The 144179-nt window shown below is 39.0% G+C and overlaps 2 protein-coding genes, 1 long non-coding RNA gene and 1 pseudogene across 8 annotated transcripts; 2 read left to right on the top strand and 2 right to left on the bottom strand.

Annotated features, from left to right (window-relative positions):
* Nucleotides 1–10833: 10833 nt before the first annotated feature.
* ZNF341 (zinc finger protein 341) lies at nt 10834–46623 on the top strand. 6 transcript variants are annotated; one of them, XM_031953866.1, is made up of 15 exons: nt 10834–11064; nt 22718–22828; nt 25298–25485; nt 27958–28119; nt 30084–30344; nt 31574–31769; nt 32684–32768; nt 33148–33338; nt 33883–34073; nt 34472–34680; nt 36817–36913; nt 38233–38365; nt 38873–38984; nt 39658–39728; nt 40001–46623. In XM_031953866.1, exons 1-15 carry the CDS (start codon nt 11034–11036, stop codon nt 40501–40503), a joined length of 2541 nt encoding a protein of 846 aa, XP_031809726.1. In that variant the 5' UTR covers nt 10834–11033; the 3' UTR covers nt 40504–46623. The 6 variants fall into 6 exon arrangements, with proteins under 6 accessions (XP_031809726.1, XP_031809725.1, XP_031809727.1 ...); XM_031953865.1 differs by having other exon boundaries at nt 10836–11064; nt 27955–28119; XM_031953867.1 differs by lacking the exon at nt 10834–11064 and adding an exon at nt 11329–11636 and having other exon boundaries at nt 27955–28119.
* Nucleotides 46413–56359, bottom strand: LOC116421698. The gene is made up of 2 exons (XR_004232187.1): nt 55933–56359; nt 46413–47085 (listed from the first exon to the last, which is right to left on the bottom strand). It is a non-coding gene; the product is annotated as an uncharacterized LOC116421698 (long non-coding RNA).
* On the top strand, nt 54934–120371 carry CHMP4B (charged multivesicular body protein 4B). Its single transcript, XM_031953871.1, has 5 exons — nt 54934–55245; nt 113590–113767; nt 114943–115057; nt 116359–116485; nt 119515–120371. The coding sequence occupies exons 1-5, from the start codon at nt 55053–55055 to the stop codon at nt 119577–119579; spliced, it is 678 nt and encodes a 225-aa protein (XP_031809731.1). The 5' UTR covers nt 54934–55052; the 3' UTR covers nt 119580–120371.
* On the bottom strand, nt 82827–84746 carry LOC116421697 (annotated as a pseudogene).
* Nucleotides 120372–144179: the final 23808 nt, after the last annotated feature.

The raw sequence follows: 144179 nt of genomic DNA on the forward strand, positions 1-144179 counted from the left end.
GACAGACAGATAGATAGATAGATATTGAAGTTCCCTAGTATGAGGAAGGAGTTGGAGAAGTGAGACAAATTATGAACCAGGTACTGAGCTCACTGATGAAAAAAAAGAGTAATCTTTGAAGATCCATATACAATAGCTATCAGAATTTTGATTGGATGGTAGATATAAATCGTATATATAAACCTTGGTTCCCCGACTGCCACCGGGCAAGCATTGCCATGGAGATATCAGATTCTAGAAATGCCTTATGGATTCTGCCTTTTTGGTAATATCTGTTCAAAGGTTTTGGAGATTTGTAGGAGAAGGAATCCAGAAGAATTTGTTCATCTTGCTCATTTCCCCACATAGGAAGAACAGCAGTCATTGGGATCAAAAAAAAAAATTTTTTTTAAATTTTTTTAATGCTTACTCCCTGATCCTTCTTCTGGCAGTCTGGAGAGCTGCTGTTAGAGGATAGTAGTAATCAGAACTGCTGAGATATTTGATAATAGTACTTCCTTGCTACTGGCAGTAAAGAGAGAAAGAAACCACAGAAGAGATAAAGATCTGATACTCCCAGTTACTAGCCAGCAGTGGTCACTACCCACTTTATGTTGTTTACTACTCAATCAGATCTCCTCTTATCTTATTATGTATATCCCCGTGAATAAATAATTTTTTTATATTTTAAGAATTTATTTATTTTAACTTTCTTTTAAAAATGAGTTCCAAATTCTCTCCTCTCCCAACCCCTTTTCTATTAACTGAGAAAGCAAGCAATATATCAATTATTCATGTGAAATCATGCTAAACATTTCCATGTTAGCCATGTTTTTTAAAGGCAAAAAAAATAAAGAAAGTGAGAAAATTCTGCTTCAATTTATATTCAGAGTTTATTAGTTCTCTTTCTGGAGACAGATAGCATTTTTTCATTATGAGTTCTTTGGAATTGTCTTAAAGCATTGCATTGATCAGAGTATCCAAGTCTCTCTCAGTTGATCAGTATTACAATATTGCTATTACTGTTCACAATGATGTCCCGGTTTTTCTCTTCACTTAACTTCAGTTCACTTAAGTCACTTCACTTATTATTAGTTCATACAACTCTTGATGTGTTTTTCTGATACCATCCTTCTCATTTCCCACAGCACAATAGTACTCAACCACAAACAAAAGTCACAACTTGTTCAGCCATTCCTCAATTGATGAGGATCCCCTCAATTTCCAATTCTTTGACACCACAAAAGAGCTTCTCTAAATATTTGTGCACATATAGATCCTTTTTTTTTTCCCCTTTGATTTCACTGAAATACAGACCTAGTAATGGTATTACTAGGACAGAAGGTATGTGTGGTTTTTGGAATTAGTTCCAAATTGCTCTCCAGAATGGTTATAACTCCAGTGTACTTATTTGTCCCCTCATCCTCTCCAGCATTTATGATTTCTGAGATGTATGAGGTAGTACCTCAGTGTTATTTAAATTTGTCTCTCCCTAATCAATAGTGATTTAGAGCACTTTTGCCACATGATAATTGATAGCTTTGATTTCTTCTTCTGACAACTGCTTATATCCTTTGACCATATATCAATTGGTAATAGCCCTTATTTTTATAAATTTGATTTAGTTCTACATCTGAAAAATGAGTCCTTTATCAGAGAAACTTACTATAAATTTTTTTATGTTACTTCATTGATTATGATATCTTCCAGACCACCATAATAAAGCTAATGTAATAAGGCAAATATTGAAATAAAGAATCATATGAATTTTTTTTCACAGTACACATAAAAGTTATATTTATACTATACTCTATTTTGCTAAGTATAATAATATTATGTCTAAAAAACTGCATATATTATAATTTTAAAATGTTAGCCATCATCCAAGTCTTTACTGAGTTGTAATCTTTTTGTGAGTAGAAGATCTTATTTTAATGTTAGTGGCTGCTGACTGATCAGGATGATAAATGATTAAGGGGGAGGTGGCTATGGCACTTTCTTAAAATAAGACAACAGTAAAGTTTGCCAATTGATTGATTCTTCTTTTCATGAAAAATTTCTCTGTAGCATGCAATGCTATTTGATAGTATTTTTCCTCTGCTGTTGCATTTTTCTTTTTTTTAATTAATAGCTTTTTATTTTCAAAATACATGCAAAGATAGTTTTCAACATTTACCCTTGCAAAACCTTGTGTTCCAAATTTTTCCCTCCCTTCCCCCATTCTCCTAGACAGCAAGTAATCCAATATATGTTAAACATGTGCAATTCTTCTATACATATTTTCAATTTATCATGCTTCACAAGAAAAAAATCATTATCAAAAAGAAAAAATTAGAAAAAAAAGTAAGCAAACGACAACAAAAATGGTGAAGATACTGTGTTGTGATTTATACTTAGTCCCCACAATCCTTTTTCTGGATGCAGATGGTTTTCTCCATCACAAATCTATTGGAATTGGTCTGAATCACCTCATTGTTGAAAAGAGCCATGCCCATATTTGATAGCATTTTACCCACAGTAGAACTTTCAAAATTGGAGTCAATTCTCTCAGATCCTGTCTCTGCTTTATCATCTAAGTCTATGCAATATTTTTCAATATTATTGTGCTCCAGGAAATAGGAAGACTTGAGGAGAGGGACAGAAATGTTGAATTTCTGGTCAGTGGAGTAGTCATAATAAACACAATATTTGCCAATTAAGTTCTTCATCCATTATAGGTATAATTCATGGTACCCTAAAATAATTAAAATAGTAACGTCAAATTACTGATCACAGACCACTAATTGAAAATTTTGAAATATCACTAAGATTATCAAAATGTGACCCAGAAACACAATAGGAGCACAGCTGGAAAAATGGCACTGATAGACCTCCTTGATGCAGTTGCCACAATCCTTCAATTGTAAAAACAAAATAAAACAAAACAAAAACAAAAAACTTCACAACCCACTCTCCACCATAATATTATGAAATGTAATAAATTAAAGTGCAATAAAATGAGGTACGCCTATTGTTTTCCGATTAGATCCTTTTTGCTTTTGCTTTGTCTGAGATCATGATACCTTTTTTTTTTAGTTCAGTTAAAACACTTTAGTTTCTGCCCTAGCCCCTTTATTTTAACTCTGTGTTTATTTTTCTCTTTTAATTATGTCTCATAGAACATAGTGTTGGATTCTAGTTTCTAATCCATTCTGTTATCTGCATCTGTTTTATGGGTAAGCTTATCCTATTCATATACATAGTTATAATTACTAACTGTATATTTCCCTCCATCCCAATTTCTTATGTTTTATCTTCTCTTTTTTTTTATCCTGTCCTTCCTTAAAAGTCTTATGTTGTTTCTAACCACTGCCTTCCTTTTTTTTTTAATTTTATAACTTTTTATGAGTAATTTTTTTTTACATTATCCCTTGCACTCACTTCTGTTCCGACTTTTCCCCTCCCTCCGTTACCCCCTCCCCCAGATGGCAAACAGTCCTATACAAGTTAAATATGTCACAGTGTATCCTAGATACAATATATGTGTGCAGAACCAAACAGTTCTCTTGTTGCACAGCAAGATTTGGATTCAGAAGGTAAAAATAACCTGGGAAGAAAGACAAAAATGCAAGCAGTTTACATTCATTTCCCAGTGTTCTTTCTTTGGGTGTAGCTGCTTCTGTCCATCCTTGATCAACTGAAACTGAATTAGATCTTCTCTTTGTCAAAGAAATCCACTTCCATCAGAATACATCCTCATACAGTATCATTGTTGAGGTATATAATGAACATGAGTTCATGTAAGTCTCGCCAATCCTCTCTGTATTCATCCTGTTGGTCATTTCTTACAAAACAATAATATTCCATAACATTCATATACCACAATTTACTCAATCATTCTCCAATTGATGGGCATCCACTCACTTTCCAGTTTCTGGCCACTACAAAGAGGGCTGCCACAAACATTTTGGCACATACCGGTCCCTTTCCCTTCTTTAGTATCTCCTTGGGGTATAGCCCAGTAGAGACACTGCTAGATCAAAGGGTATGCACAGTTTGATAACTTTTTGAGCATAGTTCCAAATTGCTCTCCAGAATGGCTGGATGTGTTCACAATTCCACCAACAATGTATCAGTGTCCCTGTTTTCCCACATCCCCTCCAACATTCATCATTATCTTTCCCTGTCATTCTAGCCAATCTGACAGGTGTGTAGTGATATCTCAGAGTTGTCTTAATTTGCATTTCTCTGATTAATAATGATTTGGAGAATATTTTCATATAGCTAGAAATAGTTTCAATTTCTTTGTCTGAGAATTGTCTGCTTATATCCTTTGATCATTTATCAATTGGAGAATGGCTTGATTTCTTATAAGTTAGAGTCAATCTTCTATATATTTTGGAAATGAGTCCTTTATCAGAACCTTTGACTGTAAAAATGTTTCCCAGTTTATTGTTTCCCTTCTAATCTTGTTTGCATTAGTTTTGTTTGTACAAAAACTTTTCAATTTGATATAATCAAAATTTTCTATTTTGTAGTCAATAGTGATCTCTAGTTCTTTGGTCATAAATTCCTTCCTCTTCCACAGATCTGAGAGGTAAACTATCCTATGCTCTTCCAATTTATTTATAATCTCATTCTTTATGCCTACGTCATGAACCCATTTTGACCTTATCTTGGTGTATGGTGTTAAGTGTGGGTCAATGCCTAGTTTTTGCCATACTAATTTCCAATTTTCCCAGCAATTTTTGTCAAATAATGCATTCTTATCCCAAAAACTGGGGTCTTTGGGTTTGTCAAACATTAGATTATTAAAGTTATTGGCTGTTTTGTCCTTTGAACCTAACCTGTTCCGTTGATCAACTAGTCTATTTCTTAGCCAATACCACATGGTTTTAGTAACCTCTGCTTTATAATATAATTTTAAATCTGATACAGCTAGGCTACCTTCATTTGATTTTTTTTTTTCATTAATTCCCTTGAAATTCTTAACCTTTGTTTTTCCATATGAACTTTGTTGTTATTTTTTCTAGATCATTAAAATAGTTTTTTGGGAGTCTGATTGGTATAGCGCTAAATAAATAGATTAGTTTAGGTAATATTGTCATCTTTATTATATTTGCTTGTCCAATCCAAGAGCATTTAATATTTTTCTAGTTGGTTAGATCAGACTTAATTTGTGTGGAAAGTGTTTTGTAATTTTGCTCATAAAGTTTCTGATTTTCCCTTGGCAGATAGAATCCTAAATATTTTATATAATCAGTAGTTACTTTAAATGGAATTTCTCTTTGTAGCTCTAACTGTTGGGTTTTGTTAGTGATATATAAGAATGCTGATGACTTTTACCACTACCTTCCTTAATCTGCCCTCAATTCACCTGACTTTCTCTTATCTCCTTTCCCTCCTATTTCCCTATTGGGTAAGTTATATTTCTGTATACAACTGAGAGGGTATGTGTTTGTGTGTGCGTATACATATCTTTCCTCTTTTGAACCATTTCTAATGAGTGTGAGGTTCAAACATCAGTCTCCCTATTTTCCCTTCCACTGTAAAAACCCTTCTTTGCATGCTTCTTTTATGTGAGAAAACCTTCCCCATTCAACACATCACTTCCCCTTTTTCCCAGTGCATCTATCTTCCTCATTCCTCCATTTTTGTTGGAAGTTATGCTGACATAATTGACTTACATTCATGCCCTTTGTCTATGTAAACTGCTTTCAATTGCACAGTAATAATAAAGTTCTTAGGAGTTATGTCTTCTTAAAAAGGGATGCAAATAGTTTAATTTTAATGAGACTCATGTTTACCTTTTTATGCTTCTTTTGAGTCTTGTGTTTAAATAGTCAAATTTTGTATTTACCTCTGATCTTTATGTCAGGAGTGCTTGAAAGTCCTCTATTTCATTAAATATCAGTGTCTTCCCCTTCCCCAAATATTGTACTTAATTTGGGGTATAATCCTACCTCCTTTGCCCTCAGAATATCATATTACAAGCCTTTTGCTCCTTTAATGTGGAAGTAGCTAATCTTATAAGCCTAACTGAAACTTCACAATATTTAGACTACTTGATATATTTTCTCTTTAACCTCTGGAATTTGGCTAGAATATCTTGAGAGTTTTCTTTTGGAGATCTCTTTCAGGCAGTAATCACTGGATTCTTTCCATTTCTATTTTGCCCTTCAGATCTAAGATATTGGGATAGTTTTTCTTTATAATTTCTTGATATATGATGTCTAGTCTTTTCCTTTGATTATGGTTTTCAGGCAATCCAATAATTCTTAAATAATCTCTTTTTGATAAATTTTCTAGACCAGTTCTATCTAGTGAGATAGTTAAACTTCTTTTCTCCCCCTTTTTGGCATTTTGTTTTTCTAATTACATATAAATATAATTTTCAACATTATTTTTTATTAAAGTTTTTTATTTTTCAAAATAGTGGACAATTCTTCAACATTAGCCCTTGCAAAACCCTGTGTTCCAATTTCTGCCCTTTCCCCCAAACCTTCCCCTAGATGGCAAGTACTCCAATATATATTAAATATGGTAAAAAAAAAAATATATATATATATATATGTTAAATCCAACATATAGATGCATATTTATACAGTTGTCATGCCATGCAAGAAAAAAAGAGAAGCAAAGTAAAATGCAAGCAAACAACAACAAAAAGAGTAAAAATGCTATGTTGTGAACCACACTCAGTTCCCACAGTTCTCTTTCTGGATGTAGATGGTTCTTTTCATCACTGAACAAACTAGAACTGGTTTGAATCATCTCATTGCTGAAAAGAGCCATGTCCATCAGAATTGATCATCATATATAGTCTTGTTATTGCTATGTATGATGATCTCCTGGTTCTCGCTCATTTCACTTAGCATCAGTTCATCAAAGTGTCTCCAGGCCTCTCTGAAATCATCCTGCTGGTTGTTTCTTATGGAACAATAATATTCCAATTACATTCATATACCATAATTTATTCAGCCATTCTCCAACTGATGGGCATCCACCCAATTTCCAATTTTTTACCACTACAAAAAGGGCTGCCACAAACATTTTTGCACATGTGAGTCCCTTTCCCTTCTTTAAGATCTCTTTGGGATATAAGTCCAGTAGAAACACTGCTGAATCAAAGGCTATGCCCAGTTTGATAACTTTTTGAGCATAGTTCCAAATTGCTCTCCAGAATGGCTAGAGCTGTTCACAGTTCCACCAACAATGTATTAGTGTCCCAGTTTCCCCACATCCCCTCCTACCTCAGAAATGTATCTCAGAGTTGTATTCCTTCCTGGGTAAAGACCACAGCATGGTGGAAACACTCAAATTTTGCAGGCTTCCAACATGAAAATAGCAGCACAAAAAAGGCTAAAGATTGGGATAGTATTTCCCCATGCTGAAGTTAAAAGAGTCCAACTTTAATATAAAGTTTAAGTAGGCTGGAAAAATAAGTAAATAACAGTTTAAAAAATGAATACTTGAAAGAGGGCTAAATTTTGAGAAAAAGATGTGGTTTTTTTCTGAGGCAATTGGGATTAAGTGACTCGCTTAGGGTCACACACCTAGGAAGTGTTAAGTGTTTGAGGTCAGATTTGAACTCAGGTCCTCCTGACTTCAAGGCTGGTACACTATCCACTGCAACGACTAGCTACCCCAAGATAATGTGTTTTTAATAGATAAGTTGACTTTGAGATGTTTATAAGACAGCCAGTTTGAAATGTCCAAAAAACACTTGGTTATAAGATAAGAATTTGAGTCTAGAGATCTGTAAGTTGTCTGTGGTGAGATAATTGTACCCATGGGAGGTGATATGTTCATTAAGAGAAAGAAAAGGGAATGCTTTCATTATTTCCTTAGAGATTATAACATTGCACATGTCTCTGAGAACAAAGATCCATTGAAATATACAAACATCAAAGAGATTCTCAGTTATCTCTACCTATACTTTGTTCAAGGATAAAGAAAAATTTGGAACACTGGATATTGCAAGGGTGAATATTGAAAACTCTCTTTGCATGTATTTTGAAAAAGAAAAAGCTATTATTTTTAAAATCTGCCTGTTTATATCCTTTTCAATATTTACTAAGGAATTCCTCTTAAGTCTTATAAATTTAAACCATTTTATTATATATGCTGTATGACATGTAGCAAAAGGTCCCCCCACCAAATTTACCTATTTCCTTTCTGATTTTAACAATCGTTTGTGTAAAACCTTTTAGATTTTATATACTCAAAACTGTTTTTATCTTGTGTGATCCTTGTCTCTTAGTCATAAATTCTTCCATGTTCATGGATCTAAATGATGATTTCTTCCTTGCTTCTTTATGATTTTTTATATCTAGGGCATTTATTTGGATCTTATTTTGATATATGACAAAGAGTTGATCTAATTTCTGCCAGAATGCTATCCACTTTTCCCAACAGTTTTTGTCAAATAGTGAATACTTCCATCCAAAAATGTAGGTTTGGGGGTTTAGCAAAATTATGTTACTGGTTCTGTATATTATATACATAATCTGTTCCACTGATTGATTTATTTGATTGACCTATTTTTTAACCAATGCTGTTGTGATTACTGCTTTATAATTTGAGATATAATATTTCTAGACCTTTTTTCCTTAAGATTCTTGATCTTTTAATACTCCATATTTTAGCTCTATAAAATATATCTTTGATAGTTTGACTGGTTTTTTTTCCTGCTTTTCTTGATTAGCCTAGTTTACCACCTCTAAACAAAGATGTATAGGGGAGAGAAGAGATAGGAGAAGGGAAACGTGGAAAGAAAGGGAATGGTGAAGAACTGGGGGAAATTCCATATCTACACCCCAAACTCAGAACCTGTGTGGGTGGTTCAAACAATAGTCTGTGCAATTTTCTAGTACTCTAAGGTCCTACCAACCCGTCCTTCTGAGGAAATAACTTGCTTAATTCAAACATAAGACAGCTCCTAATTGGGTCAATAAACACAGTTCTGAATGCCCTCGGAGTGTGAGGAAATAGCTTGTTAAGGAGTAAGAGAGGCAGGAGAGGGAGAGGAGTCCCTCCTCCCCTAGTAAAAGTTTTTTTAGTAGAAAGCTCTATTAAGTGCTAACCTATTTCTTCAATAATTACACTTGGTGGGAAGAATAGATTCTTAGACTGACCTAAAAGCTTGGGGGAAATTCTGGAATCCCAACAAAGCCAGAATGTAGGGGTAATGGCTTCCAGGAGATACCCAATCCTGATATGGGGAGTAGCTAATTCTGGAAAGCTCATCAGTTTGACTACAGAGTGATTAGCATTTTGGGCATAGCAATTCTGCAATATTATTGAGTACGCAGTCATAGAGGGATTATGACCTCCATCTGTGAAAGAAATGATCACATAAAATCAGGGAACTTGGAATTAAAGAGAGGGGGCAGGGGAGGGCAAAGGAAAATATGTTGACAACTGAAAGAGAAGGCAGAGCAATCTTGGTGTGGGCACAGGTTCCTCTTCAGAAAGACCTAACTTCAACATCTTAAAACACCCGGAACTTTTAATTCTGAGGTCTAGGGTAGAAAGGAAGATTTGGCCTAGGGAAACTGGACTTTTAAATTGGCTGAAGACCACAGAACTTTGACCTGAAACAGCTTAGGCTAAATGATAGTTCTGAATCAAAACAAGAGTATCATTAACACCAGGGCTTCAATTCTCTGGGCATCTCTTTTTGTGTCTGTCAGTATGGACTCATCCTACAATTCCTTCTCTCAAGGGCCACCAGGTGGCTCCAGGAAAGCAAGGGAGATCTGAGGGAACAGGAATTTCTGGTGACACCGGAAGGGGTGGGCAAAATATCAAGGCAGGTGTGTACTCATGGAAGAGTACATCTGTGTGTACATATATACAATACAAGCATTTACATATATGTATATGTATGTCTGAAATCAGTGGGATGATATGATGGGGAGGGGTTAAAGTTTGTAATGTTAGGTGTGTGCGGAGGATTTTAATATTTTAAGAGTCAACAAGGAAAGGGATTGGCTTTAGTTTCGGTTTAGACTGGGTTTTAATTCAGGGGATATGTAGAACAGGGCAGAGGGGATCAAAAAGCAGAGAGTAGAAAGTGTCAGCGATGAGATGAATGTGTATTGAGGAAGGGGTGCAAGAAGAGGGAATGGGAAAAATGTGAAAGGGGAGTGTATGTAGTAGACTCATAACACAGGATAGAAAGGTTTGTGTAACAGAGATAGTGTGTATTGGAGAGGGTCAGATAGGGAGTGTTAGAGCCAGGTGTTTGTCAGGCAAGTGGTATGTTTGTACACAGATAGGATGCATGTGGGAGGTGGACCCCAGAGGAAAGGACTTGTGGGGGGAGTATGTATTTGAATATGGATTTATTAGGAATGGGGCTGCAAATGAATATGGAGCGGGTCCTTGGCAGTCTCTAGGATGGTGTGTGTAGATGGAACCTAGGGAGGGTAGGGGGTGTGTTAGGGGGAAGAGGAGCTTAGCTGGGAATAGGTGTTTCAAAGATGGGGGGTGGAAATGTACTCTAGGTAAGGGTGTGTGCCTATGTCTATGAGTTTATTTGGACATAGGGCTACCTGCCAAAGGTTTGTGTGTGTGTGTGTGTAGACTCCACTAGAGCAGAGGGTGGGGGTTTCGGACTGAGGGTTTGAACGTGGGGAGGGGCGGACCCCCGTGGGAAAGTATGAGTTTGATCAGGTGGGGGTAAGGTGAATGGAGAAGGGAACCCCCGTAGCAGAGGGTATTGGGGGAGATTAGAGAGGGAATTATAAGGGGAGGAGGGTGGGTAAGGGGGGAGGGGATAGACTCCGGGGCAGGGGGTGCGTGCACTTTACTGGATGGGGTGCTGGTGTAAGGGGGGGCCTGGTGAGGGGGGGGTTCATCAGGTCCGTGGCAGCAGCGCCTCGGGGGCGCCCCCTGCCGCCCGCGGGCCCTGCCTTCGCGCCCCGGAGCCTACTGCCCGCCGCCGGTCTGCCTTCTGCTGCCGCAGCTACCGTCTTTGTCCTCCCGGCCGCCGCCGCCGCCGCCGCCGCCCCCCCACAATGCTAGTTTAGCCCCGAGCCCTCGGCGGCGACGGCGGCGGCGGCTCCAAGATGGCGCAGACAATCTTCGAGGCGCTAGAAGGTGAGCGGCGCGGCGCGGGCCAGACTGCAGCGGCCGGCGGGCGGGCGGGCTGCGGCGGTGGCTTCAGGGCGCGGAGGGGCGGCGCGCGGCCCCGGGGAGCGGCGGGCGGGGGTGGCTGTTCCGCGCCGCGCGCCGCCCCTCCCTCCGCGCCGCTGCCGCTACCAGCCCCAGCAACCTCGTTGCCACCGCCGGCGGGAGCTGAGGCCAGGGCGCCCCAGGAACGGGGGCGGCGGAGCCGGGTGCCTGGAACAGCCACAACGAGGGGCCTTGCGCGCGGGGAGGGCGGGAGGAGGTCCGGGACCTGGAAGAGCCGGCCCGTAGGCCCTGGCCTGGGAGGGGCGGGCCGAGAGGCCTCGGTCGCCATGCCCGGCCGGAACTACACAGAGCGCCCTGGGCGGCCGAGAAAAGCCGGCCTTGTTCGGTCTCCGGCGGCCTCTCCCTGCAGCCGAGCCTCGGGGTGGGGCCAGGCCTCAGGGCCTTTCCTATCTTATCAGCGAGGATACCGGCCTTAGTGTGCGCCGATGGGCGCAGGCCCTGCCCTTGGGGAGGTCTCATCTGACCGGGGAGAGAATGTGAGTGCGGGCGCCCACCGGGGCCCGTCCCCTCCTCCAGCTGTCAGGCTGAACGTGGGCAGGGCCCTAAGGAGCGCCTGGAAGGGAGTTCCAAGATAATTCACTCGCAACCCCCATGCCCTTGTATCAGAGGGATCGAAGGAATTGATTTGTATTGATGCCTTTTATTATTTCGTTTCTGAATAGACCAACAACTCTTCTAGCTTGCCTTCCTTACCAAGACCGAAAAGAAAAACTAAGCTGCTCAAAAGGCTAAGCAGCTCCTGGGAAGTGCCCGAGAAAGCACACCCAAGTCTGCACCCTCGTCTCCCTAACGTTCCCGAGAGCCGAGAAGTGCTTTCTCTTAGTTCTTTTCCGGGACCAGACCTGGCCTTTACATGTAACTGTCCGTTTTATTGTTCTGCCCCCGTACGTTATTGTTACCCTGTACGTTTGAGCCTACATCAATTCAGAGGGATCTTTCTAGGTAGCTCCGAAATTAGTCATGTTCTATTTTGCAGTTATAATGTTCCCTTCCATTTCTGCTCTTTAATTTGTTTGGTTAGCTGATGAACTGTTGTGTTTTTCTTGGTGACCCCCACAGTCACATCACAGAAGACGTCTCTCTTTTTTGGTTCCTTGTGGTGCTGTGGGATTTTTAGGGTCAAAGGTTATGGACATTTTATTCAAGTTTTTCTTAAAATTCCAAATTGTTTTCCAGATTAGTTAAATCAAGCAGTATTTACATCTTTTCTTATCTCTGGCAGTTTGCCAGCCTCAACATTGTTTTTCTTTTTATTTGAGACTTGAAGCAGTCTTTAATATGCCAACTCCTTTACTTTTCAATTGAGGAAACTGAAGTCTAGACATGGGAAGTGACTTGTCCAAGTTCACATAAATCATAAGTTTTAAGTACAATTGAGCTTAGTTCTCCTTAGTTGCAGCATAGAAGCTTAGACTCAAAGTACCTGGTTTCAAAACCCATATCTGAAAATTTACTATTTGTATTGTATTGGGAAAGTTACTTAAATCTTTTTAGGCCTTAGTATCTTCATCTTTAAAATGAGGGGCGTGGATTAGATGGACTCCGTTGTCTCTTCCAGTCCTAAATCTATTATCTCTGATTCTAGCTCCTACATTTTGTTCCTACCCTGTACCCTGAACTCCTTTTATTGACTTCAATTTCCTCATCTGTAAAATGATTTGGTTAGATTAGATAATGTCTCAGGGCTTTTCCAGCTCCTAAGAATCTATGATTGTATACACAAATAAGGATAAGAAAAGAATAGTAAATAAAACAGGGGGAAAGCCAATAAACATTTTGCTGTTTTGGGAGGATTTAATAAGTAAATAAATAAAGTAAGACTAAAAGTTTGATTATTTTCAACTTATTAGTAAAGCACAAGTTTGCCAATAAAAAGGACATTAGCTTCTCAAGCAAAGCTAACATCTCAAATGAGAGGGGCAATTCTCTTTTATGGTTTGGGGGAGCACAGAAAATAGGAAAGGTCACATCAAAAATGGAAGAAAATAGGATTGAATGGAAATTAGAAATGAACAACTACCCCTCTTTCTCTCCTGGGAATAAGAAATGTTTATTGTTTTGAGTCCAGCTGCATCTACAATGACAAATAGCAAACCAGACTTCTTTAAGGAATAACAAACCAGCCATACTTGAAGGCTAGTTTGGAAGTGTAAAAATGCTAGATCAGACTCCTGGTGTCTACCTGACTCTTTCAAGGGTAACAGAGTTTCTTGACACAAGAATAGAATGGTGATTAGCAAGAGAATTGGATTTCTAAATTTGACTACATAGGACAGCTGAATTTCTGAACTAATTTCAGAGACAAATATGACTCAGACAGTTACAGGACAACTTAATCAACTGTAAATGGGATCGATCAAAAATCAATCAATTTTTTCAGTGCCTGCTATAAGTGACAGGGATACAAAGAAAGACAAAAGACTTGCTCTTAAGGCACTCACGGTCTCATAGAAAAGGCAACATGCTAACAACTTTATACAAATAAAATATATACAGGATAAACTAAAGATAATCTCAAAGGTAAAAGAAATAAAGAGGACTAGAAAATCTTTCTTGCAGAAGGCGGAACTTCAGCTGAAACTTGAAATTAGGAGGAGGAGATGAAAAGAATCCTAGACCTGCAAGATAGCCATGCTCAGTCTGGAGATAGAATGTTCTGTGTGAGGAATAGCCAGGAGGCCTGTGTCACTGGATCATAGAATACTTGGAGGAGAATAAGAGGTTAGGTGACTGGAAAGGTAGGAAGGGGTCAGGTTATAAAAAGGCTTTAAAAGTCAAATGAAACAATTTTATATTGGATCCCAGGAGTGATAGGGAGCCACAAGAGTTTAATTGAATCGAGGTAGGTGACATGGTCATACCTATCCTTAAGGAATTTCAGTTTGATTACTGAGTAGAAAGTGGACTGCATTTGGAAGAGACTTGGCAGAAGGGCCAACCAGGAAGCTATTGCAGTAGTCCAAGCTTGCAGTAAATAAGGGCATTCGCTATGGTGTGTGAAGTGTCGAGAAGAAAAGAAGACATGCGTGAGAGATGTTTTGAAGATAGATATGACAAGACTTAACAACTGATTGGATGAGGGGAGTGAGAGAGAATGGGGAGTCAAGGATGACACCTAAGTTTTGAACAGGAGTGATTGGATGGTGGTACTTTGTGTAATAGTAATGAAGTTAGCAACAGAGTATTTGATGTAGAAAAGGAGTGAGTCTTGTTTTGGACATGTTGAGTTTAAGCTATCTACTCTGTATCCATTTTGAGATATCTAATAGGTAGTTGGAGATACAAGATCAGAGGTCAGGAAAGAGGTTAAGGATAGACAAATAGATCTGAGGATCATCTGCATAGAGGTAATTTAATTTTTGAGAGCTGGTGAGTTGTTAAATGAAATAGTATAAAGAAAGAGAAGAGGGCCCAGGACAGAGCCTTGAGGGACCTTCACTGTTAAATGATGAGATCTGGATGAAGAGCCAACAAAGACTGAACCATTATCACAATCACCTAGAGACAAGAGAGTATCAAGGTGAAAATGGTGATGGATATGTCAAAGACTAAAGAAAGGTCACAAAGGATGAAGATTGAGAAAATCTCAACAAATAAGAGATTGTTGGTAACTATGGAGAGAGCAGTTTTGTCTGCCCAGGCTCACACAGCTAGGGCATACCTGAGATGGGATTTAAAGTTCCGGTTTTCCCAACTGGGGCCCAGTGCTCCATCCACTGAGCTATCTAGCTGTCCCCTAAACAATTATGCATCCTTTAAAAATCCAACTACTCCATTAGGAAGCTTTCCTTGATTCCTTTCCCTCTTATAAATAACTAACTCCCGACCCTCTTGCAATTCTTTGTTTTATATCTTTCTAATGTAATAAACTTAATTTTGTCCTTGCCTCCTTTCAGAGTCTATTTTAGGCTCTAAGCTATAAGTAAGTACTTAGGATAAGATGTTTGCTGAATGAATACAAGTGCTAGGAGAAATTTTCTTTATTAAAGTTTTTAATTGTTATCTTTTCTTTTTATTTCATTTTCTTGTATACTCCTCCCTCCCATCCTCAGAGAGATATCTTTTATAACAAAAAATAGAGAAAAAAAGGCAGTTCAGCAACACTAACACACATTAAGTCTTGAAGTATATGGTTTTCCCATCATCTATAATCCCACCACCACTTCAGACAAGGGAGGAGATTTTCTTCCCTCTTCTTGGGGTCTAGGCTTGATCATCATAATTATACAATATTGGGAATTTTTGTATGTTCCATCCACTTAAATTATTATAGTAAATGTATAGCTTGTTTTCTTGGTTCTTATTTAACTTTATATGAGTTCATGTGAGTTCCCATACTTCTCTTTATTCAAATTTATTTTTTCTTATGGCACAATAAAATTCCATTACATTTATGTACCATGATTTGTCTCTCCATTCCTTAATTGATTGTTGATAGTTCCTTGATGTGCCAATAAATACTACAAGAAATATTTTGGTATTTGTGAGATATTTCTATCTTAGACTTTTTTTTAGTATATGTACCTTCTTGTGGTCATTTTCATCTTTGATCTTTGGAATGGTTGAACAAATTGACTAGTCCAAAACCAATTTGTTGATGTCCCTGTCTTTCCATAGTCCCAGCACTGGCTATTTCTATATTTTGGTCAACTTTTCTAATTTATTGAGTTGAAGGTGAAACCTCAAAGTTATATTGATTTACATTTATTTTAGTGAATGGGAACAATTTTTCATGTGCTTATTTATAGCTTGCAGTTGTTTTCTTAAGACCTATTTATTTATATTGTCTACTTAACTATTGGGAAGCTAGAATACATTTTAGGAGAGGCAGATCATTTTTTTTCCTTAATAGCTTTTTATTTTCAAAATATATGCAAAGATAGTTTTTCAACATTCACCTTTGTAATTACCTTGTGTTCCAAATTTTTTCTCTCTCCCTTCTCCTATTCCTTCTCCTAGATGGCAAATAATCCTATATATGTTAAACACGTGCAATTCTCCTATATATATTTCCACAACTATCATACTGCATAAGAAAAATCAGATCAAAAAGGAAAAATGAGAAAGAAAAAAAAAGCAAGCAAACAAAATGAAAATACTATGTTATGGTCCACATTCACTTTTCATAGCCCTCTTTCTGAAAGTAGGTAGCTTTCTCCATTACAAGTCTATTGGAATTGTCCTGAATCACCTCATTGTTGTAAAGAGCCACATCTATCAGAACTGATCACCGCACAGCATGTTGCTGTGTACAATATTCTTTTGGTTTTATTCACTTTACTTAGTATAAGTTCATGCAAGTCTCTCCAGGTCTTTCTGAAGTCATCCAAGACAGATCATTTTTTCTTGGGTAGGGATTATTTATGAACTAGGAGATAACTAATTGGTATTGAAGAAAACGAAAGAACTTCAGGTCAGCAAGAATTATTAACATCTCATTGTGTGCTGAGTATTTCATAAATCTGATAGAGACAGAAATGAAATAGCCTTTGCTGTCAATGAATTCATAGTCTACTGGGATCTCAATAGATTTAGAGGGACCCAGTGATGACAGGGGCAAAGTCAAACATAAAAGGTAGAAATATTTATCCTAGTTGCCCTTTTCCTTCTCCCGTTTCCTCCAGTGCCTAGTATAGCATAATATATGTAGCAATAATGATAGTAATGAAAACTTATATTTATGTTTTATTATTGGCTTATAGACTTCCACTAAATTCCAGACTCCTGTGATGTGGAGTTGTCTCTGGGTTTTCTAAAGCTACGCTGTTGGAGCACAAGTTGCAGCAGGCGTATTAAAGCTAGAAAGACTCCAGATGTGTGCCCAGTGTTATTTTCTGATGATCATTCTAGTTCTTTTCTGGAAGGCTTATCACCACAAGGTTGATTACCAGGTGATGAATTTTATTGGCCTTAGTAGCTCTTGAAAGCCCTCTACTAAGGCATGAAATGATTGTAAACTATGTCAGAGGAAGAACCCATGTAGGTCACCCCTACCGCCCTTAAATAGCTATAGAGAGCTGAGTCTTAAGCATGAGTTAGAGCAAGTGTGGTATCTGAAAAGCATTTATTGAGGTACTATCCTAACTCCTTCCTTTACAAAAAAAGACTCCTTATTCCCCTTCCTCCCTTCTCCCCAAAAAAGGTACCCTGCTCTCAAATGACTCATTCTAGTAGTGGAGACACACACAAACAACTATACAGAGTAAATGGAAGGTAATCTCAAGGCACTAGTAGTGGAGGAGACTAGGAAAAGCCTCTTGTAGAAGTGGAATCTAAGCTGAGTATTAAAGGAACTAGGAAAGCCAAAAGAACAGAGATAAGGGAAAACTTTACAGGTATATTGGATTTCCGGTGAAAAGGCATGGAGTCTAGAGATAAAATATTGCATGTAAGGGATGGTAATTGGGCCAGTATAGCTAGATATGGAATATATGGAAAGCACTAGAACACAGGACTAGGAAGGTAGGAAGTGGATAGGTTAGGAGAGTCTTTAAAAGTCAAATGGATCTCCCTGAGCAACAAGAAAACTGTTTGGTTCTGCACACATATATTGTATCCAAGATCTACTGTAATCTATTTAACATGTATAGGACTGCTTGCCATCTTTTACCTTCTAAATCCAATTCTCCCTGAGCAACAAGAAAACTGTTTGGTTCTGCACACATATATTGTATCCAAGATCTACTGTAATCTATTTAACATGTATAGGACTGCTTGCCATCTTTGGGGAGAGGGCGGAGGGAGGGAGGGAGGGGAAAAATCGGAACAGAAGTGAGTGCAAGGGATAATGTTGTAAAAAATTACCCTGGCATAGGTTCTGTCAATAAAAAGTTATTTAATAAAAAAAAAAAAAAGTCAAATGGAATTGGGGCAGCTAGATGGCACCATGGATAGAGCACCAGCCCTGACTTCAGGAGGACTTGAGGTCAAATCTGACCTCAGACACTTAACACTTCCTAGCTGTGTGACCCTGGGCAAGTCTCTTAACCCCAATTGCCTCAGCAAAAAAAAAAAGCCAAGCAGAATTTTGTATTTGATCTTGGAGGTAATAGGGAGCCATTGAAAAGTTTATTTCATAGGGTGGGGGTGACATGGTCATGACCATCTTCCATATTTTAAAAAAGTATATTTGTTTTTGTTTTGATTTTTATTTTTGAATCACCTTGATTGCCAAAGATATGTTTCCCCATTTTCTCCCCAGAAAGCTATCCTTTATAACAATTTAAAAAAAAAAGATAAGAGAAGACACTTTTCTTCACTTTCTTTGTAATAGTGAAGGGTCATTAGTGTGTTTGGGTCCACTTCAAATTTGCTATCCAATCTCAATTAGACTTTCCATGTAGCAAGGTAATCACTGGACTCTTCCCAAATCAATTCATTAGTTCATTTTCTGCAGCAGCTTTCCAAAATCTCACCTCTGCTGAAGCCATTGCCTCAATTCCCCAAAAACATGGAGGGCACTACATGAGACATTCTTCCCCTTTCCTTCATATCCCATCAGTCAGATATCTTCTCCCATTATCTTCCCATTTGCTATAGTCATATATAAAGAAATGACTCCTTTCTTCATCAGGACCATTCTACATGCATCTTTTGTCCCTCTCCCTCCTGTCTTTTCCAACAGTTTGCCCACATTTTCATTTCTCTTCTCTCTTCAATCTTGTCCTGTCTTCTGATTCTTTCCTTGCTACCTATGAATATGCCTGTATCTCTCCTATCTTTTTCTGGAACTTCTCTTGAACCTACAATCCCCACTAGCTATTACTCTATAGCAGGGATCCTTAAACTTTTTAAATAGGGGGCCAGTTCACTGTCCCTCAGGCTGTTGGAGGGCCCGACTATAGTAAAAAAAAAAAACAACAACTTTGTTTTGTGGGCCTTTAAATAAACTTCATAGCCCTGGGGGGGGGGGAGGGGGAATCGTCCTCAGCTGCCACATCTGGCTCGCGGGCATAGTTTGAGGACCCCTGCTATAGCTTCTCTTCAGCTAAACTTCTTGAGAAAGAAATCTACCCCAGTTGTCTCCACTTCTTTCACTTTCTTCCAAACCCTTTATAGTCTTATTTTCAGTCTCATTCAACTAAAATTGCTCTCTCCAACATTACTGGGCATCATTTTGTTGCCACATTTAGTGTTTTTTTCTCTTAGTCCTTATGTTTCTTCATTTCTCTACAATCTTTAGCACCACTGATCACCTTCTTCTCCTATATTTTTTCTTCTCTCTAGGTTTTTTATGACTGTTCTCTCCTGGTTCTCATTTTACTTATTTCACTGTTTCTTCTCAGTCTCTTTGCTGCTTTTTTATCCTTGTGATGTCCACTAGCTGTGTGACCCTGGGCAAGTCTCTAAACCCCAATTGTCTCAGCAAAAAAAAAAAAGAAAAAAAAAAACTATGGATGACCCTCACATCTGAGCACTCTTCTCTTTTCCTCTCTATTCTTTAACTTAGTGATCACAAGAGTTCCTATTGGTTCAATTTTTATCTCTTTGAAAGTGATTCTCAGATTTATATGTCCAGCCTTAATTTCCCTCCTGTGCTACAGTCTTGAATTACTAACTGCCTTTTGGACATCTTGAACTGAATGGCCTGCAGACCTCTTAAACTCATTATATCCAAAACTGAACTCATTATATCTCTGTGTGCAATGTACCCCCACCCCCCCAATCCTCTTGTCTCCCCCAACATCTCGGTTACTTTAAGGATACCACTCTTCTACTCACTCAAGGCTACAGGCTTGATGTTATTCTCTCCTTACTCTCCTTACTCCTTTATTTAGCCTGTGTCATAATCAAGATAAGTAGCCCTAACTTTTATAGGACCATGAAGGGGAAGGAAATAAACATTTATATAACATCCTCTGTGTCAGGCTTGTGTGGGAAAAGGTGAAGAACTTACAAATTCTAAAGTAGATCAAGCCTTATAGGCCTCAGTTTCAACTTCTCCAGAGTCACATGATTTTAGATAAGGCCTGAACTACGAGGCCAAAGAAGCTGTATATCACCTTGTCTACTACATTCCACTGACCAACTAGGGAAACAGTAGATTTATGTGGCCAATCACAACATATAGAGGGTGGGATTTTGGAGGTTCTTTGTCTGAAATGTATAAAAGCTGTAAGCATTTTCAAGGCTCTGGCCCTATCCTGCTGTGAAATTTTGCTTGCAGACCAGGATGGGGTCAGCTTCTCGAGATTCTAATAAATAATTCTGCTTTCTATGAGTGATCTCTGTAGTAGTCAATTTGGGTAGGTCTTTTTGTCTCAAACAGGCTCTGTGCTAAGTACTTTACAAATATTATCTCATTTGATCCTCAAAACAACCTTAGGAGAGTGGCATTTATTATCCCCATTTTATTATTGAAGAAATAGGCAACCAGAGATGAAGTGTCTGGGTCCAGATTTGAACCTCAAGTCTTCTTGATTCCAGGCCCAGAGCTGGATCTATTGCACCAACCCTGGTTGATGTTTTGTGTTATATGTGACAGTGCTGTGCTTGAGAGCCATAGAAAGTGGATTCCCAGGTCTGGGACTACTTCTGTCTGCTTATCAGTTTTAGTGTCTTTGGACTAACCTTAAACATCAAGATTTTTGCTTTTGAAACTAGACCAGTGAGACAAAGCTGGGGAAGTCAGCTTGAATGAGTTATGGCTAGAGGGATATTTTAGCCCAGTTTCAGGCATCTTAGAGATGACTTTAGCTTCCTGAAACTTTGTAGAGGTGTTGTGCTGAATGAAACATAAGATCTGTACAGTCCCCAAGTTGTGGGCAAGAAGAAAGCTTGCTTTTTGAGGGAAAACTTAACCATAAATTCAAATCATACCTAACAGTTTAAAAAAAGGTGTGCAGACAAGGAAAGACTTGTATATAGTGCCCTCTTAATCCATAAAAGAGAGCTATTCCTGAGTCCAGGAATAAAACTCTGAGCCCCTGAGGGCATGCATGATTAACTACTGGGGAAGGGTTTGTATGGGAGGGGGAACAGTTGTTCCTTTTGGGGAGAAGTTTTGGCTATGCATATTTTTTAAAATTATTACTAGCTTTTGTTTTTTATGTGATTTTAAAGTACCCAAAAATTCTCCCCTACTTCAGCCCCTTTCCCAAGAGCCATCCCTTATAACAAAGAATAAAAAAATAAAAATATGGGGTGGAGAAGAATATCAAACTAATTATATTAACCAAATCTAGCAGTATGTGTACTGTTCCACACCAATTGGTCCTCACTTTTGAAAAGAAAGAAGAAAAAGTTTCTCCTTTCTTCCCTGGGGCCAGATTTTATCATTGTAATTACAGTGTTCATTTCTATTTACATTGTAATGATTTTATATATACACACACACATATATATGTATATGTATACATATATACATATATATTATTCCCTTTTTGTTTACTTTATTTTCCATAAATTCATGATTTCTTCATATTTCCCTCTATTCTTTTAAAAAAATTATTCTGAATTTAACAAAGTGCAAAGAAAATAAGCATTTCTGTCTATACAGTAGAACAGAGAAAATTGTATATAGAACCACAAAGCTCCATTCAGTATAACTTTCTTTGAAAGCCCTACAGCTTTCAAAGTTGTCCTGCTTATCTGTGCTTTTTTTTTTGGCCTTCCCCCTGTTTTTTCTGCATTTTGGGGAATGGGAGTGGAGATGGGATAGTGCATCACCCTATTTTTCCCAGACTGCTTGCTAGTGGTCCAATTAGGCAGCATGGTGACCTTCTGCTCCTAGGAGCTCATTAATGCTGAATTTAGTGTGGGATAGCTGATGAGCTTTTATACTATTGTAGCACAGAGCTCTGAAGCTCAAGAATACCACCAGCCTCAACCTCCCCAGTTGCAGGGATTCCTGGCCTGTATAGTCACATCCAGCTCTTTCAGCATTAAAAAAAAAAAAAAAAAAAAAAAAAGTTTCAAGGACAATTTTTTCACTACCTTTTTTTTTTTTTTTTTTTTTTTTTTTTTTTTTTTTTTTTTTTTGCTGCTCTATGTGTATCCCTTCCTTGATCCCACTCCCTTCACTAAGGAGAAAAAGAAGAAAAATAAATAAAGTTTACATAGTTTACCTGTAGTCTAGTGAAACAAATTCTAATAAATATATGTCAAAAGTGTATTTGAATTTTGAGCCTATCACTTCTCTTTCAAGAAGTGGGCAGCATGCTTCATTATCATTTTTCTGGAATCATAGCTAGTGATTGCACTGATCAGAGTTTCTTAAGTCTTTTAAAGCTACTTTATGAAGTTGTTTGTAAATTATTGTGTAAATTATTCTCCAGGTTTTGTTCATTCCATTAAGCACTAGTATTTCCATGCATTCTTAATATTTATCATCTTTTGTAGCATAATATTCCGCTATATTCATGTATCCAGTTTGTTTAGTCCTTAGTCTACTTTGCTTACAATGCTTTCCTGTTATAAAGTGCTACAATAAACATTTCTTGATATATGTGAAACCTTTATGTCCTTGATCTCCTTGGAGAATAATACATGCTTAGCAGGGGAGCCAAAGGATATGAACTGTGTAGGTTTTCTAAATAGCTGTATTTTTCTCTTTTAGGAATAGATAACCAGACTGTCCTGGCAGTTCAGTCACTGTGGGATGGACAAGGGACAGTTCCTGACCCAACTGCTCAAAATGTCAACACTCCTACCACCATCCAATCCTTAGGTGAGTCTTTTGAGGGTGAAAGACATCCCCACAAAGTTAGGGACCCCAGGCCAGTGTCACAGGTATGGTGAAAGGATTCGCACTCACGTTGTCTCCAAGTTAAGGGGCAAAGATTTATTACACTGTCAACCTCGGGCTAAGTTCCAAAAAGGATTAGCAAGAAGATAAATGTATAAGAAAAGAACAGAGGGATCTGGTGCTTCATGTCATGGATATGCTAATCTTATTATGCCTCTCAATATTGAATTTTATGGTTTGGAGTTGGAAATGGAAGCGTACCTTACCATTTGTCTCAGAAACACTTATTACAGACCAGTGGATTGGTATCTGGCAGCCAGTGTTATCTATGGCACTATAGCATTGTCAAACCCTGAGGCCTCAGGGCTATTGCCACATTTCCCTTAGAAGCTGGATCCCATCAGGTCCTCAGATCTAACATCAACTACTCTTCTTATGGGGGAACATCAGGCAAAAAAAAATTCATAACAGTTCTGTTCAACAAGCGATTTATTTCAGCTAAAGTATCTTTTATACAAGGAATCATGCTGGTTGTTAGGGGTACAAAGATAAAGTGAAAAACAATTCCTGCCCTCAAAGAGTTTATGTATTATTTGGGGAAAACAGAAAGGAAGCTGGAGGAGGGATTGAGCGCTCACAGAGGGACCAGAAAAGGCTTCCTGGACGAGGGAGCATTTTAGTTCAGCTTTGAAAGGAGCTAAGGATTGTAAGGGGCAGATATGGGAGGGACTGCATATGCAAAAGCATGGAGGTAGAAATGGAGCACCAATTATGGAAAACAGAAATGAGTCCAGTTCTCCTGGAGAGTGTGTGAAAGATAGCCCAATAAGCCTCAAAAGATAGGCTAGAATCACACTCTAGAGCGGTCTAAATTTCAAGCGATAGAATTTGTTTCTTCATAAAAGCAAGAGGGAACCACTGACAATTCTTGAATAGGGAAATGCTATAATCAGATTTGTGCTTTAGCAGGGCTATTTTAGCAGCTGAGTGGAGACTAGAAAGAAGAGATCAGTTATGTCTTAGTAAAGCTTTTCAAACTTTCACCATCTACACACTATTATCTAGAAGAGAGCCTACTACCCCACCCTTTCCCCACCAGGTTTTCATCCTTTCCCCCTACCACACTTTCCAGGAATTCCCTTTTCTTCAATTCTTCACCAATCTATAGGTTGGCTTTGGTGGTTTTTTGTTTGTTTGTTTTTTAATTTAGATTCCAGAGTGGCTTTCAGGGTCACTTAATGCTGAAAAAATAGGATCTGTATAAAATGATAGAACAAGTATTACTATTACACATTAAAAATGTCCTACCCATAAAGCCCTTATCTTCTTAGGGCCCCTATGATATGTGGATAGGCCAGACATTTCTTTCCATCTTTCATACAGGGAATCAAAAATTCAGAAAGGACAAAAGGCTTTCTAAACATCAAAAATAAAGTCACTGGGAGAGCTGAAACCAAAATATCCATCTCTGTGAACATTGCTTTAAATTCTAACTTTGCTACTTAACTACCCATGTGGACAAGTCATACTCCAAGCGCACCCCTGCTTTAGTTTCTTCATTATAAATTGAAATTATAAATTATAATTATAAATTATAAATCCCTGAGGCCTCCATCTAGCTCATAACATTGTGATTGAATGAACTTCAAGACCAGTGATCTTGAATACACTGTTTGCAGATGTTGGGTCTTTTGACATTTGGCTTTATTATTGTTCCAGCCAGAGGTGAGTTTTACCTCTTATGAACTCTCAGCATTTTATTCATCACTCTCTTATAGCACCTATGTTTTATTTTGTATTATAGTCATCTGTGTACATGTCTTATATACCCAACTAGATTATGAATTTCAAAATGTTTTACCTGAGACTTTGTAACCCTCACCATATAATCTAGGAAAGGGCCTCCTAGAGTACAATAACTTCCTGTGGCATTTTATTTTCTGTAACTCGTTTATACACTTATCATTTCATATTATGTATTACTTTATGTGTGTTCTTTAATAATGGAGACTATATCCTATCTAAATTTTGTTTCTTACTTTTGTATCCAGAATAGGTACTCTGTATACAGCAATCATTTAATAAGTGTTTGTTGCATTATATTTTTTCAGTTCCTTGTTTATTGTAGGTATTTAATTGATTATATATGTACCTATATCTATTATATCATGTTATATGATTTTATATACACACACACACATTAAACTCAAGTGATTCACATGTATTTATATTATTCCTTAGCACCTAGCATATAACTCCATTTACTGGTTGTGCTAAGTAACTGTTAAATCTGGTGATGCTCATTTGACCTACTTGATTATAGACATGGAATACAAGGCTCTTCTGAAGTCAGATATTAGCCTTGGTCTTTTTTTCTGCCATTTTCTCTGATAAGGTTTTCCCCACTTTCCTTTATTCTTTGTTACTGTCCCCTTCCTGTTTGACTTATAGATGATGAAGATGTCTTTCTCTGTGGGAAGTGTAAAAAGCAATTCAACTCATTACCAGCATTCATGACCCACAAGCGGGAGCAGTGTCAGGGGAGCGCCCCTGCACTGGCTGCTGTCTCCCTGGCCACCAATAGCATCTATGCGCCCTCTGTCACATCTGTGCAACAGGCTCCGCCAGCCAATCGCCAGGTAACTGTGAGCAGTGTGGGGCTTCTTTAGAATCAGGGATGAAGCTGTGGAAAGATTGAGTATAATTAGAAAGGGTTGGAAGAGGAGGGCTCCTTCTCAGAATTCAGGCCTAAATGGCAAAATTTTCAAGGGATTAAGCCTCTGCAATCCTTTCTGGTTCACTATTCTAAAAGTATAAACATATATATAGTGGCATATTTCTGTGCGATCCTGTTGGGAAGTCCAGATATTCTCACTAGAGTAAAATAGGACAAAAAGATCCAGGGAAGGTTTCTCCAGGTTATTTCCTGGGCATGTTAATTCTATTTCCTATCTCTTGTCATAATCAAAGAAAAGTAAGCTTTATGTGTGTGTATGTGCGCAAAAAGTTTCTGAATGCCAGTAAAAAAGAATACAGGAAAGTGTTTAAGGAAACAACTGTAATACTAAGATAGTTATTAGTAACTTAACCTCATTCCCCAAAACCCTGGATTGACTTCAGTGTTCTTTCTCCAAGTACAGTTTCTAGGTTGTGGGCAATTGATTTTTCTGGATTAATATGTTACAAATACAAGCTAACCATTCAGGTGGAAATCCTGACAGTGGCTATATCTTCATATTGCTGCTGGACCACGGTTTAAAATTTTGCCTTAAGAGGACTTCTCAGATTCACCAAGAAGTGGAGATTTTTTTTAGTATGATCAGTGCCCTAAATCAGTTTCATTTTTATTTTTCATTCAGCTTGGCTTTTTCTCTGGATTCTTACTGCAATATTAGCATTACTATATTTGGGTTGGCAAGCTGCAAAGAAAGATTTCAGCTTCATGAAAAATTTAGAGAACCTATGTCTTTGTTTGTATTTTGATCCCAATTAAAGTCAATTGTGTCTTTTAAATTTTTTCTCCCTTGTTTAAAGAACAGAAATTCCTCAGTTGTTTGATCGGACATTAAGTTCAGCTGAGTGGATTATGATCCCAGAAAAGGATAGTTTTATAAGCAGAAGTAATTGTGCTTGCTTTTTTTCAGTACAGGAAGTAAACTGATTTATATTTAACTCTATAGAAAAAATATAGACGTTAGGTGGTCTTGTGGGTAAAATTCTAAGCTGGAGACAGGATCTGAGTTCAAATGTTACCTCACACATTTAGTAGCTATGTAACCCTGGTCAAGTCACTTAACCTCAGTTTACCTCAGTTTTCTCAACTATAAAATAGGGATGAAAGCAGAACCTACCTCCTAGAGTTGTTGTGAGGTTCAAATGAGATAATATTTATAAAGTATTTAGCGCAGTGCCTGGCACATGGTGGGGGCTGTACAAGTGTCAGCTAGTATTATTATTACCATTATTAATTATATTCTTACTTCCCTTTGAGGGAATGGAACTTCTTAGACAGCAAGAAGGGATAATTGAATCTGTATGTGATGGAGTATTAACATAAATTATATATTAATAATGACCTCTGTTGTACAGAGTCCTAAATTTAGTTTATTGTTTTGTTTTGTTTTAATGAAAATAGAGATTAGTATCTCTGGAGGATTATAAATATCTCCCTCAGGAAAAAAAATTGGAGCACAGGGTTTTGGGAAGGTGAATGTTGAAAACTACTTTTGCATGTATTTGGAAAAATAAAGTACCATTTTAAAATAAATAAATGTCTCCCTCAAGTACAGAGTTGATAAGAAGTTTTTCTGTTTTTTGCAGCGATTTAGCAAAACATAGAAAAGGAAAAGTGATTAAATTATGTTTTGTCATTTGGTTCTTTGTAACCTTCTGTCCCTTGCAGGCTCTTAGCTATCATGTATTGTTCTTATTTTGTCTGTGGAAAGCGTATACTATTGTGATGACGTGATGACATAGTGGTTAGAGTTGGTCCTTAGGTTAGAATGAGTAAGATTCAAATCCCACTTGCTTTCTATATTAAGTGCCTTTGTAAGGCCCTTAATTTAAAGTTAGATCTAAACAATTGGAAGAATATCAAGTGCTCATGGGTAGGGCAAGCTAATATAAAAATGACAACTCTACCTAGATTAATCTACTTATTCAGTGTCATACCAATCAAACTGCCAAGAAATTATCTTATTATAGAGCTAGAAAAAATAATAACAAAATTCCTCTCTAAGCCACTTAACTTACCTGGACCTTAATTTTCTAATCTGTAAAATGGAGGTGGTAGAGGGGTTTCCAATCTTTTTTTGGTCCTTATCTCCCTTGGCTTTCAATAAATCTTTTTGTTTACTATAACAAACTAGAGCTTACCATGGATGTGTATATAAGAAACAATATAAAGAGATTTTGCAAATTTGAAAATACTTCATAAAATCAGAACCAAGGAATATATGTTCTTCACCTGTGTTGCCTCTCTGCCAAGTGATCATTCTGAGCCAAGAGAAGTAAAAGATTCAGATCAGTTCAAAGAGGGGATTTTGGGTTTTCCAATATTAGAGATTTCTTCTTGTTTGACATCCAGTTCTCATCCCTGTTCCTTGCAGCAGATCTCTACATATATCACAGTGCCCCCATCCCCTCTGATCCAGACTTTGGTACAAGGGAACATTTTGGTGAGTGATGAAGTGCTGATGTCAGCTATGTCAGCCTTCACATCACTGGATCAGCCAATGCCCCCTGTACAGCCCCCTGTGCAGCCTCCCGTGCAGGTAAGAAGAATTCGTACCACCTTGAATAATAGAGTACAGTTTCTTCAGAAGATTAAATTTGTTTATAGACAAATTTGCATTTGTCATGATTCACTCTCTAACCTAGAAGCTGTCTGCTGTTTTTCAAAGATCTTGGTGAAAAATAATGATTTATTCTGATTTTTTTCCCCATATGAGTAATTCCTATAGAAGAAGTAAATTCTTCTATAATTCAGGCAGACTCTAGGTCCTTGAATTAGGGCCCCTCCTTGCAGCAATTTGAACTTCCTGTGTGAGTTTTAGGTGTTTTAAAATGAGGAGACTTATCAGTTTTAGTGCTTATGTTTGATATCAAAGATCTCTCTAAATGAGTAATTATGTGCCAACTCAGTTTCTACCGAAGGAAAGGGAAAAGGAGAAAATTCCCATATGAGATTTATACATCCAAATATATTTAAAATAATTTTTTTATTAATGCCTTCTGTTTTTACATTGCACAAATTTTTCCTGTATCCCTTTTTCTCTCCTTTCTGGAGAGTCACCCCTTATGACAAGGAATTGTTTTCAAATGAGAAGTATATTCTGCACAGTTGAGGCTTCAGGAATTGAATACTCCAGTTCTCCAAATCTGTGTACAAATTGAGTGATGGTATAACATCTCCCATTATGGCTTCCAAGAATTCCTTTTGTGTTTTGAAAAAAAAGTCCCTTCTGATGTTGGGGACATTCCATCTTAGGGATTCTAGAATAATAATTAGTGAGGAGCAAGATTATTATGTCTGAATTTGAACACTTTGGTGAGGGGAAGATGAGAATACTAGAATTGGAGTGACTCCCATCTATTCCAGATTGGCTAATAAGGAGGATCTGAAGGATCTTGCTTATGATCTCAGGTATTGTGGAGCAGTTTGGGCCTAGGCAGGCATTTATTTTCAAAGGTATGATTGAAGGGACAGGGACAGACTTTTGGCTGCCTTTAGGGCTGAAAGAAAGCAAGAAACAATGAAAACTATGCGACTATAAGGAAAGCAGCCAATTAATATGGGGCATGCACTTCCCAGAGAGTCCTACCTCTAAATTGCTAGTCCATCACCAGAGAATGGCTTTGGTCTTTGAAGATGAAGTAAAGAACCTCTGATGGAAGTGCTTAGAGCTTTGTCTTTTGGGGATTTCACACATAGACTTGCTAATTTAGATTCTCTAGGGGAGAGGGGAATTCACAAAGTTCACAAAGATCCTAATGTAGGAAGAAAAGTCTCAGTAATTAGTACAGCTGTATATAAATGTGTGTATGCATGTATGTATTCTTTAGCAAGCAAGATCAATTCCTTTGCATTCCAAAAAGAATTGCAGTTAGAAAATTCTAAGAAGCAAACACATCCTTTCTGTCTTATATGTAACATAAGAAGGTCATAGCTATCATAAATCAGATACTATAAAATGAATAAACAGTTATAGTGTAAAGGGTCCTGCCACATTCCTTAACAAAGGCAGCCATTGGTGAAAGAGATGGTTGTTTCCCTGCCTGGAGTCATGAAGTCACACCCTGGGATGGAGCTTTGGGAACTCATAGCAGTGGTTTAGCCAGAAGGGAAAGTAGTAAAGCGCCATTTCTGTTTTGTGCACAAATCCAATTTTATTTCATGGTCTCCCTTTCAGCTTCTTCCTCTGAATCTATTCCCCAAATAACTCTGCTTTTCACACAGGTGGGTTTGGTTTCTGGGTTGGAAGAGACATGATATATGGGTTATCTTGTGAAGTCACTTAGATTCTCTGAACCTCAGTTTCCTCATCTGTAAAATGAGGGTGGTGGGAATGTTTTTGCCTTTGTAATAGGGTTCTTGTGAGCTTCAAATGGGCCATTTTATATAAAAGTACTTTATTAGCTGCAAAGTACTGAACCGATTTAAAATATTTTTCTGTTATGATGATATCCGGTCTTAATGCCCGGTTTCTTTATGATTTTCTTTTATCTCTTCTTCTAGAGCAGCCTGAGTATGCACTCAGGTCCAGGTTACCTCCCTCAGCCTCCACCCCCTCCACCGCCCCCTCCGCCGTTGGCCCCTCCTCCTCCCCCGCATCCCCCGCCCCCGCCTCCGCCTCCTCCACAGAACCTCGGGGCTCCTGGACGTCCCAGCACGGGGAGCAGTGGAGTAGTAGAGGTTTACAACGCCTCTGCCCCCCTGGCAGGAAGCAACGTGGTGGAGATCCAGGCTCTGGGCATGCAGCCCTACCCCCCCATGGAGGTAATGGCCCACCCCGGGGGAGGGGCCTGGAGGCCAGACCACACACTTCTCTAGGGGAAGGGGGGGATTGGGGGGAGGGCACAGCCAGAGGTTTCCTAGGGAAAGGGTCACGAGCCATGGATGCTGTCAGGGTCCTGGTTGGGAAGACAAAGTTGGGGAGACACTGCCGTTCTGATGAAAAGGTTCAAAAATAGGCTAGTAGTGGGAAGGCAGACAGCTTGGAAAGGCAGAACACAAGGGGAGTCAGGGAATCCCAAAGAGGCTCCAGTCTCTATTAGGCAGGTAGAAGAAGCAGTGATTCTCAAGGCTCAAGGCCCAAGACCCGAGTTCAAAAGCTGCCTCTGACCTGTGGAATCTTTCTCCCGTCATTTTCCCACCAGGAGCCCCAGTTTCCTTCTCTGTAAAATGAGAGGAGTCGGCTCAAAGAGGCTCTCAGGATCTTCCCTTCTCCACCCCTGTGGCCCTTGGGTAGTACCTGGCCTGACATGGGGGTAAATTTCTCTCTTTAAACTCTGCTTGGGCCTCTTGGGGGATAGGGGCTCACAGGGCAGGTTTGGCTTCCCCTGCTTCTCTAGGAGAGGCTGACATCTCTTGGATTTTAATTTGCTCTTTTCTGAAGCTCACACTTCCCTTTCTTATGGACCGGCCAGGATGGAGGTTGCCAGTGGCAGACGGACTGAGTAGGAGACATAAGATTGGGTTATCACTTGAGAGCTATAAGAGAGGGTGATCTGACTGAGTTTTCCCTCAGAATTATTAGATAGGAGAGATTCACTCAGGGTTTGAGAGGGGGGTGCAGACTAAGACAGGTAAAATAGATAAAGCATTTTACATTGTCATGTTATACAATGAGTTATATGCTGGGCTCTATGCGTAGACTAATAGAAAGATTCCTGAACTGGGAATGCTTTGGCTTGTTCCCATAACTAATTTTGTGGCTTTAGGTAAAATCATTTAACTTTTTTGAGCCTCAGATGAGATTCTGTTGAATAAAGAGTTTGATTTAGATGTCTCATAAAAAAGTATTTTAGAGCTGGAAGGGACCTTATCAATCATCTTATCTACATCCCTGAATTTTTCAGAGAAGATATTTGAGTCCCAAAGAAGAACAGGAACTCCCCAAAGTTGCTACAGTTCCACTATCTAACATTTCTAAATTTATAACTCTTCCTTCCTTGGTTTAGATGACTAAGAGTGGGGAGCTCTCCTTGATACCTTTGTGCTTTCAGGTTCCAAACCAGTGTGTGGAGAATCCTGTGTACCCCAGTCCCCCTGTATATAGCCCTGGGAAACAGGGCTTCAAACCCAAAGGACCGACCCCACCTGACCCCTTGACCAACTCCACCAGTGGTAATGTGGGTGCTTTCAATTCCCCTTCCACATTGAAGACACGGCGTCCCAAAAGTGATGGTGGACTTCAAGAAGGTAGGGTCCAGGTCCCTTTTCCCTGGCCAGTGGCCAAGAATCCCTGACATTGTTGAGTGTGCTGCCTAATTGCTGGGGCTACCTTTATAGGTCAGGAGCATTCAGGTTTTTCACTAGTGGGTCACATGATCAGAAATCTTGTGTGGACTGTATGAGTTTAATGATACAGTTGTGTTTGGCTTTTATTATAAGCTTAACACCTCAGAGCTGGGAGTCACCCATTGGTAGTGATCAGACTGTTAGACAGTAAGCATATATTAAACATTTACTATCCCAAAGAAAGGCAACCATAGTCCCTGCCCTAAGGAACTTACATCATGTAGAAGCGGCTGTGCAGATGGTTCCTATTGCTCCTCTCCTTCTGGTATATTTCTTTTTTGAATAAAAATCCTAGGTAGGACACACATGAGGTAGCCCTAGGACAGGGTCCTTAGCCTGGAGTCCATATAGTTAGGTTTTTCTTAAAAATCAGTTTTGATGGCTATATTTCAATATAGTATATTTCCTTTGTAATCCTATGCATTCAAAAACGTCATTCATTGAAGAGGTACATTGACTTTACTAAACTACCAAGAGGGTCCATGACACAAAAACGATTAAGTGCCCTCCCTTTGGAGCTTTTCTGTGGGAAAACTATAGGTTCAGCAGCAGAAATTGAGTGGGAAGAGGAAGTGGCTGTTTTTCAGAAGTTTTGCAAGTTGGGTTTCAGGGTCCCTTCATCGTCAGAGGGGAGTGAGAGATGTGCTTTCCCTTTTTGCCTTCATCATGCATGATGCCTCGGCTAGTGTAGCTGCTGCCATGGAGGTAAACTATGAGGAAAGCCCTACCCTTTGCTTCCCTCTTGTTCTAATTTCTCCTTATTCCTCCTCTGCTTTTTGTTTGTTTGTTTGTTTGCTTTTTGGTCTCTGTTATAGGGAAGCCCAAGTGCCAGAAACTCAAGTGTACCTACTGCAACAAAACCTTCACCAAGAACTTTGACCTGCAGCAACACATCCGAAGGTATCTGGGAGGGGAAGCTCAGGAATTATCTCTGAGGGTGCCTTCTACCACCTAGGACTGGGAGGCTGCAGCTTCCCCCAGCTTCCTCACTCTTTAGGAAGTGTTGACCGTGGCAGCGCCCTGGTGTCTTGTTCTTTGTTCCCTGGAGTACTGGGGCAAAATGGCAATGTCTCCAGAGCAGATAAGGCACCTTCTCTCTCCTTTATCCCCTCTAGGGCCCTTGGGGGGAGGAGGCGTATAGATGGCAAGAATTTAGCTTTTCTCTGTCCAAGGCCAGGGGGCTTGCTGGGAGTGTGACTTGAGCTCTCCCGGCTCCTGACAGAAGCCAGCACCTCTGCACAACTTGAGGATTGTGTGTCTGACTACTTTCTCCCTCCAGTCACACAGGGGAGAAACCCTTCCAGTGCATTGTCTGTGGCCGGGCCTTTGCACAGAAGTCAAATGTCAAGAAGCACATGCAGACCCACAAAGTGTGGCCACCAGGGCATGGGGGCACCATCTCTCGGAACTCAGTGACTGTCCAGGTTATGGCTCTGAACCCCACCCAGCAAGAGAATGAGGAAGACTCAGGTGTGGAGCTGAGGAACCTCGGGCCTGGGTGCTAGGACAGGGCAGGGGCCAGGGCTTGAGGAGTGGCCTTGGGCATGGCGGGGCCTTTGGGTGGCTCTGCTTCCTTCCCCCAAAGTCGTTAGCGTTCTATGTTGAGAGGATGACAAGAAAAGTGCCTCCTGTGTTTCCTCGAAGCAAACAAGTTGTTCTTTTTTGCAGAGTATTTCTTTGTGGTCCCTGGGGCTGGTTGGATCTCTTTCTCTCTTAGTCGGAACTTTGGGCTCAGGGATGCTTAGGCTTCCTGGTGGCTTGGAATTATTCAATTGGCAGGAAGGATGCAGCTCTTCCCATCCGGTCGCTTCTTGCCTAAAGACCAGATGGTAGAGCTAGACTTGCTGCCTGGTGCAGTTATTTAAGGGTTTCGTGTGAATGTTGTCTCTCTGAGGGAAGAGACTCGTTTTTCCTCCTTTGTCTCCCAGAATGCCCAGCATCATCCCAGGCACATTGCAAATGTTGACTGACTGAGTCCTCTCCCACCTGTTGTCCTGATTCCTTCTCTCTGCAGGGATCAGCCAGCCCCCCAGGAGTGTGCCCCAGCCTCAGGTCTTGGCTTCCACTGAGGAAAGCGAGGCAGGGAAACTGGACGCCAAGCAGGTGGTCCTCATTGACAGCTCTTACCAGTGTCAGTTCTGTCCAAACAAGTTCAGTACCTACTTCCAGCTCAAATCACACATGACCCAGCATAAGAACGAGCAGGTAGGCAGTCACTGGTCTGCTCCATCCTGACCCTCTTCCCAAGTCCTGCCTGGAAAAGGAACTCGGTGCTGAGACTAGTGGCCTTGGGATTATCTGGGAAGGGGGCAAATGTGGCCCTTGAGTGAGCCTGCCTGCTGGCCTACCGGAGGGCCATTGGTCTCCTCAGGAGAAGAAGGCCCCTGAGGCAACCTCAGGAGAAGGGCAGCCTGTGGGAATGAAGGCAGCTGGCTCAGGGCCCACTCCAAGCAGGTTTCTCTTCAGCCAGCCCACCACATATCCTTGTATGGTGGGAACTGAGTCCTAAGCCGTGGCTGATCTGACAGCAGGGGGTGGAAGGAGCAGGCTGCCCCTTCCCACTGCTTACCCTTTTCTCCCCACCTCCTGGGGCCTCCCTGCAGGTGTATAAGTGTGTCGTGAAGAGCTGTGCCCAGACGTTCCAGAAGCTAGATATGTTCCTGGAGCACATCAAGAGCCACCAGGAGGAACTGAGCTACCGGTGTCACCTGTGCAGCAAGGACTTCCCCTCCCTGTATGAGCTGGGTGTGCACCAGTACTCCCACAGCCTCCTGCCTCAGCACAGCCCTAAGAAGGATGTCACAGTCTACAAGTAATGTCAGGGCATCTCCAGATAGGGGCCACTAGTGCCTCCAGCAGACCCCAGGCAGGCAGGATAGAGTTTTTCTGAAGCTCAGAACCCATTCAGATCTTTAAATAGGTGCCAGGAGTCTGATAGATAGATTTATCTTCTTTTTCATCCCTGTGTTATCTTTTGGGATTGGTGAATACATAAGTTTCTAAATATTTGTGTTCTCATAGCATAGGTGACATCTGGAAAGGAACAGGGCTCTGACAGCCATGGATGAGGCTAGAATGTAAGTCATTTAGCAGGTGCTGCTAGTTCATGTTTCCAGCTGTGAGCTCTGACAGGACAACACATCCATGCCTAAAGATTTTTCTTTTTAACATATAATATGTCATCTGTCCCAAACCAGCTTTTTTTAAAATCAGTAACAATACCAGATTTTATTTAAAGTTTATAAAGCGCATCCTTCACAATAACTGTTTAAAAGATTGCAATAATCCTTATTTTATAAATAAATTAGGTGAAATGACCAGCCCATGGTCACATAGCTGACAAGTGGCAGAGGTGAAATTTGAATCTAGATCATATCCTCACCACAGACCTCGTCACATTACTATTCTGTCCCTACATTGCCTTTCATAATGTGCAGGATTTGTGTGGTCATCCAAGGATATTTGTTGGAAGGTTATTTGTTTCTAAATGTGAAACCTGAATTTTTAAGGCTGTTCCTCTTCATCTTTAGAAAATGATCTGAACCTCAGGACATGTTCTTGAGTTTTGAGTTCTCATTATAAATACCTTTTTGTCTTCCCTTTTTGGAGCTACAGAAACCTTAGTCCATTTTAAGTCTGATGTCCAAATATGTTTGGAAGAAAGCCCCTTTTGAGTTGAAGTCTCTCCTTTTGGCAGGAAAACATCTTTCTGTTAGCAGAGAGCTCTACTCCCACCTCTTGGTGTCCTGGGCAACCAAGCCTCTCCAGCTGGTCCAAAACATTTCTATTCTGGGTCTTCAATGGAATCACAGCCCCCCAAAGTTAGGAGGTGTCTTGGGACCACACTGTTTGAGCAGAGTTTAGAAAGAGCTTGGAAAAGAACAGGGCAGGAAAGGAAGTGTAATTTAGAATCCACCATGCCCTTCCTGTATTCCCTACAATGATCCTTGTTGGGAATCCAATTAAACCTTAGGAAGTGACTCCTATGTGCAGAAACTACGTTAGAGGCTTGGAATAAAGAATAAGAATGAAGCTTTCTTGTCTTGCAGGCATTTACAATTTAGCCAGGAACAACTGGATACAAAACTGATATCAGATAACAGGATATGAAGGCCTGAGGAGCTGGGGGAGCTGAAAAAATCTTGTGAAAAAAGTGGCCTCTTAGCCAAGACCTGATAGACTCAGTTATAAACGAGTTGTTTTTGGTGGAAGAATTTTTTGTACTGAAAAAAATTGAGTCTTCTTGACATATTAGTTCATCACTTTAAGGCATCTTTTACTTTATCTTATGAAAAATTGAACCATTTTCCCATTTGTTCTGGTTATTTTTTTCTGTGACAAATGGGAGAATGTGGGTCTATGGTCCTTTTTTACCCCTTCATCATTATAGTGATAAGCTGGCAGGAGGTGTTTTAAATCAAAGAACTGTGCTAATTGGTTGTAGGAATGAGGTAGGAATTTGAAAGGTTTAGGCCCAGCCAGTTGAGAAATCAGCATTAGTCAAGGAGAATTATTGCTAGGCCACATGACAGACACATTAGCAGGGTTCCTGGGAATAAGATGGAGGATTGCTCCAAGCATCCCTGTCCTCCATTCTTTTTTTTTTTTTTTTTTTAAATTTAATAGCCTTTTATTTACATGATATATACATGGGTAATTTAATTTTACAGCATTAACAATTGCCAAACCTCTTGTTCCAATTTTTCACCTCTTACCCCTCCCACCCCCTCCCCTAGATGGCAGGATGACCAGTAGATGTTAAATATATTAAAATATAAATTAGATACACAATAAGTATACCCGCCTGTCCTCCATTCTTAAGGTGCTGCTGTTCCTTGACAGGCTTCTGGGATAGTAAATAGTGAGTGGTCTGGCTTGAACTTTGCCTGTCCTGGGAGTATAGTTTCCAGTACTGTTATCTTTTCAAGTCTCCTTACTTCTCATTCAGGTGTATCAAATGTGTCAATAAATACTCTACCCCTGAAGCCCTGGAACACCATCTCCAGACAGCAACTCACAACTTCCCCTGTCCACACTGCCAGAAGGTGAGTATTCGTTTCCCCCCCAGGAAAGTACCAGGAAAGAGTGGGTGGCCCAGAAACTGGGATTTCCTTCCTTTTTTTTTCCTTCTTCCTTTCCTTCCTTCCTTTCCTTCTGTCTCGGTACATAGTGGGAGGTTGTCTGAGATGTCTCGGGTGAGGAGACAACACTCATTCCTTCACTACTGTAACCTTGGCCGTGGACGACTTTGGGACCTGAGCTGTGCCAGACCCAAATGGCCCACCCCAAGGATTGGGGCTCTGAATGCCTTACACAGTAGGGATTCTGAGGCACACCAGGTTGGAGTGACTTAGCTAAAATAATCCCCAGGGCCCTTGGTCAAGGGAGAGGCAGATCTGTTCTCTACTGTACCTCTTTCTTGCACCCCTGCCTCACTCCCAGTAGGATGTGGGATTTTTTGGTTGAGACTGTCATTACTTTGTTCTCTTCTTCCCCTGAGGGCTTAGGGCCATGGACAGTCAAGGGTCAGATGGCAGTTCTGTGACTTACTCATTCTCACAAAGAACATGAAAATCCTAAACTAAAATTTAGCAACTTACTCCTCTGTTTATAAATAAGGAAGTAAGAGGCTGGTCATGGGGACAGGCCACTCTCAGAGGCTTGACTGCTCTGTCCTGAGGTAGCTCAGGTAGCTCAGGGGAATTGGAACCCCCACTCTGGTTAGTAGCTCTTCTGTGTCTTTGTCTTGGTCCCCAAGTCCAGGATTGGGACTCTGGGGGGAGCTAGAACAGGGGGCCAGGTCAGCTGCAGTGCATTGGTTTGGCCCAGTTTTCCCAGAAGACTCTGCAATGGAGCCCTGAAGGGAAGGGAAAACTCCCTAGGTGGAAGGAAATGCTGATGGAATAAAGCATATATTTGGAGGCCTCACATGGGGGCATTCCCCTCTAGCCTTCAAAACATCTTCCATTGTGATTTTACAGAGGAGCTCATGCTGTGATGTTAAAAAATATGTAGATACCATGTCTTATTCATTGTACCCATCACAGGGCCTTGCACATAGTAGTCACTCAGCAAATATATGTTAGTGGATTGGTTTCCATGTTTTCTTTACAGTTTGCATTCTTGTTTTATCCTAGGAAAGGAATGCAGGGAGAAAGGGTGAGCAATGAAATTACAGTAGCTAGAGCTGATTTCTGCCTCCTTCTCTTAGGCTATAGAAGGGATATCTTCACTCCCCCAATAGGAAAATGTTCCTTAAATTAGCCTGGTAGGGAGAGCCCCAGGAACCAATTCATGGGCCTAGAGAATGGAGAAGGCAGGGGCTAGTGATCTTGGTCTCTGATGCTGCCTCCACTCTTCCCAGGTGTTCCCCTGCGAGCGGTACCTTCGACGTCATCTGCCCACTCATGGCAGTGGGGGCAAATTTAAGTGCCAGATATGTAAGAAGTTCTTCCGGAGGGAGCACTACCTCAAGCTGCATGCCCACATCCATTCTGGTAGGTAGAGGCAGCCACTTAGGGCCACTGCCAGGGGCCTTGTGTGCCCTTGGCATTGCTGGGGGCACCTACCTGTCACATCTCCTGTTTACTATCTCACAAACCTAATAAAGATCTCTTGACCTTAACTTCAAGGTTTCCCCTTTCCCCCCACACCATTTGCCTCTCTTCTTTCCCCAGTTTGGTCTAAACACCTTTCATCCCCTGATCCTGGAACTCCCCAGTGAGGAAATCCATCCACCAATACAGATCTCTACTTTAGAGTCTTGGAGATGTATGTTTAAATGCTTTCTCCCAGGTCATCCCCACTAGGAGTTGGAGGAGTGAGTCTCCCTGACTCTGAAGCCAGCTGGACCCCTTGCTGCTCCTCAGGCATGAGGATGGTAGGGATGCCATAGGCTTCTGTTCTTCCAGGCTTTTCAGTTGCTCTGGCACTCCCCACCTCCTGTATCAATCCCTTAGATGATTGACCCTGGTCATTTGGACCTTTGCTGTTTCCCCATACAGGTGAAAAGCCCTTTAAATGCTCTTTATGTGACTCGGCCTTTAATCGGAAGGATAAGTTGAAGCGACATATGTTGATCCACGAGCCAACCAAGAAATATACATGCCCCTTCTCGTATGTAGCATTGCTTTGGGGTAGGGGCCAGCTGAGGGTGGACTGAGGCTGGGAAGGTGGGGGAAGGTCTGCAGATCCCCTCAGGGCAGGTTTTAAGGAAAGATGCTGCTGGTTGCAGCATAAGGGGCAAAACAGAAAAGTACCAGTGCCTGGGGTCGGGGCTACACTTTTTCAGTTGGAAAGAATCTAGGTCTGGCTGTCTCCAAGTCCCATGCCTTCTTCAAGGTCTCACATATGTAAAATAAGGAGGTTGAACTAGAAGGATGATCTGTGTCAGATCCCTTCCTGCTCCAGCACCATATCTCTCTTAGGAGCTGAGGAAATGCGTTTGATGCCCAAACTCCTGAGTCTTGAGCCCTTTTTGTCCTGGCAATAGGAAAGTCTAACAGTCCTTGGGCACTTGCTCCTAGAAGCTAATAAACAGAAGCCCATCCTCTCTAAATAGGCATCCTCGTGGGTTAGACACAGGCCCTGCTCTGGGGAAGGCTCCAGGATGCAATGTTTTCCTTTTTCTCTCCTCGGGCTTTTATTCCTTGTTTACCTCATCTTTTATGCCCCAGTGAGCTGACGTGGGTGGGCTGCTTGCCAGGATAAGATGCCTCTTGGGGCATAAGAGGAGGGATTGGTCTGAGTGGCTCAGCTTCGCAGGCATAATAGGATTTGGTTGTCACAGGACGCATACAGGCTGCAGTAAGGAGTTCAATCGTCCAGACAAGTTGAAGGCTCATATCCTTTCCCATTCGGGTGAGTGACTCCTGGGGAAAGTGGAGTGCTGGGTGGTAGGAGAGGGCGGAAGCCTGACACAGAGGGTGCGTCCTTTCTTTCCCCTGATGGAAACATGCTTTTGCCCAAGGAAAAGGACATTGGGAGGACTGAGCTGGCCCTGAGTAAACTTGGATGAGACATTTCCCCCTGAGCTGTGTACCACCGGGAATGGGCCCTGCCTTGAAGATGGGCCTGGCAGGGGTGATTCTGGTGACTTCCCTGCTACCTCTTTCCATTTTGCTCCAATGCAGGGATGAAGATCCACAATTGCCAGTTCTGTAGCAAGTGCTTTAGCCGCCGGGCCCATCTTGTGGAACACCAGCGCTCCCATACTGACAACTACAAGTACCGCTGCTCCAGCTGCGGCAAGGGCTTCACGCGTAACAAGTACTTGAAGGAGCACCGGTGCAGGCTGGGCCCACTCAAGGACAAAGACCCCCAGGCCTGCCGACTCCAGAAGCAGCGGGGGGCTCGGAGCCACAAGGCCTCCCCACCTGACCCATTGGGCCTGGAAGAACTCAAGGGCAGTACTGAGGGGACTGAGGGGGCTGGCTGTAGCAAAGACCCCTTCCCAGAGTCAGATGCGGTTCTCTCCATTGTGGTGGGAAGCTCAGTGGGGGGCGAGCCTGAGCTGGTGGTGCCAGGGCACACAGATGGCATGGGCCCAAACCTGACCCTGGCAGGACTGCAGTCTGCAGCTGAGGGCCCCTGTGCCATGTTGGCTGTCCCTGTGTATATTCAGACCACCGAGTGACAAGGAGAGAGCACTGGCTGAACCTGGGTTTAGTGCTGGGGCTCAGTTCCCCATCACTGCTGCTGCTGAGTGTCCTGGGCCATGGGCCCCCTTATAAGGCACATAAAGAAGTACTTCTCAGGCTTCTTCCCTTCCCTGATAGGAGGAGAGGGAGGACAGCAGCCTACTGGGGCCTGTCAAGGCTATCTAACATCCCCTTATGCAAACAGGGTGAATCCTAGGGATTGCCTGGGGCCAGCCCATGCTACTACTCTTGGGTCTGGTCCTGCCCAGGCTCAAGAGATGGGACCTGAGAAGTGTGGCACTTGGGTTTGTGATCCAGTCAGTATGCCTGGTATTTGGGCAAATGGCCTTCATGAGGGCAGACCAATGATCCTTCCTACTGGAAGCAAGTCAACAGTGAAAATCCTTTTGGAATGTCATTTATAAATACCTCACATCCTTTATGGTGGCTTTTATATAGGGAAGTCTTTTGGTTGGCCAGGGCCTAGGAGAGGTTTTATGATGCTTTTGTCTCCCATGACCATAGTTCTCTCATAATCTACCAGCCTTTGGGGCAGGACAGGTGGGGGAGGGGGCTGAGGAGATGAGAGAGTTAGAAAGAGTTAGAAAGCATGGGTAGATGGACCCTGGATCCTGCTGTAGTCTATAGGCCAGTGATTCATCTTCCTGTTCCTGACCTCACATGTTATATGGGATGAAGCATAAACATTAAGACAGTCAGGGAGAAGAAGCCATTGTACAGCTTGCTATCCTTCTTCTGACCCACCTCTGAGGGAAATAAGGCAGAAATCAAGCTAACCCTAAGGCTGGCGGGCAAGGAAATGGAGAGCACAACAAGGGCACACTGAGTCATAGCAGCTTGTGGTACTCCTGAGATCATAAGCCTCCTCCCTCTGCTCTTTCACCTCCATCACTGGCTATGAGGCAGGGAGAAACTCTAGCTGTAAAAGTGACTTGATTCCACCAAGATTTGGTAACCCTTGTCTTCAGTTAGCCCTGGACTCAAGTGTACTAGAAGGAATAAGGGGGCAGGCCCAGTCTTGTCTGTGCTGAGGAAGAGGGAAAAGAGGGGCTTGAGGGAGATAGAATCCAGAGGTTTGGGGATAAGGTCTCATCTCCTAATGGAGCCCTTACAGTCTCCTGCCACAGCCTCCCCCTCTCTTGCCCTGCACTTGGGCTTACAGCTAACTCAAGGTTCCAAGAGCAGCTTTGGCAACACATGTTTCTGAATGGAGTAAGGTAAGGGGTTAGTGGTCCTTGTGGAGTGTTCTTCAGTGGAATAAATGCAATTTGATGATGGAAATTCCAACCTCCTTCAAATGTGAAGGGAAAGACTTAAAGAATGAAACTCTTGTGTGATGCATAGGATTGGAGGTCTTAAAGATCATCTGGTCTGACTCCTCATTTTTCAACCGAGGAAATGGGTCCAGAAAGGATAGGAGTCTAACCTGGAGTCACATAGATCAAGTGGCCGAACACAGTTTGACCCCAGGACTTCCGACTCCATATCATTGTGCCATGCTGCCTTCCCTTCACATCCATCTCAGGCATGTGAACCTTGGGGAGGCCTGGCTGTGATCTCCTGGAAGCGAGAACCCAGAGGACCTGGTGCAGAATTAGCCCCAGGACAGAGTCACTGGGTGATGCTGGGCATCATCCCTGCTGCTCCTGTGAGAAAGGCACTTGTCAGGTGATTTGGAGATGATGAGGAATGAGGAAGTGGGAGGAGTTAAGTATCAGCCCATCATTTATTAAGTACGTATTATTTGCCAGGTTACTATGCAAAAGACAAGACAGTCCTTGTCTTCAAAAAACTTACATTCTCCTGAGAAGACAAAACTTTGTAAGACAAGTGAATACAGGGTGCATGCTAGATATTGAGAGGCAGCCTCCAGATCTGAGCAGAAAGATCTGGAATTAAGTCTTGCCTTTGGCATAAATGGGCTCTGTGACTTTGGACAAGTCATTTAACATCTCAGCACCCAGTCTGTCTTTGGTTATGAATTGCTTGCCAGATATGCACTGGTAAATAGTTGATTACACCAGAGCAAAGACAGATCCCAGCTAAATTCTGCCTCAGGAACAGAGGATGCCAATTACTGGGGGAATCCCAAAGGTCTTTGGAACTGAACCTCCATCTGTGAGCTAGAAGCTCCAAGAGGTGGAGGTGAAGAGGAGATGACTTGTAAAAACAGGAATGAAAGTGGAATGTTCTGGCTAGGGGGCAGAAAGGAGACCTGTGTGGGGAAGCACAGTACATGTAAGGGGATATCATATATAATCAGCCCAGAAAGGTGGACTTTCTCAGGCTTCTTCCCTGCCCAATAGGGCAGCTTGTGAGGGTCTATAAAGGGTAAACAGACGAATCTGTGTTTTATCCCATAAGCTAAGAGGAGCCATTGAACTTTAGCAGAGGAATGACATCAGATTGTGTTTCTGCAACATCATTTTGGAAGTTGTGTGGAGAATGGATGCAAAGAGACCAAATGAGAGGCTATTGTAGTATAGATAGCTAATGGGCTAAGGCCCAGAGTCAGAAGACCTGAATTCAAATCCAGTCTTACATACTAGCTCTGTGACCTTGGGCAAGGAATAACTTCCATTTGCCTCAGCTTCCTTGATTGTAAAATAACACCTTTGATTGTGAGAATCAAATTAACTAATGTGTAAAACACTTAAAAACAGTGCTTGGCACATAGTAAGTTCTGAAAATGTTAGCTGTATCATTATTGCTATCAATGCAGTAAAGAATAGATCATCTACACTAGAGTGGTTATGGTATAAATGGAGGGATAGAATGGGGACGGATAAAAGATGTTGAGGAGGTAGAAATGACAAAACTTGTCAGCTAATTTCATGTGGGAGGTATGATCATGAAGGTGGTTGATCAAGAGTATGGCCTTCCCTGTGTGAGCCTGAAGTCAGATGAAAGCTGAGGATCAAATGTTTTGAAGGTCCTCAGTTTAGAGCTGGAAGCACTATAGAAATCTAGTCCAATTCTTTCCAGATGAGGGATCTGAGACCCCAAGAAGTCAGCTGACTTACCCAGGATAATGGCAGTAATTGGTATGAAGAGGAAGACTTTGAACCCAGTACTGACCTGCTTGGGAATGAGAGAAGATGACCTAAATTCTAGTAATAGCTTTAGATAGGGTGGAGTGACCTTCAGAAGAAGTGTGCCTGAGTGGTAATAACTGAAGAGTGGCACTTGAAAAGGCAGGAAACAAGCTGTTACCTTACCTTTGTTGTATTGTCTACTGGGGGTGGGATGTTGATCCAGACTGAAAGTGTCTGCCTTACTGAACTGGGAGGACAGTTAAGTAGTGCCTTCTGGAGAAGTGGGCGGGACAAATGTCTATATATATCAGAAAATGGATGATGAAGTGTAGAAACATCTAAGCTAAAGAGAAGTCAACAATAGAATGGGAATTTCAAAGAGTACAATGGAAGGGATAAACTGGGACTTGGCTAGAGATGAGATATTGGGAAATAGTATCTAGGGAAAGGATTTTTTTACCTAGCCAGCTGGGACTGAATCATAGGGATAAGGAGAGGAAGTATATTTGTTAGCCATGGGAATGAAGTGAGGGACCATTTGGCTGGGGCTCTCACCATTAAGGGCCCTTTTGTGGTAAAAGTAATCCTTAGTTCTCTCTCAAATACCAGGAAGGAAGGGAAAATAGGATTGGTGTCCTAGGCCTCATTGCTAAAGGAGATTCTGAAGGCAAGAAGATTGGCATCTGATGCTTGTCTTGGAGGTCAGAGGCCTAATGCCTGAGTATCGGTAGCCTCTGAGGCAGTAGGTTAGGATAGAAGAAGTGGGGGTGCGTGTAGGAGTGAGGAGAGGAGATTAGGATCCTTGGGGAATGGGTGAGAGGTGAAAGGTGAAAGAAGGGACCCTATTCCCCATCACCTAGGGGGAGCTCACAAAAGCATTGTTCTTCCTGCCCTGGTGGTATTGGTCCTACCAGCAGACCTCCTCAGTGTTAACTTCTTCCTTTCTCTAAGCACCATGTTCTCATCTAAGTGAACCATTTGGAACAGGTCTATTTCAATTTCAGATTATAAAAAGTGAAGGTATATGAGTGGTTCAAATTGTCAGTGAGTTCTCTTCTTTGTCCTCATTTTATTCTGCTGTCAGATCAGCATTTCCATCTCAGCCCCTGAAATGGTGCCTTTATCCAAGTGGGTTTGTTGACCAAGACAAGTAGATTTAATTGACATCATTGTAGGGAAGCTAAGCAGTTTATTGGAACAACTAAGTGGCACGTTGGGCTTTGAGTCAGGAAGATCTGAGTTCGAATCCAGCTTCAGGCATTAGCTGTGTGAGCTGGGAAAGTCACTTTACCCTGTTTCAATTCCTTGTTTGTAAAATGAGCTGGAAAAGGAAATTGCAAATCATTCTATCTTTGCCATCTATCCTTGCAATCTATCTTTGTCAAGAAAACCCAAAATGATGTTAAGAGTAGGGCATGAGTAAACAACAAAAAGCTATTTATTGCAAGAAGTAAGTGGCTTAGGTAAAATACTAACTAGAGCCTTATGGATTCTAGTATGAAGTTAAGGGAAGTCTTGTGCCTTGTGCTTGAATACCAAATCAACCAACCAACCAACAAACATTTATTCAGTGCCTTTTAATGTGCTAATCACTGTCCTAGATCCTGAGAAAGCAGATAAAAATGAAACACTGCTTGCCCTCAAAGAGCTTATGTTTTATTGTGTGTGTGAAAAGAAAAAAAATTATTAAAATGTTATTAGAGAGAGGGCACTAATTGGATAAGGAGTGGATATAAAGAGTTTTCCTATAGAAGATATTGATTATAGTCTTGAAGGAAGTGAGGGATTCTGAGGGAGCACATTCCAGGTATGATATGGAAGTCAGTGCAAAAGCATAAAGATAGGAGATGGTATTTTGTGTGTGAGAAACAACCAGAAAGCCAATTTGGGTAGAATATAGTAGAGTTTGGTAAAGGGAATAATGTATAAAGAGGTTGGAAAGACGGCTTGGGATCAGATTGTGAAAGGCTTGAAAAGCCAGAAAGAGGAGTTTTGTCTTAGAAGCAATTCACTGGAGTTTGTGGAAGATTGGAATGATATGGTCAGACCTGAACCTAAGGAAAATTGCTTTGGGAGGATGGATTGGAATGAGAGATTGGAGGTAGGGGAGACCACCATGAGATGAGGTTATAGTTCAGTTGAGAGATGAGCACATCACATTGGGTGGTGTTAGAGTGATGAGAAAGGGACAAATGGGAGGGATTGCAAAGAAAATAGCAAGATTTGCCAGCTTAAAGAGAAGTTATTAACATTAAAATTGTGAAACTAGGAGGCTAGAAGTATGGTGGTATACTTGGTAGAAATAGAAAAGTTCAAAAGAGTGGGTTTGGGGGAGGACATGAGTTCTGTTTTAGACATGCTGAGTTTCAGGTTTTTATGATATGTGCAATTTGATATGTCTGATATCCAAGTGTGGGAATGGAGCTTAGGAGAAAGATCAGAGCCTATTTGGAAGCCATTGGCATAGAGATGGTAATTAACCCAATAGGAGGTCATGAAGTGAAAGAATGTAGAAAGAAAAGAGGAGTGTTGTTTCCATGGTGTTCCCCACTGTTGACCAAAAGATAGCTGTGTAACTTCTATTTACACTGACTTCATTCCATTCCTTTCTGACATCCTTAGTCAGGACAGTGATTTTAGGACCCTGATATTTATATGGCTCTGAATAATTTCCCAAGCACTTTCTTATTTGTTGGTCCCTTCAGTCACTAGTGTTATAACATTAAGTTTCTGTTATGTGTACCTGTGGTCAGGGTTGGAGATGCAAAGATGAAAATGCTTTCCTTGTCCTCAGAGTGCTAGCTTACAGGTTAATGAAGGAAGGGAAGAATCAATGATACGACCAAAAGGAGAGGCCCAGATACTGTATTAGGAGCAAAATTTGAGAAGGGAGTTATAACACAATTTCAGACGTTAAGAGTTGGGAATGCAAGGAGGCTTCATGGAGGAGCTGGCATTTGAACCTTGAGGGAAGGAAATTATTCCAGTGGATGGAAATAATCTTGAGGTTGTCCCAGATGAGAGATGGAGGGCAGGATGAGATAGGGAAAGACAAACTTATAAAATGGGTTATTAATTATCTTCTCCTTTCCCCTATCTCTCTTTATCAATAAGGAAATAGCAACAGAGTCCGAGTAAGTTGTTTACAATCAGACTTTAGAACTGGGCTTTGAACTTAGGCATTCTTGCCCGATTTGACTCCTACACCCTCCTGCCTTCTCTATGTGTAAACACCAGTTTGCCCTTATGATGTGAAGACCTGTTAATTACACTTTTCTAATAATCCAGATGAATTACACTAATCTAATAATCCAGAATCTCTCTTCACCTCCATGCCCTTGATTGCAAATTGAAAGCGAGTGGCGGAGAGAATAAAAAATGTCCTGAAGAGTCTTCTTTGGCTCCCAATTGCTGTTTCATGTGTTTTCTGGTAAGAAACAGCTGACGAGGCTGTACCTTTTCCAAGCCTGTTGGAGAGCAGAATCCTCCTGGCCTTGGATTTTGGTCAGCTTTCTTTTACCTCTGTGGACAGAGTAGAGAGTGACAATGAAGACCAAAAATTGGTTCCCTAGAGTTTCAATAAATAAAATGAGTTTCAAGAGGAAGGAGAACTGGTTGAGCCAGTCAGGTGGAAGAAGCTGCAGGGACAGAGCCAATAGCACCCCCAAGGGCAGCCTGGCTACTCGCACTAATGGTCCAGGGCCTGGTTCCCATTTCCACCCAATTATTAAATCTAGTGACTTGCTATAGGAAGAAATAATAACAGATAAAATCCCAGGTTTTTAAGAGCTAGAAGAGACTGGGGGTATCATAGAGTTCTCCATATCATAGAGAAGAAAATAGGCCAAGAATAGTTAAGTGACCGAAGTGCAGCTAATGTGAATAATGCAGCTAATGAGTAGTGAAAATTTGAATCTAAGGCTTCATTCCCCACTAGTCCACTATACGTTCTATTATACTTCATAAAGCTGCCTTTTTGACTGACCAAGTCATTAGGTGGCCAACTCAAGGCAAGTAACACAGGACCTGAGGCAGGATACTGAGCCTGCAAGGCTCTCTCTTAGAAGACCTGAGTTTCAGTGTCCTTGTTGATTTGAGAATGATTTTAGGCAAGTCACTTTCCCTTCTATTGCCTCATTTTCCCTGTACAGGGAGACTTATATAATCAAAAAGCTTTCCTTGTTCTGTGTGGCTGGCAGGTGGCAGAGTAATAAAAATATGGAGGTGCTCTACTTTGTATAACAATTTTTATGGGTATTTAGGGAAGTCAGAGATTCGATATGGAGCCCATGGTCTGCATGTGCTCAGCAGGATTGAATCCCTGGGGGCCTTTGAGTGGGATGTGAATCTACAGGATCATTTTGGTACCTTGCCAAAACCCTGCTCTTGCTGGCTCAGCTTGCAGAGATATTTTTCCCTTCTGCAATTCTCTCCACTTGAATTCTCATCCTGTTCTCAGCCAGTCTTGTGTTATTTTTATGTTCCTGATACATTTTTACTTCTAACTTCAGTTATAATCTTTTCACATTACCTTATTGTCTACCTTCTACAAGCCATAAATGAAGGGATATTAGGGAATGAGTCTATGGTTCAGTATGATGTAGTGGAGACAGCACAGGCTTTAGATTTGGGTATATATGTTGGCTTTATTTTCTAGTCTTTGTGTGACTTTGGGCTTAGGGACCACTCTTTGGGCTTCATTTTCGTCAGGTCAAAAATGAAAGAATTGTAGTAAATGATGTGTAAGGTTCCTTCTACTTCTGAATCCAATGATGTCATAATTTAGTCTAGTCCCCTTCTTACAGTAGCTAATCTCTGCTTCCTTTTATCCCCTATCCCTAGTCCTAACCTTTTGTGGGGAAAATATGTTTTTATACTTCTGTTAGTAAGAATAATCATTCATGATTCCTAGATTCAGAACAGGATAGGATCTTTTTTTTTTTTTTTTTTTTTTTTAAATTTAATAGCCTTTTATTTACAGGATATATACATGGGTAACTTTACAGCATTAACAATTGCCAAACCTCTTGTTCCAATTTTTCACCTCTTACCCCCCCACCCCCTCCCCTAAATGGCAGGATGACCAGTAGATGTTAAATATATTAAAATATAACTTAGATACATAATAAGTATACATGACCAAAACATTATTTTGCTGTACAAAAAGAATCAGACTCTGAATTATTGTACAATTAGCTTGTGAAGGAAATCAAAAATGCAGGTGTGCATAAATATAGGGATTGGGAATTCAATGTAATGGTTTTTAGTCATCTCCCAGAGTTCTTTTTCTGGGTATAGCTGGTTCAGTTCATTACTGCTCCATTAGAAATGATTTGGTTGATCTTGTTGCTGAGGATGGCCTGATCCATCAGAACTGGTCATCATCTAGTATTGTTGTTGAAGTATATAATGATCTCCTGGACAGGATAGGATCTTGAAGGCCAGCTAATTTAGTCCCCTTCTTTTATAAATTAAATAACTTGACTCATAGAGCTTAAGTAGTATGTCCATGTTCATACAGGTGTATCAGAAGTGGGATCTAAACTGAGGTCTTTTTAATCCAGAGCTAATATTCTTTTTATATTGCTTCCCTACTTGTGTATGTCAGTCAGTTAACAATTAAACACTTGCTATGTGCCAGATACTGCTAAGCACTGGGGATACCAAAAAAAAGGGCAAAAATGAGAAAACATTTCATTTCAATGATTAAGTATAAGCCATTTTAATAAGTTTCCTAAGTGGATGTTAGGAGCTTTGGGGGGGCAACTAGGTGATGCAGTGGATGGAGTGCCAGACCTGGAGTCAGAAAGATTTGCTTGAGTCCAAATCCAACCTTAAATATTTACTAGTTGTATGAGCCTGGATAAGTCACTTCACCCTATTTGCTTTTGTTTCCTCATCTGTAAAGTGAGCTGGAGAAGGAAATGGTAAATCACTCCAGTATCATTGTGACCCCCAGGTGGGGGGATCACAAAGAGTAGGACATAACTGAAAAAGGATCCTTTGAGACTTTTGCTGCTAGCCCATAATATCCTCTTATTCAGAGAGGTAAAAAACGTAAAGGGCATAAGAATCAGCAATCCTGCAGCCCCAGGAAACTGAACCACAGAATTCTAATGTGGCCCTAAGCCAAGTACAGCAATGGTCTGTTGTTGAGATAAAGATCTCAGGTTGTGACAGGTGTTCAGGTAATGCTGCCTTTAGATTTCAGTTCTACCAATAGTGGCAGAATCTCTCTGCCCAGACATTCTACTCCCTACCCCTCACCCACCTCTATCCTTGAGAAGGTAGAAACTAGCTGCTGCCTTCATTTTCTGCTTCACAAGCTCCAAATCCCTGGGCTCTCCTAAAGAGCCACAAACATTTATTATATTTCCCTTAATGGTTTTTAAAAATGCTTTTATGTAATATGAAGAGTCATTTTTCAGTTCGACTCTGATCTCATTTAGGGTTTGCTTGGCAGAGATACTGGAATGGTTTGCCATTTCCTTCTCCAGCTCATTTTACAGATGAGGAAACTGAGGCAAATAGGGTAAAGTGACTGACCCAGGACCACCCAGATCATAAGTGTCTGGGACTGGATTTGAACTCAGGAAGATGAGTCTTCTTGACTCCAGACCCAGTGCTCTATCCACTGCTTCACCTAAAGTGCTAGTTCTGTTTTATGTTGGCCAAAATGTGGTGATAGGTTTACAAATTTCAGGAGCTCTTAATGTTAGACTATTGGGCTGAGGACTCGGGAGATATTAGTTTGATGTTTCTCTTCTGTGGCTTCATCTCTGCTTCACCTATGGCAGGTTATAGTGGAAAGAACCTTAGATGTAGAATCAAGAGAGAGCTTGCCCTCCTCCCTACCTCCTGAGCCCAGGACTCTTTGCTTTAACCCCACTGTCTGCTTCTCTCTAATCATAATAGAATAGCAGGCAAGCTGAAATTCTAATTAGTAAATGGCTTCACAGCACATTATTGATCTCATTCTAGTCCTGGCTCTGCTACTGACTATGTGTGACCTTAAACAAAGTCATTCCTTTTAAAATTTAGTGAATATTAACATTCTACTATGTGCAAGGGGTCACTCCTTTGACCTCAAGGAGTTTACATTCTTCTGAAAGTGAGGTGGTGGGAAGGGGTAGAAGATACCTGAGTACACATATACTCAGCTAACATAAGTCTACATAATGTACATTCTAGAGGGAGACAACATTAAGAACTAGGGCAGGGAGAAGAAAGGTTTTGGGTAGAGGTAGCATCTGAGCTGAGCCTTGAAGAAAGCAAGGGATTCTAAAAGGCAGAAGAAAAGGGGGGTGGGGCTGTTTCAGACATAGAGTGGGAAAGATGGAGTACTGTGGATAGAGAGCAGCAACAAGACTGGCACAAAGTATTAAAGAACAGTATGAATTAGACATTGAGGGTAAGAAAGGTTGGGAAGGGCTTTAAATACAGACTGAGATTTGGTATTTTATACTAGAGCCAACAGGGCACCACTTAAGATATTTAAATAGGGATGTAACAGTCAGATCTAGGTAAGTCAGGACAGGCTGCAGGGATGGAATGTTCTTCCAGTATGAATCGAATGGGAGGGATATGAAGGCAAAATCGATGGCTTAGCAGCCAGTCATTATGTATGGGAGGTTGATTCTGAGGTTGCAGACCTAGGTGACTGGAAGAATGGTGGTGCCCTCAACAGAAATAGGAAATTTGGAGGAAGTTGGGTTTTGAGGAAAACAAAGTAAGTTCCACTTAGGATATGTTGAGTTGTTTATATGCCTAAAGGACATCTAAGGGGAAATATCTAGCAGGTGCTGTGGGTAATATGAGTGACTTGATGGATAGTATCCTGTCTTTGGAGTAGAAACCGGAGTTCACATTCTGTTCTATCACTTAATAGTAGTGTCACTCCTGGGCAAGTCACTTGATCTTAGAAGTTTCCTCCTGTATAAGATGGGAATAATAATAGGAACTACCCACTTGGGAGCACCAAATGAAATTATGGATAAAAAGCGCTTGAAAAACTTAATACCATATAAATATTAGCACTTATTAGAGAGAGGGAGCATAGCATAGTGGATAGACAGACAGCTTTCAAGCTCAGGTAGACCTGTGACTAACACACATTGACTTAGCTTCCCAGAATTCTAAGCTAATGGTACCTAACTGATATCTCTACATAAGGATCCCTGCAGACTTATTGGCTTAGTTTTAAAATGTAATATCATCCATGTTTTATTGTATTTTTATTTTGTTAAATATTCCTCAATTCCATTGTAATCTGATTCTGCTTCCCTCCTTCTCCTCTCCCTTCCTCCACAATGGCTCCACCAGTCACTTCTGCTCTCTCTGGGCTGCTCTCTCAATTTAAAAATTGCAGGGAAGAGGCTGACCTTCTTTAGGAGAGAAGACCTTCATGCCTTACACGGGAGTTCTGCAGTCCTTATTATACTAGTAGCCAGTAGTATTAAGTAGTATTGTGGATCTAGAATTCAGGATGGAGTTTAGGTTAGATATATAGGGTTTGGTCTCATCTGTCTAAAAGTAATAAATGAAAGGTGGACAGTGAGATCACCAAGAATAAGAATGTGGGCTGAGAAGAGGCCCAGCATATTGTTTTGGATGACAGTGGCAGAAGAAAGATGATCCAGGACAGGAAATCCAGAAAAGAAGAGGAACTAGAAGCAAGCAGTGAGTACCACAGAAACCAACAGGAGAGAATCTAAGGGGAAAAGATCTGAATAGCTCAAATGGTATGAGCACTGAGAAAAGTCCATTGAATTAAGTAGTTCAGAAAATGATGACGACCTCGGAGAGAGTGGTCTCAACAAAATCAGAGGGTCAGAAGCCAGAATGCAAAAGGTTGAAAAATGAAAGGTGTGGGAATGGAGAGAATGAGTATAAAGGTCCTTGGTAGGACCTTTGACTGTGGAAAGATATGTAAATAAATAGCTTGAAGAAATGTGAAGGTTAATAAGCAATGGGTGTTTTTTTGAGGATGAGATAGAGGCAGATTTATAGAGGGCAGATTAGGAGATAGTAGTGATGGTGGTACAATCTTTGCTAAAATCTTAAAAGGAATCACAAAGAGCCAGACTCGATTGAGGTGTGGAGTGGCCCCTGTTTTCTTGGTAAAGTAGGTGAGGTACACTACTGAGAGAGAGGAATGAAGAGATATGGAGGAGAGAGAGAGAAGAGGAGTTTTGGAACAGCTTGGAGAGACCATCAGGGAGAATAAAAGGACTTGCCATTCAGTAAGGCCAGCTGAAATCTGATAATTTTAATCTATAGTAGAGTTAATTGCATATCTATATGATGTTTCTCACTACTGACTTTCAACATCATTCAAGTAGCAATCAAGTTCAAGAGTTGAAGTCCCTAGGCCAGCAGCTATAGGACAAGAGAACAAAGAAATTAAGAACAAAGGATAGTATGCAGTTGACCTTGTCAAGCCCTACAAAAGGAGAAATTTAAGACTAGAGCTGGAGATATGCATTCTGAGAATTGAGAGCTATACAATAGGTTTAGGAGGGATGAAGAAGGAGTGATGGAAAGATAGGTGGTTGTAATCAAACAAGGAATTTCAGATTTCTAGACCCTGGAGGCAAAAGAATTATGAGTAATGGTAACATTAAAGGTATGATCCTCCCTGTGAGCATGGAGTGAAGGTCATGGGAGTTAAGGTTAATGATTTGATAGGGTGAGCCAAATATTAGTGTGCATAGGGTTATCATGGTGTATAGAGAGCACTGGACTTGGAGTCAGGAAGATAGATTCAAATACTGCCTCAGAAATTTCTAGTTCTGTAATCCTATACGAACCATTTAACATCTCTGAGGTTCTTCTACATAATGGGGATTTTAATAGCACCTTCTTTGATCATGTTTTGAGATTCAAATGAGAAATGCCTATAAAAAACTTTTCAAACCTTAAAGTACTATATCAATATGAGCTATTGTGATTTAAGCTCCCAAGAAAGAGACTAAGCTTTAGGGTGGAGTAGAAGACTGGCAGCCATTTGATGAAGTCCTTGAGAAAGGAGGGATAATCACTTGAGTGCTGGTAGATTAATAGAACTAGGAATTGTGTCCAGTTAATATGAAATAAATATGGGACATACAGAGTAATTATATTTATTCAGATTACTTGTTTTATTGTAATAGCAGAGATAGGGCTCTCTTAAAGCCCCTTACAATCTGGCTCCAGCCTACCATTCCTAACCTATTCCACATTACTCCCTATACTTCTGGCTTGACTGAATTTCCTCCCCAATATTTCTTTTTCTATTTCTTTGCACAGGCTAAACCATTAACTGGGATGGTTTCTCTCCTTACCTTTGCCTTATGTTAACTTCTGGCTACCTTTAAGGCTTAGCTCAGTTGCCACTCTTCCAGATTCCTCCAGTTTTTAGTGCCCTCTCTTAACTTTGAGATTTATTTGATCATGTGCTGCTTTTTTGAATTATTGCTCTATACATATGACCTACTGTTATTTAAATCTGTTTTTAAAGGCTTAGGAAAAAGGACTTTTAGCTTTTGTACGACAAGATATGGGGCAGCCAGGTAGCGGCAGTCTGAGTTTCAGCACTGTGGGATAAGGAACAGCTAGGTGGTGAAGGCTTAGGGTTCGGAAGACAAGTTTAAATTCAGCCTCAGACACTTAGTAGCTGTGTGAACTTGAGCAAGTCACTTCATCCTATTTGCCTCAATTTATTCATCTGTAAAATGAACTGGGTCAGGAAATGGCAAGCCATTCTGGTATCTCTGTCAAAAAGAGTCAGACGTGTCTGAAAAGACTAAATAACAAAATAACAAGATATAAGCGGGAAAGCCCATTAGTCTTCCAGAGCCAAGTCCGACTCTTTGAAGTTTTCTATCTGTGTAATTCTAGGTATGTAAGCTCTCTAGGTCTCGGTTTCCTCATCTGTAAAATAAGGAGATAGGAGGATGACCCAGAAGTTCTTACCAGCTAGAAATCTATTCTCCAAGTGATTGAATACGGATCATCCAAATAGGTGTTTAATAAATACCTTTTAAATTAATTATAAATTGTCTTGGAGCTATTCTTGCACCAAAGGATAGCTCAGTACCAAAACTTAAGTCACTCTGACCTGGATCAGGCGGCCAAATCACGTCTTTCCTGAATTGGGGCCTGTGGATGGACTACAGTTCCCAGCACGCACTAACAACTTTTGACCCGAGCAGTGTCAAGGACTACAGCTCCCGGCAGCCAATGCGGCCCAGGAGCGTAATAGACTACATTCTCCCGCGGTACAACGAGGGCCTGCGGGTCGCCAAGTGGGCGGTGCAGTCGGCGCGGGAGGTGCCGGGAGTTGTGGTCCGCGTCGGGTCGCCTAGACGCCGCGGGGGCCTGTGGGAGGTGGCGAGTACAGGCCCAGCTGAGGGAGGAGGCGTCAGTGCGGCCTGAGCCGGGAAGCCAAGACTGCGACTTCTACTGGGGTTCCCGGACGGCGGCAGAGGGGACGGGGGGGTGGCGGCACCATGTCGGTGTTCGGGAAACTGTTTGGGTCCGGCGGGGGCAAGTCCGGGGGCAAGGGCGGCCCGACCCCGCAGGAAGCGATCCAGCGGCTGCGGGACACGGAGGAGATGCTGAGCAAGAAACAGGAGTTCTTGGAGAAGAAGATCGAGCAGGAGCTGGCGGCGGCCAAGAAGCACGGCACCAAGAACAAGCGAGGTGAGTCCTGACCCTCGGACCGGGGGGCCCCTGCGCCACCGACCCGGCCCCGCCCGGCGCCGACCCCACCCTGGGCGGCCCCGCCCGGCCTGGGGACTCCGGCCTCGGCCCCCCGGCCTCGGCGTCTGCGCCCTCGTCCCGCCTCGAATCCTGCCCGATGTCCCCGATCTGCACTGACCCTCTCGCGCACACCCAGTCCTTTCGCCCCGTGACCACCGGGCACCTGTGGAGCCTCCTCCCGTCCCCCAGACTCGGGGCCTAGAGCAGCCCCTCCCCGGCAGGCGCTGACTGCCCCGCGGCTTTGGACGCTTTTTTGTGCTCTTCCCTCTCCCGCCTCCCCTGCCTGGGAGTGCTCTGGGGCTCTGGCTCCCCGGAGTGCCCCTCCCCTCCGAAACACACTCACTCAGGTTCCGTCTGTCTCTGGGTTTCCTTTTCTGTCCGTTTCTCTGCCTCATACTCCGTCTGTCTCTGCGTGTCCCCGTCTCTGGGCCTTTATCTCTCTCACATTCACTCCTTGTTTCACACACGCACTATCCATCTCTCTCGTGAACTCACACTCCCTGTCTCGCTCACACACACACACTCAAAACTCTTCTTTCTCATCCCAGTCTCTCTCGCTCTCTCTGTCTCCACACTCCCACCCCCCTCCCTTCCACCATACACTGCCCACGAAACCGGTTACTGTACCTCTACAGCCCGTCTAAGACCTTCCATTGCCTCTGGGCGCCCACTCCTCCCCCCTCCCTTCTTCCCCCTCGCTTTTCAGGGTATTTTCATCTGCTCACTCTCCCTGTGCCTTTTCCTTTTCATTCTCTTCCCCAGCTCCCCCATTCATCCCCCACCCCAACTCAGGACTCTTATCTCCGCCCCACAAGTACAACTTCCCTATCCCAGAGTCCCTTTGAGAAACTCTCTTGTGACTCACTCTTGATCATCCACCATGCACCTCCCACTTCCTGACGTGACTGAAAACATTGGCTAAGCCCCCTCATTCACTCTCTTGCTCTTCTGTCCCAGTCAGGGATCCCTAGGAAGTGTTCAGCCCCCGTTCTACTTGGTTTTTGGCCACGGGGGTGGAGGTTGAGTTTACTGCCGCTTAGTACCACTTTTCCCATCTCCCCCTCTCTCTGAACCACAGAAATTATAATGTGTATATGTACTGCTTCTCAGAAGGACCCAGTAGGGCTGGACCCCTGTCCTAGGTCATTGTTGGAAAGAAAAGATTTCTTGGGCAAAGCTCCCCTCCCCTCTTTGCTGATTGATGACCTTCTGCTGTCTGTAAACTTTCTTCTCTGTTTTCCTTTGCCAGACCAGTATGTCCCATTATGCACTGCACTCTGCCTGTAATTATAGGATTATTTTTTCAACAGATGCTGGCATTTTTTAAGGCTTTGCCTTGGTGTGGGGGATTGGTTTACTCAGCTCTTATATGATATGGCAGATGGTCAGAGGTTTTCTGTGCTCCATGGTTCTAGAAAATGGTAGTGGAACCAATACAGCCTTGATAGGTTATTTTTAAATTGGTATCCAGAAGTCTTGAAAAGGCATTGTCAAGTGGCATTTAAAAGGTGGCTACTCTTAGTTGTGGACCTCTGCTCTACTCTATTCTACTCTACTGGGTCTATACAAGTAAGGTGTTAACATATTTTCTGGCAAGGAAAAGCAACAAGATTGGACTGAAACTATGCTTCATTTCTCTTCCTTTTTTTGAGACGATGCCCTGTTACTTATCATTCAGGGTGAAGAGGACTATAGATGTACTTTATAGTGTTCTTTTATGTGATCCTTGAATTTCTGTTGCTTCATTGTTCTAGGTACCATCAGAGTACTAACCCTCTACCTAGGCATAGTACTGTGCTGAGTGTGCTATAAAATAGAAACTATGTCCCTGCCCTCAGGGAATCATCAGACTGATATGAAGAGTATCCGTGTGGCTGTACAAATGAACAGTGTACTCAGTATGATGTAGAATGGAGGAGAATACATTCAGATAAATATCATTGAAATCTAAATCAATTATTAATGCTACGTTATTCAGTTGTTAATTATGACACGTTAAGTGGGAGGTGTGGGGCAAAAGTTTGAGTCTTTAACATTTCATTTCCAAACTTTTATCTCGTTTATTAATTCAACATCTATTACTTCAAACCCTTGTGTTAGGTGCTAGAAGGATACAATGATAAGAAAAATAGGATCTTTTACTATCTGGGACCTCAGCGTCTATTTCTTAAATAAATTGAGGTGGTGCTGAGACTCTCATTTAGAATCCTCTGATAAACCTATAATTTCTGGGTCTCCCAGGACAAATTATACGAGCAGACAACTTTTTTCTGTGAGATCCAAATAGAAAAATGAGTTATTGGGCAAAATATGGAAAAAAATGAAATTCTTTTTGAGTTCTGGCAGATTTTTACTATTTGTGGATAATCCTTACTGATTTACTCCTTCTCAGCATGAAAGATAATGGGGAAGCTAAATCATGTAGTAGAAATAGCACCTGACTAAGACTCAAAGGCCTTGGGTTTGAATCTTAATTTCTGCCTTATCTGTGAGCTGTGTGATCTGAAGTCACTTCATCTCTATAAAATGTCCTCTGAAAAATGAAGGACTTGTTCTAGACAAGATAATCTGAAGGGCCCTTCTGATCCTAAATCCTGTGAAATCATTTAGTGAAGATTCTTCTATTTTTTTAAAGTCTGTCATCAAAAAGAGATGTAGCATTTTCTAGAAAAGCTGTATTTTGACGGAATGAAAAAGTATTGCTTTGTTAAAATTAGAAATTGGAAATGTATCATTTATGTTGCCAATGATATATCTTTTTTAAGTTAAAAACTTTTGGACTTGGAACTGAATTCTCTTATTCTTTTGTCTCTCCTTTTCTTATTTTAAAAATAGAGCCCCGGTATTGATATTTTTCTTGCATCTGAAGATTGCGAATAAAGCAGAACATCAGCTCTTTTATGAGTTAATTTAGGCTAAATGAACAATGCTTAATAGCATATATAGAAATTTGGCTCTAGTTGCTATTCTGCCACCATCAAGTCCTAATTATTATTAGAATTGGTACTTTTCTCATATTTATTAAAGGCACTCTAAATGTTTTATTGTGGGAGAACGTTTAACAAGTTAAATTTATTGATAAAGAGAACTCCATGTTCTCTGATAGAGGCATCAAATTGAAAAACATTATCTTATTGGTTTATGTGCTAGCAGATTCTTCTGAGGATACTTAGGGAAAACTAGGAAAATGCTAAGAAAATTCTTCATCAGAAAGAAGACTCCTTTCTGGGTCATGCTTAAACTCCTTGTTTGACCCAGTCATTGTGGAATCTAGTTTTTTTTTTTTTTAAGACAAGAATGAGAAAGAGACTAGTATTTCAGGGAGATCCTGGATATAGATGCCTATTTGGATGTTTTGGTTTTATTAACTCTTGTCTCTTTTGCAACTTCTGTTTGTTAGTAAACTTAAATATTTGGGTAGTGATTGCAAAAGTACCTTCATAGATTGAACTCAAGATGGATTCTACTGAGGCCCTGTCCAATTCTGAATCCATGATCCTGGAATTCTAAGCATTAGAAATTCTGAGTTGAATTACTTTGCTAAAGGAGAGATTGTTTTTAGGGGTCTGAAGAAAGGAACTGTAGAACATTCCTTAAGTAAATAAGTGCACTGCTAGTATTTCTTAGACAAAAACATTTCTCCATTATGTTTACAGTATTTTAGGGGAAAGAACAAGTAATGTTAGAAAAGTAGAGTAGAGTTACTGCAGATTTTAGCAGTTCTTTCAGGGTCATAAAGGTTTGTGAAAGATTGGTTTTCTTACCCAGAAATAATTTGTTTTTGCTTTGTCATAATTGTCATTGCTTTTTGTTTTAAAAAATAATCCTGATATTAGTCATTATGCCATAGGCGAGTGTTTAATCTAGAAAGACAAACATATTATTAGTTAAATATAATCAATTTAAACAAGTTTATTATCTTAAAATAGGGATACCTAATAAATTGGTCTGTCATGATAGAACTCTTCTGCTTTGCCAGAAACCACCCGGCTCTGCTCTCTGCACAGTCTGCTCTATGGAGAGCAGCTTCCCTCAGCAGGTTGTACTGGATCTGTGTACATAGGGTACTCAATACATGAATGCTGGAACTTTTGCTCTAAAAGACTAATTTACTTAATTTCCAGCTTCTCCAAGTGTTAGTGCCAGTTATCATTTTGAGCCACCACGGCTTTTCTGCTACAAATGCTCAATTTTCCAAATTTGAGATTGCTTTTCTCTGGGCTGAAGTGAGAGCCAGATCTAGGCAAAAACTGGAATTTAGAGTAATGAAGTGTGTATTGAGTAGTTTTATTTATTTATTTATTTATTTTGCTATGCAAAATGAGATTCAGATAGAGGTTGGAAAATGAACTGTTCACTTCTTCACCTCTTTCTGTAGCAGTAATAACAGTATACAAGTTTGGGGAGAAATATAGAAATTATTTATTCTTTAATTCTGAACCTGATGTAAAATAAACTTTTAGTGTCAACAAACTTTGTCTTTTCCAATAAACTGATTTATATAAAGGTTAAAAGCTGGTGAAGCCACCAGATTGACAATCGCTTTGTTGGTCCCCAGAACTTCAGAGAATAATTTGTTATAGATGCATCTTAACCTTTGAACCTTGAATTTCACCCTATCCGTGGGCTGCTCATGTTGGTAATATATTCTGCCCCTGCAAGTCCTTTCTTCTGATTCATTGGTTCTTCCCAGAATTTCCATTTTAAGAACTAAGCCCAAGCCAGTATCCTCCCAACTCTAGATTTTTCTCTGCCTTTCTCTGCCCAGTCTCTTAGCTGTCCTCCTTCCAGTTTCCTTTTATGTGTTGTCTTCCTCTATTAGAATGTAAACTCCTTGAGGGGAGGGACTCTCAGTTTATATTTGTATTTGAAGACAAATTTGTATTCTCACTGGCATTGTCTTGTCTGTAGTTTAATGCTTGTTGACTGGATGTGGCTGCTGGAGGTCCATGCTATCCTCAGGCTGGGATGGGGAAGGGGGATGGAAATGGAGGGGACTGCTTCTGGAGAGAGGAGTGGGTAATCTATGTTTTGGAATTCTGGATCTGGAAGTGAAACTGGGACTTATAAATAAACTGGATTTAAGGGAGAGGGGGCTGGGCAGGGTTACCTGCCTCACTTTTCCCTCCAGAGCCTCTGGGTCCAGTGGCCAGATACAAATCAGGATGACTGGGGATGGCCCTGGATGTAGTGGGAGACCTAGGACTTTTTTTCTTCCCTATGTATACATATTTATACAGTTATCTTGCTGCATAAGAAAAATAAGGTAAAGAAAGAAGAAAAAAACCTGAGAAAGAAAACAAAATGCAAGCAAACATCAATAGAAAGCATGAAAATGCTATGTTGTGGTCCACACTCAGTTCCCACAGGCCTCTCTTGGGTGTGGATGACTCTCTTCATCATTGAACAAGTGGAACTGGCCTGAATCATCTCGTTTTTGAGGAGAGCTATGTCCATCAGAATTGATTGTTATATAATATTGTTGTTGCCTTGTATAATGATCTCCTAGTTCTGCTCATTTCACTCAGCATCAGTTCATGTAAGTCTCTCCAGGCCTTTCTGAAATCTTCCTGCTGGTCGTTTCTTACAGAGCAATAATATTCCATAACATTCATATACCACAATTTACCCAACCATTCTCAAATCTGGGTTTCTGATAATTGAATGGGCACTTAATATTTATTGGTTGTTGACTATTGTGTGTGTTAGGGTAGAAGTAGATAACATCTGAGGTTCCTTCCAGCTTATAAATCTGTGATGCTAGTGTTGAGGTTGGGAAGAGGACCCCAGAAGTTTGGGGTCATAGACCAGTGTCTCGAGGTGTCTCAAAAGAATTTTGGAGGCTTGAAACCATTTCCTAGTTAAGGGGCAAAGTTTTATTGTAATTGTAAGAAATTAGCAAAGAAATTGGAGCAAGGATACACATTTATCCAGCTTTCTATCAGTGATATGCTAATTCTATGGTCCATAAGTAAGGCCAAGGAGTAGAATCCAGAATTTAGTTCTCACTGACCGGATTATCAGCCACCAGTGAATTGAGGAATGGTCTATTCAGAATCAGACAGATGGTTGTTTTTAGATTGGGAATGTGGAAAGTCCCTGAGGCAGACTTGAAGGCTAGGAGATTTAGGATTATTGACTTGTTAGAATAGAACCCCCCCCAAAAAAAAAAAATTAGGGGACCTCAAATGCTATATTACATCACTAGGATCTCTAAAACACTTTAACCTTTATTGATACCTTGATCCCTTTGTGTGCCTCAGTTTCCTTATCCAGAAGTCGGGAGATAATCATCTGTTTTGCCTGACCCTCTTGGGTTGTTGTGACAATGAAGGACAATGGACAGAGGCTCATTTTGCATAGTTAAAAAGTGTTGCAAACATGTCACATTTTATTGTTACTCAATTAGCATCTTAGAACATTCCAGTTTTACCCTGTAGGCTTATAGGATTTCCCAGAAGGAGGTGGAGGGGCCTGGGCTTTCTGTGGAAATAAAAATATATAAGTAAAGTAGTGTCCTTTGTATTCAGATCTTATGACAGTCACATGCTAGGGCTTTTATTATAAAAGGAGATTTGGCTAGAATCTTTAAAGTTAATAGCATTGGATGGTAAATGGTGTGTAGGATTAAGGAGAGTTTAAAATAACATCCTTGAACATGAGATTCTGTTGGTAGATGTGTGGAACACAGTAGCTACCACAGAAAGTTATTTATATTAACCTCCTTGAGTACTATGTGCAAACAGCAGATTGAAAACTATGGAGTTTTGCTACCTTTTTCCTTTTTTGCCTTTGTGTCACCATCCCTACAAAACTGGAAAGGCCACAAAGGAATGAGGGCCATCTTATATTTATGAAACAAAGAAAAATTCTTTCTTTTTTTTCAAGCCATGCCTGTACTTTATGATTTTATAGCATTCGCTTTTGATTTTATTTTTTTGATGGGTCTGTTTACATTTTTATAGTCATTGTGTATATTGTTTTCTTGGCTCTGCTTACTTTGCACTGTTTTATGTAGATCATTTCTTCCATGCTTCTTTGTAGTTATCACATTCATCATTACATTCACTTACCTCAATTTGTTTAACCATTCTCTAGTCATTGGACATACTTTATTCTTACAAAAAATGCAATTACAAATATTTTATTGTATTTGAGGATTTTATTCTTATTGTTGAGGTGTTGAACACCCCAACAATGTTAGAGTTCCCAGGTTGGTGGGGCAGGTACGATGAAAGAATTCGCAAACTCTGTTCCAACTTAAGAGCAAAGATTTATCAAGCTAGGTTCCAAAAGAAGTTAGCAAAGAATCAAGAACTAGAAGATAAATTTATAGGAAAAATTTAGATCAAGTGTTTCTTGTCACTCTTATGCTAATTTTATGGCTTATACATAGAATTTTACATAAAACATAGTAGTTTTAGAAGTGGAATTGAAGAGTCTGGTATGCACCCCATTATTGTATATGAAACTTTGTCATTACTGACTGACTGACTGTTATCTAACAGCCCGCATTGTTTTTGGAATTACAGTACTCCCTAGATCAGGTGGCTTTAGAGTTAAGGCCAGGTAGCCTTAGGTTATTGCTACATCCTTCCTAGAGGTTACAACACTTCATTATCAGTAGCCTTCTTGGAGGAATAAGCTTAGTTATAGAATCTTTGGTTCAAAAGGTATAATACATATTTTTTCAATGATATTTTGTTTTTCCAAATACATGTAAAGATAGTTTTCAGCATTCATTTTTATGATTTTTTTCCTTCCCTTCCTTCCTCCCTCCCTAAGACAGCAAGCAATCTCATACAGGTTAAACAAGTATAGTCTTTTTAAACAAATTTCCATATTCGTCATGTTATGCAAGAAAAATCAGACCAAAGTGGGGAGAAAAACCATGAGAAAGAAAAGTCAAACAAAGCTGGAAATACTATACTTCCATCCACATTCAGAGTCCATAGTTCTCTTTCTGGACGCAGATGGCATTTTCCATCCCAAGTCTCTTGGAATTGTTTTGAATTACTGCATGGCTGAGAAGAGCCAAGACCATCACAGTTGATGGTCACATAATCTTGCAGTAATTGTGTACGATATTTCCTGGTTCTGCTCACTTCACTCAGCATTAGTTCATATAAATCTTTTCAGGCTTTTCTGAAATCAGCCTATTCAACATTTCTTATAGAATAATAACATTACATTCATATACCAGATATAAATATTTTAGTAATTTTATTTGCATAATTTCAAATTTCTTTCCAAAATGGTTATACAGATTCACAACTCTACTATGAATCTCATTAGTGTGCCTGGCAATCTATAATGCTTTCAATATTGACTATGACCATCTTTTGTCATTTTTGCCAAATTGCTGGGTTTAAGGTGGAATCTTAGAGTTTTTTTTAATTTGCATTTCTCTTATTAGTAATTTGGATTATTCTTTAATATTAACTGTCAAAAAAAAATTTAGTGATGTGAGAATTGCCCCTCAATCAGATGTCTATACATATTCAGACTACCAAATTTTCCAAAGATCAAAATTAGAGAATAATTATAGTAGTCTCAAAACATTTTCAGGGGTTACAGGTAAAGGACTCCCCTGATTGTGAAAAACCCAGATTACTTTAGACCCCGACCCCAACCCTATATTTTTGATAGTTCTGATCATATTTATTTAGCATAAAAAACAAGTAAAACATCCATTTAAAAACTTGCAATTTCTATGGGAAATTGATTAGAACAGTTTGTACAGCTGCTGGTGTAGCTGCAGCAACTGCTTCAAAGATTTCCTTCTAGGTAAAAGATACAAGATACTGAGATCAATGTGGGAGAAAAATTATGTCAATGAGGTTGAATGGTAGAGAGACAAAAAAGGGGATGTTCCCAAAGAGAGTGCATAGTTAGTAATTGAGCACACTAAAACTTTTATCAAAATTTAATTGTTTATAGTAAACTTATGTAGTATATTTAGGGGGTAGTAAATAATAAAGTAGATTATAATATACAGTATTTATCATTAGACTTATTAAATTTCTAAGTTTTCTTTTCATATGTGCATCATCTACATTTTATGTACTATACTATAAATTTTCAAAAATTCCCATTTAATTATTAATAGCCAACCTAAATAACCAAATCTAAATGTAAAAGCCTACAAATGTTTGAGAGATGACTGTAGAAAAAAAAAATGAAAGAAAGCTTTGGTATTCAATTAAAATAACTCTGTCCTGAGCTATTTAAATAAGGCGTTGATCATGAAAAATGGTAACAGAAATAACATCAAACACTGATTATAATAATTTTATATTAAAAATTAGGTTAATTGCCACAGTGAGACCAAAGGAACCCAGAAAATGTCTTAATCAGCAAACACTTTGCTAAACTTGCCAAACAGAGAACAGGATGCCAAAGGCATCACCAGATTAGAATATGACCTCTTTTGTAAAATCTTATAAAGTAGGAAGATAAATGATCATCAACAATATTATCTCAAAAAGTAGAATAAAACAGTGAAAGATAAAACTAGCTTAAAGGTTAGCAAGAGAATGAGCTAATTAAAGTTATCTAAAAGTCATTTATGAATGAAAATGGAAGGAATAGAAGACAGCAGAAAGTGGAAAAGGTTTTCAAAGATGTTTATAATAACCTGTTTTCATCACTGTGGGCAAAGTATCATTATTGTCATTTACATGCTAATAGATAAGTAGGAATGGAAACTCTAGAAAGCAAATAGGGGAATAGCTACTGGATTAGATAAAATGTAAATAGAGATGATTTGTGCTGGAAGTGACATGTAATTTGAAAAGCTGTCATATAATTTGAAAATTTGAAATAAATGGGTGGTTTTAAAGAATTTCTCCGAGTCACATACCAGGGGAGTGAAAGAGAATAACACTATGTTTAGAACATAATTAACTAAGCTCAACAGTAGTTTATCCTGCCCATAACAAGGAAAAGACTAAAGGATACAGAATGGAGAACTGATCCATTAGTATGTAAATCTGGGATGAAGAATGTGCTTGGATGAGTTGAGCTTGGGACTTTCTTATCCTGAAACAGTTCTCTATTCCTCCAACAATACCCCCACCCCCTTTATCAAGTTCCTCTTAGGGAGGGGCCCTTTAGACTTTGTCACCCGGTCTCAGATGGCTCCTTATGCTGGAACTTCCCTCAAGTCCTTTTTTCTTCACACCCTGGAACACACCTCTGGCTTTTTTCCTACTTGGGAAGGGGGGCCCAAAGTGGCTGTCCTTCATTCTCATCCTAAATCTACTTTTGTCTATCTACATTGCTGCTGTGCTCCCTGCATGAGCATCTTCTCACACCCCTGTACTTTATCTCCTTTTTATGTGTTGTCTTTCTCCATTAGAATATAAGCTCTTAGAGAGCCAGGATCAGTCTTTTTGTTTGCATTTTATTTTATCTTCATTATATAGCATAGTAGCTGGAATTTGCAAGCGCATAATAAATGCTTCCTGCTTGCCTGCCTCAGGAATTTTTAATGGACCCAAGTTCCTCCTAATAGCGGCCTTTTATTGGTGTTGCTGTTTTGGCTGTGAGACATGGGCTATAATAATTTCTTGAAAAACTAAAAACAATGTTAATCCAGAAAAGGAAAGGATATGAGTAGGCTACAACATATAACCAATGAAGAGCTTTGAAAAATAAGAAGAAAAAATGCCATGGAAATGAAGATAGCCTAGTGATGTGGCAAAGGCAAGAGCCACCAGAAAACTCCATTGGTATCCTCTTGTTAATAGGAATGGAAGAAATCTATCACCTGGGATGGGCCTTCCTTGCCATCTCATGAGAGATGAACAGATTATACAAGATTAGGCAAGAATGGTTGCATGAGCATCTGCCATCATCAGTGGGAACATTCAAATTTAAAAGATCGCACATTCATTTGAGTCCTGGGTATTATTGCCTATTTATCAGACTTGTTGTCATGAGGTACTTTGTAAAATCTTAAAGCGTTATAAAAAACATAAGGTTTGTCATTACTTTTTTCTACTTACCTTTCTCTAATACCTTTTTAGCAAAATATACTTACTAACTTGGTTAGAGAATGCAAAGGGATTTTGCAACAGTTTGAGGAACTGTATTCCCAGAATACAGGTTGATGAAAGTATATTACAGACTTTTTATTACTCAAACAGCCCTTGCTCAGCTCATTTAGTCAATCTGGTTTTGAATAGATTGCTGTTCTGTTTCATTCTCAGGTTGATCAATATACTGATAATCTCAGTCCGAGATAAATGTCTTATTTCCTATAGTTACTGAGGAAGCAGGATCTTTTCCTTAGGCCTGACCACTCTAGGCAGACCTCCAGTCTCATGACTGATTAAGCTCCTCTTGTATCCCATTCTCAGAAACTCTCCCTAAATTACCTGTTTATTTTCTGGAAACAGTCTGATTACAAACCTCTTTTCTCTCACTCCTGCCTTACATCTTTCAAACATTTGAAATAATTGTTTTCAAGACACCCTTCCCTCCCATTACATTCATTTCCAAGCCTACTCTTCCCTTCACAAAACCAGTTTTACCTTGTAACAAAGATTTAAAAAACACAAACTCAACACAAAACAGCTTAGCAAAATCAACTACTATGTTGACATTTTAAAAGCTTATGAAGCATTCTGTACACATAGCCTCCAATGAAAGATAAATTTTTTTATTTCTTCTCAGGGCTCAATCATGGCTGTTATAATAACACAATATGTAGTTTCATATTATCATTCTTACCATTTACACCATTGTGGTCATTGTATATATTGTTTTCTGGTTCTGCTTGCTTCATTTTAAATCATTTCTTATAAGACATGTTCCTCTGAATTCCTCCTGGTTGCTATTCCTTAAAAAAAAATTATATTTATGTAACATAATTTGTTTAGCCATTCCCATTTTGAAGGGCACTCATTTTGTTTTATTGCACCTGACAATAGTTCTGCTTACAGATATTTTGATATAGGCAAGATCTTTTTCTGTGGACCTTGATCTACATGACTAACATTAAGATCCTGTGAGTCAAAGGAATTTATAAGCAATTTAGTGACTTTTCCCTCATAATTCCTAAATGTTTTCCACAGTGATTAAACTGTAGTTCCACTAATGCTTGTCTTGCCACAGCCCTTTTAGCACAGACTATTTGCATTTTTGCCAGTTTGCTGGGTATGAGTGGTTGAATGGTTTGACCCAGAGTGGTTGTCAATGTTTTCATGTTAGCCTGCCACGTAGGCTCCTGGGAAATGCTCCAGAGACCTGTGCGTGGCCTTGTGCTGTTTAACATTTTTTATTAATGACTTGGATAAAAGCATATTTGGCATGTTTCTCATATTTTTAGATGACACATAGTCAGGTGGGATAATTTATACTTTGGATGCTAAGAGACAGGATTTTAAAAGATTCTAACAGGATAGAACTTGGGATTCTAATTCTTCCAAATTTAGTTTTTTAAATTGCGTTAATATGTGACAAATGGTAAGGCATGGTTAGATAGTTATTTGTTTAAAAAGAATCTTGGATTTTTAGCTGCAAGGGACCTGAGTGGTCTTCTAGTTCAATTTTACAGATGAGAAACCCCATAGAGATTATGATTCACCCAAGAGCATACAAGCATGGTAAGTGTCAGAGATGGGATTTGAATCCAAGTCCTTTGCAGAGTCATTTCAAAGTAAAATCATACATAGCCCTGGCAAACTGCCAGTGCATAATTTAAAAAATAAAAAAAAAAATTGGAAATTTTAATTAAATTTTTAAAAACTTAAAAATTTTAGTGGACTTCAAGTTCAGTATGAATCAGCTGTATAATGGCAGTAAAAAAAAAGCCAAAGCAAATTTAAGTTTCATTATAAAGAGTCATAGCTTATAATTGATGTTGATGGCTAAACCAGTTTAAATGGAGATTCTATCTGATTATAATGTATTGATGTGATAATAAAAAAGTATATAAATGTGTGGTTTTCTAAGTCAACATGTGGCCATAGGAATCCTTATGTATGTTTTAATGGCCTTGTTTCTATTTGAATTTGACCTTATTGGTATACAGGATAAGGAAGGTGATAAAAACAAGGATTTAAAAATGTCATATGTTGGACAATGCATTAAAAAAAAAAAAAAAAAGCCCAATCCCATCTTTGCTCTCAAGGAATTTAGGTCCTATAATCCCATAGTTCTGTGTTCTTGTCGGACAACATCTAGAGCCTTTTGTTTTGTTCTGGGGGTGATGGTGGTAAGAATCTGAGTGTAGAGAAATGGGTAGCCAGGATGGAGAAAGACTTTGAGTTTGTGTCACTTGAGAATAGACAGAAAAGAGCTAGGAATGTTTGTCCTGAAGAAGAGTTAGAGGACACATAGTTGTTGCCTTCAGATATTTGAAGTGTTTTATGTAGAAGAGGAATTAGATTTGTTATTTTTGAACCCAGAAGGCAACTGGCAGAAGCAGTGGGTGGGAGTTGTAAATACTTAAATTTAGACTTGATGTTAGGAAAAAACTTCATAAAAAGTAGGGGTATCCATAAATAGAGTGGGCGATTTTGGGAGGTAGTGAGTCCCTTTTAGATATGTTTAGTGAGAATTCTTTTTTCAGGTGTAGGTTGGACTAGAGGTCTACTGAGGTTCTCTAAACATCTACAATTCCCTGTTTGTGAGATATATACACTTAAGTGACTTAACCACGTGCTGAAGGTTTGTATGAAGCTTCCATTATGGGATTCTATTTCTGTCATGGTGGTCCTTAGTGGTAGGAAATCTTGCTTTTCTTTTCCCCTTAAAGTGACTGTAATAGTCTAAGAAAAACATGGACACATGTGAAGTTCATATCACTTTATATATTAGCATATGAATCAGGGTGCGTTTTAAAAGAGACAAGGGATCTTAATCCTGACCGAGGTGTCATTTTGAGGAGAATCAATCTGAGGCCTTTGCTGGGTATGGCAGCACATGCCTGTAATCCAAGATAACTTGGGTTAGGCTGGTAGATCTCTTGAGCTTAAAGGTTCTGAGCTAGGGTAGTCTATACCCATCTGGTGTCCATGATAAATTTAACATTAGGATTCACCTGAGCCCCAGGAGCAGGGAGCCACTATGTTAGCCAAAGAGTACAAAGGGGCCCAGGTTGGAAATGAAACATTTCCCATGCCAGTTAGTAGTTGGATTGGGCCCATGAGTAGCTCCTGCACTTCTATTGTGGGTGAAACGGGGAGACCCTTAAAAAAAAAAGGAGGGAAGAGGTGAAGTAAGGAAAGAAGGGGAGGAAAGAGTGGAGGCATGTGTAGGCAGGCAGGCCTAAACAGGTCAAATGAGTTGTCTGTCAATCAGCAGAATTGCTTAAAACAGACCTGAAGGTTCTTGTTACTGTAGATGTTGCAAGGGATGACTAAACCAGATTCACTGTCAGGAAGACCTGAATTCAGATTTCACCTCAGACCACTTATTAGCTGTGTGAGACAGGCAAGTCATTTAACCATTGCTTGCTTCCATTTTTCTGCTCTACTAACTGAGCATAATGATAGCACCAATCATAAAAGGGTTGTAAAGATATATGAGAGAATATTTGTAAACCTAAAGCATTATAAAAATACTGGCTTTCATTGGCTATTATTATAGAGGAAATAAGAGTTATACAAATAAAAGTCTGCAAAGTACAGTATGAAACTGCTAAGAAAGGCACACAGAGCCCTAAGATTTTGAAGAATGGCAAGAGTAATGCAGCTGAGCATCAGGGAAGGCCCTCAGTAAGAGGTGGCTGCAGGTAGAGTAGGGGGAGGTCAGTTGCAGAAGTAGAAAAGCTCAGTATATCTTTCAGAAGAAGTAATTGTACCAATTTGTTTAGGGTCATTGCATTATTACTCTAAAATCTGCTTCATTTTATAGGCCAGAAAGGCCATGTGTTCCTCTAGTTTACCCATTTGTAAAAATGAGGGGGTTGGATTTCTAGGGTTCATTTCAACCCCAAAACAACAAAAGCAAGCAAAACACCAGAACCCTGAATTTTAAGTGAATGTTGTATCATCCCTTATGTAATCAATCGATTTTAAATTATGATAGCAATTGCTTTCCCTGGCTCCTCATCAAGCTTAGCCACACTATATCCTTTTTTTTCTGTCAGCAAATGTCTATTCAACACCTACCAAGGATAAGAGAATTATATTGATTATCATAAAGTATAGCTAAAAAGCAATTGTTCATAAATTTGACAACCAGACATTAAACAATGGGATATTCCCTACAGAGTAAGATGTGCTTTAGAGGCATTATAAAATATAACATGTATTGTATTTGTAATTCATTTTTAAAAATTATAACTTTTTATTGACAGTACACATGCATGAGTAATTTTTTACAACATTATCCCTTGCACTCATTTCTGTTCCAACTTTTCCCATCCCTTCCTTCACCTCCTCCCCTAGATGGCAAGCAGTCTTATAAATGTTAAATATGTTATAATATATCCTAGATACAATATATGTGAGCTGCACTATATCCTTAAGGAAAGGAATTGGTTAGGTTAATCTTCATAAATATAGGGTGACTGATTTGATTAAGAATTTGCAGAGTTTACCTATTCTGGTTTTTTTCAGTCTCCCAGAAAATCTCCAGTTCTCTTTAAGGTTGCACTGAAAAAAAAATATCACAGTAATCTTAAATAAAAGATAATAACTGATAATACTTTATGACATGTATCAGGAGATCCAACATTAATATTAATAGGATATAGCATCTTCCAAAAGGTTGGGAATCACTAGTCTAGGATAACTTTAAATAACCAGGTATTGGTTGGGATACTTTCACTTCAGTAAAAGCTATTAATAGCCAGTATATAGCACATAGTCATAGAGTTCCCAAGACCATGATGGATTCTTGGGAAATCGGAGCATCTGGGCCTACTCTTCAATGAAGTGACAGAGGCCTAGAGAGAAGTGATCTGCTAGACTGTAGAAGTACTGTACCAGAATGTGGGGCTTTTTACTTCCAGCCCCACACATTCTTCATTATGCTAGTATCTTTGTTAACTGTAAAAGATGAGAGCTGCCATAGTTATGTAATGCTCTAAACCCTTTTTTCTTTCTGTTAGCCTAGTCAAAAGCTAGGGCTGAATTAATTGCCACAGGAGAGTCTGTGAAGGACTGTGGAGTTCCTTTGATAATGCAAGGCATCCTTTCTGGCACAGTTGAATCTATTGTTTAAATATGACTTTATCATTGTTGGTAAATGAGAGGAACCAATTTCTTCTGGAAGCTGAGTAGAAGCCAGGCCTGATGAACAAAAGCCCAATAGTAAACAATATAAAGCAGTGAAAGTGAATATTTCTGTGAGGTAGACAGATTGGGGGAGGAACAGGGTCCTCCTTCAGGCTTCTGTATTGATCTTTGGAGAGAAAATATGCAGGAAACTTTCTTCAGTGTCTAGGGCATTGGAGCAAGCCATTATCAGAAGAGTTAATTGTAATCAAGCCTGTATTTTAGTATATTAACTGGAGAGATTTAACAGTGATATCCTCAATACTTCAGCCTTGCACACATATATCTGACAGCATTACCCAGTTTCTATAAAAATTTCATGAAAATTTTGGTTCCACACATGAGCAAATTCAGTTTTTTAGGAATGTGGACAAACTTAAAGCTATCAAGTTTTATATTTTGACTTTTAAAATATGAAGTCTTAATTGTGCCTCTCCTCACCCCCTTTCATTCCTCAAAGCGGTTCCTTTCATTTTAGTTAATTTTCACAGCATGCTTGCTTAGTGTAAGGAAGTTATTATGCTCAATACAAATAAAAGGAAAAAAATTAATAAGACTCTTATACTTGCTCTTTAACCCTGGAACAGTGCAGAACTCTGCAGTGAATTTCACAGAAGTGCAAAAAGAGATTCTTATAAAATCATTCTTACTAAAAAACCAAAATTGATGGGAGTTGGCATTTTGCTTGGATAGCAGATAGACAGTGATCTGGATGTTGGGTTGGATTACATTTAGATATTTTAGCAGGGCTATTAATGATCCCAAACTGCCCACTGCAGTTAAAATTTGTCTCTTTAGCTAACACAGTCTTCTTTTAGTAATGTGATGTATCTGTAAATTGTGGCATGCTGGAGTCTTAAAATCATCAATGTTAGGCAATGAAGGGCTAGGAAAAAATATGTGAGTAGGCATAAATACATTATTAACAATGATTTGTGCTCATTGAGAAATGTTGTAGAAGACATTGATATGTGTATCTAATATGTGTATTGATATGTATGTCTTTATATATGTGTGTATATGTATATCAGAAAAAGAAGTTGATCAGTCATATAATAAAAAAAGATCCCTTTGAAATTAAATCTTTTGTTCAGTCAGGGGCATTGGTTGGACAGCCATAATCCCCAAGATATTAAAACAATGAGAAAAGGGGTCTTCTATAGAACATTTTTGAGAAAACATTTTTAAGTGTCTCAGGTGATGAGGAGCAGTTATGATTTGCACTAGGTTAAGATTATATCCACATTGATGCATGGATATAGAATTTATATTCCATAAGAAGATAGTCATTTTGAGTTCCCAAGTCTATCAAAATGCCTCTCATCTTAAGAGCTCTAACATTGGTGGTGGTAGCTTCCTGACAAACCCTGGTCTTTCCAGGATACTTTGAAAGTAAAAGAAAGATTGCTTTTAGAATATGCCAGGTGACAAGGGAAAGAAAGGAGCAGGCAGTACAAGGCTGCCTTGTAAAAAAAACTTGTCAAAAGGCTATTTTGAGCTTTTGTTTCTCTTTAAAATTGTAGCCAGCAAACTGTAGTTAGGGATAGCATGGCATGGTGGGAAGAGTGATAGGTGAAAATTAGAATCACCAGAATCCTGTTCCAGCATTATTATAGACTCACTGGGTGACCTCATGAGCAAGTAAATTTCTGTGTCAGTGCCACAGATGGTTTATCTGGAAAGTGATCAGATTAATACTTTATTTCTGGTCTGTTTTATGGGGACTTGGGAATGGCTAGGACCTTGAAACTGGACAAAGTTAATATAAAAACTATATTAATTCTTTTTTGATCTTTCCTATAAAAGTTGATTCAAGAAGATAATACATATTCTGATGGGACCATTTAAGAATCTTAGATTACTCAATTTTATTGATCCTTTCTTTTAAAAAATATTTTTTGTAGGGTGTTTAGATTTAGGGGAGTGAGATAAAGGGTGTAGATTAATGAGAATGGGATAAATGGGGAAGGAAGGAAAAAGGGTAAGATCAGGAGGAATCCATGGAAGTGGGGTATTTGTGGTAAAGGTTAGGTCAGGTCATATCAAGGCAAATTAATGTATAGAACTAAAGTGGAAATTAGCAGGGTTAGGGAATAAGATTTACACAAACACAGTAACAATGATCAGGAGTAGAATTTATTAGAAAAAATAAGTAGGGGTAATAATCATTAATCTCAAAGTCATATTTTAAAAATATTCACTTGAGAAAAATTTATGCCTGCCATATTAGTATTGTTTTAGATGTGTGTATGTGTGAATGTCTGCCATGTTAATATTGTTTTAGATATATGTGTATATGTAGGGGTGTGTGTGTGTGTGTGTGTGTGTAAATATTGGGAAAGGTGGAGGAGGAGAGATGGAAAAGGTACAAAATATAAAGTAAAAAGAGCAACACTGAGAACAAAAAATCTACAAGTAAGCAAAGAAAGGATGGACAATTTTGAATATTCATATTTTCTTGAAATGGAAATATATTGTTACATATTTTGACTCCTCCCTGATGTTCTGGGCACATGACAGTGTTTTGTTTTCTTTTTCTATTTTTTTAAATTTTGCATTTAAGTTTTAAATAAGTACATTTTGAAAATAAAAAATACAAATGATAAAAAAAAGAAAAGCATTCTTTGTTATGTGCCTATATGGAGGGAGGGGAGATGATGAATATGGGGGAAATTTAGGTTTATACAAGGTATGAATAAAAAAAATTCAAAAAAATCTTGTATTATATCCTTATTTCTTGTTAAAAAGTGGAGATAGCATTTCCTCACATCTCTATTTTGGGAGATCTAGTAACAATGGCCATTTGCTTTGTCTGAATTGTAATAGAATTGTAAAATAGTAGATTTGGGTTTTTTGCTGTATTCAACAATTTTAGCCCTATTGCCTCTTTTTTTTTTTTTCTCCAGTTCTCTCGGGTCTATTGTTATTTTGTCTTATCCTGGACACACTTATGAAAGTAAGCATGGTATAGTTACAGGATTGGACTTGGAGTTAGGAGAGCACAAGATTCAAATTCTGCTTCTGACATTACTAGATGGATGCCCATGAACACACTGACTACTGACTCTTTTAATTAACCTCAGTTTCCTCATCTGGAAAATAAGGATAAAAATGTCTGATTCTGTCAGTCAGAGAGACCTACTTTGTTCCAGGGAGTATAATTTGTAAGAAAGAAACAATCTGTACTTGCAAAATAGTTTATTGTATTTAACTATTTTGTATTTTAAAACTATATTGTATTTTAATTTACAAAGGAAGGCCCTGGCAATTGGGGTAATTGGGAACAGTAACTTACAGAAAAACTGCCTGGCATGTTAAACCTATATTGGATTGCTTGTTGTCTAGGGGAGGGAGAAAAATTTGGACACAAGGTTTTGCAAAGGTGAGTGTTGAAAATTATGCATGTGTTTTGAAAATAAAAGGCTATTATTTTTTAAAAAGGGAAAAAAAAGGAAAAAGAAAAGGAAAAAAAAACAGGATCTGGAATGCATCTTAAAGGAGGAGAGGACTCTTTGAGTCAAAAGTAAGGGGATGGGGAGGGAAGAGCTGTGCATGAGGTGTGGAGGATGTCTGATGCAAAGGAGATGGAATATTAGTGAGTGGAGCAAGGAAGGCCAATTTGACTGAAATGCATAGTGTAGGAAAGGGAACAGTAGCCAGTGAGGCTGGAAAGACAGGTTATGAAAAGCTAAATAGAGTAGTTTGTTTTTGTGCAATAGAAAGCCACTAAACATGGTTGAGTTGAGAAGGCATGTGCTAATATTTATACTTAGTATAAAATTTATACTAAATTCCTTCAGCAGCAGTGTAGACCATCAACTGGAATGGGAGGAGATGAAGCAAGGAGACTAATAAAGAGGTTATTGGAATAATCGGGGTGAGGTGATGAAACCTGAAACAAGAGGGTAACTGGGATTGGAGGGAAAAAATAAGCTAAAAGGTGCTGTAAAAATGGAGATAGCCATATTTAGATATGGGGATTAAGGGGAAATGAGGAGTTTTGGATAATGCTGAGGTTATGAACTTGAGACATTGAAAGAATGGTAGTGCCTTTGCCAGGAATAGGGAAGGGTTTGGAAGGAAGGAGAGCATGTTCAGTTTTAGAACTTATGATTTTAAAATGTTTCCCAGACATCAGTATGAAATGACCACTAGGCCGTTGGTGATGTGGGAATGAAGTTCAGGGCACAGACTTGAGCTAGATGTATAGATAAGAGAATTATCTGCATAAACGGTTCAGGGGTCCTCAAACTGCAGCCTGCGGGCCAGATGTAGCAGCTGAGGACGTTTATCCCCCTCACTCAGGGCTATGAAGTTTCTTTATTTAAAAGCCCACAAAACAAAGTTTTTGTTTTTAATATAGTCCGGCCCTCCAGTAGTCTGAGGGACAGAGAACTGACCTCCTATTTAAAAAGTTTTAGGACCCCTGGTTAAACCTATGGGAATTGCTACCAAAAGAATATGAAGGGAGAGGCAAAGAGGGCTCAGGACAGAAGCTTAAGGAACATCTATAGTTAGGGGGCCAGGATCCAGGTGATTAAGAATTTTATCAGAATAAAGTAGTATCATAATGATGAGGTATGGATCGAGGCAGGAATCTGGGTTGGTCTCCTAGTTCTCCAAAACACCAAGTTAGGGCAGGTTCGCAGCGAGAAACGCTACACAAAAGGCTGTGATAAGAAAAGGCACTTTATTAAAGAGAGAAAGACACTAAGATGTTCTCTTAGTGGGCAATGTCAAAGAATTGCAAAGAGACATTTTCTCAGGGCTTACTTATATATAGAAACAAAACAATTTGGGCTTTGCATCCAAAAGGTGCATAATGTGTGGGAAGAGAGTCTTTCCCAGGGAAGGTGCATAATGTATGGGAAGAGAGTCTTTCCCAGGGAATGCCGATGCTCTTCTGGACGAGGCTGTATTGTCCTCATCAATAGAGGATCAGAGCTGGAAGAGAACATAATATAGGAAAATCCAAAATCATTTTACAGATGAGATCAAGACCTAGAGAATTGAAGTGACTTTTTTGAAGTCACATAGTGAATTCTTGCTCAGTTTTCCCATTTCTTAATGCATTGTTCTCCACACTGCAGTACAAAAATAGAATTCATGTTTATGTAACACTTAACAGTTGCAGAGTGCTTTACTTAGGTTACCTTCTTTTTAATCTCACAGCAACCCTGTGAAGTAAGCAACACACTGTTATCCCCATTTTGCAGTTGAGAGAACTGAGGCTTAGAGATTTAAATAACTTGGCTGAGGTCACAAAGCTGTTAAGATGTGACAAAGCCGGAATGTAACACAAATCCAATGCTCTTTTTACTATACAGACTTGCCTTTTTCTTTGATGATCGTCCAGGTGGTCTGTTTGTTTTTTTAAAATTTGGTTATTTTAGCTTCTCTCAAGACACCCTTGGATTATTATTGAAATTAAAGAATCAGAGACAAAGGGAACATTACAGATCATCTAACTTAGCAGCCTCTCACAGAAGAGGCAGAAAGTGTAGGTAACATGTTTAGGTGTCTTAGTGAGTCAGTGATAGAGACTAAAGTGGGACCTACACCTAACTTCTAGAAAATGCAATTCATATGGCACAATTCTAGTGTAAATATGTCATGTTTAGTCCCAATTCACACAGTTTAAAATGCCTTCCTGTGATATGGTGCCAAGAAGTATTTTTTCAATGAATAAAAATCTATTTTCTCTACTAATCTCCCTTCCCCCTAACTGTATGTGTGTGGGGGAGAGGGAAGACAGAAAAAGAAAACCCCTTGTAACAAATCAGTCTAGATAGATTTCCACATTGATCATATCCCCAAAATGTCTCCTTCTGAAAGCTGAACCCATAAAATCTCTGTCGAAAATAAGTAGCATGTTTCATTATGAGTCCCTTGGAATCTTAGTTGGTCCTTCCATTAAGTTCTTAAATCTCTCAGATTTGTATTTCTTTATAATAATAATGTCATTGTATAAATTGTTCTCCTGGTTCTGCTCACTTCATTCTGCATCAGTTCAATCAAGACTTCACAGGTTTCTCTGAAACTGTATTCATCATTTCTGGAAACATAATAGTATTTTATTACATTCATATGCCACAATTTGTTCTGCCATTCCCCAATTGATGCATATCCTCCTTCCTAGTTCCTACTTCTCTGCTACTACAAAAAAAGCTGCTATAAATATTTTTATACTTTTCCTTTTGGTGGGGGGGAGGAGTCCCTTTTTATGCCCATGCTCAGTTTGGTGACTTTTGGGGCAGGGTTCCAAACTGCTTTTCAGGATAGCTTATGCCAGTTTAAGATACTTATCAATAGTGTATTAATGTCTTTATTTTCCTGCAGTACAGATTTTTCATTTTCCTATTTTGTTAATTTTGCCATTCTGATAGATATAAAGTAGAATCTCTGAATTGCTTTAATTTGCATTTCTTTAAATGTTAATGATTTAGAGCTTTTTTTAATGGTTGCTTATAGCTTGGGTTTATTTCTTAGGAAACTACTGAAGTATCCAGGCGAGAGAAGACATAGGGTAGCCAAAATAATGAAAATTTAAGAGCGTTTATTGCTAGCTAGTGACTGAACCCCACCAGAACAAGGGAGTCAGCGAATGAGTAGTCTCAGGGCTACATATTTATAGAAAGAAGAGACATCAAAATTTTTCTTAATACATTTGTCATAATAAAAGGAATTTCTGTTCTAACCAGGAGGCAAAAAGTTATCATTCTAAGAGTGTCATTCCCAGACAGCAATTTCTTTAAGCTTATCAGGTTGTCAAGGTCTCAGGTTTTTCAGGACAGCACATCTGGGTTGTTAAAAATGCCATTTGCATTAAGGAGTGAAGAACTAATAATAAACTTCTAACTACAGAGATTCAAGATTATGTTTCTCACAGTCCCATTTGGGGTGCTTTTCCACTTCACTACCTGTTTTTTTCTTTTTACCATTTGTTAGTAGGGGAATGGTTCTTATTATTATACATTTGAGTCAGTTTGCTATATATCTTGGAAACAAATCTTTACATTTTATGCTTTATTTGTTCATTGTAGTTGCAATTTTTATGGATAGAATTTTTTTTTTCTCCTGGGTGGGATGGAAAAGTCTTTTTTTTGATCTCCTAAAAAGGTAGCTTTGTCCTCCGGAAAACAGAATTCCTGGGATTTCCAGCCTCAGATCATCCATTTGCTGCTAAATCTACCAGTTTTGTGACTATTACAAGACATTTGTCATCTTTAAATGTTCTCAACTGAGAACATTTCTTTTAATGATCTGTGATCTTTGAAAGATAATGGGAATGGCAGGGCTGTTATAGGATACGAGAGAGAAAATAGCAAGCCAGGGAACCAGGCTTTGATTTCTGACCAATTTTGTCAATGCTCTATTGATTCTATCATGCTGATTCCCTGTGCCTTATGAGACAGTGTACCAACTAAAATTTGGGACTTGCTGGCTCAAAAAAATCCTCTGTGATTCCTTATTGCCTCTGAGTTAAAATATAGACGCCTAAATCCTAGCATTTAATACAACATACTTTTCTTTTCTGAATTCATGTTATTGTTCTTCACACACACTACATTCTGGCCAAACTGGCCAACTTAATGATCAGAATCCATCCTCCCAGTTGTTTTCCAAGTCTAAGATAGGCATGTATTTGTTTTGTTACCTCTGGAACTCTTAGTTTTGGTTTAAGGATCAACTTGTATTAAGTCCTAGAAAATTCTTTCCTAAATACCCCACTTTTCCTTTTTTTTTTTTTTTTTTTGGTTTTATATTGGCTCTTTACTTATTTAATGTTATTGGTGCTTTTTGTTTTAATACCACATACTCTGTCACTAATTTCTTTTTCGACACATGGGAGAGATTATACAAAGCCAAATAATCAATTATGTATGATAGCATATTCTGGATTCTATGTCCAGATGCCTCTTTTGTCTTGGGAAGAGGGAGATGTGTTTTATGTTAGTTTCCCAGGATTGAGATGATTCATTAGAGAGCACCCCTGCTTTTTATTTTGCCCTTACTTAAATTATTAGAGTCACTATGTATGTTCTAATACTTTTGTTTCCTTTATTCTGGATTACTTTATAATAAGGCTTTTAAAATTTATTCTCAATTCCTCATTTCTTTTGGTACAGTAATATTCCATTACACATTGATATCCCAGTTTGTTTAGCTGTTACCTAGTTTATAATTACACATTTTGTTTCCAGTTATTTGCTACTACAAAGAATGCTACTGTGAATATTTTTTTTGATATAGAAACTATTTCTTTTTATTATTGTTGATTTCCTTAGGAGAAATGCCCAGACGTGGGATTGCATGGTCAGAGGTATGAACAGTGTAACAGTTAAGTGGCTTTTCTCAAATCTAAATTGTCATTTACTCAGATATGAATCCCCATATTAAAAAAAAAAAAAAAAAGCATGTCTTAAAAATCATCAATGAAGACAACTAGTTCATTTCTCTTTTTTTACTACTTTGTTTTTGAGTTAATTTTGCTATATAAAGATAAATGTATACTAGGCAATGTATCTGCATTTGAAACATTTAAGACTAACAATGCAGTGGAGTACAAAAAATGCTGAGGTTAGAAGGTATAATCCTAAAGTACTAGTACCCAGCTACCCTTGAACAAATAAATATTTCTGAGTTCTACTCTCTATATCATCAAAATGAAGAAGGCAGGGCTGAACCAGAGTATATTTTAAATATTTAATTAGTAATTCTAAGCTTAATTTAGAATAAATTCAGATTGAAAATATTCCTCTCATTGAAAAAACAATATTTTCAGTGCCATGCTGTGTGTCATCAGAGTTTTCTTCATTTTTTAATTCTCTCCCATCTCTCCAAACATACTGGACTGTTTTTGTTGGGTAAATAACAGATGAGTAAGAGCTGTCTGTCTGTCATAGATTATAGTACTTTTCCGTAAACCTAGGATTACATAAATTTGGTCGTTTGCTATAAGTAGCAGAGGACATTCAATTCTAGGTTGTCTTGTCATGATGGTCCTTTTTAATTAACTGGTTGCAATGACAGTAAGGGTTATTTAAGAGTTGTTTTTAAAGCTCTTACCAAGTAATTTCATTTTAAAATGACATTTTTGTGGGACAAACTTTTGTGTCTTGAACTCCTTTGGTAGTCTGGTGAAGCCTATTTAAATCCCTTATCAGAATCAAATTTTTAAATGCATAACATAAAATACATAGAATTACCAGGAAGGGAATCAGTGATATTGAAAGAGAGCAAAATATTTTAAAACCTCGAGGGTAAGAAATTTGCTCTACAAAATATCTTACAAAGCTTTGCAAGACATGAGTTATATAGGTTCCCTTCTCCTAGCCCCTGAAACTGCTCCTCTTCTAATTGTAGCTGCATTGATTTTGTGTGTTGAAAAGCTTTTCAATTTTATGTCATCAAAATTGTCTGGAATGTTTTTGGTTTGTTTTTTGTGATCACTTTTATCTCTGTTAAGAATTTCCTTTTCCTCTAATTTCTTTTTTTAGGTTGTAATTTTATGTTTAGGTAATATCCATTTGGAGCTTATCATGGGTTAAGGTGTATATGGTATAAGATATAGGTGTAAAATTAATTTGCCAGGCAGCTTTGCAAGTTTTCTTACTAGTTTTGATTGAATAGGGAGACTTTGTATCTGTTGAATTTGGATTTAATCCAATGCTATACTATGTTCTATGGCTCTTTGGGATTTTGGTTACCTAATCTACCAACTCTTTTTAAGCCAATACCAAAATAGTTTTGATTACTACTTAAAAATATAGCATAGGATCTCGTAATGATAGATCTTTTTCAATTTTACTTTCACTTTTTCTTCCTGAGATTATTAACCAAATTGTTTTTCTAGATGAATTTTATTTTAGTCAATTTTTTTTTAATAAAACCTGATAGTTTGATTGAAGTGACACTAAATCTATAAATTATTTAGGCAGTATCATTTTAAAAAGCCAAAACTACCACGGCCCAAGTAGGAACTATTAATATTACTAATTATTTTCCTTTATTTTACTTGAGAGTAAGGGTATATTCACTAGTCTTAATTGTGTTATTATTAATGGACTCTATTTGTTAGTTATTTTGAATGTTTTCTTTCCTGTCTCCTGCTGGTTTTGTTTGTAATATGCAGAAAAAGACTGATGCTTTAGAAACGTGTACTAATTTACTAAAGTTATTGTTTTCAATTTTTTAGTTACCTTGGACATCCTTAGTTAAAAGTAAGCAGTATCTTTTCCAAATAGTAATTTTTTAAATGCCCTTTGTAGTATTGCTTATTCTAGTAGAATTATATGAAATAATTGGTGAAAGTCAATTGATTTTATTGGAAAGATTGTAGTGTTTCTCAATTACAAGACTTGGTTTTAGATATATGCTGATTATTGTATTTTTATTCCTTTGCCTTTTAATGTTTCTGAAAGATCCTTTAAAATGTCTTTGTTCTTAAGTGCTTGGGAGGAAAAAAATGATGTGTTATATACACTTTGAATAAGGTTTGTGGTGATCAAGAGTGGTTATCATTTTAATATATCATTCTCTCCAATTCTCATTCATCAGATATAATTTTAAAAACTCATAAATGAAATCCATTTAATCACTAAGTCTATACATATTTTATGATGTAGTTCCATGTTTTTTTTTTGTTTGTTTGTTTGTTTGTTTTTTTCACTTAAAGTGAGACTCTCTGGTTGCAAGTCAAAAAGGAACTATGTGGTGGAAATGCTTAGGTTGCAATGTATTACCAATATAGAACTGCACCAGAGAAGTGGTATAAAGTAGAAGCGTCAAACTCCAGCCTGCAAAGTTCCTCTATATAGCACAAATTATATTAAAATGTAATTGGGAAATACCTAACAAAATAAATATATAATGAAAGATAGGTATTGTTAGTAAGTGATTTTCTAAGTCAGTATGTGGTCTGCAAGTTTGGTATCTCTTTGAGCTTGACAACACTGATATAAAGATTAGCTTTATAAGAAGAATCATAGATTTAATACTTGAAGACCTCTCAGAAGTCTAGATCTAGTGCAGTCCTTTCAATTTACAGATGAGGAAAATGAGGAAATTTTCAGATGAGCAAAAAGCCACTTAACTAACGAACAATCCACATACTCTTTTGGTATCCACAAAAGATGTAAAAGAAGACTTCTAGTATATTAATTGGACCCCCAAATGAAGGATTTATAGGAGTACATAAAGAGCTGCACAGGATAAGAAAGCATACTTCGGTTGCAATCTGAATCACTGAAGGGGAACACCCACATTAATAAGACAGATCCATCAGAGCACCTTATTTACTCACATTTTATTGCTTTGAACATTAAAATCATAGAACTTTAGAACTAGGAGTCGTCTCAGAAATTTACTCCAACTTCCTCTTTTACTTGTAAGAAATTGAAATTCAGAGGGGAAATCACTTGCCTACTATGGTCACAGATTGAGGTAGTGACTGAGTCAGGACTTGGAACTCTGGTTCTTGAAGCCTAGCTCAGTGCTTTTTCTGTTTTTCCCCAGTACTTTTTCCATACCTGAAATGAAAATCAAAAAGAGTGCTTTTCGCTTCTCCCTAATTCCCAGTGTTGCTTAAAAAACTGCCATGTTAGAAACAACATTAAACACCAGTACAACAAACATACTTGCATAATAATAATTTACATTTAAGTTAAATTTTAATGCCTCAACTATCATAGCATTTCCTCTCTTTAAGTTACCATCAAAATTACATTATCTCAAAGTTTCAAGGACCTTAATGGTCAACCTATACAAAAAAAAAAAACTGCCTTCACTTAATGTATTAAGCAAATGGTCATCCAGCCTTGAGGCAGTAACCCTTTCCACTTTTGGACAGCCCTAATTTTAAAGAAATATTTCCCAACATTAAGGCTAAATTTTCTTCTTTGCAGCACCATTCATGGTTCCTAGCTTATTCTCACTTTTTTTTTTAAAGCAAATGTTATTTTAGTTCCCCCCAACAATTATAATCATAAAACTTTCCTCAGATAATTCTATAGGATTCATTCAACAAACGATTATAACTATCTGTAACATGAGCACAAGTTGCTGGCATCCTTCAAATAGTTATACGTCAGTTAAAGATATATACATATATTACACATTTGCAAATATTTCAAATCACCCATATTTTTCTGTAGCATGGAGTCAAGAGGGAATAAAAGGCAGTCCACATTCATGATGATGTGAAGTTGAAATGATTTCAGCAAATTTCAGTCCTTGCTCATATTCTAAGAATGACCATAGTGATAAGACCTAAAACATAAGCAGCTACTAATTTTTGATTCACACTTAAATGAAAGTAGTGAGGCACTAGAGATTCCACTTCTCCCAGTGTGGGAAGCATAAGAGCTGCAATGCACACTATTCCCAGGAAGACAGTTAATAAACTAGGTCCAGATGAAACAGCCCTGTTTTCCGTTTGAGACAGCATCTGCTCAAAAAACACACTTTCTGCTAAGTGTTCCTTTATCCTTTTTTCCTCTTCTTCCTTTCGTTGTTCCTTGGCCGACGGCAGAAGGGTCGCAATAATCTCTTTGCGTCCTAAAGCCTTCCTCTGGCTTTGTTCGGAAACTTGTAGACGGAATTTGTCTATTACATCATAGTGACAGGGCCGGACATCTCTATGACGAATTACGATGTCCACGCAGCACTGAGGCTTCACTGCACCCGCGGCGTCCACAACCACGTACTTGTTGGGGGTGGTGCACAGCACTTTGAACTTCAAGGCAAACTCGTAGGGATTATACAGAGTCAGCACCTGCTTGTGGGTGGACTGGTCGTCTGCATAAAAGATAAGCTCCGTTGGAAACACGAACACGGGAAGATTGCCTTCCCCTAACTCGAGCTGCCGTGGTGGCTGCTGCATTGGCGCGGAGCCCCCGGGCCGCCGCCGCCCTCCCGCGGCTCGCCGCCACTCGCGATTCCCTTCTCCGATTCAGTTAAAAACCCCAAAGCATTTTTCCAGTCTTCCTAGACGACGGACCGAACGCGGCTCCTCGGGCTCGGTCCCTCCCCCTGCGAGCGCGGGGACTACGACGCTTCCCCCCCAGTCCTTTGTCACCGACTGGGGCTGCGCTGGCTGCTGGGATACGGGAGGACCCCGGGCGGCGGTGGCAGCGCAGCGCTGCGTAGCGGCTCTTTGGGCCGAGCTACTGTCCCGGGGAGCGCCGCTGGATCCTGGGCCGCGGGAGGGAGGGCAGTGGGCAGTGAGGGGAGGGGCCTCTGCGGCGCAGCAGCACCAGCAGCCGGCGCAGCAGCACCAGCAGCCTCCGCAGCAGCAGCGCCCCTGCCTTTCAAAGCCTTCCTTCTCCGAGCGAACTGTGCTCCGCCCCCGCCGCCATTCGCCTGGCGCTGCTTTTTTCTGACTTGCATTACTTCGTAAACATAAAGATGTTGTTCAAGATTCCTTGAATTCCTCTTATTCCTTTTCCGGTGTTTTGTCACGTTAATGTATTTGAGTGGACCAGTTCTCCTCTGGACAGACTTTGAGGTTCACAAACATTGAAGCAGAGTGGCGGGGGGATGTGATGAGAGATATTTGGCTTTCTCTATCGTCTCCGACGCCTAGGCTGTGTGACCGAGGTGGGGGCCAGTTCGGCAGCCTAAGCGCTTATTGTTGAGCTGCTACAGTCTGCCAAGCACTGTGCTGACTAAATCCTGGGGAGGGGGGAGCCAAGGTGTAAGGACATCAATGAGGAGGTAGCAGGGGTCGGGTTATGAAGGGCTAAACCTAACGGAGCGTTTTATGGTTGATCTTGGAGGTGAAAGGAAGCCACTGGAGTTAATTGAATTTGGGGAGGTGACGTGGTCAGATTTTCCCTTTAGAAAGATTAATTTGGCAGCTGAATGGGGAGATACTTGAGGCAGGCAGGCTGGCTCACCAGTGGGCTTTATAGTCCAAGAAGGAAGTGATGAAGTCTTCCAGGGGAGTATCAGTGGAGAGAAGGGGGCATATACAAGAAATGTGGGTTGGATTTAGCAAGGGATGGGATATGGAGAAGGTGAGAAGAGAGGAATAAAAGAAGATAGTTGCTGTGTCATTCTGTAGATTGCTGGAGAGTTTCTTCACTGGGAAGTTACACCACCATTAAATTAAAATCTCGGATTGTGGGATGGGAGTGTAGGGGTTGTATGAAAATCTTTTAACAGTGTTCCTGTTGTTGTTTTTTATGTAATACTGAAACACTGTTGTGTACCCAGAGGTGGATTTTGGGTCAAAGAATATGATTATCTCTTCTAATAAATTTATTTTGAACATTTTTTTAAAATTTTGCGTTCCAAATTCTCTCCCTCCTACCTCTTCCCTAGTCACTAAGAAAGCAAGGAAAATGATAACAGTTATGGGTATGAAATTATGCAAAACACATTTACAAATTAGCCATATTGGGGGGAAGGCAGTAAAAAAATATGAGAAAATATATTTTTAATTTGTACTCAAGAGTTCATCAGTTCTCTTTCTAGAGTGGAGAGAGAGCACTTTTTCATCATGAAGAATTGTCTTGCATTAGAGTAGCCAAAATCTTTCACAATTCATTATATTTCACAGATCATCATTACAACATTGCTGTTGCTGTACACAGTGACCCTCCTAGTTCTTCTTAGTTTACTTAGCATCAATTCCTATAGGTTTTGGCATACTCTTCTGAAACTAACATCCTCTTTTTTTTTTAATAGCACAATAATACTCCATCACAGTCATATGTCAGAATTTGTTCGACCATTTTCTAATAGATGAGCATCCCCTCAATTTTAATTTCTTTCCCCCTAAAAAAAGAACTATTATAAATATTTTTGTACAAATAAATCCTTTTCCTATTTCTTTGATCTCTTTGGGGTACAGTGATATCATTGAGTCAAAGATTAGGCTCATTTTATAGCCTTTGAGCATAGTCCCAAATTGTTCTCTAGAATAGAATATCATTCCACCAACAATTTATTAGTGTATCTCTTTCCGTCACCCCTTCAGCATTTGTCATTTCATTTCTCTAATCAGCAGTGACTTAGAGCATTTTATCATGCTCTTTGATAGTTTTGATTTCTTTTTGTGGAAGCTACCTACCTGTTTATATCCTTTGATTTGTTTATCAATTGGGGAATGACTCTTATTTTTATAAATTTAAGTCAGTTCATTATTTGAGAACGAGGCCTTTTATCCTGTAATTTTATTTTATTTTTTGCTAAGACAGTTGGTTAAGTGACTTGCCCAGGGTCACACAGCTAGGACATGTTAACCGTCTGAGAGCATATTTGAACTCGGATCCTCCTGACTTCAGGGCTGGTGCTCTATCCACTGCGCCACCTAGCTGCCCCCTGTAAATTTTTTTGATATTATTTCATTGTGGTGCCTTTTACATTTTTAAATATTTTCCCCCACTTACCTGTAAAAATAATTTTTAACATTCATTAAGCTTTAAGTTCCAAATTCTATCCTCCTTTCTTCCTCCCCTCTGAGATGGTAAGCAATTCGATTATAGATTATACATGTGCAATTATTAAAAATATTTCCCATTTATTTTGTGGGAGGAAAAATTTGAACAAAGCAAAAAAAGAAAGAGAAATGGTAGGCTTTGCTCTTTATTTAGATACCATCAGTTCTTTCTTTGGAGGTGGGATAGCATTTTGAATCCTTTAGAATTATCTTTGCTCATTTATTGTTGAGAATAGCTAAGTTGTTTATTACTGTTGCTGTGTATAGTGTTCTGGTTTGCTCATTTTTAGTCTCTATCAATTTTCTTTTCAGGTTTCCCTGAAATCATCCTGGTGATCATTTCTTATGGCTCAATAACATGCTATTATACTCATATATATATTACCTTTTAGCAAAATAGAGCTTTATTATCCCTTTTAATTGTTTGATTTTGCTTTTTCTTTGTCTGAGGTTATAAATACTACCCCTTGCCTTGTTGCTTTGGCTTATTCAAAAATAGATTGTGCTCCAACTCTTTATTTGAAGTTTACGTGTGTGTGTCTGTTTCAAAGTATGTTTCTTGTAAACATACTGTTGGATTCTGTTTTCTAATTTATCTCATGTTAACTGTTTTATGGGTGAGCCTCATCCCATTCACATTCACATAATTACCATGTATTTCCCTCCATCCTATTTTCTTGTTTATCCTTCTCTCTCTCTTCTGTTCAATCTCCAAGGTCTGTTGTCCATTGCCTTCCATAATTTACCTTCCTTTTTTTCATTTTCCTTTCCAGTATGTCTTATCTCTTTTCTTTTTACTGTATTGAGTTAGATAAAGTTCTAAACCAAACTTGGTATAGAAGAATTACTTATTCCCCACTCACCCCCCCCCCCATACTCTTCTTTTCCCCCTACAGTGTAAAAGCTTTTCCTTGCATGCCTCTTTTATATGAGAAAAATTTCCCCATTCTATTTTCTGTTTCTTCTTGTACATTCCTTTCTCTTTCACTTTTTTTGAGGAGAGGGAGATCATTCCAACATAATCAACTCATAGTCATGCCTTTTGTCTAATGAGAAAGTTCTTAGGAGTTACAAATATCATCTTTCTATGTAGGAATATAAATGGTTTAACCTTTTTGAATCCTTTGTGATTTCTCTTTGCTATGATTTAGTCTATGATTCTCTTGTGTCTTGTACTTGACGTCAAATTTTCTTTTTTTCTATTAAAAACATTTGTTTTTTAATTAAATTTTTTTCAATTAACAAGAATTTTTTTCTTCCTCCTAGTTCCCCATGAAAAATAGATAAATAAAAAGAAAGTCCTGTTACAAATATGCATAGTGATACATTAAAAAATTCCACATTGACCATGTCCAAAAAAATATGTTTTATTCTGAATTTTGTGTGTATTACCTCTTCTGATGATAGACAGCCTTCTTTATCACTAGTGCAGTGGAATCAGGACCACTCATTGCACTGATCAGAGATTTTAGGTCTTAGTCTTTTTCTACAATCTTTTAAGTCTTTTCATATCTTTTTTTTTTTTTAAACAGTGTGGTTGCAAGTACAAATTGTTTTCCTGGTTCTACTTAATTTACTTCTTCAGTTCCTGGGCTTCACTGATATCATCCTTCTCATCACCAATAATTCACCAGTGTGGTCAATTACATTCATATAGCATAATTTATTTAGTCATTCCCTAATTGATAGGCAGATGCCTATCAATTTAGTTTCCATTTGTCATCACAAAGAGTTCAAGGGTAAAGTTAGATTTTCTATTAAGCTCTGGCCTTTTCATCAGAAATGCTTTTTCTCCATTTCATTAAATATCCATTTTCTATTCCTGAGGAATTATACTTAGTTTTCTTGGGTATGTGATGTTTGACTGTAATCCTAGCTCCTTCGCCATCTGGAATATCATACTCCAAACACTTCAAGCCTCTAACGTGGAATCTGCTAAATTTTGTGTTATCTTGACTGAGTCCACAATATTTGCATTGTTTCTGGTTGCTTCAATATTTTCTCCTTGACTTGGGAACTCTGGAATTTGACTATAATATATCTGGAAGTTTTCATTTTGGCATCTCTTTCAGGAAATGATTGGTGGATTCTTTCCATTTCTATTTTACCCTCTTGATCTAACAATGTCAGGGCAGTTTTCAAAGATAATTCTTTGAAAGATGATCTCCAGGCCCTTTTTTTTGTCATGACTTTGAAGTAGTCCAATAAATTTTAAAATTTGTGTTGCTGTTTTCAGAGCTAGTTCTGAAGATCTGCAAGCTTTTGGTGCTTCCAAAGTGGGGTGATCCAGGGAGAGAGGTGTGATCACTGCTCTGTTTTTATCCAGGAATGGTCCCTGTTACCCTCCAGCTTCAGGATCAAGTTCTCTTTTCTACCTTGCAGTGTAACTAGGACCCTTACTCCCTTGTGACTGACCACAAACCTTCCTCTTCCCTGGAACTGTGGTCCAAAACTGCATATGGACATTGGACAATGGAGTTGTCAGTCAGTGCCCAACTGCACCTAGTTTCATTAAAGGGTCCCGTATAATCTCTTTCTGATCCGTTGTCTTAGTGTCTCTGTGCTAAGAGCTCTTACAATAGCTGTTTCCTTCCCTCATAGCCTTCCTGCCACACCTCCAAAGTCTTCACCTAATGTGTGTGTGTGCTCTGAACAGACCTCCACCCTCCAGCCACAGGTCTGTGTTAGCCACAACCTAAGTTGACGCAGGTTGAAAAACTGTCTCACTCCAACCTTTTGTTGGCTCTCCCTCTCCAAAATTGGATTTGAGGCATTATTTTAAAGTTATTTGGAGGGGAATATTGAGAGACTTCAGCTACATTGATGTCTGTACTCCTTGTTTAGTATGATTATTTTTGCAACTTTTACTGAGTAATGCCATAATGCTCCATTATGCTTCCAGCAGCATTTGAGTGTATATGTTTTTACACAATCCTACTATTTTGTAATTATTTTTTGCTTGTTCTATGGATGTGATATCTCCAATTTATATTAATTTGCTTCTCTTTAGTATTGAGTTTGACCATTTTTGAACATTTAGTGACTATTAATAATACTCATCTTTTAAAAATTGTATATTCATTGCTTTTTGGTGATTAATATGTTGTGGGTGGAGTTAGTTGACACTTTAAAAAAAAGAGTTCCATGTGCATTTTATTTATTTATTATCTCTGACCTGTGATTTCATTGTTTTGGAAAATGTTGCAGTAGGATATTATCCAAAGAGTGCAAATAAGCACTTCTGCAAAATAGAAAGTAATCTAGGCCACTGAGTACTTAATGACTTGTTCAGGGTCACACTTTTTCAGTCTGTGTTAGTAGTGCAACTTGAATTCAGGTCTTCCTTAAATCAAGGCTGCCTTTTTATCACCAATATCATGCTGCTGCTTCTCCTGTTATATCTTTTGGTTGCTAAATTCTGACATTTTTTCATAAACATTTTCCTTCATCTTATTTTTTTCATGTTTTTCTTCTCTCTGATGCAGCCACTGCTACCAAAAGGCATTTCTGAATATACAAAGTGTTTTTATTTTCTAGGGCAAAGAGTTAAAATACTAGCAGCTGGCTTGAGGAGACTTTAATAGAAGAGTCCCCGCCTTTTTTTTTCTTTTCTTTTTTTTGAATAAAAGTTATTTTTTTTTTGAAGACTTCAGACTCTGCTGGAGACACAAATTAGAGAGAACAAGCTTAGGTCTTGTTCACTCTCCTCCAGTTGAGGATCTTGGAAAGGAGAAGAGGGGGGAAGGGTGTTTTAGACTTAATTGCTCTGTTAGGGTAAGGTATTAAGTGACATCTTTAATTTAAACCCACTACTAGTTGGGGACATTCCTAACCCTTCTGCCTTTGCTCTCTGCTTTCCTCCTTCCCTCTTCTTTGTCCCCTTCTAATTCTAGCCGAGTTCTTCCCCCCACCCCCATCCCTTCTGATCTTGTCCCTATCACTCTCTTTGCTTATTCTGATCCAACGTTTCTAGAAGGTTTGTACCTCCCTTCCCTCTTTCCAACACTTGCTGCCCAGCAAGATAGGATGGGTAGTTCCTGCTGTCTACCCCCTCCCTTTTCCACCAGTGTGAATGACCTGCTTTTGTCTAGATGGGTTACTCTGTACACACCATACTTTGAAAATTAGGACCCTAACCTAGGAGCTAGGTTGTCATTTCTGCTGCCAAAGCACAAAAGCTGCATTAAACAAAAGGGGGTCTTATTGGCATTGGTTCAACTGGAAATGGTGAAAAGGAAAGCAATTTGGAAGAGAAACAGTGCATTCTAGCTTGGGAATGGAAATCAAATGGCAAACCCTTCCTTGCCTTCAGATTCCCAGGGCAAGGAAAAAGATTGTTGTGTTTGCAGTTACTTTTAAATGCTTTCCACAGCCTTTCTGCATGAGACTCTTGAGCCTGACATAGTCATCCACCCAGCTCTTTCCAGTGACTAAGCCTAAATTTTCTGCACAAAGATAGGACTGAAGTCATATGTTGAAAAGAAGGCAAGTCTGAGATTTACAGAAAGTTTTATTGTGGTTAAAGGACTGCATGAGTAGGCCCAGTTGTCTTTTCTTCTCTAATGAAAAATCAGAACAACTATTATAAGATAATTATAATTATATAATTGTATATTATATATATAGTATTATTATATATTATATTATATAATATAGTATATTATATATATAATTATAAAAGATAATTATAAGATTACTCTGTGAGAGAAATAAGAAAATCCTGTAGAAAAAGCAAGTAGCCTAGTAGTATATCCATATTGGTTTCTAGATCAGGGGTGTCCCTTCAGTCCTTTCTGAACTGTTCCCTTTAATTTCACCCTTTTGAGAGCAAGTACCAGTAATGTTGTACTAGCCCACAATTGTGGCAGCCCAGTAGTTAGTCAGCATTTCAGTTCTTATTGATAATTTAGTCTTAAGCACATAGTTTCAATTAAACACACTATGACTGGAGGCATTCCCTCCTCATTCCATCTCTTTACTTGGTCCTTTCCTTTTCCATAGCTTCACATTTCTCTGTCCGTAAATTTCACAATCTTTCCCCCTTGTTTGTATACTTTTCTGATGATCTCTTTAAATGTGGGGCTGTATATGATTCTTTTCTATCACTCTATTCTGGCTCTCCTCTCCCCTTGTTTCCCTGATTCTTTTTCTCATCAGTTTCTTGTCCCCTCTCTCCCTTTTCTCTTTCTCTTTGAATTATAGATTTAGAGCTAGAATAAACCTCAGAGGTCTTATCTTATCCAGCTCCTTCAGATATACAAATAAGATACAATAAGATGAGGCCCAAGAAGGAGATTAAGTGACTTGCCTAAGAACATACCTTTAGTTAGGATTGGAAGCAGGTCTTTTGGCTCTCCAATCTTGTTCTTTTCTCGTCCTTTTCTGTTCCCAGTCTTCTCCTAATTTCCCCTGACTCTGTTTCCCCTTCCCCAATTCTCCTCCTCTGAATATTCCTGCTTTCCTTGCCCTCTCCCTATTACCCCTATCCTTTTCCTCTTTTCATTCTTTCTTCCTTCCAGTCTCCCTATTCTAACTCTTAAGAATTATTGTTTATTGATCAGAATGCTGGATCTGGAATTTAGAAGTTGGATTCAAATTCTCCCTTATTATTTATTAGCTGTTAACCTCAGTTATTCAGCAGCAGTTAAACCTTTCATCTATTATGGCATTGTCCTAGATGATAGAGATGCACAGGGGAAAAAAAGAATAAATACCTGCCCACAAGAAGGCTATATCTTACCAAGGAAGACAACATGTAATATAAAGACTATATATATATAATCAATAGTTATTATCAGGAAGAAGCCCCAGATGCAAACTTCCAGAAGGTTTCATGAAAAAAGTGAGCTTTAAAGGAAACTAGAAATTCTGAGAAGTAGAGTTTAGAAGGGCAGTGCATTCTGGGTATGGAAACAAGCCTGTGTAAAAAAGAGTATGGAATGTTCCCTGGAAGGAGCTGCGGTGCTGGTCTGGTTACATTGAAGGAAAGTAATGGATAAGGAAGCCTAGAAAAGTAGCATGAAGCCAGATGACCCTCAGTGGCTTTAAATGACACAGGAGTTTGTATTTGATCCTAAAGGTAACTGGTTGCTTGTAGAGTCTGAACAGGGAAGTGACATAAAGAAGGCCTATGTTTTAAAAATATCACTTTGGCTGCCATAGGAAAAATGGATTATAGAGGGCAGAGATTTGTCAGGAAGACTTATTAGAGGACTACTGGAACATCCATCCTGGGTAGAGATAATGAGACCTTAAATGAGAGCAGTTTACATGCTTTTTACATGCTTTCACTTAAATTCTTTGGGCTTTAGTTAAAATGGGATATCACTCACAGCTTGCTAGCAAGATTGTTTTTAAGAGATAATTTGAGAGTGTCCTTGTTTCACCTTTTTCCTTCTGCCTATCTTATGAGCACTTGCCCTGTGTGAGTTCTCCATAAAATACTTTTTTTTTTCTTGCCAAGCATACATCAGGCATTCAAACAGTATAGTTAGCCCAATGTAGTTGTATTTTCTGAAGTAGAATTGGAATGCTTGGCAGTTTAGTTCAAGAAAGGACCTCCATGTCTGGTATCTTATCCCTCTAGGTGATCTTCAGAATCTTCCTAAGACAATTCAAATGGAAGCCATTCAGTTTCCTGATACAGTGCTGAGGGACTGTCCAGATTTCACAGGCAAACAACAATGAGCTCAGCGAAACAGCTCTGTAGACCTTCAGTCTTACTCTTCTCTCCCACACTTTTCTTTGGGGCCTCGCAACACTATGGTAGCTAACTCTGGCAATGCGTCATTATGTCAACCTCATTATCAATGTGAACTTTAGAATCAATTGTATGACATGGGAGAGTATGGTGTGTTCTCATCAAAGAAGGTGCTGTGCTCTATGATCAAAGCAGAATTGAATTAGCCCAGAAGAAACTCAAGATGATTCAGGATAGTTCCAATGGTCTTGTGATGGAGAGAGCCATCTGCATTCAGAGAGAGGACTATGAAGACTAAATGTGGATCACAACATAGTATTGCTTTTTTTTTCTCATTTTTTCTCCTTTTGATCTGATTTTTCTTATGCAGCATGATAAATGTGGAAATGTGTTTAGAAGAATTGCACATATTAACCTATATTGGATTACTTGCTGCCTAGGGGAAGGGGGGGGAGAAAGGAAGGGAGGGAGAAAAATTTGGAACGCAAGGTTTTTCAAGGGCAAATGTTATCTTTGAATGTATTTGGAAAAATAGAAACCTATTAATTATTTAAAAAGACAAAACATTTTATTGAAAAAAAGAAAAAGAAATGTGAAATGCTTAGAGAAGCCACTCCAAATGTTCATATGGACTATTTGTGTCCAACCTGTGACAGAGCATTCCAAGATTATATTGGTTAGATCAGCCACAGTCAGATTCTAGAGTCTAACTTGATTTTAACATAATGATGTTGAGAACAAAGGGCAACAGCCAGGGTTGTTAAATGAGTTACTTAAGTGAGAATATGTGAGTTATTTTGTTAACATAAAAACTATATATAAATGCAGCTATTTTTTAAAAAGTTTTTTAATTTGTCCAAATACATGCAAAAATAGTTTTTAATATTTCACCTTTGCAAAATATTATGTTCCAAATTTTTCTCCTCTCCTGCCCAAGACAGTAAGCAATCTAATATAGATTAAAGATGAATGCGGCTATTTTTTTAAAAAAAAATTCATTCATTAAATATTTTCCAGTGACCTTAAATCTTTTTAAACACTGGTTTTAAAGATTTTGAGTTTCGAATTCTTTCCCTCTCTTCATACCCCTTGGGCCTTAACCCTTTGAGAAGGTAAACAGTGTCATTTATATACATGTACATATACAAGTCATGTAAAACATACTTCCATATTAGCCATATAAATGCAGCAAATATTTATTTGATGCTTTACACAGCTTTTCCTTTACTTCCTTTTTCTTCCATTTCTTATTTCTCTTTGTTTTTATACCATGGAACTAAGACATTTTTCATAATGATGGTATTTATTGGACAAAATTGATGCTTGTTTTTTATTTTAAACGTAGGTGAGTAGAACTTTTAAAAATAGGGGAAGTGTAAACAAGCTTTTTTTCTTGTAATGTGGCCTTCTGTTATCTTTTTACTGTGGGTCAGTGGCCCTTCACTGACACTGAGGCTTTGCCAGCCTTCCTTTAATTATCCCTCCAAAGAATTTGTCTCTGGCTGGAGATTATAGTTTCCTAAGAATTGGCAAGCATCACTTAGAAAAAAATATTTTCTTATGTTATTTATAAAATAAGCTAAAGGTAATTGCAAGGTGTAATTAAAATCCACCTCCCAAAGTGCAGCTCTTACTGTATCTGATTTAGAGTGGCTTTAAAAGCATAATTAATGGGAAAAAATTATCCCTTCACACTATAGTCTCTTCTTCCTGACTGGGGGGAGGGGAATATATATATATTTACAAAGATGCCACACACACATGGATTTGAATTCATTGTGAGAGTTATGTTTGGGAGATTTAAAAAAATCTTATCTATCCTTTCTATACATATACACATATTAAATATTCTCACAGCAAACTTTAATAGTCCAATAAAAAAAAATTCTGCTTTAATCATATGCAAAAATGTGTCTGGATTTTAAGTTCATTACCTCTCTGGAAGGAGACTCTGTCATGAGGACAGTGGAGAGGTGGCTAGGCCTGGAATCAGAAAAGCCTAAGATCAAATCCAGTCTTTGATACTTGCCTCAGTTTCCTATTTTATAAAATTGGTTGTTGTGAATGTAAAATGAGATAATTGTAAAGCACTTGGTTTTACTTTTATGGTTTCACTTCAACAGGAATTTACATAGTTCCAGGCACATAGTATTATATAAATATTAGCTATTATTGTTAGCATTGCATTAATCAGAGTCTTTCATTGGTTTATATATTTTCTAGTATATATTTTCAAATTAGTCTGCTATATGGCATCAGCCATTTCCAGACCCTGAGGAAAAGTCAAGGGTTGAGGGTCAGGTACTAAAGGAGTCTTGTTTTTGTACCAAGAAAAATGGAGGATCAGAGGATCTGACTGGGAAAGAGTAGCTTTCCTTGATGACCTCTACAATCCAGTTTTATTGTTATTGAAACTTAAGACTATAGTAAATTTCTTTGTGCTTTCTCTCCTCTTCCCTAGCCTTTGTTTTATAAATTCTGTATTAAAAAAAATTTATATTTTTTCCCCATCATAAGTAAACACAATTATTTTAACATTTTTTTTTTAATTTTGGTTTTGAAATTCTTTTATCTCCTTCTCTCCCTCTTCCCTGAAGGAGGCAAGCAATTTGATATAAATTGTACATGTGCAGACACACAAAGCATATCTTCACATTAACTATTGTTATGAAAAAAGTACCCCCCCCCCCCAAAAAAAAACCCTAAGAATGCAGTTTTTTAAAAAGTAGCCTTCAATCCCCTTCCATTCTTTCTCTGGAGGATAGATATCAGAAAGAAATCCTTTGGAGACCTTTCACAACTTCCAGTGCCTCAGAATTGATCTAGGAGCAGAGAAGCAGCTCACCAGCACAAGAGGAAAAGTGTCTCTCTGGGCAGGAGGGGGGCAAAATCCAAGGGCATCAGTGACAGCTGCCACCCTCACAGCATGGGGCCTGTAATAAGGGTCCAAGCCTGGACAGCAATCCACCAGCAAGCCCCCGCTCTCTGGCAAAACAGCAGCCTCCTTGGCAAGTAAGAAGTCAGTGTAGAAGGTCCCACCCCAACCATCAAACTGCCATGTGTTTCCCCCTCACTACCTCCCCCCCACCCCAGCACAAGCTACCAGCAAGGTCTTGACCCCATTGCTAATCAGTAGTAAAGCCTCATGTTGGGATTTACCAGCCAAGAGACCCTGTTTCCATAGCAGCTCAGCAGCAGGACCCTACCCCTCCAGCTGACCAAGATCCCTCCTTCAGGGCCAGGCACCTGACAGTCTGTTACCAGGCCAGCATCTAAACCCTATACTCGGAGAGGCCAACACCCTCTCCCCCCTACTTCCCCCTGCTCCGAATAAGCCAGAAGGGAAGCCTACCTTTCAGGGAAAGCAAGCAGCTAAGCCCTAAATCCCAATGAAAGTCAACACCCAGAACCCTGGCATGAAAAGCTTGGTACAGTACATATCCAAGTCCAATTCTCTCATAGAAATAGCAACTCACCAAAAGGGAGAAAAATTAGAAGAAAAAAGAAGAGCTTGGCTATAGAAAGTTATATGGTGATAGGAAGAATTGAGGCATAAACTTAGAAGAGAACTATCATGTCAGAATGGCTACATTTGAAACCTCAAAGAAAAATTTAGTTACAGGCTAAAAAATTTCTGGAAGATCTTAAAAAGGATTTTAAAAAGTAACTTAGAGAACTAAACATGTGCAATTCTAAATGTTTCCATATTCATCATGCTGCACTTGAAAAATCAAATCAAAAGGGGGAAAAATGAGAAAGGAAAAAAAAAGCCCACAAGCAAACAACAAAGGTGAAAATACATTCTGTGTCCATAGTTCTTTGTCTGGATGTGGAAGGCACAGTCTATTGGAATTACCTTGAATCACCTTGTTGTTGAAAAGAGCCAAGTCCATCACAGCTGGTCATCACAATCTTGTTACTGTGTACAGTATTCTCTTGGTTTTGCTCACTTCATTTAGCATTCGTTTAGGTAAGTCTTTCTAGGCTTTTTTGAAATCTGCCAAGCATCTAAATTTTTGAAGGAGAAATTGAGTAAGTTATAGGAGGAAAGAGATAAAACTATTTTAGTGGGGAAACTTTAGCTCTCCTCAGAACTATATAAATCTAGCCAAAAAATGGACAAGAAAGAAGTTAAATTTTGGAGAATAAAGTTCTGAAAAAGTTAAGATATAGTGGATCTCTGGAGAAAATTGGAATGGGAATAGAAAGGAATATAGCTTTTTCTCAGCAGGGCATGGCACCTACAGGAAAAATAACCATATCTAAGAATATACAAACCTCACAATCAAATGCAGAAATAGTAAAGGCATGCTTTTCAGATCATGATACAATAAAAATTATATTCAGTAATGGGTAATAGATTAAAAATTAATTGGATATTAAATAATCTAATCCCCCAAAACAAGCAGGTTGAAGGACATCTGGAAGAACAAAAATTCAAGGATATCAAGGGAGGGAGAAAAATTTGGAACACAAGATTTTGCAAGGGTGAATGTTGAGAACTGTCTTTGCGTGTATTTTGAAAATAAAAAGCTTTTTTTAAAGTATAAATTCAAGCTTGCTATCCAGAAAGCAGACAACAAAACTTTTTAACAATTGCTGCAGCTGTCCAAAAATGGAATGAATGAGTTGCTCTGGGAAAGGGTGAATTCCCTTTTCATTAGAGGTCTTCTTTTTTTTTTTTTTTTTTTTTAATTTAATAGCCTTTTATTTACAGGATATATACATGGGTAACTTTACAGCATTAACAATTGCCAAACCTCTTGTTCCAATTTTTCACCTCTTACCCCCCCCCCACCCCCTCCCCTAAATGGCAGGATGACCAGTAGATGTTAAATATATTAAAATATAACTTAGATACACAATAAGTATACATGACCAAAACATTATTTTGCTGTACAAAAAGAATCAGACTCTGAATTATTGTACAATTAGCTTGTGAAGGAAATCAAAAATGCATGTGTGCATAAATATAGGGATTGGGAATTCAATGTAATGGTTTTTAGTCATCTCCCAGAGTTCTTTTTCTGGGTATAGCTAGTTCAGTTCATTACTGCTCCATTAGAAATGATTTGGTTGATCTCGTTGCTGAGGATGGCCTGATCCATCAGAACTGGTCATCATCTAGTATTGTTGTTGAAGTATATTTCATTAGAGGTCTTCAAGTAAGGTTAGATAATCACTTATCAAGACTGTTGTCTAATAATAATTCCTTTTGTGTATGGGTTCCTGTCTTTATGTATGGGTTGACTAGATGACTATTAAATAGAGATCCCTTCCAGTTATAAAATTCTGTGACTCTGTGACTACCAGTTTTTGAGCTTGAGAGGACAATTTAGTTTAAATTCTAAATTGTGTGGTGTAGAGATAGACTTTCAAAGAAAGAACTGACCAGTGGAACTCTCTCTAGGCCTCAGTTGCCCTATCTGTAAAATGGTAATAATGATGCCTTTTCCTACCTGAAGGCAGGAAGCAGAATAAAAGATTTTATGAGAGTGTTTTCACAAAATTTATGATTCTGTGATGATGTTTTAGCTTAGTTATAGAACTGAAAGAGACTTCATGAGGTCCAACCCCTCCATTTTAAAGATAAGAAAACTCCAGCCCAAAGGGAGAAAGGTGGTGGTGAGGGAAAAGTTATATAAGTAGCAGAGTTGGGATTTTAACTGATGTCCTCTGGCAACATATTTAGTACCTTTTCTAGTTCAGCACTTGCATCCCTATCATCATCATTCAGAACTAAAGAATTATAGAATTTTAAAACATATGGTTCTTTGACCCTTTTTATTTGACAAATGAGGAAACTGAGACCCAAAGAGGGGGACATAAGTAAGATAGATGACACAGCTTGTCAGTGTCAGGAAGAATTAGAATTCAGGCTTTCTGATTTTTGATTTGGTCGTCTTTCCATTAACATCATGATTGACAGATAAAATAACATTTTTTCTTGGGTGTTGTTTTTTTTTTTCATAATTATAACTTTTTATTGACAGAACCCATGCCTGGGTAATTTTTTACAACATTATCCCTTGCACTTACTTCTGTTCCGACTTTTCCCCTCCCTCCCTCCATCCCCTCCCCCAGATGGCAAGCAGTCCTGTATGGAATAGAGAGAGATAAGGTGAAGAACTTAAAGGAATGTATGAATTCTTTTTCTGTATTTTATTATTTCTGTGTTTCCCCTATGACCTATATAATATGTACAGGCTCATATCTACTTGAGCCTTGGCTAGCTAGATACATACTTACTTAACCTGAGCTGATGACATTTATTGGTATTTTACATTTATCGATATTTAGTCTATTAGCTGGACCACTGTCTGCTTGATTAAGCCTGAAGGCCTGACTTTCTGTTTCCTTGAAATCAGGAGATTTCGGGGAAACAGAAATCTTCCATTCCAATCTCCCCAAATAGCAACAACCAATTAGATGCCTCCCCCTCCCCTTCTCAATGCTCTCTTACTTGTGATGTAATTTCTTGTATAAAAGCTATGTATCTTTACTACTTCTTTAGTCCTCCTACCGTGAGCTTTCTCTTTCTTATCTTGCAATGGGATAGCTCATCCTCCGGAGGTTTTCAATAAACAACTTTTCTGCCTTCTACTGAGTGATCTCTGAGTAATCATTTTGGGTAAGGGTCTTCTACATCCCTTACAGTCCTATACATGTTAAATATGTCACAGTATATCCTAGATACAATATATGTGTGCAGAACCAAACAGTTCTCTTGTTGCACAGGAAGAATTGGATTCAGAAGGTAAAAATACCCCAGGAAGAAAAACAAAAATGCAAACAGTTTACATTCATTTCCCAGTGTTCTTTCTTTGGGTGTAACTGCTTCTGTCCATCATTGATCAATTGAAACTGAATTAGGTCTCTTTGTGGAAGATATCCACTTCCATCAGAATACATCTTCATACAGTATCGTTGTTGAGGTATATAATGATCATCTGGTTCTGCTCATTTCACTTAGCATCAGTTCATGTAAGTCTCTCCAAGCCTCCGTGTATTCAGCCTGTTGGTCATAAAATAACATTTAAAATGCAGTAAACATTTTACTTGTTACTATATTGCTACTATTTACAGCTACGCCACTGCCTTAATAACTGCCTATTTGTGCCTAACTTTGCTAGATGAAATAGTGAAACATGTTTCCTCTGTGAGCCAACATCATGTCTCTCATGCTAAACTTCTTATTCCTGTTTTTCTTATTTTCTCCATATTTTCTTATTTCTGTTATTGTGACATATCTAGATGTCAGCTTTGGCTGTTGCCTATCCAATTAATGACCATGTCCTATTGTTTGTCCCTCTGTGATGATTTTCACATTGTCTTCTCCCTATTCTCATAGTCATGACCTTATACCAGACACTCATTTATTCCTTTTCAGTAATTGCTTAAATGGCCTTCATATCCCCAGTCTCTTCCCCTCCAATATATATCCTTTATATCACCTCCAGATTAGTCTTCCTAATGTTTTGACCTGACCACATTATTTTGTTAAAAAAAATCTTTTAATGTGTTCTTATTGCTTACCAAATATTGCCTACCAAATTGTCTTTATCTTTCAAGATCCTCACTGATCTGGCCTCAGCCCACCTTCTCAGACTTATCTGGAAAGGTATTCATACTTCCTATATTTTAACCACTTTGTGGTTGTACTAGTTATTTCCTGGAAATAATCTGTGCTTTGCTAGCTCCTTTGTTTATGCTGTTCCTTTTGCCTGAAATATCTCTAAGCCATATGATCTCCATCTGTAGAAATCCCACTTTGTCCACATCCTTCTTGATGTGGTCTTTCCTGATTAACACAACCTTTCTCCTGCCTTTCAACTACTATAGGACTATATACTTCTCTTTTGAGATCTTAGAGATCATTCAGTAGCTCAGCCCTTTATCTATACAAATGAGGAAGCTGATTCCCAGAGAAATAAACCAGTTTAGCTCTATACTGTCCTTCTCTTTAGTATTTTATCTCTTTATATCATCAGCCTTGCCTTATAAAGCTTCAGCTTTGGATCATTCCTTACTGTCCCCTTGCTGTCATGAATATGCTACAGAACAAAAATACAGAATCACAAAACCAGGCCAATTAGGTTTACTGCAAATCTGTTATATAACTTCAGATGGATAAGGCAATCCTTGTACATCTCCCTAATTAACTTAGTATTCTGGTGACCACAGTGGCTCTTTAAAACCTTTTCATCAAAGATGCTCCAAGTCATTATTAATCAGAGAAATGCAAATTAAGACAACTCTAAGATACCACTACACACCTGTCAGATTGGCTAAGATGACAGGAAAAAATAATGATGATTTGTTGGAGGGGATGTGGGAAAACTGGGACATTGATGCATTGTTGGTGGAGTTGTAAACGAATCCAACCATTTTGGAGAGTAGTTTGGAACTATGCTCAAAAAGTTATCAAACTGTGCATACCCTTTGATCCAGCAGTGTTACTACTGGGATTATATCCCAAAGAGATTATAAAGAAGGGAAAGGGACCTGTATGTGCATGAATGTTTGTGGCAGCCCTTTTTGTAGTGGCTAGAAACTGGAAACTGAATGGATGTCCATCAGTTGGAGAATGGCTGAATAAATTGTGGTATATGAATATTATGGAATATTACTGTTCTGTAAGAAATGACCAACAGGATGATTTCAGAAAGGCCTGGAGAGACTTACACGAACTGATGCTGAGTGAAATGAGCAGGACCAGGAGATCATTATATATTTCATATATTATATATATATTATCATATATATTCAATATTATATGATCACCAGTTCTGATGGACCTGGCCATCCTCAGCAATGATGGACCTGGCCATCCTCAGCAATGAGATCAACCAAATCCTTTCCAATGGAGCAGTAATGAACTGAACCAGCTACGCCCAGAGAAAAAACTCTGGGAGATGACTAAAAACCATTACATTGAATTCCCAATCCCTATATTTATGCCCACCTGCATTTTTGATTTCCTTCACAAGCTAATTGTACAATATTTCAGAGTCTGATTCTTTTTGTACAGCAAAATAACGTTTTGGTCATGTATACTTATTGTGTATCTAATTTATATTTTAATGTATTTAACATCTACTGGTCATCCTGCCATCTAGGGGAGAGGGTGGAGGGGTAAGAGGTGAAAAATTGGAACAAGAGGTTTGGCAATTGTTAATGCTGTAAAGTTACCCATGCATATAACCTGTAAATAGAAGGCTATTAAATTAAAAAAAAATTAAAAAAAAACAAAAACCTTTTCATCCCTCTTCAGACCCTCCCAACCTCTCCTTTCCACTGTCTCACCTAAGAGCTTGTCTCATTGTTTACTGAAAATCTTGAGGACCTCTCTACCATCATCTCACATCTCTACTGCTTTTGGTGGCTGAACTTGATTAGGCCAGCTTCAAGAGGTGGCTCCACTTCTTCTGTTCTCATTCTTGACTCTACCTAGCCAATAAAGCTCTATTCTCTGTCGCTACTGATAATATCTTAAATTGTTAATTCTAGGTCTTTGTCGAATCCTCATCTTTCCTGACCTTTCTGTAGCCTCTGATGCTATTGATCCTTTAGTTTTCAGGACAGTATTGTCTCCTGTTTCTTTTCCTAGTCAATAAATTCCAGTGGTTTCCTGTCATCTCTAAGATATAAAATCTTCTGATGTTCAGAGCTATTCATGCTCCCCCCACCAACTTTCCATAGTTTTTTTTTACTCTTTCCCCCATGTTCTCTCCAATACAGTCACATTGGCTGCTTTAGTGTTCCTCAAACCATATACTCCCCTTCCCCAACATGGGGCTGTTGCTCCTCTTAATACTTTCTTTTATACATCTCATCTGTACATAGTTTTCTCTCTTGCCTGTTATCTCTCCAATTAGATTGTGAGCTCCTTGAAGTCAGAGCCTGTCTTTTTCCTTTTTTAAATATCTCCATTGGTAGACCACAGAACTAACACATGAGCTAAAATCTCCTTGTAAATCCATTGTAGCTTTGGTCAGAGCCCTAGATATAATACTCACTTGCTCTGTGAATCTGGGCTCTCAAGACCTCAGTTTCCTTATCTGTAAAATGAGGGCTTCTGAGGGCCTTCCTATGACTGGATTTATGATCCTATAACTGCAAACAGTATGCTATAACAAATCAGCCCATAGGCTTGGATCACAGCTCCTCTACTTCCTGATTCCTTGGCCTTTCCACATCGGAGCTGGGGCTTAGCAGCCAGAGGAGGGTCACCAGAAAATCCAGTTGCATGAGTCGGTTGAAAACCTTGAGAACAAGCACTTAGCCTGAAAAAGAAAAGCGTGAGGAGGAAATATGGTAATTATTCTGAGATATCTGCTAGCCAGAAGAAGCAGATGTGTTTTCTTTGACTTCAGAACACAAAGCTGGGACTATGTCAAAGTTACAGCAAGGAACATAGATCTCAACCTAAGAAAGCATTCCTCACAGAACTCTCCAGAAACAGACTGGGCTGACAACTGAGAAGGTGAACTCAAGTGGAGACTGAATCATTTGAGAATATTGTAAGGGAGTTGTCTACTTCAGGTAGTAGTACTTGACTTAGAATGACCTCTTAGGTCTTTTCCAATTCTTAAGATTCTTTAATTGGACTTAGAATAAAATATGGTAGACATTCCTTAAATACCAAACTATATGCCAGGCACCATGCTAAATCCTAGGGATTCAAATAAGAAAAAAAAAGTAACCAACCCACAGTCCCTGCCCTCTAGGAGCTCATAATCTAATGGGAGAAGACAGCACACAAAAGGAAACTGAAAGAGGGAGAGGGCAGAGGTACTCCAAGTATCTCTTTCCAAGTGGGGGTCATGATGATGGTGAAATCAAAATAACAGTGTAACTAATAGTAATTGAAGAACTGGTTGTGCTTCTGGATTTCTTTAAAGGGAAGCTTTGGGAGTTTCTTGCTCCCTCCTTTAGTCCTCTAGTTCAAGGGACAGAGTCAGCCAAGGATCCTGGTGTGGTGAGAGTCCCAAAGGTGGAAAACATGAAGAGGGTTTTCTCAGTACTTACTTAGTCGTCTCTGTGTGCTACACATATACTCGAGCACTGTGGGCAAATGCAAAGGAAACACGAGGTTTTTCACTGTCAGGGAATACAGAAAAAGTACATCCAAAAAAGCATCCAAAGAAAGCAGTTTTACAAAAGAAAATAGAATAATGTGAATTGTCTCCATAAGATGAAGGCTTCTCACAACTATCTTCTGTCATTCTTTATTCCAGCTAACTTAACCACTCACTCATATTTTTTAGAAACTTTCACTTATGTTCCTTATTCACTGCAAACTCAAGAGGGTATGACTGGCTTCATTTCTTGAGCATTACATTGCAGTTTGGAGATTTGTATGAGTGCATTACTTTTGTTCCTGTATCTCATTGACTTAGCAAAACAAAGAGTGTTTTCTGGCAAGTATGGTTGATTAGATAAGCAGGCATGACAGAATGCCCATTTTGGGCATACTACAGAGCATCTCAATTAAATAATGAAAGTGATAATCTTATATATCTGTCTTACACTTTGTTTTTACAAAGTGCTCTCATAGACATTCTCATATTTTTGCTGTGATCCTTTGTGGCAAACAGGACAAATATAGTGCCATTTTACTGGTGAGAAAATTAAAAGTAGAAGATGAGTTTTTACTTGCTGCAAATCTAGCAGACTACAGAGCCTAATTGAATCTGTCTTTGGTCTCCTAGTCTAATGCCCACAGCTGAAATGTACCTTGGAGATCATCTAGTACTAACATTTCTTATTGATGTAGCTGTTTGTGGCTTTAGAGAGTTTTGCATTCATTATCTTATTGGAATCTCACAACACTTTGGAGATGTAAGTAGTAGAAATAGTAATGTTTTCATTTTACAAGTTAGAAAACTTAGATATTTAAAATGACTTGCCCAATATCACATAACAAATTCATGTCACAGGCAGAGCTAGAACCTAGATCTCTTGACTTCTAGTTATTTCAGTTCAGTAGATAGTCCAGTGCTCTTTCCATTATAGAAGTTATTTCTTTGATTTTATAGATGAGGAATCAAAATTTTTAAAAAATGATAATGTATGTCTGCCAATATTTTTGTCCTTATAGTAATATTTGGGAGTACTGGTTATCAAGCCTATTCTTATTATCTTTGTGCCAACTAAAGTGATACTAAGATTTGTTTTTCCCTTTCTAGAATTTTACTGCCTCACTTGAACAGAGTAGCATCCTCTATTCCTTCTGCAATTGATGATAAAGTTGGCAGCATCTTCAAATCAGTTCTTCTTGTCACTTATAAACATTTGTTTTCCTGTCACTAAAGTGCTGTAGTTGAGACTCCCCTCTCCAGGCAACAGAGAGCTAGTTAAGGTACTGGAGAAATAGAGATTGTAGAGAATGATGCCTGTACTGAAAAAATTCAGTCAGCTCACGTCCAGTCCGACCTCTCCAGCTGTGTGGGAACAAATACAGCCTTGTCTCTAAATGTTTTTCCTAGTATTTGTTAAGAATGAGGTTTTCCTCCCCTTATGTGAGCCTTTGAAACGTGTTGTGTTGGGATGGGACTTGGAGCCAGCAGGTGCATAGATCTTAGCATCTGGGCCAATCTCAGTTTCCACTGACAATGTTTGTCAGGAATTACATATTCCTCAGACTTGCTTTCTGCTGCTGCCTTTTTAGTACTAATAGCATCAAAAATAGATTTTAAAGCTGTAAGGATCATTTAAGTTCATCTGGTCCTGTTCCTCATTTTATAGAAGAGGATTTTTAAAGCGAACTTAATTGACTTAGTCATACAGATAAAGAAGTGTAAGAGCTAGGATTTGAACTCAGAGCCTTTAACTTGAAAATGACTATCCTTTTCATTGTATGGTACTGCTGTTTCCATTACAATAAGAATGGACATTGTGTAAAATGGAGAGGCAAGGCATGTCAGAAACACTGAATTATGGAGGCAGGAGACTGCATCCCAATTCTTGTCTTTGCAATTGACACATACCTATACCCTGGACAGATCATTTCCCCTTATTTGTATGTTTCATCACCTGTAAAAGAGAGATAATAACTCTGCCATTTTTGCCCCACAGATATGTTGTATGGAAAGTTCTCTCCAAATCGTATAGTGCTTTAGAAATGAGAGAAGATTGGACTAAATGATTTCTAAGATCCCTTCCAAGCTTCCTAATTCTATAATCTATGATTTTTGTAGGAGTACCTTTTATGTGATCTTTAGGCTTACGTAAGCTGAAAATTTCATTCAGGCCTTCAATAAAAATTTATTCAGAAGTTTTTCATACTGTGGGAGGGGATGACAAACACTTATTAAACACCCATTATGTTCATTGTTTTCTCTCTCTCTCTCTCTCTCTCTCTCTCTCTATATATATATATATATATATACACATACATATATATGCAAAGCACATAATTCATTCCTATACTTTTAGATATGAAAGAAATTAAAGTTATGCTATTCCAGTCCCAAACTTTTAAATATAATCAGTCTTCTCTTAAGTATGGCAAACATTTTGCTTTTTGTTTTCTTTCCTATCACTGAAAATTAATATATAATAAATATAGAATAAATATTAAGATCACTTTTCAGTTATTTTATTTTGTTTGTTTTTCATGAGCTTAAATTTAGCTTATTAAGAGTGTGGAAAATTAATTGAAATAGGTTTAGGGAAAAGAATTTTCCATATCACATGGAGAATTGAATTTGTAAAAAACCTAATTCTCAGCCACAGCAGTAATTTCTTGGAAGTCTCTATTCTATTCTGTTGATCCTGGCACATTATTGTAGAGTAGTACTTAAAAATAACTGTTCTGGTTCCATGAAAGAGTCTTCAACCCTGGTGGGAAGTTAACATTTTTCTGTGATGGCTCTGGAGAATTAGAGGTAGAAGCCTGTGAGTGTCTTGCAGTTCTCATACTGACACTGTAAAATGCCTGGTGATTGGCAGACTAAAGCACCTTTTTATTGGCTGATCTGGGAGAAAAGGGGTGAGCTTATGCTGCCTGTTCTCTACTGTGCCTGCATCCCAATGCTGATGGCATGGTAACAGAATTGGGGCAGGGCATTTGTGAATTCTAGATGAAATTTTACAATCCTGTCAGCCCATATTGAAAAATTGTGTTTTTTGAAAATGTTATTTTCTGTGGGAGGCTTTGTTTTTTTTTTTTTTTTTATTTAATAGTCTTTAATTTACAGGATATATACATGGGTAACTTTACAGCATTAACAATTGCCAAACCTCTTGTTCCAATTTTTCACCTCTTACCCCCCCCACCCCCTCCCCTAAATGGCAGGATGACCAGTAGATGTTAAATATATTAAAATATAACTTAGATACACAATAAGTATACATGACCAAAACATTATTTTGCTGTACAAAAAGAATCAGACTCTGAATTATTGTACAATTAGCTTGTGAAGGAAATCAAAGATGCAGGTGTGCATAAATATAGGGACTGGGAATTCAATGCAATGGTTTTTAGTCATCTCCCAGAGTTCTTTTTCTGGGTATAGGTAGTTCAGTTCATTACTGCTCCATTAGAAATGATTTGGTTGATCTCGCCGCTGAGGACGGCCTGATCCATCAGGACTGGTCATCATCTAGTATTGTTGTTGAAGTATATAATGATCTCCTGGTCCTGCTCATTTCACTTAGCATCAGTTCGTGTAAGTCTCTCCAGGCCTTTCTGAAATCATCCTGTTGGTCATTTCTTACAGAACAGTAATATTCCATAATTTTCATATACCACAATTTATTCAGCCATTCTCCAACTGATGGACATCCATTCAGTTTCCAGTTTCTAGCCACTACAAAAAGGGCTGTCTGTGGGAGGCTTTGAACTTTCCTTGTAATAGTGCGACTTGAATTCAGATACCTAAATATAATTGAAAGGGAAATTTTCTAGATTAAAATGCAGATTTCTGAAAAATAACACGAAAGGGGGCCTTTGTTACTCTTAATGTTCTTTGTAGCCCTAATCCCAGTTCATCGATGGCATGTTTTGCAACCCTGTTCCTGTTAGTTGGCCTTGCCTGGTAAGACTTTCCTGTCATGTTTTCCACTTTACAGTTCTCCTGCACTCAGCCCTGGATCTCTCCTCCTTCTAGTTAGGCAGTTAGGTGTTCCAGTTAATAGAATACAGGATCTGGAGTCAGGAAAACTGAGTTTAATTTTGTCCTGAAACACTTCCTGGCTGTGTCACCCTAGACAAGGTGCTTAACCTCTATTTTAGTTTCCTCAACTATAAAAGGGGGACAGTAATGGCACTTACTTCCCAGAGATGTTGTAAGGATGAAATGAAATAATATTTAATATTTGTAAAGTGTTTAACACAACATATGCTTAATAGATGCTTGTTCCCTTCTCTTTCCCTTCCCGCCCCCATTTAATGGATTTTAGACAGAAGTTGGGTTTTTCAAAGAGAATCCTCTTTGCTTATTAGCAAAAGGAAAAGAAGCAAAAAAATAAAAAACCCAAAAAAAAAAAAAAAAACCAACAGACATTGGCTAGACAAATTATAGGTATCTAAACTTGAGCTATTCTTAATCTAGCCATGTAGATGGCTAACCACATATTCCCATTCATCTTTGCCTAGCTTTACTATGTGACTAGATCTTGTGCACACTGCCTTAAGAGAAAGCTAGACTGCTTTTTCCTGCCTGTGGTTTTATTGTAATTTCCTATTGCCTTCTGCTTATATGCTGATCCTGTGTCTGGTTTCTCTCTAACCAACTTCTTAGGTTGGAACTTCCTGACTCTGTTAGTTCTCAGTCCTGGGCCTATCAGTTTCTTCTTCCATGGCTATTTGGGAGGCAGATGTGAAGAAGAAAGAGCTGGATAAATCTCCTGGGCATCCTGGAGAATCAGTTGGCTATTCTCTGTCCAAGTCGCTAAGGTTTAATCAGTGTCTTCAATTGGTCACTTATTCCAGGATTCATACTATTGTACTTATGTGGAACTTCTTTTTTGTGTGTGTAGACTTTGCCTTCTTGCCACAATAAATATTGTTGGGAAAGTAGTTTCAGTGCTTTCTTTTTCTTCCTCTCTCTACTGCTGATGTGTGGGTTATGTTCAGATAAATTCAGTTTGATTACTTTCTCCTGCCCTCTACTCTTCCATTCATTCCCTTCTATTTAGTACTTTTAAAAATCACTTGAGTCTATCTTTGTCATATCACCTTCTTGAAGATTGTTGGTTTCTGTAAAAAAAAATTTCTTCATAGCCCAGACTAGTTAATGGAAGACTGAAAATGTCTTCATTTGTTTTTTATTTTCTCTTGCTTTGGTAACAAATGTTTCCTGAGCTTCCTAGAATTTGTAAAATTGTGCTGGAGATATGGGGATATAGTAGTCAGCCTATAAGTGTCTACATGCCAGGTAGAGGCTTTTAGTCTGTATAGAGCCTAGAGCAGGAAGACCCAAGTTCAAATTTAGCCTTCCTAACTACTTACTGCGTGAGTCTGCACAAATCTCTTACTTTGTGAAGGAGAAGGCACTGGCAAAGCACTACAATATCTTTGTCTAGAAAATCCCATGGACAGTCCAGTCCAGTGATTATAGAGTCAGGAGCAACAAATGTGCAAGCACTGTGCTAAGTATTGGGAATACAAAGAAAGGGAAAAGACAATCTGTCCTTAAAGAGCTCATAATCTAATGGAGGAGACAACATCCAAACAACTGTGTACAAGCAAACTGTGGTCAGGATAAATAGGAAATAATCAACAGAGGAAAAGCACTAAACTTAAAAGGTGATGGGAAAGACCTCGTAGGTGGGATAATTAGCTGGGACTCAAAGGAAGCCAGGGATGTCACTAGGGGAAGGTGAGAGTGGGAGTATCTTGTTTGTGAAACAGCAAGGAGGCCCCAGTCATTGGATGGAAAATCCAGATGGCAGGGAATCTCAGGTGTAAGGAGACTGTGGGATGACCGGCCTAGCAAAAGTATGAAGGCTTTGAGCTCACAATAGAGCTTTTTGTGTTTGATCCTGGAGGTGATAGGAAGCCAGTGGAGTTTATTGGAAAGACTGTGTGATGTGATCAGATGGAACCTTTAGGAAAATCACTGGTGGAGAATGTGCTGAAGGCAGGGGGAGTCCTAAGGCCAGCAGACCAGCCAGTGGCTATTGCAGTAGTCCAGGGCCTGTACCATAAAAACAGTACAAATCACAATTTCTGCCCTCTTCCCAGAACTTGTAGATTTGGAAGAGATAAAATAATAAAATGTAATACCATAAACATTTATTTCAGTTCATGCTGTGTATAGAGCTAGCACAGGGTAAGGGATTCTGAGTGCTTGACTCAGAATCAAGATCAAGTTCAAACACTGGCTGTTTGACCCTGGGAAGTCATTTGACTTCTTGTGAAGCCTCAATTTCTTTATCTGCAGAATAAAGATATTAATATCTCGTAGGTTTTTTATGAGGTTCAAATGAAAATACTATGTGGAAGGTGCTTCAGAAGTGGATTATAAATATCATTTGTGAAATAGCTGTGACATATAAGTAAATATAATTCGCAAAATAGCTCACTAATATAACACAAAATTGTTATGTGTACTTACAACATTCCTTTTATGGCTTTTTTTCTGTGTTGATAACAGAGACCTTGGTAAATGTTGATGTCAGGAGGACTTGGAGTTGATTTTTCTGTAACTAGCACCAACAATGCAAGTGATTAGATTGTTTTGCCTCCTGCCAAAGCTGTCACTAGAAATTTTAGTAAGTGACTTGAATGACTCAAGAGCTGGATTTGTTGCACTTGGTTCATCTTCCAGCTATTCCATCCTGATTCTCTCCAACACAGCCAGAGATCTTTGCCTCAGGCTTAGGGAAAGAATGGGGAAGTTTGTACTGCAGATGAAGGAACCAAGACTGAGGTCTGAAGTGCAGGACTGAGAGGTGCAGGAATAGCTGAGTTAGCCCCATTGTCCCCCTCATTATTTCTCTGCCTAGTGCAGAGGTATCCTACTAGAATTGTCAAGGGCATGATGATATGTATGGAGTTCTAGGCTGTATGTTTCCCAAATCCATCTAACTTTGAAGGGAAGCATTCCTCCTATTGTACTGTGTAATACTGATGTTAGGTTTTTTGTTAAAGTGGTAGTACTAGGAATTATTCTTTAGAAAAGGAATTTATTTTTTGTGAATTTCTATTTTATGTGGATTTTGTGTTAGCTTGTTTCCTTGCTGATTTAATATTTATTAACTTGAATACTTTTATAGAAAATGCCTATTTAGTTGTCCGTTTACTCAGCTTTAGAGTTTTTTAACTCACTCTCTTCATGGTCTATAATAGATTGAGAAATGTTGATTCCACCTCCATAGCATCCATTCCCTCCTTTCCATACCTACAATCAGTACCTCATTCAGGCCCTTATCACTTCTCATCTGGAATACTCTCAAAGCTTTTTAATTGGTCTTTCTCTTCAGTTTATTTGAAGATTAGTCTGACCTTGTCACTATCCTATTAAAAAAAAGTTTCTGGGCTTCTCATTGTACTTCTAGAATAAACAAATGCAAGTTTCTGTTTGACACTTAAATTCTTTTACAGTAGAGTTTAGGGTTCATTCTGTCTTTTTCCTCCTCCTCATGCTATCTATACATATTTTCAACCAAATTGACCTGCTTTTTATATCTGACATCCTATTTTCCTGGTCCTGTGTTTTTGCATAGCCAGTCCCTATAACTAGAGTGATCCTTTCCTCTGCCTCTTGGACTGACTCCCTTTAGAGTGTTACTTCCTATCTCAGACCTTGCCAGATTATGCTTCTTTCCCCTCCCCTTCCCTAGTCATTAGTTCTTTCTCTTCTCTATCCAAAAAATTTACTTTGCATTTATTTAATATTTACTTATATGTATACGTGTTTCCCCCAATACTATGTAAGTTTCTTGAGGGGAAGGCCTATTTTGTCTCTTATCATCCAAAAACCCAGAGTCCAACACCATACCTTGTTCTTAATAATGTATATTAAATTTTAAAAAATTATAAAATGATATAAAATTAACTTTCAAATATATATATAAAAGGCCCTAAGCTTTTAGCCTTTAACAAGGCATAACCTAATAAGTTAACAAGCAAAGAAAATGCTTTTGTTCCACATCTCCTTCCAGACTTTTCTGAAGCTCTGCCACCTTCTGGGCCCATAATCTTTTTTTGTTGTTGTTGTCACTGCTTCTCTCTTCTTCTTCCCCTTCCTGCAGCCCTTTTGCAAAATCAAAACATGGTTTGCAATCCAAAATATGGATTGCAAAGCCTTCTGCTTTTCCTCTGCTGCTAATCTTGAAGGATAACAGAAGGAATCAGTGCTCTAATCAGATAGTAGCCTTATCCCCTGCCTTTTCTTTTTCCCTTTTCTCTGCTTTCCTCTCTCCTTTTTTTCTTTTCTTTGTTCCTCACATTCCCCTAGCCTTTTTTTCCTTTCTTCTTTCTTTCCCATATTTGTAGTCAATAGTTCTGTTAATTTGATCAGTAGCTAAGTAAGATCTTCACCTGACATTTTTCCTTATATAGCTCTGTCAAAGGTCTTTTTAAAATATAGGCTAAGGAAGTTATATCTATTGATTTCCTTTTATCTGTGTTTCTATTTACCTCTTAAAATAAATGTCAGTAAATTTGTCAGATATGATTTTTGTCTCATAGAAGAAGATATTGGACAGGGAAATTCACTGTGAGGGCTTAATCACAATGATGATGTTTTCACCTGATTAAACAATATTTTTCTCCCCTACTCTTTCTTCCATCAGTGCTGATTTTAGTATAACTTGAATAAAGAAACAAAAAGATAATCTAAGTTTGGACATATTTTCCATAGTTTTTCCCTCACAGAGTCCTGTTGAATAAGTTGTAATGTAACCCTTTTAGATGATTTTTTTCAAGCTCTATTTTTTTCTCCCTTGTTCAGCCGCCCTTCAAGCACTGAAACGCAAGAAGAGATACGAGAAACAGCTGGCCCAGATTGATGGTACATTGTCGACAATCGAATTTCAAAGGGAAGCCCTTGAGAATGCCAACACTAATACTGAAGTACTCAAGAACATGGGCTATGCTGCAAAAGCTATGAAGGCTGCCCATGACAACATGTAAGCCACTCATGTGGGCAGTGACAGATTCAGAAAGTCTTTTCTATTCCCTGGGGTCTCTGTTTCCTTATCTGTAAAATAAGGCAATTGGGTTAGGTGATCTTTCAAGTCTCTCCTAGTTCCAAAGCTCATATCCATAAACTGTCATATTCCATAATTTATCCAGCATTGTTGAGCAGAGTTCTCAGGTGTACCCCTTAACTTAATCTCCAAGCTTTTTATTTTAATAGAAAAATGTTCAACATCTGTAGATTCCTTGACTTTTTCAATAGATCAAGGCAAACAGAATTTCTCCTTTTCTTTCTATTTATGCATGCTACTGTATGACACACCGATACCCCTAAGGCATATTGAAATGTCTAGAATTATTTGTCCTTCACTAAATGGTCCCAGATTGTTGAATTTCTTAAGTTCTTTTGTCTGCTCTTCATAGTTTTCCTTTGTCTTTCCTCACAGCAGAACTATCAGGAGTTATTTCTCCCTGCTATGGTAAATGCCTATTTGGTAGAACTTTGTCATATAGCCTCTCAAATCAGGGGTGAGGATGTTTTTCTATCAAGGACCATTTGGATATTTATAACATCATCTTTTGAGGGCCATACAAAATGATCAACCTAAGGAACTTGAGCATTGAGGTTGTCATACCTAGCTTTCAGCTCATCGTTTCCTGTGGTTGCCTTAGCAAATGATTTCATGGGCCCTATTTGACCCACAGACCAGATGTTCCTCACTCCTAAATAAAGGCTTGATAAAGGGGTTTTCCTGTGTTCTAAAAAGAAAAGGCTGCTGGATAAGTGAGATATTACCACTTGTGTGTTATGTAGGTATATAAAATATTTTGTGTTATTTTTTTCTTTTCAAACCATAAATGGATTTGGGGACCATCTAGGTTTCCTGGGTATAACTATGTTTTAGCAGGTAGGTGATGGTTCTACCTTTGTCCAGTATTCAGAATTACCTTTGCTCTCTAAAATGAAAGAAAACTAATGTTCTCAAAAAGTTTATTTAGAGGAGGGAAATTAGTTTTGGGGGAAGAAATGAGTTGGGGGATATGGTCCATTCCAGAGAACTTGGATTCTTACTTTTTGGTAATTAAAGCTCCCTATGAGAGCCACTCAGACTCTATTGTGTGTATGCACCTTGACTGACATGGCATATATATCATTTGTTTAAAGGGATATTGATAAAGTAGACGAGCTAATGCAGGACATTGCTGACCAGCAGGAACTTGCAGAGGAGATATCCACAGCTATTTCCAAACCTGTAGGATTTGGAGAAGAGTTTGATGAGGTAAGTGATTCGACACAGATCAGTTATATAAGCTGAACAAATTCAAACCTTTCTTTAGTTATCTTAAGTTAAACTTATCTTTAATTAGTATCTTTAGTAATTTTACATACTTTCCAGTTGGTTTCAGACATGACTGCTTTTTGTAGATTTGGGGAACAAATAGTTTTCCCCATCCAAAACATTTAGGTTAGAGCCAGCTATTTCTTCCAGTTCTAGAATTGTCAGAACTTGCTGTTACCCAAGTACAAGCACAGGTGGGCTGAGCATGCACCTTATCTTACACTTTGTAGATCTAAGATCCAAGGCTCTTCTCAGAAGCTGTCATTAGAGTAATTGTCCCTGGGGCTTCATATCTCTTGACCTTTTCAGTATAGCAAAACTTCATTGTAAAGCATGTCATTGTGTCTCAGATTTAGCAATCCTAAAGGTCAAATTTTGTCCCCCATAAACCTAGGGCATCATAGTGTCTGTCTTTTCTGTGACACAGAAAGCCCAAGGAATGTTTGTGAGATTTTCCCTCAATACTTACATTTTCATAGTGGATGACTACAGTCTAACACAGCAAACATTTATTTATTTATTTATTTATTTTTTGCATGTGTGGGTCCCTTTTCTTTTTTAATGATCTCTTTGAAACACAGATCCAGTAAAGACACTTCTGGATCAAAAGTATATACAGTTTGATATCAGCAAACATTTATTAAGTGCTTCGTGTGTAGCAGGTCACTGTATTGGGCACTAGGAATATACAAAGACAAAAATGAAATAATCTTTGCCCTCAGAGAGCTTACATTCTAGTGGGGGATACAGTGTGTACAGAGATAAATAAGTACAAGCAGGCTGGGAGGAGGGAGAGAAGGCAAAGCTTGCAGAAGTGCCAGCTGAGCAGGTTTTGAGGGAAGCTGAGTGTTTTAAGAAGAAGAGGTCATCCATTCTGTGTATGGCCTATAGAGAAGCACAGGAAGAGAGGGCATGTTGATTTTGAGAGGTCTCTTAGTCTTCTATCCTGGCTGAATTGTTGAGAAAGAAATGACTGAAAGCTGCCAGGAAAGTTCACATAGAATCAGATTGTAGAGCACTTTACATGCCAGGCTGAAGATTTTACAACTTATTCTAGAGACAGTAAGATGTCTCTATAGGTTTTTGAGTGAATATTAGCCCTGGTCTTTTTCACTCACCTCTCTCTTCAACAGAACCCAGACAGCAGCATTTGAACAGGGAGTCATCAGGTCTGAAGTGATGTAGTATGGGTTTGGAATTTCCTTGCTGACACATCTCACTTTTGAATTTCCTTCTTTCAGGATGAACTCATGGCAGAACTAGAGGAACTAGAACAGGAAGAACTAGACAAAAATTTGCTGGAAATCAATGGTCCAGAAACAGTCCCACTACCGAATGTGCCCTCTATAGCACTACCATCAAAGCCAGGTAAGTACTTCCAAAATATATTTTTAAATAGCCCCTTGAGTACATCATTGTCTGATTACATAGTCTCCTGATGTGATCCAAACCAGGAATATTAGATTAATATCTAGTTTGACACTCTGAAAAGCAGGCATCTGTATGTCTTTGTTTCACATGTTTTTTTTCCCATGATTTTATATGGATTTAGCTCTGTATATGTATGTAGCCTTAGTTGTAATCTCATTTTGGACATGGTGCCTGGCAAGAGAAATTTTCAGCCAAAAGCATTGTAGAATTTCAGTGGAACATTAGGTGACCCTTTGCAGGAGTGGTGGCATTTTCATGGACTGATTAGGTTCCCCAAAAGACTCATGTGGAAAAAGGAGATTGGAAGATTTGAAACCATTTCAAAGCCCTGGTTAATGAAGTACTACCCCGTCTTTGGAGAATAGTTGATCATCATGATGTCAGAAGAGAATTGAACTAGGAGGTTAGGAGAACTAAGTTCTAGTTCTGACTTTCATTGTATATTCAGCAGAGACTAGAAATATGTTTTGTATGACTTCACATATATGATGGGTATAATATTACTTGCCTTCATAATGGGTGACAGAGGGCCTAGAGAAAGGGAGAAAATTTGGAATTCAAACTAAAAAAAAAGTTAAAAAATACATACATACACACATACATTTAAGTGCATGCTATGCCCAAGAATACTTATAGTCAATAAAGAGTTATAAGGAAAAGTGGAATAGCTCTTACTCCTCACAGAGCTTACATTTTATTATGGGATATAATAAAGAGACAAGCAAACAGAAGACAATTTGAGAAGGGAGAGAAAATGGAATTGTCCAGTTAGCATTCATTATAATAATCCCTGTTGAAGGTGATGAAGACCTGAATTCATATGATAGCTGTGTGAATACAGAGAAAGATATAGATACAAGAGAGATTATTTTCTACCTTCTCAACAAGATATACTGTTGCCAGCTAATTGAACATAGGAGATTTGGGGGAAGAGTAAGGTGAATGCCTCTGATTGCTAGCCTAGGTGCTGGAAACATAATGATGCTAGTCACAAAGATAGAGAAGTTTGGAGAAGAGATGGGTTGGAGGCAAGTATAATTTATTCTGCTTTGGGTATGTGGAATTTGAGATGCTTGTAGAATACCCAGGTGGAAACACCAGAAGCTAGGACTGAAGGTGCTGTAGGACTTACCAGTTTCTATCTAATTATTCTTTTCCCTACCTAGAACTCAGATTCTCCATATATAAAAGGAAAGAGGTTAGGCAGTGATTTCCAAATTTTTTTTCCCCAATTAAGAAACATTTATTGTTTTCTTCCATTTTTCTTCCAATTTTAAAGGGGAAAAACCCCTCATAACATAAAGTCAAACAAAGTAAATTCTCATATTAGCCATGTTCAAAAACACATGTCATCCTGTATCTTGTGTCATTCACCTCCAGAACAACAGGAAGTGAATAACATAGGTCATTATCAGTCCTTTGGAATCATGGTTGATCATTCATTGATCAGAGATTTTAAGTCTTTCAAAATTATTTGCCTTTTACAGTGTTGAAGTCTCATCTGAGCTTCAAATAAGCTAAGAAAACCCTAAATGGGTCTCTTAAGAGTTGGTTGTGACTAAAATAACTGAACAACAACAACGATCCTTTGACCTTGTATAAATTAGTTCTCAAAGAAATACTATTTGAGATAATAATGGCTGACATTTATGTAACTTTTTAAGTTAACAGAATGTTTTATTTTTCTCTTTGATAATGGGATTTTATCTCTCTGACATGACAGCCTGCCACCGCCTCCCCCTCCTCACCGCCTACCCCTTTCCCCCCAGTAACTCACCAAGTAACAAAATTGGTCTTGATGCTATTTGTCACTGAAACATAGTGGGGACAGGAATTCAATTACTTCAAGGGTATCCAAAGACTTCTGCAGTCAAAGGGAATTTTAGAATTGAAATCCAGCAAAATGGCTCAGGAGCAGGGCCCTTGAAAGGATTTCTAGCAGTAGTGCCCTTCTTGCTTTTCCTCAGAGACAGAATTTGCCTAGTGCAAGAGCCAGAGTCACTTGGTCAGCATCTTTTTTCTAGCCAGGGGGATGGATTTATAAAGAAGGCAAAGGGTTGCATAGGAAGCAAGCAAATGAGTTCATCTGTTTTTATTCATTGAGCAGACATTTAAGAGATTGTGGTATAATGGACTGGCGCCTGGATTCCTGGTTCTTCCAGTTAGAATCCATGCGACTTTGAACATGTAATTTTACCTCTAAATCTCTCTTTTTTTTCCTGTTTTTAAAATAAGGGCAATAATCTCTCGTTTTGCCTACCTTATGAATTGCTATGAGACTCAAATGAATTTTTGTTATAAAAATATTTTGTTCTTGTCAGCTATGATGTGAAGTTGTTATTTTCATTTCCTTTCTTAACTGTATTCATGGTTATGGCACTGAGTGCAGAGCTTCCACTCTCCAAAGATCCATTCTTTCACCAAATCCTGCTTCTGGATGTCCAGGTTCTTCAAATCATTTCTAGTGGAATATAGGTCTCTGCTGTGAACAGCCACTAGAAATGGTTAGAGAGCTCTTGTCTTCAGGATTTGTGACAAGTTTGATAAAGCTGGAAAAAGGGCACTGTAGCAGTAAACCATCATGAGTGCCCTCATTTCACATGTTTAAGAAGGAAATATATTCCTCCCAATGAAGGTAAAGCCCCAAAATGAATCATCATTGACATCCTCCTCACATGATCATTCCTGCCAGATGAAAGCAGTCAGGGAAGGGCAGGAGGAGGGAGGAGGAGGAGGAGGAGCAGCAGCCACGCTGCCTCTCTGGCATTTGGGACCAGCTTATCAGAGCAGTGGCGCAGAGCCCTTCCCATGGAGCTGGGAATGAAGGGAGGGGCGGCTTACATAACCGCATCTGGGACAGTGCTGGAGCCTGGCCCATGGCTAGGGACAAAAGGGCGTTTTTGAAACAAGTAGCTTTTCTAAATATGCACCTTCCTTCTTCCCTCCTCCCTTCTCCCCTTTTATAGTCAAGAAGAAGGAAGAGGACGAGGATGAAATGAAAGAGCTGGAGAACTGGGCTGAATCTATGTAACTGATACAACTCTGCGGGCTTGTATAAAAACAGACTCTGGTCACCTGTTGCAGTTGGGTGTATGCGTGTGGTGTGGGGGAGGAAAACCATCTCTTATCTCTTGGATCTTAACCCAAGGCAGTGGGCCTGCATCGCTGCATACTGGATAGCATGGTCTGCACCGAGCGGGAGGGGTTTGGCTGGGGAGCAGCTGGGGGGAGGGGGAAGGGAGTTGCCTGCTGTTTATAATGTTGAATTTCTGTAAAATAAAATGTATTTGCAAAATCCAGCATTCAGCTTTTGGACTATGCTAACTCCTTGCTGGATCCTCAATTGGAATTTATTGTTCAGAATTGAAATGCTCTTCAAATGTAGTCTTTGTCATTTTAAGTCAGTTGAACTGTCCCATATGCCTTTGTAAGTCTTGTATGACATTTAAAAAGAAGTCATAAGTTTCTTTCTTGTGGTCAGCTGTAATAATGCATTTGATTTTTGGTTCTCTGTAAGCTGTATTTATATCCATTGACTGTCTGACTGCCTTTGTATTTATCACTCCACTCCTGTCCTTTCACTCCAGATCACCTTTTCTTTTTAAGTTTGTGAAACTGATTTGAAATGGACAAAGTCCTCTTGGAAGCAGGTGAGATTATTAGAATTAAATTCCAGCTGTACATTTTTTAACATAGCTCTACAGAAGTGTTCATTGCTGTTTGTGATAACTGATTGATATAGCTCATTGGAACATGTGCATACATTTATATTCAGATGAAACTATGGTTTGCACTGTCTATTAAATATCTCAATTAATTTTCATATGTGGCCATTTTGTTCATTTGATCATTTGATCACTTACCACTAAATTGACGATAAAAATCCCCTCCAACCTTTGAAACAGAAGTGTGCCATGTCTGGAAGATGTGAGTCTGGAGCAGGTTTTCTGGTGCCCAGAGTTCCGTCATTGTGTTTCACCCTTGCTGAGCCCCTTTAGGCATGCTCTTCTTAAACTCCAGGATCCAGTACTCCTGCTTTTCTGCCTTTTTTTCCCCCTTGCTTTTATTTATACTCAGCCAACAGGAAAACATGGCAGGACCTGCCTCCAGAAACCCACTGAGCCGGATGTATTGGGTATGAAAAAAAAAAAAGGCTACCTATGGGATGTATATGGCAAGCAGTCCCCACCCCCAGCAACTTCTGCTTGGGCCCTGACCTTGTCTCCTGGCATTAATTTGACCCCAGCTCCCCCAGGTGGTTGGAAAACCAGATTTCTCTAAAAACCCAATCTTGCCACCATCAGCTCTTCCAAAGGCTGAAGCCTTCTCAGCCTCCAGTTGCCACTTGTCTTCTTTGCTGGCCTCGGCTCCCTAGGAGGCCTTTGAGGCAGAACTTGCCATTTTCCTGAGGTCCTTGGACTCAGCATCTGATGATAACTTCTCTCCTGAATGCCATTATCCTTTGGGAGCAGCTGTCTTTTTTAGTCACCCAAACTTGAGGCATAACACAGAAATCCATTCCATTCTAAGGCTAGGTGCTGAAGAAGGCCCATAGGCCAGGTCTTACCTGAGAGAAATGTCCAACCAAGGGCTGCAAACAGAAGGCTGGTCTTGGGGAAGAGCTGTGCAAGGGCCAGAGAAAGGGGGAGGTCATGTGGTGAAATGGGTGATGAGACCAGCTCCGAGGAGAAATCTCCCATAGCTTCTCAACAAATGTGATTACTCTTTCATGCTGGAGGGTCTTAAAGCAGCTCATTTCTAGAAACTTTGACTAATGGGAATCAATAGTTTTCTCAGGATCTCTTAGGCTCCTTTCAGCTCTAACATTCCATTATATATATAAGCTCTTCTAATATCAATGATAAATAACTGACATACACAAAGTAACATTTTTATAGCTTGTAACAGAGGGCTGTATCCATATAATCTCATTTGATCCTCTTAATGATCCTAGGGGACAGGTAAAATGCTTGTTTTCATTTTGCAGTAAAGGAATCTGACTCAGAGGAGTCAAACCGTTTTTCTGTAGTCACCCAGTTAGGTCAGTAACTGTGTAGGAGCCAGAACCCTGTCTTCATTTCATAAGTTCATCCTGGCTCCTAGGCAAGCCCAGGCAACAACTGGCAAAAAGTACCTCCAGCCTCTAGCTAAGGAGGAAATTTAGCCTTTTAGCTCTAGCCTTTGTAAGCTCCTGCAAAGTGAAAGGCACTGCTAAAGGCAGAAACAATCCATGAAGGGTACTATCCTAAACGAGATATTGAAACACCCCAATAAATGTTTTCATTGAAATAACATTGATTAGGGGTATGCTATGGAGAAAGCATTGGGAGGCAATGAAATGAGAGATGAGCCGTCCCTTCACAGATGACCATCTTGCAGAGGTAGAGGGCTTGTACACAGATAACTTTAATACAGAGTAGAACAGGATGAGGGCTCCTGGAGAGGGAGAAGGAGGCCTTGGGGCAGCTCTGAAGAGAGTGACAGGGGCCAGGGTTAAACTCTCGGGTAAGCCTGCTTTGATTCTCTTGGGAGCTGTTTGTATGACCTTGTGCTTCTTTTATTATCTTTTCCAAATGTAAAGTCATCCCCTTCTGCCTCTCTGGGCCTATACCAGTCACTGTCTGCATGGCTTGGTGCTTTCTTTGTAATCTTTTCCAAGTGTAAAAAACAGTCCTTTTAAGCCTCTTTGGTTCCATATTGGTGGCTGCTTGCATGACTTGATGCTTCTGTTGTCCTTCCCATGTATGACGATTGCTCCTGTCTTGGCTTCTGTGTCTATGCTGGTGTCTTTTATCCATTTTATGCAGTTTATGCACTAATGCATTTTAATGAGCTCAGGGGATCTTGACCACATTTTTTCCAGCCCAGGTTTGTTCCTGTCTCCTTGAACACTTCTCAGGGCTCACGTAACTGTGAGAAATGAGCTGCTCTAGGACCCTCCAGCATGAAAGAGTAATCACAATTGTTGAGAAGCTATGGGAGAGGATACGGGAAAGCGCAGGACAAGTTTGCCAATCCCCAACATGTCCTTCGCTCTCCCATCTCCACCTGTTGACATCTTATGCGTTCTTTGAGGCCTAGTTCAAATGTCACCTCCTCTGTAAAGTCTTCTCTGATATTATCCCAGCTAGCACTTTTATCCTCCTTTTGTATATCTATCATTTGTATTATATTTATGTATACCCTAGTAAACCTTACAAGATTTTGAGGTCCATGAAGCAGTGAGCATATCTCTCCAAGCACAACTCACACCTGTAATAGTAGGCTCATCATGTTTCATAAATGATGATTTCTTAGTTAATGACATTTCATAGCTGTAAAGTGCATTATGGTTAGAGTACTTGACATACATTATCTCATTTAACTCTCAATAACCTTGTGAGTTAGTGCAGGTGCTCTTAATCCATTTCATAAATAAGGAAATGGAGGCTCAGGGACTCCAGTAACTTTACAGGTATAAGGGGCTTGTACCTACCTGAACCTTAATCAACTGGCTGATGTCATAACAATTATAATGAAGCATTTCTTGCTGGACAATCCAGGTCTAGGCTAATTTTAAGAAATATAAAAGAGAGTTGCCATAATCCCAAGAATAAGACCATTGGATTTAGCTGTTCCCACAGTGAGTTCCCAGGGCTGGACTTTTTTTTTCTCTCTTATTTATGTTATACATGTACATTCATTTTTTACATATTTCCATATAAGTCAGGTTGAGAGAAAAAAATCATAACAAAAGAGAAAAAAAGATGAAAATAATGTGCATTGATCTACATTCAGTTTCCATAGGTCTCTCAGGATACAAAAGGTGTTTTCTAGCCAGATTTATTGGGATTGCCTTGGATCACTGAATTGCTGAGGAAAGAAACAGATTTATCATAGTTGATCATTATATAATTTTGCTATTACTATGTACAATGTTCTCCCAGTTCTGCTCACTTCCTTCAGCATCAGTTCATGTAAATCAGTGTCCAGGCTTTCCTAAAATTATCCCGTTCATCATTTTTTATAGAACAATAATATTCCATTACCTTCACATACCGTAACTTATTTAGCCATTGGATAGACATCCCCTTGATTTTCAATTCTTTGCCACCACAAAAAGAATTGTTATAAACATTTTTGCACAAGTGGGCCCTTTTCCCTCATGGAATTTTCTAATATATCTAGAATATGGGACTGCTATTTTGGTATCAATAACTAATATTCCTACAGTAGGGAGGAGGAACTCAGGAGGCCATATATAAAAAAAAGAGGCATTCATGGTAAGGAAATAATTGCTTGCTGCCTGTTAAACATTAACTAGGGCCAGATCGAAAGAAGTTGTTTCCTCCTCCTTGGATTTTTTTCTGCCACTTCAAGCTTTAGAGGATCTGGTATTTGAAGGTTCTGGAAAGAAGAATGTTCTTTAAATCAACCAGTTCTTAAACTCTTGATTGACCATTGTGAGGGAGGAATAGCTTACTGAAAGTTCATGGTTGCATTGTACATTCTTGGAATGCTGAAATCTAAAAGAAAGGACTCCTTCTCCTATGGTTAATCTGTTAAGTTCCCTCTGTGTACATTCCATGCAGAAAGGAAAAGGAACAGGGGTTTTCTCTGGTAAATAAAGAGTCACTTCTGTAAAGACAGGAAAGGGCAGTGGAAAGAGCATTGATCGGAGTCAGAAGGTGTCCAGATTCTTTGCCACAGAATACCTTGTGTGACTTTAGGTCATTAACCCCTCTGAGCCTCAATTTATTCATTTGTAAAATGAGAGATTTGGATCAAGAGTCCCTTGAGGTCCCTTCCAGCTTTATAAACATATATTATGATGCTTTGTCTAGGCTAGCTCCACCAACTGGAAATTGTACATAGCTTTACTTTGAGACTGAATGTGGACCTAGTATAGAATAAAGTTATTTTAACTTTTCTAATCAGGATGTCAGCATTCTAGTACTTGGCACTGGGGTTCAAAATGAGTAGTCCAAGAAAAGGAGCTCTTGAGGTATTGAGTTATGAGATGTGTCCTTAGCCTTAAACAACAGGGTTAAGACTTAGGGATGTGTTTGGCCTTCTCCTGCTCTTCCTAAATCTGAGGAAATCACAAGTGGTGCTCACCAAGATCCCAGAGCAGGGAACTCTTCACCTGTTTGTCCCTGGCAGTGGTGAAGATCCCCCTTGAAGAATGTTTTTAAATGAATAAAAATATATGGAGGATTACAAGGAAATCAGTCTATACTTACATACAACATTAAAAACCATTTACACAGTACCACAAGTTCATAGACCTCAGTGCAAGTACCCCTTACCTATAGTGCCACATAGACCTGTTAGCTTTTAGGCTCTCCCTAATTAGAGATTGTGTGCCCGTCTTATCATTGTGATGGCTTTAGTACTATTCGGAGAACTTGTTTAGCTTGAATAGCAAGCAGGCACAGATAGGAATGGGAACCATTGGAATTCTTTGACCTGTTGAAGTGGTTTGTGGACCAAAAAGTTTTAAGACCATTAATGGAATATGTGCTAAACTACCAGAGGGGCCTGGTGTGCAAGATTTCAAGTTAGAAGACATGGCTTCATTTCCCTGCCCTTATAAGGGTCCGAAGAGGAAACTCCCACAGTGCAATCAGGAAGTACAAAGGCCTTGAAGCCTGAGATCCCTTGATGTGGTTTTCTGTGAACAGTGTGGACCAAGCTGTGGCCACATTGAGGTCGCATCATCAACGGGAAGCGTCTCCTTCTCTGATTGGCTGTGCATGTGACCTCATAGACCCTATATAAGCCGTGGGGACCAGGAAGTAGGTGGAGTTCATTAGGTGTCAGCAGGAGGTCAGGATGTGAACACATGGAATAAAGACCTTGAGCCTATATGCAGCTGTCCTCGGGTGCTCTGCTGAATGTGAGAACCACCGCTCGGTGAGGCGGTGGCCAGAGATCTCTGAAGATGTCTGATGGAGGCAAAATTGGTAAAGAACAACTGCATGAGAGGAGCCAGAGATTTGTCCAAAGGCCTGGGAGTTAGGCATGACGAGTGGGAGGAGCTCCATGCCCTGTTTCTTGCCATGCCAGCTTAGACAAGTCACTTAACCGCTCCATAAAATTATGAGAATCTTCTATATAATGGGTACCATATATAATGTATATAAGGTATAATCTATAAAATGGGTACCATAAAAATTTCACAAATCTTTTCTTTGGATCCAAAGGTACAAACAATGGATTTGAAAGTACTTTGTAAACAAAGCTTAGCCATATATGAGCTCCCTCATGGATTCCTAATGGGAATATCTTCAGAGCAGTCTGCAGAAAGATGCTAAGCTTTGAAGAAGTTGTTCTTTTGCCAGGGTGAGCTCCTATTCCTGGCCATACCTCCTGCTGGTGCTGGGAGGAGGTATCCTGAACCCTACCCTTTGCATTAAACTTGGGTTTGAATCTCAGCCTCTGCTGCTTATTTATTGTTTGTTTGTTTTATTTTGTTTTGTTTTTGCTGAGGCAGTTGTGAGTAAGTGGGTTGCCCAGGGTCACAGAGCCAGGAAGTGTTAAATGTCACAGGGCAGATTTGAACTCTAAAAGTGTAAAAATCAGGTGAATTGATGAATGTAAAAGTACTTTGCTCCGAGTCCTTTGCAGAAGGAAAGGGCAAACCACTCCAGTATTTTTGCTAAGAAAACTCCAAATCAAGTCACAAAGTCAGACACACAATCAAAACGACTGATTTAACAATAAGAAATGCTTCTTGCAGTGTTGCTCTTGAAGTAGAAACAGGGAGATCTCTGTTTGTCTTTTCATCAAAGTCCAAGTGAGTGTACATTTATGAGGTTATTATTAGTCAGTGGTTACATGGGTCCATGAAAGAAAGAAAGAAAGAAAGAAAGAAATGGTGGCTTCATTTAACCTCATATAACTACTTCTTGTGATGTTGCCCTTGACTGGCTCTTGAAATTGAGATTTGTGTGGGTCTTTGTATCAAGGTCCAAGTAAGGATTGATCTGGAGAGCTGCAGCCTGTTTAAGGAAATAGCTGTCCCTTTTTGCATATCAGCCTTCTCTATGAGCTCTTGGACTTTAACCATCTGGAGAAGGTGGAGTCAGCATCAGCATTTAAGAAAGGCATGCTCTCTTGGGTTGTCAACTTCCCTAAATCATTTCTCAACCCCTTACCCCATCACCAGCCACTCTGGGATGTGGAGACTAGCTACCGCAGAAATAACCTTGGAAGGCGGCCGTATGCAATTTTGAATTGCCAGAGCAGTGAGGAATTGATTTCCATGATTAATTAATGGGTTATAGAAAATGTCATCATTTTCTTTTCCTCTTCCCCAACCATCCCCAGTAGAATGAGGCCAGTCTGGTCTTTTGTCTCTTTCCCTTGCTCAATGGCCTGGAGCTCCTATATTGGGAATTGGGAGATGTAGGTTCCAGCTCTCTTATAGTTATGTGATCTTTAGAAGTCACTTAACAAGAGCCTCTCTCTTTTTTGTTTTTCCTCTCATCTATAAAATGGGAATAATGCCTGCCCTGCCTGTCTCACAGGATTGTTGTTATCAGATGAAAAGATAGTTGAGTGTTCTTGGAAAATTGTATAGTGCTACATTATTATTTCTATTGCTGATGAAATCACAGGTTTGGATCAAAACCAAAAATTACTTGTGAGTTAAAACACCTTAGGGATGATGTTAGTTGTTGATGTCACTAGTTGATGTCTGATATCAGTGCTGTGTTTGATGATGTCAACTCTTTGAGTGCAAAGATCAGTCTTGGTCTGGACTTACTAAACTGATTTTTTTTATTGTAAAATTTTTTTATTGATATATATATATATATTTTAATATTGATATCACATCCCAGTGACTTTCCCACTACTCAAGGGTCCTCTCTTAAATTAAAGACAAAAGCTAAGCGAAAAACTAAACTGCATTGCCCAGGTCTGACAATCCTTTTCCACCTATAATTCAAGTTCTTTTTTGCAGAGCTGTGTGAGATACTACACCTTTTAACATCACTACATCATTTTGAGATCTAGATCTCTCACTAAGTGTCTCTAAACATTTCATATTGTTTCTTAGAGTATAATAATAGTTTGTTACATTCATAGAATGCACACGGTTTGTACTGCTATTCACATTTATCCACTTTCCTTCCAGATTCTGCTACAGATATTCTTGTATATATGGGAACCTTCCCTCTTTGACTTTGGGTTATATTCTTAGTACATATCGTGTCTGTTGGTCAGAGTCTGTTCAGTTTAGTGACTTTTCTAGAATAACTAATTGTCACTTCCCAGAGAAGTCAAACCATTTCATAGTGCCATTAGCCATCATGGGCTCACAGTTACCTCTTCAGAGCATGTTTGGACTGCAACCCATAGAGGCTGAATGCCTGTGTCACAGGGTACAGAGGAAGCAGCCTCAGTACTCGTAGCCTTGCCCTATTGCCCAGCTCCAGGGTCCTTGTGAATCTCCTAGAATAGCAAAGGTAAAATGGGATAAAAGCTCCATGCACACATAACATTAGTGTTCTTTTTCAGAAGGTCACAACCTATAATTGCACCACAGTTCTTGTGTTGAAATAGGGCACCCACACCTGCAGTAATCAGCAGTTTTGGGAAAACAAAGCTTGGTTTTTGAGACAAAGTACACGTTTGGAAAATGCTTCATGCTGACTAAAAAGGTTCTAGGACTATTTGCTATTTTTCTCTATCCTTCAACTAAAAATTAGAATTTAAGGAGGGGCTAAGAATATCTGTGCAGCAGCTGGTGGCAAGCAGACTGACGCCTCCTAAAAGAGCAGTACATCCTAGGACGTACACACACACACACACACACACACTCGGTACTGGAGGACTTTATCCCTCAGAAACAGGTTCGTGTCCCAGACCTGTAATCTTCCTGAGAAGGCACATTCATTGATGACTATAGCTCATCTCGTAGCACGTTTAGGTTTGCAAAGCACTTGATATTCATTCTATCTCGAGACCAGCATATCCCACCAGGGTCACTTTATTGATCTTTAGTTTGAGGGAGAAGACGGAGAGGAATATGAGCCAGCAGACGTATTTGGTTACAGTTCTAGAAACTGAAGTCTAGCCAGGTGTCCTCATATTCCTCATTCCCCATGTGACAAAAACCACAGACACAAACACAGCAGCGCCTCCCCAGCATCTCCTTCAACACACTTCCTGTGTCCCCCAAAACTTTCCCCTGCACAGCTGGGTTCCTGCTGTCACACCTGCTGCCTGTGGGTAGCTGCTGACATCTCCTCAGGAATGTTGACAAAGAGAAGTTTGAACTTTAAACCTGCACAATTAGGGAAAATAAAGCCAGCAAAAGGTGATGTGATAGGCAAAAGACATTAAAAGGTGAGTGTTGGGGTTAAAAGGGCCATGAGTGGAGGAGGAGTGACGCTCGCAGGCTGGGGAGATGCTGTGCTGTGTCTGTTTACCCCAAGGGGGAAGCCAGAACCACTGAAAAAACCTTCCAAGCACTGGACTAAAAGACCTGTCTGGGTGGGCCGGGGCCAGGTGAAAGGTGGGGATACCTGGGCATGTTCAAAGGCTTATAGGAGCCACGGACAAAATGAAGATGAGAATAAAGAGGTGGGTTTAAGGACACAAACACAAGAGCTGCCCCCGAGCTGCTGAAGACCCATTTCATCAAAGGAAGAGAGAAGAGGGGCTGGAAGAAATGGGATGGGAGAGGGGCTCCCACATCACTGCTCCCATCTGTGAAAGAGGGATAATAATTGCTTAGAAAATTGTGAGAACGGGACAAGAACAATGCATAAGAAAGGACTTTGAATAAAGATTCTATCTACACATGGAAGGGATTTGAAAGCAGAAATTGCAATGACTAGTTTATATACCACATAGAGCTTTGTGAAGTAGTTTCCTTATAACACCGGAAGCATTCTTAGCCATATTTTACAAGAAGACATTGTTGATAAAGGAGATTTAAATTACTCATGGCAACCTAACCTTGTACACAGGTCTCCTGACTCCATAGATAATGTTCTTTCCATGCCTTTGTGGGATTCTAGAATCTGACTTATCCATATTATTTGTATCTCATTATTATTATTATTCAATTATAGTCATGTCCAATTTTTTGCAATCCATGGAGTTTTCTTAGCAAAGATACTTCCTCCTCCCTCCTCCAACTCATTTTACAATGAAAAATATGAGGCAAAACAGGGTTTAGTTCCCTGCCTAAATTCGCACAGCTCGCAAGTATCTAAGGTCAGATTTGAACCCAGGAAGAGGCATCTTTCTGACCCCAAGCCTGGCACTCTGTCCACTTTTATCTACTTAGCTGCCCCATTGTTCTGCTAACTAAAATTTTTAAAATTGGCCATAGGCCAGACTTAGAATTCATAGTATCAGCCTAATACACAATTTATGCACAAAAAGCCCAGCAATATTTAAATTGAGTAGTTTCAGGCTTGCTTATGGAAGGGATTTTAAATTCAGCCACTGAACTGATGACTGCAGTTGGAATGAAGCTTCCTTTTGGAAAAAACTTCAAGATGAGTGAAAGGTCCTCAGGCAACTGGAAATGGGACCCATCTCTTACTTCTCCTCGGCACCCAACCAGAAAAGTGGATTTGGGTGGTCCTGAGTGTGCCTACTTTGACTGGCTGAGCATCATTGCTCTCTGGGACAAAGAGGACAGGTTAAATGCTGACAGAAGAGGTGATTTTTCGCTTTGGTCCCATTGTTCCGAGGATGTAAGTGGGATCCTAGTGTTCCTATCTTTCTGGGCTGATCCAGATTCCAAGAGCCTCACAGGAAGGAGAAGGAAGAAGAGAATAACATTTATTATCTTCTATGTGTCAGGTATTGAATGAAGCATATGGTTTCATTTGATCCTCACAACCACCCTGTGAAGGAATGCTCTTTTAGTCATTGTCCTTCCTGCCTTCTGTCCCCTCACCGAGTTCCAGGCATTTGGGGGTGCCTCTTCAGTTTACATCCCTAACCTTGCAATCCTTCAAATATATGGAGTCCATTTGAATGACTGCTAGGTCCCCCAAACTCCAAAATTCATTTCACTCACAAATCAGCTTTTGCTTTCCTCATTCTCATAGTGACATCAGCATCTAATTTCCCTTATTTGAAATCTTAGAGGTCTCTTTGACTCTTTCTCACCCCATCTAGTCAACTATCAAGTCATTGACTGTATCTCAGTATCTTATATCTACATTTTTTATTCCCAATCATTCTGATAAAGGTGGTCCCCATTCTCACTGGATTTTTGCAATTGTTTCTAATAGAGCCACCAATCACCACTTCTTTCAACTTATATTTTATTCCATTGCCAGACTCATTTTGCTTTACATATAGATCTGATTATATTCCTTTGCTCAAAGCCCTTTCATGACCTTCTATACGAATTAAAATTTAAGCTCTACAGCCATACATTCACACACACAATCTGACTGCTATCTTCTAGGCAGGAATTCATATTTGTCCATCCCATTGTGATAATATTTATGACACATTCAAGTTTACAAATCATTTCTGACCATTATGTTTTGTGAACCTGAAGATAACCTTGGGATGCTTTCCCTTCTTGGCTTTGCCTCCTGGAAGCCCTGATTATTTTCAAGACTCAGCTTAAATGCCACCTTTAGTATCTATTTACTTATCCTTCAATAGGAGGCAAACTCCATAAGGTCAAGGCAGGCACAAATGAAATTGAATTTAATTCTGCCTTTTACATAACTCCCAGAAGAGTTCCTGCCAGTTCCCTCCTGGGTGGGATCCCATCTGTTATATGCTGAAGGATCCAACAGGCCTCCCATTCTTGCCTGTAGGGACTTCTGGAATCCCCTAATATAGTCAAGATTGGGTATAGATAGCAGGGAGACATTATAGACAAGTTTTTATACCATTACTTTCTTCATCCCAAGAGCTCTGGTACACTAAAATGTCAGGATTTGTGGAGTTCTAGTCTTAGCTCTAGCACAACTTCTCTTGCCTCAGTTTCCCCATTTATGAAATTAGGATAATAGATTTTGAGCTATAAGGGACCATGGAGATCACTGAGCCCAACCCACTCACTTTACAGTTGAGGAATCCAAGGTGCAGAGAAGTAACATAACTTCCAGGACTAGCTAGTAAGTGTCTGAGGCAGGATTTGAACCCAAATCTTCTTGACTCCAGATTGGTGCTCTATCCATTACCCCAATGTGATTGGACTAGATTTATGATTGTCTTTCCAATTCTGGTGTTCTAATTCATAAATGCTTATTTTGTGTCTCCAGTCAAGTTGAATATTAGATGGCAAAATTAGAATTTCAGAGCCAGAAGGGGATCATCTAACCCCACATACTCAGTATATCAAGGAGGAAACAGGCCCACAGAAAGAGAGAACTTTCCCAAGGGTCAGGGAGTAAGTTAGTGGCAAATAGAATTCAAACCCAGGCTTCCTCTCCCCCAGACCAATATGCTAGGTTGTTTCCCCAGACCTTGCTTTATCAGAAGAGGAAAGATAGGCTCTCTGGAAGAAGGAAATGCTCTTCTAATCCCTCCTACCTTCGGGGGGCAAGCAGGTGAGATCATGCTTCCAACATTTGAGCTAGAGGTTGGGGTAAATGTAATCCACATCTGCTTGTCTCCTTTATATGCTCAGCACTAATGGTTCTGGGTCCCTGAGATCCAACATTTTTGGGGGAGGGAAGCAATTGGAACTAGTAACTTGCCTACAGTCACACAGGTAGTATGTGTCTAAAGTCGTATTTGAACTCAGATCCCCCTGATTTCAGGGTCAGTGCTGGGTCAGTGCTTTATCCATTGGGCCATCTAGCAGCCTCCAGAGAGATAATATCTCTACTCCGTAAGGTCCAATAACTTCCTCCAACATCAAATGTAAACTCCTTTGGCATTTAAAATTATTCATGACTCATTGCTTTCCTACCTTTCTAGCCTTTTCACACTTTACTGCACTCAATTTCCTCTATAATCCAACTATACTAGCCTCCTTGCAGTTTCTCAGAAACAACACTATATGCATTAACTCTGGCTGTCCCTTCTGCTCAGGATGGCCCATATTTTCCCCTCTTATTTCCCTAGCTTCATTCACAATTCATCTCAAAGTGCACCTTCTACAAGAGGTGTTTTCTGTTTTCCTCACCACCAGCAACAATTCTTTTCAGATTGCCTTTCCTCCCTCCTCTCCTTCTGTTCTACTATCTGTCTTTCCTTTTTTTCCTCCTTCCTGCCCATTTCCGTCTTTATGTTTCTCTCCCTCCCCACCAAATATCCATCCATCCATCCATCCATCCATCCATTTATGGAGCAGTTATGTGGTTCAATGGGTAGAATATCAGCTCTGGCATCAAGAAGACTCATGATTTCAAAATCTGGCCTTAGACACTTACAAGCTATGTGATTCTACTCATTTAACCCCATTTACTTCAATTTCTTTATCTGTAAAATGAGCTGGAGAAGAAAATGTCAAACGACTCCAGTGTCTTTGCCAAGAAAGTCCCAAATGGAATCACAGAGAGCTGGACGTTGCTGAAACGACCGAACGATAACAAATATTTATTTACATGTATCCTCCTTAAGACAGAAATTGTCTTTTGCCTTTTTATCTCCAGGGCCTGGAATATAATAAGCATTTAATAATTTTTTTGACTAACACCGGATCTTAATAGTGTCCAGGTTGGATGATAAAGGATAGAGTTAGAGACAGAGTAATAACAGGTGAATTTATCCTTGTTACCAAGAGTACTCAGTCTCAAGGATTCTGAGACCCTCTGGAACAAAAGCCTAGATATCTCCTAGCTAGAAGGGACTTTAGAAGGCATCTAGTCATCCTTATTCCCTTTACCTGGGGTAGGAATTGCTTCCACAGTTAAAAAAAACAAACCTGAAATCCTACTCTGTACTTCCTTTGCTTTGAGGCCTGCAGATGGCACTGCCTCCTAGAGATTAAGCTCAGTCCAAAGGGCTGGGAATCTTAAAAACAGCCATATTGAGTGAGCTTGCAGGATAACAGCCAGCCCCAGAAGCTTCCACTGCATTGACCAGTTGAGGGAGGAATCTGCCAACATTTGTTGCCTCGGATTCCTGGCTTTCGAACATTTTCTGTGTCTGGATTTTTACTCGTTGCTTTAATGGAATAAATTCTGCATGTAATATATTCTGCATATAATAGATACTATATTGTGATATAGTGGAATAAACTCTCTGGAAATGAGAAAGTAGACTTACTGCCACCATGCTAGTATGGGCTTTTGTTACCAGTTCCTCCTTATTGTCAGGTCTTCTGGGTTCCACGCTCTCCTTCCTAACCATACGTCATACTGCTGCCAGTTTAATCTTTCTTATGTAACCTAGAATTCCTCTGTTCAAAAATATTCCATGGCTTCCTATTTGCCTACCCAATAAAGTTAAAAATAAAAATTCTGCCTGACATTCAGTGAATTTATAAGGGCCGTGAAGGGGGATTGCATAAGATTGGCAGACATGGATGAATAATTATCTCTACTTTCAGTTGATCAGTGAGATCACTAGTCAGTCAATCAATGGCAAGCATTTATTGACTATAAAGGGTCAGCCACTGTACTCAATCCTGCAGAAACAAAGATTAAAAAGGGAATAGCTTTCCTTCGAAGAGTTTACACTTTATTAGAGAAAATATGCATATATAAAAGTACACGTCAGATATATACAAAACAAATTTAAAACAAATTTTGAGAGTGGGCTGAGTAAGGTGCTAGAAGCTAAAAAAATCAGAAAGGTTGAAGGGTGGTATCTCAACTGAGCTGTGAAGGAAACTGGAGATTCTAAGAAACAGGGAAAAGGAAATGCATTTCAGATGTCGGGGGTGGAAGTAGGTTACAACCAGGGCAAAGGCACAGAGGTGAGAACTGGTGGGCTTTGAGTGGAAAAAACCATTTAGTCAGATCTTGCTGGTGCATTCATACCACCCCTGTTACTTTTAATTTTTCCAGCTTTTGTTTCTCCTCTTGGATTTCAGAGAAGATTTTCTCATCTTCGGACACAATTTTGGGGGTAACACAATTGTTTGTGGCATCCTCCTTGCTGGAGGCACCACTATTATTCATTAATGAATCAGTTTCTCTTGATTGTTGAGCCTTGTCAAGTATCTCTTGTGGTTTCTCCTGTGGTACTGGTACCTGTGATCTGCTCATTCTCTCTTCTTTGATAGACTCACTTGAACTTTTAGAATTCAGCTCAGTCACGAGAAGTTTTGCATCATTTAGCATCATATCACAGATAGTCTCTTCCATCTCTGGTGGGCTTGTTCTGGTTCCTGAAAGATCAAGTATCTTTTCCCAAGGATTAGATGTTAAGATTCATACGAGGCTCCATTGTGACAGTAGTAGTTATTTGACTAAAATTGTAGGAACAGTATCTTCTCTAACTGTATCCCAGAACCTGGTACGTGGTACTGAATATAATAGTAACAACTTAGTAAATGTTTGTGGAACCTCTGAAGGAAGGTACCTCTAGCAAGCTTGCCCTTTCTTGTACAAGAAATGGAACTGGAGATCAGAGAGCACCTCAGTCTCTGGTTTCTTAAGGATCTCTCTTTTCATACTCTGTCCCTTGGCATGCTAGTCTCAGATCATAGTTTTGAGCCATGACAGAGGCTGAATGGCCGAAGCTGGAATGTATGGTATAGCGTCTGTCAACAGGCATTTATTAATCGCTTGTTCTATGTGCCGGATAATACAGTTAAGTGCTGGGGATACCCAAAAAAACAAAACATGATCCCTGCTCTCAAGCATCATAAATTCAGCAGAGCTAGAAGGTTTCTTTAGAGACCATTAAGTCCAATTCCTCATTTTACAGATTGAGAAACTGAGGCACAGGGAAATTAGGAGATTTGCCCATGAGATCAGCCCACACATGTCTGAGGCACGATTATAATTCAGGACTTCCTACCTTTCAGTCCAGCACTCTAGCAACTATGCTACCAACATGTGGACTATCTGTATTGAATAACAGATTATTATTGAAAGATGATGTCACAAAAATAATGAAGTCAGAGAGAGGAGCAGGTTAGGGGAAAGATAATCCCTGGACATTCTGAGTATGAAGTGTAAGTATGAAATCTAGGTGCTTTCCTGCTAACCTGTTGAAGATGCATCTTTGGAATTCAGAAGAGAGATCAGTACTAGATATACATATCTGTTATCATTTGAGTAGGGATTATATTGAAGCCACAAGAGTTTGTCAAGGGAGTGTGTAAATAGAAGAGAAAAATGTCAGGGGAAGAACCTTGGAAAGGAATCCCCTTAAAAAGGAATAAGGAGGAGGATGAGAAGACAGTGAAAGAAATGGAAGAACAAGTAGAAAGAGAAGAAAAGAATCAAGAGTGCACATTCTTCTTGAGCCAAAGAAAGGCAAAATATCCAGAAAAGGGAGAACAATTGGCTCTGGGAATAATGCTGTTTTCAATGCAACAGAGATAAAAGAGAATAAAGCCTGGGGGGGAAAGGATTTATTTACCATTACCTCTCCTCACTTAAAGAACAAATGTATGCCTTTGATCCAGCCGTGTTACTATTGGGCTTATATCCCAAAGAGATTATAAAGAAGGGAAAGGGACCTATATGTGCACCAATGTTTGTGGCAGCCCTTTTTGTAGTGGCTAAAAACTGGAAACTGAATGGATGTCCATCAGTTGGAGAATGGCTGAATAAATTGTGGTATATGAATATTATGGAATATTACTGTTCTGTAAGAAATGACCAACAGGATGATTTCAGAAAGGCCTGGAGAGACTTACACGAAATGATGCTGAGTGAAATGAGCAGGACCAGGACATCATTATATACTTCAACAACAACACTGTATGATGACCAGTTCTGATGGACCTGGCCATCCTCAGCAACGAGATCAACCAAATCATTTCCAATGGAGCAGTAATGAACTGAACCAGCTACGCCCAGAGAAAGAACTCTGGGTGATGACTAAAAACCATTACATTGAATTCCCAATCCCTATATTTATGCCCACCTGCATTTTTGATTTCCTTCACAAGCTAATTGTACAATATTTCAAAGTCTGATTCTTCTTGTACAGCAAAATAACGTTTTGGTCATGTATACTTATTGTGTATCTAATTTATATTTTAATGTATTTAACATCTACTGGTCATCCTGCCATCTGGGGGAGCGGGTGGGGGGTAAGAGGTGAAAAATTGGAACAAGAGGTTTGGCAATTGTTAATGCTGTAAAGTTACCCATGCATATAACCTGTAAATAAAAGGCTATTAAATAAAAAAAAATGTATGAAAGAAAGAATGGAAAGAAAGAAAAGAAAGGAAGGAGGAAAGAAAAAAGAAAGAAGGGAGGGAGGGAAGGAGGAAAGGAAGGAAGAGAAAAAAAAACTCTTATGACAATTTTGCACAGTCAGTCATAGCAGATTCCAACATTGACCATTTCCGAAAGTGTATATTTCATTCTACATCTTGAATCTATCTCCTCACTTAGGAGTTGGGTGGCAGGTTTCATCTTGGGACTTGCTGAATTTAGGATTTATCATCGCATTAATTGATCTTTCAAAACTACTTTTCTTTATAATGTTGTTATTATATAAATTGTGTGATAGATGATCAAGTAGATCCCTATTTTATTCTAATTAGTATTAATGAGTTAGATATGATTCCATAGAGGTAGCGATTATAAATTTTACATATTAGGCCGCAGAGCTGTGAATTACAGAGTGTTAGTTAACTTGTTTAATGATAGGAAGCTAACTAGAGGACCTCCTCTTTTGCTTTCTGCTGAGTAAAGAGCCAAGGCCAATGTGACAAAAATGACAATAATATGGAAAGTCCCCCAGTTATTTTTATTTTCATTTTATTTTTTTATTATAGTTTTTTATTTACAAGATATATGCATGGGAAATTTTTCAACACTGACCCTTGCAAACACTTCTGATCCAACTTTTCCCCTCTTTCCCCCCACCTCCTCCCCTAGATAGCAGGTAGTCCCATACATGTTAAACATGTTAAAGTATATCTTAAATACAATATATGCATACATATTTATACAGTTATCTTGTTGCACAAGAAAAATCTGATTTAGAAAGGTAAAAATAACCTGGGAAGAAAAACAAAAATGCAAGCAAACAACAGAAAGAGTGTAAATGCTATGTTGTGGTCTGCACTCATTTCCCAGTGTTCTTTCGCTGGATGTAGCTGGTTCTGTTCATTACTGATCAATTGGAACTGATTTGGACCCTGTCGTTGCCGAAGAGAGCTACTTCTATCAGAATTGATCATCATGTAGTATTGTTGTTGAAGTGTATAATGATCTCCTGATTCTGCTCATTTCACTCAGCATCAGTTCATGTGACTCTCTCCAGGCCTCTCTGAAATCATCCTGCTGGTCATTTCTTACAGAATAATAATATTCCATAACATTCATATACACAATTTATTCAGCCATTCTCCATTTGATGGCATCCACTCAGTTTCCAGTTTCTGGCCACTATGAAAAGGGCTGCCACAGACATTTTTGCACATACAGGTCCTTCCCCAGTTATTTTTATTATTCCTTCATCTCTCAACATCTCTCTATTGCCCAACATATAGAGACGGCCATGATCACTTGCCCAGTGATCCTGGAGGAAGGTAGTATCTCAGATTGTGAGGAAGATCTGAAGTCCACTTTATTAAGGAAGCCATGGACCTTTTAATAAAGTACTATTGTCTCAGAGCTCTGCCTCACTTTCTGCCTCACAATTGTTCTCTGCCTTTGCTCATTTCACTCTGCATCAGTTCTCAAAGGTCTTCCCGCTTTTCTCTGAAACTTTTCTTTTCATCTTTTCTTTTGGTGTAATAATATTCCATTATATTACTATACCATGCTTTATTCAGCCATTCCCCATTTGATTGATCCCTCCTTAGTTTCTGGGTTTTATTGGTTTTGTTTGTTTTTGTTTTTGTTTTTGGTGCTGCAAATGGAATGCTACAAATGATTTTGTGCAGGAATCCTTTCCCCTCTTTCTTTGATCCTATTTTATAGGCCTTGATGGGTATGCACAGTTTAGTGACTTTGGGGGCACAGTGCCAAATTGTTTTCCAGAATAACTGGACTAATTGATAATTTCCCAAACAATTTTGGTTAGTACTCCAACAATTGTTATTTTTCTTTTTTGACATCTTTGCCAAAATGATGGATATAATTTATAACCTCAGAGTTAATTGTATTTAATTTGGATTTTTCTCCTTATTAGTGATGTGGAGCTTTTTTTTTTTTTTTTTTTTTTTTAATATGGTTGATAATAGGTTGGATTTCTCCCTTGAAAACGCTTTCTATCTTCTTATCATTTTTCTGTTGGATAATAACTCTTATTCTTATAAATTTGAATCATTGCCTTACAGATGAGACCTTTATCAGAGAAAATCTCTGCAGTTTCCCCTCCCCCCAGTTATTTGTTTCCCTTTTAATTTTAACCTCATTGGTTTTATTTGTGCAAAACCTTTTCAATTTTACAAAATTGAAATTGTCCATTTTATTTTCTTTTATTCTCTTTCTCTTCTTTGCTCATTAATATCCATAGATCCAAAAGGTAATTTTCTCTTTTCTCCTCTAATTTGTTTACAATATCACCTTTTGTGTCTAAATATCATCTTCATTTCTGAATATATTCCTCTGCTAAAAAAGAGTTATCAGAGATTGAAGAAAAAGGAAAAACAAAAGTCATTCAGTAAAACCAGTAAAGATATAAACCATGCCTGACAAGTTGCAATATTCAATACACCTAAGTCTCCATCCCTGCAAAAAGGGCAGCCAGGTATGGATGGTGCTAAGGATGGAGAAGGCTTTCTTGATTAAGACATCACTGGGTAGTTTAGAGCAATTTCAGTAGAATCTAGAGACCAGATTTCATGGGATTGAGGAAATAGATTATGAGCAGTAAGGATATAAGATCATCAGAATTTACATTTTTAGGAAGGGAATAAGAAATGGTACAGACATTTTGTTTCTCTCTAGTGTATTTGTATAACATTGTGTATTATAATTATGCCTTTTGTCTTATTCCCTTACTAGACTGTGAACTTCATGTGAGCGGGAGTATATCTGATCAGCTTTTTGATTCAAAAATCCCATTGGTCATTCAGTCATTTCAGTCATGTCTGATTCTTCATGACTTAATTTGGAGTTTTCTTGGCAAAGATATTGGAGCTTTTTGCCATTTCCTTTTCTAGGTCATTTTACAGATGAGGAAACTGAAGCAAAGAGGGTTAAGTGACTTGGCCAAGGTCACACAGGTCAGACAAATACAGGAAGATGAGCCTTCCCGACTCCAAGCCCAGAGCTCTGCCCACTCCACCACCAGAATTCCTACTAATAGGCATCTGTTCCAAAGAGATTATTACTCTGATTGCCTTCCAGGATGCCTCCTAGCAGGCTTAAGTCTCCCCTATCTTTATAAAACCCTAACTTGACCCCACCATCCCCCAAAGTCCTTATCCTATATTTTTTCTCCCTTTCACTGCCAAACGCCTGCATCTCGACAACATCTCTTGCCTACTCCTTTCCATATGTCTACATGGCTGTCAGCTGTGTGAGGGCTCCCATCACCTTTCACCTGAACTGCTATGATAGCCTCTTGTTGGTTGCCCAAATATATGTCTTTGCCCTTTACATCTGGTTCTCTACAGCTGTAAAAATAATCTTTCTAAATCACAGTGTCCAGCCCTGTCACTTCTCTGATAGGATGAGATAGAAACTCCCAAGCCCGGTGTATAAGGCCTTCCACAGCTGGCTCCAACATACCTTTCTGGCTTTATATTACTCGACTTCCCCCACTCTATTTCCCCTTCAAATTGTTCTAACAGATGTTCCCTAGACCTGGTATTCCACCTTTATAAAGGAGGCAAAAGAGTAGAGAAAGATCATTGGGATCAGAGGATCTCATGATGATCTAAATCTTATTTTTAATATTAATTGTGGGATTTGGGGCAAACCACTGGGTCTTAATTTCCTCCTCTGTAAGAGGAAAGGATTGGATAAGGTGGCCTTGACAATCCTTGCCAGCTTTAAATCTGCTATCCTATGGATCTACTAACTTTTCTACATGACAGCTTTCAAATACTCAAGGACAAAGTTTAGATTTCCCTCTTTTCCTCACCTAGTCCCGGGTTCATGTCTGGCCCTTTTCCAGAAAATGACAGGAGTAAACTGAGTGCTGTGGCTGCAAGATCTACTTAATTTTTCCTTGGTTTTCTAATAGCTCCATGGGGTAGACAACATTTATCTAGGCCCCATAACCAAGTTGTTTTGGCCCTGCCCCAGATAATGCCCATTTGGTGAAGATCCTACCCATGCAGTGGGTGGTAGACCCCAGGCTCCTACTCCATCCTCTGTTGCTTCCAACTCCCTTTCATCTCTTGATCTTTCTAGTCCCTTCCCTTCTATACTTGAACCTCATCAATTCCTCTTTCTTTTCCTACCCCTTCACCCCCACCTCAATCCTTCCTTTTGACCAATAAAGTTTTTCAAACTTGAAGCTGCCTATAGGAGTATAGATTTATGGGCATGTCCAATGAGGGTTGGAACTTGAATTAACCTTGAAGGAGAAAAAACTGAGGTATGGAATGAGGAAAGGCTAGAGAGGCAAGAAATACACATTATTAACAATGTCTTTTATTAACAATTAACAATAGACAATATTAACTATGAGCTAGGCACTATGCTAAATACTGGGATTACAATACAAACAAGAAGAAAAGAGTTCCTGCCTTTGAAGAGCTTACATTCTAATGGGATAAAAGGGAGCAGAAAATCTGCCTGGGAGAGGCAGAAAGTGACCACTTACCTAAAGGTAAAGATACAGAGGGAATTATATGGAATCACAGGAACTACAAAAGTTCTTAGAACATTTTGTCTAAATTTTAGAGAATTATAGAGAATGGGTTTGATCAATGTCACATAGGAAGTAAGGGGAAAAGCCAAGATTCTAACTCAAGCTCTCTGACTCTGAATCCAAAATTCTTTCTACTATACCATTCTGCCTTTCTTGCTTAAACCTGGGGCTATTTACACTGCCCATTATCACCTATTTTCTTCTGTATCATGAATGGTACCTTCTTCATCCAAGATTTCAGGTCCAAGGGGAGCAATGGAGCAGTGACTGCCCCATCCCAACATCAACCTCTAGTTTCTTACCCAAGGAAAAGAATTAGAGCAGCCTGATGAGAGTGCAAACTTGTTAGTGAGTTCCCACACCAAAAGCTAGAAGATGAAGTAAAATGGGAAATGTATCAGTTGGCAGCTTGTGATAAGAAGTTTGTCTTTAAGATGCCCTTGCATCTTTTTTTAATCCAGATGATGTAATGCCATAGTAGAATTCTGGGAATATTGGTGACAATCTTGGAGGAAAATTGAATTTAATGAGTTTTTATTAGGCACCGTGCTAGCTGATTCTTTGCTGTTCAGTCATGTCCAACTCTTCATGACCCCATTTGGGTTTTCTTGGCAAAGATTTTGGTGTGGTTTATCAGCTCATTTTATAGATGAGGAACTGACAGGGTTAAATGACTTGCTCAGAATCACACAGCTAGTAAATGTTTGAAGCCAAATTTGAACTCTAGTCTTCCTGAATCCTGGTTCGGCACTCTTTCTATGGGACTCCCTAGATGCCCCATGCTAACTGTTAGAGAGGCAAATAATATACAAGCAAGGTACTCCCTTGTCTCCAAGAGTTTACATTCTTTTAGAGGGAAATATGTATACAGATTTATAAATACAGAATATATGCAGAGCAAGTATAATATAGTTTGGTGAAAGAAGCATGAATAACTGAGAAAGCATCTTGTAGGAAGTGATTCTTGAGTAGAGGCTTGAAAGGGGCTATTCCAAAAGGTGATAAGGTGAGAGAACATCCAGGTAGTGTGGACAAATGCATAGTCTTGGGAGACATTTTTTATTTTTATGTGTGGGAAACATATGTATGACTGCTCATGTATAATATAACCTATATCAAACTGTCTTCTCAGTGAAAGGGGAGGGGAAAAGAGAACTTGAAACTCACAATTTTAAAAATGAATATTAAAAATTGTTTGCACATGAAATTCGGATTATTTTTAAGGAGAAAGGTTTATTTTCTTATCTCTTCTTAGAGTCAGGATTCATCATTGTAATCAAAGAGGATTTGGCTTTATGTTGTTGGTTTCACTTATATTTTTGTAATCATTGGGTATATTTTTATTTTTTTGTTAAAGCTTTTATTATTTATTTATTTATATTTATTATTTTTACTAAAGCTTTATTTTTCTTTTTATTAAAGTTTTTTTATTTTTCAAAACATATGGACAAAACTTCAACATTAGCCCTTGCAAAAACCTGCATTCCAATCCTCCTCCCCGGCCCTCATGCTCTCCATGGCAAGTAGTCCAATATATGTTAAACATGGTAGAAATATGTTAAATCTAATATATGTATACATATTTATATAATTATTGTGCTGCACAAGAAAAAAAGAGAAGCAAAATAAAATGCAAGCAAACAACAAAAAGAGTGAATATGCCATATTGTGAACCACACGCATTTCTCATGGTTCTCTCTTTGGGTGTAGCTGATTCTCTTCGTGACTAAATAATTGGAACTGGCCTCAATCATCTCATTGTTGTAGATGAACCACATCCATCAGAACTTATCATTGTATAATCTTGCTGCTGTGTACAATGATCCCCTGGTTCTGCTCATTTCACTCAGCATCAGTTCATGTAAGTCTGTCCAGGTCTCTTCTGTGGGTCATTTCTTACAGAGCAATAGTATTCTATAGCATTCATATACCATAAGTTATTTAGCCATTCTCTGACTGATGGGCATCCACTCAGTTTCCACTTTCTTGACACTACAAAAAGGGCTGCCACAAACATTTTTGCACATGTGGGTCCTTTTTTACTGGGTATATACATATAAAATTTTTTAAAATTTTGCTTTAGTTAGCATCAGTTCATCTAAAACTTCTAATGGTTTTCTGAATTCCTTATGTTCATTAGCTTTTATAGTGCAATGATATCCCCTTATATTCACATATTATGTGGCAATAGGGTTAAAGGTACTACTAACAGGGTAGTGATTTTCATGAGCAATTCTAAATTGTTTGCCAGAATAGTTGAATCAATGAACAAATCCACTACCAATAATTCATTAAGTCTTAAGTAACATTTAAAATATCTCTTAGGGATAGAGTAGAAGGCCTAGAGTTAAAAATACCAGAGTTCAAATTTGACCTCAGACACTTACTGACTGTGTGATCATGGGCAGGTCATTTAACCCTGTTTACCTCAGTTTCCTCATCTGTAAAATTAGCAAAGAAGTTAATGGCAAATTAATCTAGTATCTTTGACAAGAAAACCCCAAATAGGGTCATGAAAAGTCAGAAATGATTGAGCAACAACAACGACATTTTAAATACAAGAAGGTCAGTGAAGCAAGAATGTTTTATTTGCCAAAAGGATAAATTCAGTGGAATAGGTACAGAAAATGGAGATTTCTAACTATATTTGGGACATGATACAAAGGCTGTTGCAGCATTGCGTTCCTTGTGAGAGACTAATACTTAGAGCTTTCATTATCCCAAAGTGTTGGTTTTATCATCTGAAATTGGCTATTAGTAAGAAATATTGCTCCTGACTAATAACTAAGATAACAAG

Source organism: Sarcophilus harrisii, chromosome 2 (assembly GCF_902635505.1).
Source record: "Sarcophilus harrisii chromosome 2, mSarHar1.11, whole genome shotgun sequence".
Lineage (NCBI taxonomy): Eukaryota > Metazoa > Chordata > Mammalia > Dasyuromorphia > Dasyuridae > Sarcophilus > Sarcophilus harrisii.

Coding starts and splice junctions, on each gene's coding strand:
- ZNF341 (XM_031953865.1), top strand. CDS start 11,034: ATGGCGCAGACAATCTTCGAGGCGCTAGAAG. Junction 32,769..33,147: donor CTGCAGCAACACATCCGAAG/GTATCTGGGAGG, acceptor TTCTCCCTCCAG/TCACACAGGGGAGAAACCCT. Junction 36,914..38,232: donor CCTGTCCACACTGCCAGAAG/GTGAGTATTCGT, acceptor CACTCTTCCCAG/GTGTTCCCCTGCGAGCGGTA.
- CHMP4B (XM_031953871.1), top strand. CDS start 55,053: ATGTCGGTGTTCGGGAAACTGTTTGGGTCCGGCGGGGGCAAGTCCGGG. Junction 55,246..113,589: donor CGGCACCAAGAACAAGCGAG/GTGAGTCCTGAC, acceptor TCCCTTGTTCAG/CCGCCCTTCAAGCACTGAAA. Junction 116,486..119,514: donor AGCACTACCATCAAAGCCAG/GTAAGTACTTCC, acceptor CCCCTTTTATAG/TCAAGAAGAAGGAAGAGGAC.